Source organism: Crinia signifera, chromosome 2, assembly GCF_055691185.1.
Source record: "Crinia signifera chromosome 2, ASM5569118v1, whole genome shotgun sequence".
Lineage (NCBI taxonomy): Eukaryota > Metazoa > Chordata > Amphibia > Anura > Myobatrachidae > Crinia > Crinia signifera.
Window position 1 is genome coordinate 390,769,665 of NC_139218.1, and position 140,638 is coordinate 390,910,302.

The 140,638-nt window shown below is 48.5% G+C and overlaps 7 protein-coding genes across 9 annotated transcripts; 2 read left to right on the forward strand and 5 right to left on the reverse strand.

Annotated features, from left to right (window-relative positions):
- Positions 1-483: 483 nt before the first annotated feature.
- Positions 484-16,670, reverse strand: LOC146058209 (uncharacterized). Its single transcript, XM_083170335.1, has 12 exons — positions 16,447-16,670; positions 14,388-14,538; positions 13,376-13,546; positions 13,167-13,290; positions 12,142-12,243; positions 8,837-8,937; positions 8,606-8,675; positions 5,686-5,786; positions 5,455-5,524; positions 3,507-3,607; positions 3,276-3,345; positions 484-1,578 (listed from the first exon to the last, which is right to left on the reverse strand). The coding sequence occupies exons 2-12, from the start codon at positions 14,520-14,522 to the stop codon at positions 641-643; spliced, it is 1,983 nt and encodes a 660-aa protein (XP_083026461.1). The 5' UTR covers positions 14,523-14,538; positions 16,447-16,670; the 3' UTR covers positions 484-640.
- Positions 16,671-19,944: 3,274 nt separating this feature from the next.
- On the reverse strand, positions 19,945-22,378 carry COA6 (cytochrome c oxidase assembly factor 6). The gene is made up of 3 exons (XM_083171353.1): positions 22,204-22,378; positions 21,252-21,402; positions 19,945-20,291 (listed from the first exon to the last, which is right to left on the reverse strand). Exons 2-3 carry the CDS (start codon positions 21,393-21,395, stop codon positions 20,196-20,198), a joined length of 240 nt encoding a protein of 79 aa, XP_083027479.1. The 5' UTR covers positions 21,396-21,402; positions 22,204-22,378; the 3' UTR covers positions 19,945-20,195.
- A 3,251-nt stretch (positions 22,379-25,629) lies between these two features.
- On the reverse strand, positions 25,630-34,030 carry LOC146058220 (uncharacterized). Its single transcript, XM_083170363.1, has 9 exons — positions 33,881-34,030; positions 32,458-32,603; positions 31,105-31,314; positions 30,954-31,017; positions 29,898-30,055; positions 29,742-29,808; positions 27,602-27,702; positions 27,384-27,447; positions 25,630-26,648 (listed from the first exon to the last, which is right to left on the reverse strand). The coding sequence occupies exons 2-9, from the start codon at positions 32,539-32,541 to the stop codon at positions 25,960-25,962; spliced, it is 1,437 nt and encodes a 478-aa protein (XP_083026489.1). The 5' UTR covers positions 32,542-32,603; positions 33,881-34,030; the 3' UTR covers positions 25,630-25,959.
- Positions 34,031-41,105: 7,075 nt separating this feature from the next.
- PAAF1 (proteasomal ATPase associated factor 1) lies at positions 41,106-64,664 on the reverse strand. Of its 2 annotated transcripts, XM_083170364.1 has the most exons (12): positions 64,552-64,664; positions 63,084-63,124; positions 61,704-61,807; positions 54,002-54,091; positions 47,213-47,311; positions 46,963-47,113; positions 45,967-46,161; positions 44,529-44,620; positions 43,929-44,044; positions 43,446-43,528; positions 42,641-42,723; positions 41,106-42,032 (listed from the first exon to the last, which is right to left on the reverse strand). In XM_083170364.1, the coding sequence occupies exons 1-12, from the start codon at positions 64,596-64,598 to the stop codon at positions 41,955-41,957; spliced, it is 1,179 nt and encodes a 392-aa protein (XP_083026490.1). In that variant the 5' UTR covers positions 64,599-64,664; the 3' UTR covers positions 41,106-41,954. The 2 variants fall into 2 exon arrangements, with proteins under 2 accessions (XP_083026490.1, XP_083026491.1); XM_083170365.1 differs by lacking the exons at positions 63,084-63,124; positions 64,552-64,664 and having other exon boundaries at positions 53,997-54,091; positions 61,704-61,722.
- A 1,248-nt stretch (positions 64,665-65,912) lies between these two features.
- Positions 65,913-67,148, forward strand: COA4 (cytochrome c oxidase assembly factor 4 homolog). Its single transcript, XM_083170366.1, has 2 exons — positions 65,913-66,099; positions 66,584-67,148. The coding sequence occupies exon 2, from the start codon at positions 66,589-66,591 to the stop codon at positions 66,838-66,840; it is 252 nt and encodes an 83-aa protein (XP_083026492.1). The 5' UTR covers positions 65,913-66,099; positions 66,584-66,588; the 3' UTR covers positions 66,841-67,148.
- A 5,498-nt stretch (positions 67,149-72,646) lies between these two features.
- Positions 72,647-80,104, reverse strand: MRPL48 (mitochondrial ribosomal protein L48). Its single transcript, XM_083171354.1, has 8 exons — positions 80,044-80,104; positions 79,906-79,958; positions 78,523-78,563; positions 76,375-76,463; positions 75,400-75,569; positions 73,648-73,750; positions 73,292-73,381; positions 72,647-72,888 (listed from the first exon to the last, which is right to left on the reverse strand). The coding sequence occupies exons 2-8, from the start codon at positions 79,956-79,958 to the stop codon at positions 72,814-72,816; spliced, it is 621 nt and encodes a 206-aa protein (XP_083027480.1). The 5' UTR covers positions 80,044-80,104; the 3' UTR covers positions 72,647-72,813.
- Positions 80,105-86,826: 6,722 nt separating this feature from the next.
- Positions 86,827-117,345, forward strand: RAB6A (RAB6A, member RAS oncogene family). 2 transcript variants are annotated; one of them, XM_083170368.1, is made up of 8 exons: positions 86,827-87,121; positions 109,038-109,096; positions 109,569-109,622; positions 112,330-112,435; positions 114,618-114,729; positions 114,865-114,958; positions 115,051-115,117; positions 116,207-117,345. In XM_083170368.1, the coding sequence occupies exons 1-8, from the start codon at positions 87,052-87,054 to the stop codon at positions 116,269-116,271; spliced, it is 627 nt and encodes a 208-aa protein (XP_083026494.1). In that variant the 5' UTR covers positions 86,827-87,051; the 3' UTR covers positions 116,272-117,345. The 2 variants fall into 2 exon arrangements, with proteins under 2 accessions (XP_083026494.1, XP_083026493.1); XM_083170367.1 differs by lacking the exon at positions 112,330-112,435 and adding an exon at positions 112,538-112,643 and having other exon boundaries at positions 86,832-87,121.
- Positions 117,346-140,638: the final 23,293 nt, after the last annotated feature.

A 140,638-nucleotide genomic window follows, 5' to 3' on the forward strand; every position in this document is an offset into this window, starting at 1 on the left:
TTTTGCTGCAAATCGCGGGAGGGGGGCGCTCACCTGGTGGCTGTGGAGTAGCAGTGCTGGCCAACATGGGAAGGCAGTGGGTGTCTGGCACTGTCTGTGGGCTCACTGGTAAGGTTCTCTGTCACATACCTCCCAACATGACCCTCTCCAGGAGGGACACAATGCTCTGTTTCTAGACTTCCTTAATGTATGATTGCCATCACCTGTTTTAAACAGGTTAATTTCTCAGAAAGGTGTTCAGCACAGATGAAGGCAATCACACATTAAGAGGAAAGTCCAGGAACAGAGCGTTATAGACACAGACACCCACTTTGAGTGACAGATGTAGCCAAATATATAGGAGATATAGATGTTCTAAGGGGAGTGCTGAGCCCTTTATGCACAATCATTCTAGTGATTTGGGAGATTTCAGGAGATGGGGACATTGGCCTAAAGCCCTAAACAATAATAACCTACTAATATGAAATAACAAATAAGACCGAGTGTGAGTGTCACAGAGACTTCATTTATTTTTTATTACCAGAGCTGTTTTTGTGACCGTTAAGCTCAATTTGTTTTATATATTTTTGTGTACATACGACAACAGTGTCCAAGCGTCCCACCTAACGGCCCCACCAGAGCCATAGTCTTTGCTCCACCATCATGTTGCGGAACCAGGCTCCTTTGAGTGGACCCTCCAGTGTGTAGCGAGGGCGGCTTTCTGTGTAAACGACTTTCCACACTCGAGGCAGCGGAACGTATTTTGCCGGGCGTGGATGGCCTGGTGAGCGGCAAGGACGGATCTGATGGAAAAACATTTGCCGCACTCTGCACAGGCAAAGGGCTTCTCTCTGGTGTGCACGCTCTGATGGGTGACTAGGTGGCACATCTGGGTAAACCGCCGCCCGCATTCGGAGCAGGCGAAGGGCTTCTCCCCAGTGTGAGTTCTCCGGTGTAATATGAGGCCGGTTTTATCCGACAGGCACTTCCCGCAGTCGGGGCAGGCGAATGCTCCCGTGTGAATCCTCTGATGTTTGACGAGCGTTGACTTCTTGGTGAAAGATCTCCCACACTCGGAACAAGAAAACGGTCTGTCTTCCGGGGGAGGTCTCTGCGGGGCAGTAATCGCCCCAAGTTCCCGTCTATGGAAATTCCACTGATGTGCTTCCAGGATGGAGTGGTCTGTGAAACTCAGCGGACACTCGCCGCAGAGGAACCGTCCTTCAGAACAGTGCGTCCTCTGGTGAGCGGCCAGATCTGTCTGGCTAGAGTAGGTCCTTTTGCACTGTCTGCACTTATAGACCACCCTCCCCGAGGTCTCCTCCTTGGTCTGGTTGCCATCGCCGTGGCTAATACCACTAACTGACGAATGACCAACTTTGCATTGTTTCTTAAACGGGTCCGTGAAATGTATCGGCCTTTTTAGGGACAAATTCTTTTCCAGAACCACATGATCTTTACTCGAGCTGCCCTTGGCGGAGCTTTCACTTAGAATAATCCCTGGAGGGAAATCTGGAGTAGGGGCATTCATTTGATGAAGTTGGACAGGAAGAAGCGAGGGAGGGGAATCTCCTTGGACTTTCCAGCCGGCCGACAAACCTGAAAGAAACACATTGTTGGTAAAGTAAATACAAGGACACTTCCGATTGGCTCCCTGCACACTATAGGTGCTTGCAGAACATCTGCTGATCTTTCTTGCCTTGATGCTGACCTCTGCCCGAGACTTCTGTATCGCTGTCTGCCCAGAACAGGATCCTCGCTATTCATTGCTACAGGGCCTGAGACCTGGGTGCAGCCATCCACTGATGAATTCCAAGGGGGATATTCAATCTCCTGCAACCATTCCTGATGGAGGAAATTGCCGCTGGGCCCTATTCAATGCGGTCTTCCCCGACAGCATTGAACAGGGGATCTCGAGAGAACGTGGCCGACTTCACAAGCAGTCGGGCTCGTTCTGCCGAGAACGTCCGGGAATTGATGAGCTCCAGGCCGCAGCTTGCCGATTTCTGCCCGCTTCTCGCGGCAATGCCCCCTTCTCGGCACTTGGCAGGCGGAACATTGAATCCTGCCTGCAAAATCACAGTCGAGCCGGCCGAGAACAGGACAGGGTCACGGCTGTAGGGCCGGCCCAACATTCGTGACCCTGCATTGAATACCCAACTAAGTGTTGCTAGTGGCAAGGACGATATCTAGCCCGGTTCCAGGGGTTCTCTGATGCATCACATGCATACTGAGCTATAAATGTGAGTAATGCAGAAGCACATTGGGCCTAATTCAGATGAAGTTGTAGCCGCTATCCTTCCTTGGAGGCAGCAGTGATGGCGCTGTATGGTGATGCAGCAGGAAGCGTTTGTTACCTCCGGCTGAGGCTACATTCTAGGACGCAGCATCGGACCACTGCGATACAGTCAGGTGGCTTAAAAACAGCCATGGCAGAATACAGGAAATGTCAGAACAATTGTGATTCCCAGCATCTTCCTGCCCACTAAACGGTGGCACAGGCCTCCATTTGGAAAAACAAGAGAACGCAGACGCCCCAAACGGCATCAGACTGTCAATCGCTGACCGTCAAATACCGGACTGCATTTCATGTTGCAGGACCCAGTAATTTGCGCAAACCACCACATCTCCAACCATATCTGAATAACCCCCATTGTCTGCTTCTCAGACACTAACCTGGGTAACAATACAAAGGATGATGAAGGACCAATAGCGCGGCACCGAACCTTGTACCGCACTGCGCTTAATCTGCGACTTTATACCAAATCCGTTGCAACAAAAGTAACCCTCAGCGCCTAGTAATGGGTGAAATTTAATAGGATGAGAGATTCAGAAAGTGAGAGATTTGGGAAGCGACAATCATTTACACTGCAAAACCAGTGTGATTTCGCAGTGTAAATGATTGCCGCTTTAAAAAAAACTGGAGATTTCTTACCAAATCTCTCACTTTCTGAATCTCTCATCCTATAAGTGATACTGGGGCAGATGTATTAAGTCTGGCAAAGTGATAACGTGGAAGGTGATAAGGCACCAGCTAATGAACTCCTAACTGTCATTTTTCGAACACAGCTGATTGGCTGGTGTATTATCACTTTACCAGTCTGAAAAATTTCACACCAGACGTTTCACCCCAAACAGCGCAAATAAGATAGGGACATGAGGGCAAATCTGTACATGGTATTGCCGGCATATCAAGCTTTCCTGCCACCCTTAGGTGACGTGGCTGCCAAAATGTGGCATCTCAGATCAGCATATCGCATCTCTCTCGCCGAATTAAATACCATATGGAGTCTCACCTGGGCTGATCTCAGCAGGAACGGCCTCTTCCTTACACTGCTGGTGATAGATCACGGCTCCCGGCTCAGCCTGTCATACAAGGACATGTGTCACATATGTGTCCCACCCACACGTTACACGGGACATCACTATAGGACTCACACACAGGGCGGGGACATGGGAATAACACAATATCCTGCACTGTGAGAAGCGGATGTACAAGGAGGAGAGGTCGGAGCAGGTTCCTCTACCTGATATTCCTGTGTCACTGTCCTGTTCTCTTCCTCTATACAGCCCGGAGAGTACAGAGGGGTCTCACAGGGGTCTGCGGGATTTCTAGCGCTGCGCCCACCTGCGGGGAATGGGTACAGAGCATTACATTACAGTAGGTATAGTTATTCTATATACAGCCCGGAGAGTACAGAGGGGTCTCACAGGGGTCTGCGGGATTTCTAGCGCTGCGCCCACCTGCGGGGAATGGGTACAGAGCATTACATTACAGTAGGTATAGTTATTCTATATACAGCCCGGAGAGTACAGAGGGGTCTCACAGGGGTCTGCGGGATTTCTAGCGCTGCGCCCACCTGCGGGGAATGGGTACAGAGCATTACATTACAGTAAGTATAGTTATTCTATGTACAGCCCGGAGAGTACAGAGGGGTCTCACAGGGGTCTGCGGGATTTCTAGAGCTGCGCCCACCTGCGGGGAATGGGTACAGAGCATTACATTACAGTAGGTATAGTTATTCTATGTACAGCCCGGAGAGTACAGAGGGGTCTCACAGGGGTCTGCGGGATTTCTAGCACTGCGCCCACCTGCAGGGAATGGGTACAGAGCATTACATTACAGTAGGTATAGTTATTCTATGTACAGCCCTGAGAGTACAGAGGGGTCTCACAGGGGTCTGCAGGATTTCTAGCGCTGCGCCCACCTGCGGGGAATGGGTACAGAGCATTACATTACAGTAGGTATAGTTATTCTATATACAGCCCGGAGAGTAGAGAGGGGTCTCACAGGGGTCTGCGGGATTTCTAACGCTGCGCCCACCTGCGGGGAATGGGTAAAGAGCATTACATTACAGTAGGTCTAGTTATTCTATATACAGCCCGGAGAGTACAGAGGGGTCTCACAGGGGTCTGCGGGATTTCTAGCGCTGCGCCCACCTGCAGGGAATGGGTACAGAGCATTACATTACAGTAGGTATAGTTATTTTATGTACAGCCCGGAGAGTACAGAGGGGTCTCACAGGGGTCTGCGGGATTTCTAGCGCTGCGCCCACCTGCAGGGAATGGGTACAGAGCATTACATTACAGTAGGTATAGTTATTCTATGTACAGCCCGGAGAGTACAGAGGGGTCTCACAGAGGTCTGCGGGAATTCTAGCGCTGCAGCCACCTGTGGGGACTGGACAAAGAAACTGACTTATATAAGATCACTGATGTCCCTTAACATATTTATAGTGATCCCCCAACCAGCAGAATAGTCTAGATCCAAGGTCAGAACCCCCTCCCCGTAACCCCTTCCAGATGGTCTATTTTCCTGCCACGATCAGTGGCTTTGGTGACAAGAAAACTGGTGAGGACAGCAGTAAGGCCTAGTCTTGATTGTGCACCCAATCTGCAGTAAACCGTTACTGGGGCTCCCAGCTTTCACCTGGGAACCCAAAGGGAATGATGGACTTGACCAGAACCTACAAGTGTCAGCACCAAGAAGTGTCCTCATTGGGCGCCATCTGACAATAAGGACAAGACGGGAATCACAGTCATAGACGAGATAACGGTCACGGCAAGCGAACATGATTCAGAATGGATATAATAGGCCGGGATTAGGGTCCCGCGCAGTCCATCAGTACCAGGAGCAAGTCAGAGGGTCGGACAGTATAAGGTACAAACTCCACAATCTGGGGATGGGGGCTGAGGGTCCCAACACATCATTAGATAAAAGTGTAGGGGGGGGAAGAAGAACAGTCCTGTGTCCATGAAAAGGAGAGAAACGGAGGCCTACAAGCTCCCAGCCCGACACCTACTTGTGGAAATAGTCAACTGGAAGGCAGATTCCCAGGTCAGCAACGGTAACTCCACCAAGTGTATTGGGATTCCGGCCAAACTACATGGACTTAATATTACTAGTGAGTAACACCCCATCCGCTACCCTCCCATACAGCAACACTGTATCCCCAGAGCGTATGCGTCTCTCACCTGGGCTGATCTCAGCAGGAACGGCCTCTTCCTTACACTGCTGGTGATAGATCACGGCTCCCGGCTCAGCCTGTCATACAAGGACATGTGTCACATATGTGTCCCACCCACACGTTACACGGGACATCACTATAGGACTCACACACAGGGCGGGGACATGGGAATAACACAATATCCTGCACTGTAAGAGGCAGATGTACAAGGAGGAGAGGTCAGAGCAGGTTCCTCTACCTGATATTCCTGTGTCACTGTCCTGTTCTCTTCCTCTATACAGCCCGGAGAGTACAGAGGAGTCTCACAGGGGTCTGCGGGATTTCTAGCGCTGCGTCCACCTGCGGGGAATGGGTACAGAGCATTACATTACAGTAGGTATAGTTATTCTATGTACAGCCCGGAGAGTACAGAGGGGTCTCACAGGGGTCTGCGGGATTTCTAGCGCTGCGCCCACCTGCGGGGAATGGGTACAGAGCATTACATTACAGTAGGTAGGTATAGTTATTCTATATACAGCCCGGAGAGTACAGAGGGGTCTCACAGGGGTCTGCGGGATTTCTAGCACTGCGCCCACCTGCGGGGAATGGGTACAGAGCATTACATTACAGTAGGTATAGTTATTCTATATACAGCCCGGAGAGTACAGAGGGGTCTCACAGGGGTCTGCGGGATTTCTAGCGCTGCACCCACCTGCAGGGAATGGGTACAGAGCATTACATTACAGTAGGTATAGTTATTCTATATGCAGGGAATGGGTACAGAGCATTACATTACAGTAGGTATAGTTATTCTATATACAGTCCGGAGAGTACAGAGGGGTCTCACAGGGGTCTGCGGGATTTCTAGCACTGCGCCCACCTGCGGGGAATGGGTACAGAGCATTACATTACAGTAGGTATAGTTATTCTATGTACAGCCCGGAGAGTACAGAGGGGTCTCACAGGGGTCTGCGGGATTTCTAGCGCTGCGCCCACCTGCGGGGAATGGGTACAGAGCATTACATTACAGTAGGTATAGTTATTCTATATACAGCCCGGAGAGTACAGAGGGGTCTCACAGGGGTCTGCGGGATTTCTAGCGCTGCACCCACCTGCGGGGAATGGGTACAGAGCATTACATTACAGTAGGTATAGTTATTCTATATACAGCCAGGAGAGTACAGAGGGGTCTCACAGGGGTCTGCGGGATTTCTAGCGCTGCGCCCACCTGCGGGGAATGGGTACAGAGCATTACATTACAGTAGGTAGGTATAGTTATTCTATATACAGCCCGGAGAGTACAGAGGGGTCTCACAGGGGTCTGCGGGATTTCTAGCACTGCGCCCACCTGCGGGGAATGGGTATAGAGCATTACATTACAGTAGGTATAGTTATTCTATATACAGCCCGGAGAGTACAGAGGGGTCTCACAGGGGTCTGCGGGATTTCTAGCGCTGCGCCCACCTGCGGGGAATGGGTACAGAGCATTACATTACAGTAGGTATAGTTATTCTATGTACAGCCCGGAGAGTACAGAGGGGTCTGCGGGATTTCTAGCGCTGCGCCCACCTGCAGGTAATGGGTACAGAGCATTACATTACAGTAGGTATAGTTATTCTATGTACAGCCCGGAGAGTACAGAGGGGTCTCACAGGGGTCTGCGGGATTTCTAGCGCTGCGCCCACCTGCGGGGAATGGGTACAGAGCATTACATTACAGTAGGTATAGTTATTCTATGTACAGCCCGGAGAGTACAGAGGGGTCTCACAGGGGTCTGCGGGATTTCTAGCTCTGCGCCCACCTGCGGGGAATGGGTACAGAGCATTACATTACAGTAGGTATAGTTATTCTATATACAGCCCGGAGAGTACAGAGGGGTCTCACAGGGGTCTGCGGGATTTCTAGCGCTGCGACCACCTGCAGGGAATGGGTACAGAGCATTACATTACAGTAGGTATAGTTATTCTATATACAGCCCGGAGAGTACAAAGGGGTCTCACAGGGGTCCGCGGGATTTCTAGCGCTGCGCCCACCTGCGGGGAATGGGTACAGAGCATTACATTACAGTAGGTATAGTTATTCTATGTACAGCCCGGAGAGTACAGAGGGGTCTCACAGGGGTCTGCGGGATTTCTAGCGCTGCGCCCACCTGCGGGGAATGGGTACAGAGCATTACATTACAGTAGGTATAGTTATTCTATATACAGCCCGGAGAGTACAGAGGGGTCTCACAGGGGTCTGCGGGATTTCTAGCGCTGCGCCCACCTGCGGGGAATGGGTACAGAGCATTACATTACAGTAGGTATAGTTATTCTATATACAGCCCGGAGAGTACAGAGCGGTCTCACAGGGGTCTGCGGGATTTCTAGCGCTGCACCCACCTGCGGGGACTGGACAAAGAAACTGACTTTTATAAGATCACTGATGTCCCTTAACATATTTATAGTGATCCCCCAACCAGCAGAATAGTCTAGATCCAAGGTCAGAACCCCCTCCCCATAACCCCTTCCAGATGGTCTATTTTCCTGTCAAGGTCAGCGGCTTTAGTGACAAGAAAACTGGTGAGGACAGCAGTAATGCCTAGTCTTGATTGTGCACCCAATCTGCAGTAAACCGTTACTGAGGATCCCAGCTTTCACCTGGGAAATCAAAGGGAATGATGGACTTGACCAATGTCATTGTAAGTGTCAGCACCAAGAAGTGTCCTCATTGGGCGCCATCTGACAATAAGGACAAGACGGGAATCACAGTCATAGACGAGATAACGGTCACGGCAAGCGAACATGATTCAGAATGGATATAATAGGCCGGGATTAGGGTCCCGCACAGTCCATCAGTACCAGGAGCAAGTCAGAGGGTCGGACAGTATAAGGTACAAACTCCACAATCTGGGGATGGGGGCTGAGGGTCCCAACACATCATTAGATAATAGTGTAGGGGGAAGAAGAACAGTCCTGTCTCCATGAAAAGGAGAGAAACGGAGGCCTACAAGCTCCCAGCCCGACACCTACTTGTGGAAATAGTCAACTGGAAGGCAGATTCCCAGGTCAGCAACTGTAACTCCACCAAGTGCATTGGGATTCTGGCCAAACTACATGGATTTAATATTACAAGTAACACCCCATCCGCTACCCTCCCATACAGCAACATTGTATCCCCAGAGCGTCTGTCTCTCTCACCTGGGCTGATCTCAGCAGGAACGGCCTCTTCCTTACACTGCTGGTGAAAGATCACGGGTCCCGGCTCAGCCTGTCATACAAGGACATGTGTCACATACGTGTCCCACCCACACGTTACACGGGACATCACTATAGGACTCACACACAGGGCGGGGACATGGGAATAACACAATATCCTGCACTGTGAGAAGCGGATGTACAAGGAGGAGAGGTCGGAGCAGGTTCCTCTACCTGATATTCCTGTGTCACTGTCCTGTTCCCTTCCTCTATACAGCCCGGAGAGTACAGAGGGGTCTCACAGGGGTCTGCGGGATTTCTAGCACTGCGCCCACCTGCGGGGAATGGGTACAGAGCATTACATTACAGTAGGTATAGTTATTCTATATACAGCCCGGAGAGTACAGAGGGGTCTTACAGGGGTCTGCGGGATTTCTAGCGCTGCGTCCACCTGCGGGGAATGGGTACAGAGCATTACATTACAGTAGGTATAGTTATTCTATACACAGCCCGGAGAGTACAGAGGGGTCTTACAGGGGTCTGCGGGATTTCTAGCGCTGCGTCCACCTGCGGGGAATGGGTACAGAGCATTACATTACAGTAGGTATAGTTATTCTATGTACAGCCCGGAGAGTACAGAGGGGTCTCACAGGGGTCTGCAGGATTTCTAGCGCTGCGCCCACCTGCGGGGAATGGGAACAGAGCATTACATTACAGTAGGTATAGTTATTCTATATACAGCCCGGAGAGTACAGAGGGGTCTCACAGGGGTCTGCGGGATTTCTAGCGCTGCGCCCACCTGCGGGGAATGGGTACAGAGCATTACATTACAGTAGGTATAGTTATTCTATATACAGCCCGGAGAGTACAGAGGGGTCTCACAGGGGTCTGCTGGATTTCTAGCGCTGCGCCCACCTGCAGGGAATGGTACAGAGCATTACATTACAGTAGGTATAATTATACTATATACAGCCCGGAGAGTACAGAGGGGTCTCACAGGGGTCTGCGGGATTTCTAGTGCTGCGCCCACCTGCGGGGAATGGGTACAGAGCATTACATTACAGTAGGTATAGTTATTCTATATACAGCCTGCAGAGTACAGAGGGGTCTGCGGGATTTCTAGCACTGCGCCCACCTGCGGGGAATGGGTACAGAGCATAATATTAGGTATAGTGATTCTATATACAGCCCGGAGAGTACAGAGGGGTCTCACAGGGGTCTGCGGGATTTCTAGCGCTGCGCCCACCTGCGGGGAATGGGTACAGAGCATTACATTACAGTAGGTATATTTATTCTATATACAGCCCGGACAGTACAGAGGGGTCTCACAGGGGTCTGCGGGATTTCTAGCACTGCGCCCACCTGCAGGGAATGGGTACAGAGCATTACATTACAGTAGGTATAGTTATTCTATGTACAGCCCGGAGAGTACAGAGGGGTTTTACAGGGGTCTGCAGGATTTCTAGCGCTGCGCCCACCTGCGGGGAATGGGTACAGAGCATTACATTACAGTAGGTATAGTTATTCTATGTACAGCCCGGAGAGTACAGAGGGGTCTTACAGGGGTCTGCGGGATTTCTAGCGCTGCGCCTACCTGCGGGGAATGGGTACAGAGCATTACATTACAGTAGGTATAGTTATTCTATATACAGCCCGGAGAGTACAGAGGGGTCTCACAGGGGTCTGCGGGATTTCTAGCGCTGCGCCCACCTGCGGGGAATGGGTACAGAGCATTACATTACAGTAGGTATAGTTATTCTATGTACAGCCCGGAGAGTACAGAGGGGTCTCACAGGGGTCAGCAGGATTTCTAGCGCTGCGCCCACCTGCGGCGAATGGGTACAGAGCATTACATTACAGTAGGTATAGTTATTCTATGTACAGCCCGGAGAGTACAGAGGGGTCTCACAGGGGTCTGCGGGATTTCTAGCGCTGCGCCCACCTGCAGGGAATGGGTACAGAGCATTACATTACAGTAGGTATAGTTATTCTATGTACAGCCCGGAGAGTACAGAGGGGCCTCACAGGGGTCTGCGGGATTTCTAGCACTGCGCCCACCTGCAGGGAATGGGTACAGAGCATTACATTACAGTAGGTATAGTTATTCTATGTACAGCCCGGAGAGTACAGAAGGGTTTCACAGGGGTCTGCAGGATTTCTAGCGCTGCGCCCACCTGCGGGGAATGGGTACAGAGCATTACATTACAGTAGGTATAGGTATTCTATATACAGCCCGGAGAGTACAGAGGGGTCTCACAGGGGTCTGCGGGATTTCTAGCGCTGCGCCCACCTGCGGGGAATGGGTACAGAGCATTACATTACAGTAGGTATAGGTATTCTATATACAGCCCGGAGAGTACAGAGGGGTCTCACAGGGGTCTGCGGGATTTCTAGCGCTGCGCCCACCTGCGCGGAATGGGTACAGAGCATTACATTACAGTAGGTATAGTTATTCTATGTACAGCCCGGAGAGTACAGAGGGGTCTCACAGGGGTCTGCGGGATTTCTAGCGCTGCGCCCACCTGCGGGGAATGGGTACAGAGCATTACATTACAGTAAGTATAGTTATTCTATATACAGCCAGGAGAGTACAGAGGGGTCTCACAGGGGTCTGCGGGATTTCTAGCGCTGCACCCACCTGCGGGGAATGGGTACAGAGCATTACATTACAGTAGGTATAGTTATTCTATATACAGCCCGGAGAGTACAGAGGGGTCTCACAGGGGTCTGCGGGATCTCTAGTGCTGCGCCCACCTACGGGGAATGGGCATCTCATTGTAGACAGATAGCGCAATACTCAGCTGCTGGTTTCAGTGTCACAACCAATTCAGTTACAAAGTGTCTAAAATGCCATAAGTTCCTAGCCTGTGTGTAGAGTGTAGAGCAAGAATGAAGTACGTATGGAGTGTGTAGTAGGGTGTAGTAGTGTGTAGAGTGAGAATGAAGTACGTATGGAGTGTGCAGTGTGTAGTAGTGTGTAGTAGGGTGTAAAGTGTGTAGAGTGAGAATGAAGTACGTATGGAGTGTGTAGTGTGTAGTAGTGTGTAGTAGGGTGTAGTAGGGTGTAAAGTGTGTAGAGTGAGAATGAAGTACGTATGGAGTGTGCAGTGTGTAGTAGTGTGTAGTAGGGTGTAGTAGGGTGTAAAGTGTGTAGAGTGAGAATGAAGTACGTATGGAGTGTGTAGTAGTGTGTAGAGTGAGAATGAAGTACGTATGGAGTGTGCAGTGTGTAGTAGTGTGTAGTAGGGTGTAAAGTGTGTAGAGTGAGAATGAAGTACGTATGGAGTGTGTAGTGTGTAGTAGTGTGTAGTAGGGTGTAGTAGGGTGTAAAGTGTGTAGAGTGAGAATGAAGTACGTATGGAGTGTGCAGTGTGTAGTAGTGTGTAGTAGGGTGTAAAGTGTGTAGAGTGAGAATGAAGTACGTATGGAGTGTGTAGTAGTGTGTAGAGTGAGAATGAAGTACGTATGGAGTGTGTAGTAATGTGTAGAGTGAGAATGAAGTATGTATGGAGTGTGTATATAGGGAGTACGTCACTGACCTGCTAAGGGATCTTGGCTGCCATTATCTTGTCCCTGAGGATGACTAGATCCCATTGATCTTTCTTCCTCTGTGGTCCTCTCGGAGCTGACACCGTCGCGGCCTAGTGAGAGTATTACACAAATGTCAGATTAAATTGCATATCTCGCCCGCACATCGGAGGGGTCATTTACGAAGAACATGCCTTGCCGAGAACCAGAGGTGTCACTAGGGTTCGTGTCACCTGCTGTAGTGACTCGTGGTGTCACCCCCCCCCCTCCCCCATTGGGCCTCCTCCCGTCAGGCCCCTGAGCGCATTGCAGAGGTGTAGCTGCCCTTTGCATTATTAATCGCACATGTTAGTACATATGCAATTAGTATCAGCGCAATAGGTGGAGGGTGTATATTGTCATGGCAGAGAATTTGCTGCTTTTCTATTTAAGCTTAATATTAATCTGTGTATCAAAATATAACCCCTTCAGAATTGGAGACAAAAACTCCTTAAAAATGGCCGCCATGTCCCATTGAAATCAATGAGAACTGGGAAAACTGATGTCTATTTAGATTAAGTAGGTATGATAAATATGCCATTTGCCGTCGGGGATGTGCGGACCGTGGATGCGCGGGTGAGACTACACCTTTGTTTGGTGTAACCCCATCCAAGAGTGACACCCGGGTGTAGGCCGCAACACCCTAGTTACGCCACTGCAGAGACATAACACTTACATGTGGAGAAGCAGTAAGTGCACACAACCTTTTGGTGTAATGCAGCGTGAAGCCACATACTATATATTACACCTAACGAGAGACGCTCATCGGTTACTGTGCTAAACAGCCATTGTAATAGATGTAGTTGACTTCTTGGGCAGAACGCGCACCACTGAGGGCCCTGGCAAGGGCCCAATTACCCCCACTCATGAGAATGCAGGGTATTCTAGTCTATAATGTAATTATTATTGGTCTGGTCCACTATGAAGCGATTGGCTGCAATCTCTTGCATAGGGGCTCAGCCAACAAAATGGCCGCCTCCATGTAAAGATGCTGTACCGGCAGAAGCAGGAGGCTGGTGGCTCGCCATAATCACATCCTTGTAATGTTCCTTATGTCCCTCCAGATACTCCCACTCCTCCACGGAGAAGAAAACCGCCACATCCTCACATCTCACCGGGACCTGACAAAGTGGAACGAGACATTAGGAATAATTTCAGTTTTTTTTAACTTTCCATTTCCATGGCAGCAGATGGTGCTGTACCCACCTTTTCCCCAGCATGGAGATCTTCCTTGTCCAATTCCATGGTCTCTTGGTCTGTAGTTACCTCATGTGCCAGGGAGTAAGATGGAGGCTCTGTGATGGGACTCTGGTCTGACAGACAGGAATTACTGATGCCTGCAGCTGGGTCACTCTGCTTCTTAGTTAGCACAAAATCCTGTACACAGTGACAGCAGTCAGTAAGAGCACTCCTGAACATCTAGACTGCCCTGTCAGCAAATCCCATATTAATGTACCGAAAGCTGGAGTTAAGTAATAAACTGGGGGTTATATAATGGAGGTCTGAGTCACTAGATTAGATTCATTGCTGTCTACCACTGGTACCTAATATGAGAAGACAGAAGAACCCAGTGATTCTGAAGCAGGTTATGCTACCCCTATGTCTTAAAGCAGGCATGTCCAAACTGTGTCCCTCCAGCTGTTGTGAAACTACACATCCCAGCATGCCTTGCCATAGCTTTAGCATTCCCTAATAGCAAAACTGTGCAAGGCATCATGGGACTTGCAGTTTCAAAACAGCTGGAGGGCCATAGTTTGGACATGCTTGTCTTAAAGTGACATTTACCAGGGACCTACTGAGTTGTTGCAGGCAAAAACATGCTACCACCTGTCTTCCCAGCATATCCAACCTCAAGCCGGATGCCTACAATACGGTGCACTCAGCAAAACACGCAATGCGCTATCTACATAATAGTATCACGCTGGAATCTCAGAATAAAAACAAAAAACACATAAAAATAGTTTCCACGGTAACGCAATTTCACCTATAACATGTTGGCTCAAAAAACAGTGAAAAACCCCATGTCAAACTAATGACCTGTCGAACCAACGACCTGTCAAACTAATGACCTTTCGAACTAATGACCTTTTGACCTAGAACCATGTTGACCAAATGACCGCATCCCAACATAAACGAGCTCCAAGTTCAGAGTTGAGAAGCACCTGACAGAGGCGTTAGTGCATTACCCTCCACTAGGGGTGCCGGATCCCAGTCTCACCTCTCCAGTCAGCAGGAATATGATCTCCAACGTCAGATTCAGTATCTGGCCTGTCTCCATGATTCTGTCCTTGTTCATTATCAGCGAGTGATGTAGGAACTCAGAAATACGACTCTGATCCTTGCAGGAAGGCATGACCCAGGGATGCGGTCTGTAAAGAGTAATGCATGGGTAATACACGCAATATTCATCATTATCGGCTGCTATAGCAGATGGACACAACCACAGCGCCGGCGCTTTATTACGTAAGAGTACGCCGGCTGCCTGGCATCTTCTCGCATGGCTGCGATTCCTGGAGACATCAGCAATAGAGTTCTACCCAATGCAATGATTCCTTGTAAGGTCAGATTTGGGCTGGGAAGAGAGATCAGCGACTACTGTGCACCCGACACCTATTGTGGCCTGAACCAACAATTAGCCTTTTGAGGCACAGGAAACTAGTGCCTCATGCTCAGCAATATCAGAATGTTCTAGTTATTTTCTAGATACCATTACCATAAATACAGCAGCTCAGCTGGCGAAGTGGTTAGCGTCACTGCCTCAAATCCCTATAAGGTGTGATGTTTGTGGAGTTTGTATGTTCTCCCTTGGTTTGTTTTTGGTTTCTTCTGGTAACCTCCCATATTCCAAAAACATACTGGTTGTTCCGCTGGCTTCTGCCAAAGGGTGTGTGGGCCAGGGACTGAGGCGAGTGGCTAATGTATTATCTGTAACGCACCGCAGAATGTGTGCGCGATATAAATAACTGTACAAAACATTACTGGTTTTGGTGTTATTGTCTCACCACTGAATACACTGTATTACCCATGGCCATCGATGGTTACACTCAGCGATGGTCATGCCTACTCCATTACTTACCAGGACAATCAGAGCTGGGGACGGGGCTTCACAGGTAACAACAGAGGGCCGGTTTAAAGTGCGTACACACTGGGCGATATAATGAACGATATTTCTTATTTAGGCCCTTCTAAGCGATATTGTTCATTATATCACCCAGTGTGTGTGACCAATGGCGAACGATGTGCGATTCTAAAGGTCAATAAAGACCCGCCCCATCATCTCTACATGGACAGACAAGGGAGCAAATTGCTGCACAATGCATCATGGCCCCCCGTTCTACCACCGCCACCATCGGCAAGTGTGGATGCACCTGCCAGGTCCAAGTAGTCATCTGCCAACTTCACTGATGCTAATAGGTTGGCTGTGGTCTATCCGATCAGCCTTGATGCCGGCGACCCCCCACTGTTATTGGGTATTGTGCTTCGCACACTTCATAGTCCTCGATACGTAGTCAATGCGACCTGCGATAACACATGGAATCAGGGACTTACCCCATTCTCCCATGTTTTCAACCCATCACAGGTCTATTTTTGGTCAATAAAACCGAATGGTAATTGTATACCTCAAAATTGACCATTGGTCATTGACCGCGATGTCCAGGAATTTTTATTGGCCCCAAGCGACATCGGAGCTAATAGACTAACGCCCTTCGAGTACATACAGGGAGGGTCAGGCTGAATACACAGTGGTAAGCATGGCAGTGGTGACAGGAATACATATGGATGACGGCACGGGCAGTCAGAATACCAACACCCCAAAGGAGTGAATCCTGAGAGGTGTTTAGAGGTGAGTATATAACCTAATTTGGGAGACAATGTTTGAGAGAGAGGCACTTTGGTCCCATACACAGAGGGAGTGTAATGGCTGGGGCAGGGGACTGTGGACCCAGCAGACAGGGGGGATACTGCCCCATGCAGGGATAGATGGCAGGATTTCACAGGGATACCATACTTTCCTACCTGACCCTCTCCTTCAGGGACACAATGCTCTGTTCCTGGACTTCCCAGGTAATGTATGATTGCAGGCACCTGTGGGGAGCTAGGTAAATGATAAGAAAGGTGTCACCACAGGTGATGGCAATCCTACATTACCAGGGAAGCCCAGGAGCAGAGCATTGTGTCCCTCATGGAGAGGGTCAGGTAGGCAAGTATGGGATACCTGTGCGACTGTCAGCCCGAAAACCTAATCACCCCCGTGTCTATCTCATAGAATAACCCACCAACAAAATGGCGTCGGCCACACTGCGCCCTCAGCGGCGACACCCTCCGGCCGGGCCCAGGAGACACGCAGTGGCAATGTGATGTACCTGGCGGAACACCGAGAATGCTGGGACCGGCTCAGCGGACGGGTGACTGACCCGGAGAGGGCTGCCGGAATCTGTCACACAGCACGGGTGCGCTATGCGGTGACGTCACCACCCTGCGACCTACTGTGCCGCCTAGCCCCGCCCACCATTCTCAGGAACGGGAAGAGATGTCAGAGACTAGTGGGTGCAGGGGTGACACAGGGGGGCGTGCAACAGCTGTGTTAGGATCCAGACAATAGGTCGACAGTCATTAGGGCTGAAGCATATGGTCGACATGTACAAAAGGTCGGCACAAGCAGAGGTCGGCGTGAGTTTTCACAATGTTGTACTTTTTTTTGTACACTACAATCCATGTACACTAATGCTCAGAAAACGCGAAAAACTCATGTCGTTATTTTTGCTTGTGTTAACATTTACCCCATGTCGACCTTTTTGGGTCGACCCTCTGATCCACAACCTCTAGATTGTATGGGTTTTATATAAAGTAATAAAACACGGTACTTATGTACTATCTGGGCTCCCGTTTTTCCTATGAGACCGCATCCCCTCGCAGGGCTCGCTACACTCGCCACGCTTCGGGCACGGTGGCTCGCTGCGCTCGCCACACTATATAAAATCAACTCCATGCGTAGTTGGATAGTAGGGGTATGAAAAAATGGGGTGCATTTAACATGGGAGCCCAGATAATACATAAGTACCTAAAACACTATAGACCAGATGCACTAAGCTTCAAAAGTGATAAAATGGAGAGTGATAAACAACCAACCAATCAGCTCCTGCCTGACATTTTTAAACAGTCTGTGACATGGCAGGTAGGAGCTGATTGGCTGCTGGTTTATCACTCTCCATTTTATCACTTTTGAGGCTTAGTACATCTGACCCTGAGTATCCTTTTGTCAAAGTTTCTTTTGATCAAATATTATGACATGGTCTAGAGCAGCGGTTCTTAACCTCGGTCTTCAAGGACCCCCAACAGTGCACATTTTCCCGGTCACCCGGCAGCTGCACAGGTGCATTCATTATTCACTGACACATTTTAAAAGATCACAGGTGGAGCTAATTAGTTCACCTGTGATTCTGTGTGGAGACCTGGAAAACGTGCACTGTTGGGGGTCCTTAGGGACCGAGGTTAAGAACCACTGGTGTAGAATACCCATGGGTTAATGCAGATCGTGTGCTTTAGAAATGTGGAAGGGGATCATGTCGACTAGGTGACCAAGAGAACATTTGACAGCCACCTGGCAATGAAACAATTATACCGTATGAACGTCACCTATGAAAGGATTATGTCAGGCTTTCCTAACCACGGTCCTCAAGGCACACCAACAGTGCAGGTTTTAGTGATGGCCAGGCTTCAGCACAGGTGACTTAATTAGTACTGGAGTGATTCTGATTAAACCATCTGTGCTGAAGCCTAGATATCACTAGAACCTGCACTGTTGGAGTGCCTTGAGGACCGTGGTTGGGAATGCCTGGATTATGTTATGGTTGCAGAAAATGCTCCTGAAGAGAGTGCCTAGGGCTCAGAAATGCATCAGACGCAGCCTGATATCTTTATAGTATCTGTAGACCACCTTGGTGTATGTGTATATATATATAAATATATATATAGGGAGATTCATCAAAAGCATGGGGATCAAGTGCGAACCAACCAATGTCATTATTCGAATGCAGCTTTTAACATGCCAGGAGCTGATTGGCTGATAGTTCATCTCCCTCCAAGCTTTGATAATCTCCCTCCATATTGCCTCATAGAGACACCAGTAGAATTTGGGCCTAACACGGGAACCAGACTCGTATGCAGCTACTTAGCTGTAACCCGGTAACGCATCAGGCAATATATACTCGCGTTAGTGTCACACTTGAGCCTAACTCTTGACAGAGAATATAGGGGACACCACTATTACTGGTGCTGAACCTTTGTTTGAGCTTATGTGACCCTGCCCTTGTAGTTCAGCTACTATTGGTCACACTACAGCACACAGTTGGCCAAATACCCAGGCTTGCCTACTTTTAGCCAACTCTGAGCAGTGGGGGGTGGAGCTGCCAGGGGGCGTCATAAATGAGGCAAAGTGGGGGCTGAGCTTATGGGGAAGACCACTGTTTGGGGACGTGTTCAGTACAATTGTGTCATGGCCACCCCCCATGCAATGCCAGTAATACAAGCATTGCACAGTGGTGGGGCGCTGTGCATCATATGATCCCCAGGGACAGCCCACAGAGGGGGGAGTGCGGGAGACTGTTGGCAATGAAGGGGGCCAGGGAGGGGGACCCAATTTTCAGGAGCAAAACCCTACATAAACCATCTATGCTATGGCAGAGGACAGATAATTCTCTGCATCAATGGCTGATATGTTGAAATGTTTTTTAGTCCCGCCCCTGTCACAGTACTCCCTTTCCTGATGTAACCACGGCGGTCACTTGTCTTACAGGAGAAATGCTGGACAAATCATCAATGGTAACCATCTATGCAGAATCTTCAATGGCCATCCTTAGCACAATGTGCTGCAGTTCTGTATCTGTACCACGTTTTCTGCACGGTATTACACAGGGTGCCCGCTCTTATTCCGTCGGTACTGACAACTGCTCTGTACAGCTAGAGAGCCTGTTACAGAATGAGCCGCAGTACATAACCAGACCCAAGGGTCCGTAGGAGCGATGTGGAAGAACTGTGGGGCAGATGTATTAAGCAGCCCATTATAAGGAGCGCACCAGCCAATGCGCTCCTAACTGTCAAGTTACAGGCTGATTAAAAAATGACAGTTGGAAACAGACTGGCTGATGTTTTATTACCGGCTACTTTATCACTTCACCAACCTTAATAAATCCTCATCAGACTTTTCCCTCATTCATTTCCATTATTTCTTCTTGTCATACCTCCAGCGCTCTACGCATCTTCTCTTACCCAGCCTAGGGATGGCCATCGCTGCCATTGACATCAATGGTTGCCATCAATGGCAATTGTGCGACTGGCCATCGATAGTGGCATACTATGCAATGGACGACCATCTATGTTTTTAACTATCGATGGTCATCCATTTTCTTTGACCGATTGGCCGGTGAGCCAATCAAAACATGGTAAACGTGGGGCTTCACGTGTGTCAGGGGTGTAGCTATGCTCCGTATCCCGGCCCCTTGGGGAAAAAATAAATAAAACTATTCATTTATGCTTGACATCGATGGAGGGAAACCTTCTGGTTCTCCCCCATCGATGGCAAAACTATTCTACATCAGCCATAAACCATTGATGATTTTGAATCATCGATGGTCGATGAAATCCCTAACCCAGCCACCCCCACTCCCATTATCGTTACAGCAACCATCTATCGCACCATGCTATGACCAATAGAAGGCCAATGATTATCTCTGATTAAACTGTTGGAACCGCACTTAGGGAAGACTCAAAAATAGAAAAGTATCAATCCCTTTCATTTTATTGGTGGGCCCCATATGTACAAAACCAGCAGCCACCAGGCAGAAGCTACGCGAGTCCCCAGCTGATCATTTGCATAAGAATATGACATTTTTCCAAAATAAATTCTTATAATAGTCTCTGTATCAGCGATGAGACCTGGCGGAACCAATCCACTGCTTCCATCTAGGCGACTACACTATCGCACTGTCCGGCCGTAAACATGGCGCGTACACCGGGTCTTTCAATGCTATGTTTTATCAGCGGTTTCTGCAGGTTCAAAGCCGCCCGATTCCAGCTGTGCTTTGTATTTGAGGTAATCTCTCCTTTTGTCGAAGTGCTTGGTCTGTGGGGAAAGGAAATGGAATCATTATACCTGTCCTACAGCGCGGTCTAGATCCACCATTATATCGGGCACACGGATTTATAACAATGGAGGAGTCCCCGGTAACCATTACATTCCGCTTTACATGCAGATGTCCTGGTGCTTACAGGTTATTAATATCATCCGCTCTAACGGCATCGTCCCAACATCAAGTCACAGAGAGATGGGATTATGTACATGCTCGCCAATTTCTGTAACAGAGATTAGGACTTTACAGATGGACAGAATGGTGGTGCAGTGGTTAGCAGAACTGCCTCACAGGACTGAGAACATGGATTTAATACCAACCAATGGGGCAGATCTATTAAGCCTTAAATACCCGAGGGTGATAAAGAGGGATAAAGGAACAGACATTCGACTCATAACTGTCACTTTTTAAACACAGCCTATAGCATGGCAGTTAGGAGTTGATTGGCTGGACGTCATGATTACTCTTTATCACCCTCGTGTTTATCTCTTTTTAAGGCTTGATACATCTGGCCCACTGTTCTACATGTGCACAGTTCTGGCAAATCAAACTGAATCGGACACGATACATCGTGGGAGTGAAAAAGCACCCACAATTTGCCACTGATGAGTTAGATTCCTTTTTATCTTATGTTCTGCATGTCCGACCTCCGGTCCGATGTGCACGGTATTCGGAAACGGGTGGAATCGGGCATAAATCGCATAGTGTATGGGGGCCTCTGCAGACTGATGGCTCTAGGGGACTTTATAATAATCTACAGATGCTATAATGTCACCATTACCCAAATGATGCACATGCAAGGGAGCTAGAGCAATGACTGAGTAATCACAAACCGTCACTACCCCTCTAAGTTACAGCCACAGGTCTGAATCTTTGTTTTACGGTTTTATCCCCGCGCAGATACCCCATGTGCTGAGACAGCATAGCACTGAACTATTATATTGCACTATTACCCATTGTCGCGGGCAGCGGCTCTCAAAGCACTGTCTGAGCTGCTGGCACTTGGTCGCATCCTCCTTATTATCTTCCAGACACTTCCAGTACTTGTCACGCGCATCCCAGCATGCCTTTCTCTCCTCCGCGGACGGAGCCGTCATCTTATCGCTGCAATACAAAAGCCGAGGGTGACACTGATTTCCTGCATCTGTAATGTTGGTTTTAGGTTTAAAAACAGACAATGTGCATAATATTCGCTCCATGCCAGGTACCAGCAAAACATCCGATCCGATCGCGACCAGCACCCACTACAATGGTCGTTTCTGAGATCCTACCTCCCCGCTAACCCCGGGGCCACGCATCGGATCGGGGAAAGGGCAGCGAAATCGCCCAAAACATGGCCGATTTATACAATGAGTCAAGAGTGTATCTAAATTGGCTCGTTTTGGGCCATATCGTCCTGTTGTGTACCCCACATAAGTGGGGCACAGCTTCCAAGGGGAGCCTAAAGGGGTGTACACAAGGTTCAAATCAGCCAGGCAATTTTGACTAGATAGTCAAATCGCCTAGAAGGTTAGCCAGAATCGCCCAGCGTGTACACAGCTGAATTATATCGGTGTGCAGCCCCGTAACATCGCTATTTAGACTGCGCAGGCAATGCAATTTTCATGAAGGCGTCTGTCACAGTATAACCCTAACACATCTTGATTAAGGACTTGGCTTAGTGAACGTTCCTTAGCTGAGTCTGGTGTGTACACATGTTCTGAAGCTAACCCCCCAGGTTAGCTTCAGAACATCATTACTGCTCCTTGACAATAATATGAATATATATTAATATAGATAGAGATTTGAATAAGGTGAGGAGGGAGACACATGAGAATATATGGCAGTGTGTGGTGTGCTCAGCTCAGCCCTTCTTCCCACCTGCACCCAGGGCAGCACCTGTTCCCCAGCCTCCCCTCAGCTCACCTGGCCAGGCAGCAGCACAGCTCTGCAGCACACAGGTCACACTGACCCCACCATGCCGGTCACATCATCACACCGCTGCCGCCACTAGAGGCGAAACGGTCTTCAGTCTCAGCGGTTTCTTCTGATGGATTTCTTAGGCAGCAGCCATCTTCCCGGGGACAAAACCTTGCGTCGGAACGCCGGATTGATTATAATGCGTCTGCCTCTAGTGTCCCTTACGTCACCTCCATAGTAACGCGATGAGTTGTTCCCTGCCAAATCACGGGTCTTCAACAAAATGGCGGACATGATACGCCTGTCACTGCTGCTAGAGAGTTTCGTACACTGTATATAGCGCCACCTGCTGGGGGATACTGTTGTATGCACGCTACAGAGACATCTATCAACTCCTGAGCCAGTGTACTACTGATGGCAGAGAGGCTGCTGTAGTGTTATCAATTCTACCAAATATAAAGTATCAGTCACATCACAGCATTTTCCCTCACTACTAGGGAGTCTGGCACGCTGTTGCAGCGCATTATAGGGAGATGTATCAAACCTAAACAGGACAAGTGAGGTTGCCCAGGCCTAGGGTGATCAGCTGTACCGTTGACCAAGGAGGACTGTCCCGGTTCTGATACTCTTACGTCCCATGGCCCTGGAAAATCCTCTTTTGGAAACCTACAGTCCAACTTTTTTCCTCAAATTGTGCCAGAGTTGCCAAAGCTCCATGAGTAAGGTGTTTGACTGCAATATGGAAGGCATTGGGTTTGAATCTGGTGTATGCTGCAATTTTGAAACGTGTGCCATAATTGCCGGCTTCTGGCTGCACCCTCCACGAGGTGGGCAAATGTATGTGGGCATGGGTGGCACAGAATAGATGGGCAAGTGTATTTTGCTTATTGTTTACTAGAAGCCCAAGATTGCTTATCAACAGTTACATGGCGATAGGAAATTGTTTGGGGGCATTGGCCAGCCGCCAACTAACACTTTACTTACCCCATATAATACACAATCAACCTATATAATAAATATAGATGTATGTATTTGGGAAGGGGGTGTGTGTGTGGGGGGGGGGGGGGGGGGGGGCGGCAGATAATTAATTCCATTTAATTGCAGTGACAGGCTGTCTGTTCTAACTAAAACCCCTTTTACATCACCGCAAAACCCCAGCTCTTCGGCTGGTCAGAGACGGTGTAAATAGGACACGCCGTGTCCCTTTACACTGGACTTCTACCCAGGTCCTGAACTGGGTAGAACACGGCTAGAACCTGGGTAGAGGGCAGTGTAAATGGGTACGCCGGGCTCCCATTTACATCAATGGTCGACGTGCAACCTGCGGACCGCAGCGTCCGCAGGTTGGCCAGGGGGAGGGGGGGCAGGGGCACACACAGGCTGCGCTGCTGTCTGCTATACTCTGCAGACAGCAGCAGCGCCGGCGGAGGTGAATGGATGCCTGTGTTCGGCATCCATTCACCTCCCAGACGACGGCTGGGGGGTGCACATGGGATGGGGCAAGCCCAGCAGATTACCTTAGTGCTGGGCTTGCCCCCAGCGCAGCGGTATGGGTCCCGGCGGCGATCGGCGCTTGGAGATGATGTCATCTCCAAGCGGCGGCGGGGGGCTGCGGGCGGTGTAAAAGGGAGCAAATGCCGGGTCGCATCCGGCTTGAAGCAGGGATCAAAAACCCGGTGTAAAAGGGGTATTATGCTGATATATTGGTGGGTCAGTGGTGTGAGAGGGTATAGGGAAATAATGACAGGCTCTCAAATCGGTCTGTCTAATAGAGTAAAGGCCAGATGTATCAAGCCAATCAGCTCATAACTGTCACATCACAGAATGGGTTTGGAAAATGACAGTTAGCAGCTGGTTGTTTATCACTCTCCACTTTTCGAAGCTGGATACATCTGGCCCTAGTGAGAGATCTTTATCACATTCACCAATACTTCACCAGTCAGAGGAGCTAGCACTCACATAATGGGTCTGCCATGCTCACCCTAGCTTTCTCCGTCATACTCGTCACCAATACACATCCTCTTCGGTCACAGGTCACACAGCAAGTCACAGATGCAGCCGTGACACTTGTAATTGTCTATCAGAGCTAATACAGTACAAGACCCCTGATAGGTCAGCGTCAGTCGCCCCTGATTCGCAGTGGGGTTCTGTGTGGGATGCAGGGTCACTATGGACAAAATGCCATGCGAATCTCCTTCAAAACCAGGTTGTGCTGCAAGAGGGAAAATTCAAAATGTGCATTTGGAGTAGGCCAACATGAAGCATCCAGTCTGTTTCCTGTGTGCAATACAAGATTTCTATAGCAGCATGGTTGGGCCAGGAGCAACTGTGTGTCCTCTAATGTTCAGTCTAGCGCCCCGCACCCTCCAAACCCGTGCTGTTCCTGTCTGGGGCGTCGCTCTCTCACTGCAGAACTTCTCAGTACAATCTGGTCTGTATCTCAGTGCTGAGACACAGGCCAGAATGTGCTCAGAAAAGAACAGAGAGGGAGTGACCACACGTTGGATGTTAGAGCAACTGACTCCAGCCCATGAAGGACACATCATTAGCATGTAATAAGATCTAGTCTGTCCCAGACGAAGGACCTTATTCTGGTTAGTTCGCACGGCCTCTGGGGGACTCACAAGACTGTGAATTTGAATAAGGCCCAAAGTGCAGTGTATGTAAGACATAGCCAGGCCTATAATCACAGTAAGCCATCACAGACACACAACAGACATGGTAGGAAAGTCTGCTGCCTCTGAGCATATAAAGCAGCTCCATTCTTCCCTTTATAATACCGTTAGTGACCACCGGCTGCCATGCTGAGGAGAATGTGGGTTTCAAGGCAACTGGAACCCTCCCCCCTCTTCTGCATTTGATACATGTATAACTTGCACAATACAAGTAGAATTTCATGAACAGGGTCAGCGTAACATTCTGTCCCCGTACAATGAAGAAAGGACCAATCAGTGTTAGCAAGGTGTACACAAGTAGCCAGTTCATCTACACCTCTATTATACACCTATCTGTGTATAATACAGCCCCAGTGTCAGCCACAGATCAATCTCAACTTATAGCACTGAGCAGGAGACGTTACAGTCACAGGGAATAAGCAATTCCATCAGGGAACGGTTATGAAATATACAACATAATATAAGGAGACATTTAACCGATTGGGTGGTGACTGGACCTTCCACTGACCTGCTGCAGTTACACGCCTGTCTATTGGGGGTGAGGTTTGTCAATACCCTTAAAGCACAATTCTAGTCTGCATATCAGTGCTGAAATACAGATCACACTGTGCTAGAATCACCACAGCAGAGAGTAGCACCCCAGGCAGGGAAAAGAAACTGCGCATGTTTTAAAAAGATGGGGATTGCTAGATTGAATACTACGGTGGAAATTTCAAACGCTGAAAAAAAAAAAAAAAAAAAAACAAGAAATAAACGGTTAACGTTTCTCCAGCCATCTGTAATTAGGTTGTAAATGACATACATAAAAATAAACTGTTCAGAAAGGTGAATATAAATAAAGCTTTGTGAAAAAAAAAATCTACACAAAACCTATATTTTAAGCCCTCTTATAACCCTAGGCCGCATGAGGGCAGATTATTGTGCTCAATATTAGATTTTCATATTGGGATCAAAGTACACAATATAACAAAAACAAAATTATTTACATTGAGGTTTTCTGTATACAAACTGGCTCTGCAATCCAAGCGCAACATAGTCATTGGCCAATCCAAAATGGCTTCCAAGACACCTAGATATATGCAGTAACTCAGGCGTCTGACTTATGGTTCTTGCGATGTTTGGCGAGGTGAGTGTTCTGGGAGAAGCACTTTCCGCACTCCGAACAGACAAAGGGCCTCTCCCCGGTGTTAATTCTCTGGTGCCGGACGAGAGCAGAATTGTACATAAAACACTTTCCGCATTCAAAACATGCAAACTGTTTCTGCTTAGCGCCAGAGTCTGCGGCCGGGGGAGGCGGCGACGTGTAAAACAGAGGTAGCCATGACTCGGCTTTGTGAAGGGCCTGGTGCGTGAGGAAATCTGAGGCGTTTATGAAGCAGTCCTGGCAGTGGGGGCATTGGTACGCAGTGTGCTCACTGGGTTCCAGATTAGAGATGAAATCCAACTCGTTATCAAGGTTGTCCTCCCACCTAGTGAAAATACTGCGCACTTCTTTTCTGAGCGGGACTGGATTTCCTTTCCTGCGTTTGTTCGGAGGGTTGTAGGAATACTTGGCCTTCAGGTGTTCAGTCACCGACTCGGCCAGCTTTAGTTCCCGGCGAGAGGATGGGTCCTTATTCTCGATCATCACGGATCTCGTCCAGGTGAGGGAGGAGGTTTCGCTGGCGAGTTTGGCAGATAGGTAGTTCTGGGTGACGTCGTTAGACGGGTCCCTCTCTGAAGCCCGAAACACGTCGTCATGTTGTGGATGGTGTCCTTCCCTTCTGGACAACGGAGCTGAGGGGAGGGAAAGTGTTAGGGATCAGAGTCAGGGATGTGACCTCTACATAAACTACACCATGGGTTCTCAAAATTGGTCAGACAGGGTCCAATGTAATCAAGTCCTTTCATGTGCAGGTTCCACAAATTAAAGAGTATGGTATATTTTCTTTTTTTTTTATTGAAATCCAAAATCTTGAGGTAAAAAAAAAAAAAAAAAAAAAATCGCACAATTATTTATCAACAAGTGATAAAATGTATTGTGAATAATAAAATTTGTGTTTGATAAATGGTGATCCAGCCAATCAGCGCCTGTCATGGGTTTGCAAAAAAAAAGGCAATTGAGAGCTGATTGGCCGGAGAACTATTTATCATAGGCAATACGTTTTATCACTCACAATGAGTAATCACTTATTGATAAATGGGCCCCAAGATTTGGATTTCAAATCAGAAAAAAATATCATCGGTGCTTCAGCTGGGGGAACCTGCACCAGAAAGGACTTTATCTACATTCTATAATTAATACTTGAACCTTTCAAGAGAATTTAATAGTCACTAACAAGGACACGTTGCAGACAGGGGTGGGAGACAAATACGGATTTAAGTCAAAGTGATTCACAGACACATCGGCAACGCCAACCCTAAGTACGACCTCTTACGGTACCCATGCGCCATTTCCATCGGGTTATCAAATAAAATCTGCGGCCTCCTTGCACTGAATTGGGAAGAGTTACAAACCAAAGACTCTCTCACCTGAGCTGATCTCAGCAGCGACGGCCTCATCCTTACACTGCTCGGGGGATATCCTGTTTCCCTCCTGTTATAGAAGAACATGCGTCATATACACGTCTCACCCACACAGGACATCTCTATAGGACTCACACACAGGGCGGGGACATGGGAATAACACAATATCCTGCACTGTGAGAAGCGGATGTACAAGGAGGAGAGGTCAGAGCAGGTTCCTCTACCTGATATTCCTGTGTCACTGTCCTGTTCTCTTCCTCTATACAGCCCGGAGAGTACAGAGGGGTCTCACAGGGGTCTGCGGGATTTCTAGCGCTGCGCCCACCTGCGGGGAATGGGTACAGAGTATTACATTACAGTAGGTATAGTTATTCTATATACAGCCCGGAGAGTACAGAGGGGTCTCACAGGGGTCTGTGGGATTTCTAGCGCTGCGCCAACCTGCGGGGAATGGGTACAGAGCATTACATTACAGTAGGTATAGTTATTCTATATACAGCCCGGAGAGTACAGAGGGTCTCACAGGGGTCTGCGGGATTTCTAGCACTGCGCCCACCTGCAGGGAATGGGTACAGAGCATTACATTACATTACAGTAGGTATAGTTATTCTATATACAGCACGGAGAGTACAGAGGGGTCTCACAGGGGTCTGCGGGATTTCTAGCGCTGCGTCCACCTGCGGGGAATGGGTACAGAGCATTACATTACAGTAGGTATAGTTATTCTATATACAGCCCGGAGAGTACAGAGGGGTCTCACAGGGGTCTGCGGGATTTCTAGCACTGCGCCCACCTGCGGGGAATGGGTACAGAGCATTACATTACAGTAGGTATAGTTATTCTATATACAGCCCGGAGAGTACAGAGGGGTCTCACAGGGGTCTGCAGGATTTCTAGCGCTGCGCCCACCTGCGGGGAATGGGTACAGAGCATTACATTACAGTAGGTATAGTTATTCTATATACAGCCCGGAGAGTACAGAGGGGTCTCACAGGGGTCTGCGGGATTTCTAGCGCTGCACCCACCTGTGTGGAATGGGTACAGAGCATTACATTACAGTAGGTATAGTTATTCTATATACAGCCCGGAGAGTACAGAGGGGTCTCACAGGGGTCTGCGGGATTACTAGCGCTGCGCCCACCTGCGGGGAATGGGTACAGAGCATTACATTACAGTAGGTATAGTTATTCTATATACAGCCCGGAGAGTACAGAGGGGTCTCACAGGGGTCTGCGGGATTTCTAGCGCTGCGCCCACCTGCGGGGAATGGGTACAGAGCATTACATTACAGTAGGTAAAGTTATTCTATATACAGCCCGGAGAGTACAGAGGGGTCTCACAGGGGTCTGCGGGATTTCTAGCGCTGCGCCCACCTGCGGGGAATGGGTACAGAGCATTACATTACAGTAGGTATAGTTATTCTATATACAGCCCGGAGAGTACAGAGGGGTCTCACAGGGGTCTGCGGGATTTCTAGTGCTGCGCCCACCTGCGGGGAATGGGTACAGAGCATTACATTACAGTAGGTATAGTTATTATGTATACAGCCCGGAGAGTACAGAGGGGTCTCACAGGGGTCTGCGGGATTTCTAGCGCTACGCCCACCTGCGGGGAATGGGTACAGAGCATTACATTACAGTAGGTATAGTTATTCTATGTACAGCCCGGAGAGTACAGAGGGGTCTCACAGGGGTCTGCGGGATTTCTAGCGCTGCGCCCACCTGCGGGGAATGGGTACAGAGCATTACATTACAGTAGGTATAGTTATTCTATATACAGCCCGGAGAGTACAGAGGGGTCTCACAGGGGTCTGCAGGATTTCTAGCGCTGCGCCCACCTGCGGGGAATGGGTACAGAGCATTACATTACAGTAAGTATAGCTATTCTATGTACAGCCCGGAGAGTACAGAGGGGTCTCACAGGGGTCTGCAGGATTTCTAGCGCTGCACCCACCTGCGGGGAATGGACACAGAAATAGGAGCATCAACATAAGCCCTCAACTGTATTATAGTGAGCCCAACCATTCTCCGCACATGCAGCCACTGGATGGCCGGAGCAATTTAAATGGGCCTATAGGAGCACACTCGCGCTTGCGTATAATGACGCAGTCTGGTCAGTGACCATATACTTCCCCTGCCCTTTCTCACCATTATACAGCACTGATACAGGCTGTTCCTCTGGCCCATATATACAGCAAAGTCCACAGCGCATGCTCAGAAGCAGATTTGAGCATCTTTGTGTATCGCCAGGTGGTGTTGGGCGTATCTTTGTGTGAGCTGGCCAATCCTGGGGGGGGGGCAGGTTGTTGTCACATGCTTTACTCCAGCCTCAGAATCCACCCCCGAGCACCTGCTCCTCTCTCACCTGGGCTTATCTCAGCAGGTACGACCTCTTCCTCGGGCTGCTGGCGGGATATCCCGTCTGACTCCTCCTGTCATACAAGAACACGCGTGAGAACATCCTGCCATGTGAGACATGCGAGGAAGCAGAGCTAGGAGGCACCAGACCAGGTTCCCCTACCTGACCGTCCTGGGTGACAATCCCGCTCTCTTCCTCTATAGTCCCCGGCAGAGAACAGGGAGCGGTATGAGAACCTGAACCTTTCTCCTCGGCCTGGCAACATGGAGAACCTTCCTCTGAATCACAGCGATTTCTTTCTGATACTTCTCCATCACAGCCTGGTCAGTGTAATGCAAAACATGCAGAATCATTCCAGAGATCCGGATTATCCGCCTTGTTTTGTGTTGGGATGAACAAAAGACAAACTGTACTATGTACTAGAATAAGCCCCAAAGGCCAACTAACAACGGGGTCTATGTACTAAATCTTGGAGAGAGAGAAAATGTACAGAGATAAATGGGCAGATTTAACAATGAGTGATATTCTTGTTATCACTCGTTAGTTACCCAACCAATCAAACACATGACACTCAGGAGCTGATTGGCTGGAGCACCAATTAACATGCGTGACAAATGATGACAAGAATAATCCTCATTGTTCAATCTGTCCCAGTACCAACCAATCAGCTATTGTAATTTTTTTTTTTTAAACACGGTAGTTAAAAGCCGATTGGCTGGTAATTTATCTCTCTCGAAATCTTAGTACATAGATCCCCAAAACCTCCCTTTTTTCATTTTTAGAAGGTTTAGAAATGTACCCCTAAGATTTTGCTCCATGTTGTGTGTGCTTTGGCCAGTTCACTGTAATGGTCTGCCACAAAAAGTAACACGGGAAGACAACTAACACAATTACACATCCCCACAACACACAGTAAATGGCTTTTCCACCTTCAGGCAACTTTCACTTACTGGCTGCCAACTGCAGCGTGCTGTGCCCCCCCCCCCCATATGCCAGATTATATAAATTAAACCTAAAATTACAAGGGTCATTCTAACAAAGTAATATCGCCAGTAAAAAGTTGCATGAGGACATGCCAACAAGCAAAAGTCACCTGAAGGCGGAATTTTGTCAGATGAAACACCATGAGCCCTATAATAAGGAAGTGTTCCTATATCCATTCTGTTGTACTGTAGAGTAGCAGAACAGACGCGGGCTTGTCGTCACCACATTACTTACCCTCAGAGTCCTTGGGAGGACTGCAGTCCGCCATCACATCCTGGTCTTCCATGTACTCACACTCCTTGGTGGAGAAAGAGAGAGTGACATCATCACACCATATAGGGATCTGGCCCACCCAGTAATACATTCATCACCCAGAGACACAGACCTCTGGCGGTACTGCCCCCTTCCCAGCAGTCATCTCTCCGGTCAGCAGCTGGATGATCTTATTGGTGATCTGCAGAATCCTCCGCCCGTTGTTTCTCTCATGTATCAGCAAGCGAGGTGGAGGCCCCACTACGGGGGTCCGGGACCTGCAGGTTCTGTCCACCACACATGTCGGCTCATGTTCCCTCAGCTTCTTCACAACAATATAGTCCTATAAGAGCACAATTACCTCAGAGTTACGTGTAGGATCTATGATGGGTCACAGTTATGGTAGTTATTGGTGTGGGCTATTTAGGTCACTCTCCCGAAATACGGCCAGTATGTGTGGCAGTCATATGGACATTCCCCCACTACCATATATTCAGAATAAAATTACAATGTAACGAAGGGATGGCCGTTAACCAAAAATCATTGATGGTTTATGGCCGATCTAAAATACTTTTGCCACAAATTCCGCCCCACAACACCCACAAATCCCCATCTCCAAGTTCTGATTGGACCACAGGTCAATTTCAATGGCAACCACCAGTGGCGGATCCAGAGGAGGGGCTGCAGCACAGTTCAAGATTCAAATAGTGGGAAAACACCAACTGCCAGTGAGTCAGATGGGAATGGCAGTTGGTGGCAGTGGGTGTGGCTCCCCTATTTGAATTTTGAGCTTTGCTGCAGCCCCACCCGTGGAACCTCTCCTGGCAACCACATTGCTATGTCTAGGTAGCCATGGAAAAGGTCAAATAGGTTGCCACTGTCCAAAGGTCGACACAAGCAATAGATCGACATACATTTTTCATGGTTTTTGTGTCAATGTCAACATGCAACCCCAATTAGTGTAGCGCTTTGTTGGGCGCACTTTACCGTTCCCAATTGTGATTCGTGTGAATGATAAAGTACGAAGAAGTCCCAAAAAAGTTGTGAAAAACTCATGTTGACCTTTTCACGTGTCGACCATTGTCATGGCCGACCTATTGACTCTGTCTAGACACTGTAGACCAGGCATGTCCAAACTGTGGCCCTCCAGCTGTTGTGAAACTACACATCCCAGCATGCCTTGCCATAGTTTTAACATTCTCTAATAGCAAAACTGTGCCAAGGCATTCTGGGACTTGTAGTTTAACAACAGCTGGAGGGTCATAGTTTGGACATGCCTGCTGTAGACCTTTCAATCGCTTCCCGTTCTCGGCACCTGGTGTTATTTGTCCAAACAAGGGGTTTCTTTACTAAGACGGGAGTTCTATTGAAGATGGGGTGTTTCCCATAGCAACCAACCAGAGTCTACTTCTTATTTATTTAGCATCTTCTAGAAGATAATAGATAGGATGGGGGAGGAGGCTGGGAGGGGAGGCTGGCGATTCACCTCTCCGGTCAGCAAGTAGATAATCTCCAGGGTGAGATTCAGGATGGTGTCAGTCATTGGATTCTTGTCCTTCATAGGTGACATATGGCAACGCCCAAGGAACGCTCCACCTCTTACCGCAATGTATCGCTGTCAGCGCATTCAGGCTAAAACGGGAAAACACCCCACAGTGAGCAGGAACCAATCTGCATAACTCACACATTTCATACACCCAAAAGTGACGTTCCCTCCGCGCACTTTGCTATAATGACAGTCCGCAGCGCCAGGGCAGACTTGCACCACCCCACTGCGATGCCACGCCTGGAAATAGGCCCATCCCTCATTGGCCCGCAGCTGGGTCAGCACACCCTCTATAAGCTGTCCCATGAGAACAGTAATCTGGGCACCTGCACTGACACCACTTACAGATCAACATAGAACGTGTGACTTATGCCCGTGACCAGCATGACTGAGTAGGGTTCCTATACTACCTGGGACACTTATGCATTAAACATGTTCTGGGGCTGTCTTAATTCAAGCCTGCATATGACGACTTCTGCAACGTACTTTCACTTTGAGCTGTGACAGTTTTTAGCCCACAAACTCTCCACCACACCCCCAGCCCAGTCCCTATCTGCTCCTACCTCCAATCTCTGGGGGAAATTGACTAAAATGTGTATTCTACTTCACACGTGATGTTGCTATAGGCAACCAATCAGATCCTGTCTACTATCTTCTAGAGGGTGCTAAATAAATAAGTAGATTCTGATTGGTTGCCTATAGCAACATCATATGTGAAGTAGAACACACATCTTAGTAAATTTCCCCCTCTGTCCTCATAATTACCTCTGTCCATATCCAGTAAGTTTAAAATAGACCAGTGTCCCTGCAACAAGTGCTCTTGCTTTCGGTTATGTCATCTTGTAGCACACAAAGGAGTAATTTTGTGCGTCAAGTGGCCTCTAGTGGAGTCAGTACACAGCCATATACACGTATTGCTATCTAGTCAAGCAGCATGGGTACATTTTGCGAAGGATCATCTGGCTACAGCTTTGGGGGTGGAGGGCACGGTGTTTGGGGGGACGGGGTCCAGGGGAGCACCCTCTTAATTACAGTACACTAAAGTAAAACAATTAAAGTCAATAAACACAGAGGATGCTGCACAGCCTGTCTGACAACACCTATTAGTCCTTTAAGTCTGTGGAACTACAAGTCCCACAATGACCTGTGGAGCCACAGAGGCTGGAGAGTATATACTGTATAGCCTCCCACCCCTAGCTCCTGCACAGTGCACAGCAGGAAGTTACAGGGATCTGCAGGAGCTCCCAGTGCTGTGTGTACATGGCAGCCATGTCTGCTGGGGTGGGTGCTGCACTGATCCTGTCCCTGCAGCCTCATACACCCCCCTCCCCCCTTGCTGCTGTCCTGTCCCCCGGGCCCTTACCTGCCTGAGCAGACAGCTGGCTACATGCAGCATAGGCATTAGGCACACACTAACTCCTGTCCCTGCCTGCTGCCGCCATCTTGTGGGAGGTCACCTGCCCACACAGCTGCTGTCTCATATAGACGTCACAGCTACTCTCTCTCTCCCTCACAAGGGCCCTTATTCTAGTTCACTCTTTCTGACAAAATCCTTCTTAGAGGGACAAAACCATGTGCACTGCAGGGGGGCAGACGTAAAATGTGCAGAGAGAATTAGATTTGGGTGAGTTATTTTGTTTCTGTGCAGGGTAAATACTGGCTGCTTTATTTTTACACTGCAATATAGAGCTCACTTTGAAGTAAAACCCCACCAAATCTAATTCTCTCTGCACAAGTAACATCTGCCCCCCTGCAGTGCACATGGTTTTATCCATCTAAGAAGGATTTTGTCAGAAAGAGTGAACTAGAATAAGGCCCACAGTCACTCACTCTCACACACACTCCTTGATACAGATTAGATTTCTCTTACATTACTTTGTTACAACTTTCTCCTCTCCCTCTCTCTCTCTCTCTCTCTCCCCCCACCATACTAGGGATGGCCATCGACCATCGATGATTCGAAATGGCTGATGTCAAATACTTTTGCCATCGATGGGGGAGAACCAGATGCTTTCCCTCCATCGATGGAACAGCAAAACGATGTTTTGCTTTTTTTTTTTTCAAAGTGCCGGGACACGGATGATAGCTCCGCCCCCCGACACCCGCGAAGTCCCACCCCTCGTGTTTTGATTGGACCGAAGGCCAATCAATCAAACACAATGGATGACCATCGATATGTAAAAATATCGATGTCATCCATTGCATAGTTTAGCACTATCGATGGCCAGTTGCAGAATTGCCATCGATGGCAACCATTGATGGCAATGGCAACGATGGACATCCCTACACCACACAGACACACGCACACGCCCCCATCTCACTAGTTCCCACACAGATCTCCGTCACTCCCATGCTAAAGGATGGCTACACAGTAGATGATATATTACACAATATTCCCAATAACGACCATTGTTAACGATATGTATATGCATTGTCTAGTGTGTATGCACTATATCTGGGGTAGCCAACCATAGTCCTCGAGAGCTACCAACAGTGCATGTTTTGCAGGTCTCCTCACAGAATCACAAGTGAGCTAATTAGCTCCATCTGTGTATCTTTGAAAATGTGTCAGTGATTAATGAGTGCAGCTGTGCAGCAGCTAGGTTGTCTGGAAAATGTGAACTGTTGGTAGCTCTCGAGGACTAGGGTTGGCTACCACTGCACTATATCGTTACCGATGCACGCTCTCGCAGCAGGGTGTGGTAGTATGCGAGTCTGACGGTCAGTATATCGACATCAGAATCATGACCGCCGGTATGACAGGGAGGGGGGGGGGGGGTGAGCACAATTAAGCCCCACGCGGTCTATTGTCCTTCTACCAGGGAGAATAGTGTCTGTCAGTTGGGATCCCGTCTATCGGCATTTATACAGTCGGGATTCCGATGTCGGAGTACTGACCGTCAGAATCCCAACTGTCGCTCCGGCACCCGTCAGCACGTTACTTTGGCATCTGTAGATGCAGGATAGCAATAGCAATGCTCGTCACGCCCGGAATCCGCAAGTGTGTACGTGCTTGCTGATGACAGCATCCCGCCGGGTCCGCACTGGGTACACATAAGGGGCCTTATTCAGACCTCGCTAGGCTGTGCAGCACCCCTCCCCCCAAATACCCTCGCTACGCTGCTTACACATTCGCTCACATGCGCCCGCGCAGAGGAGAAATCATTTATCGGTTGCTCACCATCGAATGACTTCTCTGTCCGCAGCCGATGGGTAGCCCAGGACTTTTCTGCTGCACGGTCTTCTCCGAATTGGAGGCGGGCGCTGTCGTCATGTGACATCATCCGCTCCGCCCAGCAGACAGGGGCATGCCTGCATTTCCGGGGACTCATCCTGCGTTTCACGCCTGAAACACCGGGTCTCCAACCCGGAACGCCCCCTGTCTGTCAATCAGGCAACAAGCACTCCGGCGAATGCAAATTTCACCGAAAGGACTCGCTGCGGGGGTCTGTACAGGCGTATTAGTGCCTATGCAGATGTGGATGCGGTACACTTATATGGTGTCCTTGTCGACATAGACACCAAAAAAAGTGAAAAAGTGGTGTCGACCATAACGATGTCAACCATAAGCTTGTGTCCACCTTCTGACAATGTCGACCTAGAGCAGTGGTAGCCAACTCCAGTCCTCGAGAGCTACCAACAGTCCACATTTTCCAGACAACCTAGCTGCTGCTCAGGTTCTTCTTTTCATCAGCGACCAGAGATGGTCGCTGATGAAAATGAAACTGCCGGGGGGAGCCGCAGTGGTAATCAGCTGGTCCCAGCGATCACTACAGGGGTAAAAACGGGAGCGCGCACCCAGCGATATATCGCCGGTGCACACTCCCATCGTGGCCAATATGGTCGCTTAGCGACCATATTTCCCGCGATATTATACAAAATTGCCCCCGTGTGTACGCACCAATAGAGTCAGTGCAAGTGTGATGCAAGGGGAGCTCACAATGGGGCAGATTAACAAGAGATAAATGCAAGGGTGATAAGGAGAGATAAACGTCCAGCCAATCAGCTCCTTACTGACTTTTTTCAAACACAGCCTGTAACATGGCAGTTAGCAGCTGATTGGCTGAACATTTATCTCTCCTTATCACACGGGCATTTATCTCGTTAAGGCTTAATACATCTGCCCACAATGTGATACTCTGTGAGTTTTATCCTATTGTTACTGCAGGATAACTTGTAATGCACATTTGATTACAGGGTGCGAGTTTGACAGGAGCCTGCGCCGATCAGGGAGACTTCTGTGTGTTAAGAGTCAATTAAAGTGTGAGCTTGTCTTGGTCGTAGAAATACAAAAAGTAATACACTTGTGCGATCGGATTCGATGCGCCATCGCAGCGAACCCGATTGCATCTTGTGGTGCTAAAGTGCCCCCTTTGCAGCACCCGATGTCGCATGCCATCTTGAGATGGCCCATCAGGTGCTGGAAGAGGGCGGGTAGAGGGTGGCGTTATGTAGTGCAAGAAGCGTTAACAGCTGGGGTCAGTCAGCGTTGGCGGCAGAATTGTTTAAAACACTGAGCTATCTCAGCCAATCAGAGGGCTGCCCAGTGTTTTAAACACTTCTACCGCCACCGCTGACTGACCTCCACCGTCAGCGCTAGCGCTTCTTGCACTACATAACGCCACATATGTAAGGTTGCTCTGAGCAACCTTACATATGTGTGCTAGGGATGGCCATCGTTGCCATTGCCATCGATAGTGCTTAACTATGCAATGGATGACCATCGATATTTTTACATATCGATGGTCATCCATTGTGTTTGATTGATTGGCCTGTGGGCCAATCAAACACGGGGTGCGTGGCTTCCCGGGTGTCGGAGCTATGCTCCGTGTCCTGGCACTTTGAAGAAAGAAAAAAAAAAGCAAAACATTGTTTTGCTATTCCATCGATGAAGGGAAACCATCTGGTTCTCCCCATCGATGGCAAAAGTATTCAACATCGGCCATGAACCATTGATGATTTCGAATCATCGATGGTCGATGGCCATCCCTAATGCGTGCACGTTCAGGAAGAAGTGGACGGGCAAATGAAATGTCCGTCACGGCCGCATTAGCGTGGGAACACCCACGAAATGCTGGGCGTTTCCATATGCTAATTGGACAGCCCCACGCCGCCCGCAAGGATGGGTGTGTGCACCCTGCAGTTTGTTCGCTGTGGGCGCACACACCCAGCGCATGCACAGAATTTTTTTTTTAAAACATCAGTCCCGTGTGAACGGACCAGAACAAGGTCCTATAATCAGTTACTGCTTTCTCTGCATCTCCGAGTACGCTCATCATAATAAGTTATTGTAGGCCAATGCTGTGACAGCAACACATGAGGGGAGAAGGGCATTATACTTTCAGCACTGCTATAAGCAGTTACTTGCAGACCAATGCTGTCTCTGCGGATTCAGTATAAAATCCCAGCGGTCGGGATCCCGGCGTTCAAAATCCCCATGCCGGAATCCCGACCGCCAAAATCCCGACAAGGGGGGGGGGACGTGGCTCGCCACGCAGCGGGCCCGGTGCCTCGCTACGCTCGGCACGCTAATTTATTCTCCCTCCAGGGGTGTCGTGGACACCCTCGGAGGGAGAAAGTGTCGGGATTTCGGCGGTCGGGATTCCAGCGTCGGGATCCCGACCGCCGGGATTTAAACTGCATCCCGTCTCTGCATCCCCTGAGGGGAGAAGGGCAGGGAATCGTACTCTCACACCTGCAGACCAATGCTGTGTCTGTATCCCGTGAGGGGAGAAGGGTAGGGAATCGTACTCTCACTATAAGCAGTTACCTGCAGACCAATGCTTTCTCTGCATCCTGTGACAGGAGAATAGCAGGAAATCGTACTCTCACTATAAGCAGTTACCTGCAGACCAATGCTGACTCTGCATCCTGTGAGGGGAGAAGGGTAGGGAATTGCACTCTCACTATAAGCAGTAACCTGCAGACCAAGGCTGTCTCTGTATCCCATGAGTGGAGAAGGGCAGGGAATCGTACTCTCACTATAAGCAGTTACCTGCAGACCAATGCTGTCTCTGCATCCTGTGACAGGAGAATAGCAGGGAATCGTACTCTCACTATAAGCAGTTACCTGCAGACCAATGCTGACTCTGCATCCTGTGAGGGGAGAAGGGCAGGGAATCGCACTCTCACTATAAGCAGTTACCTGCAGACCAAGGCTGTCTCTGTATCCCATGAGTGGAGAAGGGCAGGGAATCCTACTCTCACTATAAGCAGTTACCTGCAGACCAATGCTGTCTCTGCATCCTGTGACAGGAGAATAGCAGGGAATTGTACTCTCACTATAAGCAGTTACCTGGAGACCAATGCTATATCTGCATCCCGTGAGGGGAGGGGGGCAGGGAATCCTGCTCTCACTATAAGCATTTACCTGCAGACCAATGCTGTCTCTGCATCCCGTGAGAGTAGAAGGGCAGGGAATCATACTCTCACTATAAGCAGTTACCTGCAGACCAATGCTGACTCTGCATCCTGTGAGGGGAGAAGAGAAGGGGATTGTACTCTCACTATAAGCAGTTACCTGCAGACCAATGCTGACTCCGCATTCTGTGAGGGGAGAAAAGCAGGGAATCCTACTCTCACTATAAGCAGTTACCTCGACCAATGCCGACTCTGCATCCTGTGAGGGGAGAAGGGCAGGGAATCGTACTCTCATTATAAGCAGTTACATAAATATCAATGCTGTCTCTGCATCCTGTGAGGGGAGAAGGGCAGGGAATCATACCCTCACTATGGCCCTTATTCTGATCGGTGCGGCCCGATCAGAATATGCGGCCGCAACCGTGCAGGCGAATCCCCGCCTTCCATACGGATCGCCACCTGCCGTCCGTACGCGGATATGTGGCGATCCGCATGAAATTGGACGGGGATACGCCTCCTCCGTCTTGGGAGCTGCCCCTGCATTCGATGGTCGCCGAACATCGAATGCAGGGCCGCACGCTCCACCAGGTCCCGCAACACAAGACCACACGGACACTTGTCCGTGTGAAATCATGTATGGGGGCGGGCAGCTGACATCCGGCGATGTCAGATGCCCGCCCCTTACCCACGCGTCACGGCCTCATTACCATGCATACGCCCCGCGTTTGCATGGGAACGCCCATGAAACGGGGGGCGTATGCATAGGGTAATGAGGCTAAGTAGCCCCTCACGCCCCTCTACGCCCCCTGTGCGGCGTATAAAGAATCCGTGCGGCGAAATCGCCTGCACATGCGCAGAGTGACCTCTGCACATGCGCAGACGATCAACATCGGCGGTCCGTCCGCATGCGGGAATATCCGCACCGATCAGAATAAGGGCCTATAAGCAGTTACTTGCAGACCAATGCTTTCTCTGCATCCTGTGAGAGGAGAAGGGCATTATACTTACAGCACTGCTATAATCAGTTACTTGCAGATCAATGCTTTCTCTGCATCCTGTGACAGGAGAAGGGCAGGAAATCGTACTCTCACTATATGCAGTTACTTGCAGACCAATGCTGACTCTGCATCCTGTGAGGGAAGAAGGGCAGAGAATCATACTCACCCTATATGCAATTACCTGCAGACCAATGCTGTCTCTGCACCCCGCGAGGGGAGAAGGGCAGGAAATCGTACTCTCACTATAAGCAGTTACCTGCAGACCAATGCTGTCTCTGTATCACGTGAGGGGAGAAGGGCAGGGAATCGTATGCTCATTATAAGCAGTTACCTGCAGACCAATGCATTCTCTGCATCCCGTGAGGGGAGAAGGGCAGGGAATCGTACTCTCACTATATGCAGTTACCTGCAGACCAATGCATTCTCTGCATCTTGTGAGTGGAGAAGGGCAGGGAATCGTATGCTCATTATAAGCAGTTACTGTACCTGCAGACCAATGCTGTCTCTGCATCCCATGAGGGGAGAAGGGCAGGGGATCGTACTCTCACTATAAGCAGTTACTTGCAGACCAATGCTGACTCTGCATCCTGTGAGGGGAGAAGAGAAGGGGATTGTACTCTCACTATAACCAGTTACCTGCAGACCAAGGCTGTCTCTGTATCCCATGAGTGGAGAAGGGCAGGGAATCGTATGCTCATTATAAGCAGTTACCTGCAGACCAATGCTGTCTCTGCATCCCATGAGGGGAGAAGGGCAGGGGATCATACTCTCACTATAAGCAGTTACTTGCAGACCAATGCTGTCTCCGTTTCACATGGGAATTGGGCTGACATGGATCACAAATTGAAAAGAGATTAACACGAATCCTCCCCGTTCGCAAATAAAAGTCAGTCTATACGGACTTTTGGCCAGCTCAGAAATGTCAGAGAACAGAGAGGGCGTTGAAGTCATGTGATGTCAGCCTCCCAACCCTTGCACGCTTCACCACGCCTGAGTTCACATACGGACGCCCTGCAGTTTTCTAGGCCTACCCACCATTTTTGTGAGGGCGCCCAGGAAACACTGTCCGCCTGAGTTGCAGGCCGGTTGATGCTGAATCAGGTTCTACATACCAGCCAATCAGCTCCTGTCATCCAGAGCCCTTAAGATGGTCATTCAGTTGCTGATTGGTTGGTGCTTCGTCACTCTCCAAGGTTTGATATATATGGAGACAGAACATAACAACCCACATACCACAACTGCTATATATTGTTATCACCATAGGATACCACCACGGTCAACACCTCGGCTTGTACTCTGAGGGCCAGATGTACTAAGCCTTAAAAAGTGATAAAGTGGAGAGTGATAAACCATCAGCTCCTAACTGTTATTTTTCAAACACATCCTGTGACATGACAGGTAGGAGCTGATTGGCTGGCACTTTATCACTCTCGATTTTATCACTTTTCAAGCTTAGTACATCTGGCCCTAAAGAGCAAAGAAATAGAATTAAATAAAAAGTTACTAGAACGAATGCGACAAACCATAGTTGTGGCCAATTGCTATTGCTCACGGCGTCATCATCTCACAATAGTAGAAAATGTGTTTTATTGAATGTCAGTAAATGCCGTTTTGGACATTTATTGGGTTAAGTGCATAGACCATTCAAAATAAAGTAATTATTTGGGGAACAGCAGCTACCAGTAGGCCACAGTTTTATTGTTTCTCATTTCCGGCAGAGAAGTCCCAACAGTAGGCGGTCAGCTTCCAGTTCCAGCGTGGCGGTCCCCAGATTGGCGCCATATTAACACCCTGTGGTCCAGGCATGATAACTGAGGCCTCCCTGCATGTATCTAAGCTCCATGCTGAATGTAGCAGTAATCAGCACGTCACCATATAAGAGGCTCGGAGAGTAGAGCGTTGGGGGGGTGGGGGTCGTCTTCCTGCATCTAAGAACCAGGAACACCTGCTGGAAGATATTAGGTTCTTGTGTTTCGTATCCACTGGATCATTAACCCACTTGGCAAAAGTATCCCACAAGGAAATTCAGGAGTTGGGAGAAATGAAGTTGAGCGATTCCCGTATAATCCACAGTCAGAGTCAGAGATCCGCCAGCTGGTACTTGCGGATGATCCCGTCCCTGCAGCACGTGTAGACCAGCTTCTCGGAGACTGTGACCTGGAGGGAGAGCACAGGGATGACTGAACCGCGTCTGACACTTACACTGTGTCACATAACATACTGGGGACATTTCTATATGGAACGTTATATAGCCGGAACATCCCTCAGATATAACTAGCAGTTGCTAGGCAACCTGGCGATGCGTATCCGGTACCCATTCCGGGGGCCTCTTCTGCTCTTATTCACAATGGGAAGGAAATAAAAAGTAACAAAAACTAAATAAATAAGACAAAAACTTTTACTACATCTCAAAATACTAAAATATATGGAATCCTGTAAAATCATGTTTTAAAATTAAGATAAGGAAATTGTTAATATTACAATAATATTATTGGTTACAGGTTATTTTACTCCACCAAAAGCCTGGAGGGGGGGGGGCAAGTTCTACGCACAGTGCGCAGAGAGTGTCCGGAACAGTGCGGCGAATCTATTCTGCAACCACTATTTACTTTGCAGAGTGTCTGTGGTATTAAACAGTGTCCGGCCCAGACATCACAGGGACATCGGACGACACTTCGTACAGAACTGGATTGGACCATAGTAGTGTTAGTGACAATACATGACAAAAAAAAAAAAATCGGGACAATTGCACGGCAGGTCTGTACCTTATACACAGGTTCGCAGTCCGGCTCAGTGAGCTCTAACAGGTGATCAGAGTCTTGTTGGAGGATAAAGCAGGTTCCGTCACCTAGAAAAGGGAATGCAGCATCAGTGTCAGTATGGCCCTTATTCTGGTTCACTCGCAAAGGCAAATTCCTTCTCAAATGGACAAAACCATGCTGCACTGCAAGGGGGGGGGGTGTAACTTGTGCAAAGAGAGTTAGATTTGGGTGGTGTTTTACATAAAGTGAGATCTATATTGCAGTGTAAAAATAAAGCAGCCAGTATTTACCCTGCACAGAAACAAAATAACTCACCCAAATCTAATTCTCTCTGCACAAGTCACATCTGCCCCCCCCCTCTGCAGTGCACATGGTTTTGTCCATATGAAAAGGAATTTGCCTTTGCGAGTGAACCAGAATAAGGTCCTATGTCTGTAGCACTATTATATATACTGGGGCCACAATACAGTGATCCTACCACCACAACACAATGTTCCCACCACCAGATAATATTCCAGCAAGAGAAGTCGGAAGAATCATTGTTGGAAGACAAGATATGACGTCGAAGCTTAGACCCTCTTCTGTCACAGAAATACATTACGGATACACTGCAATCACGAGCTATGGTCGGAACTATCTCCGGATCACAGATTGATTTCTGTACTTTCTGAAAGTGCTGTAGTTTAGCAGGCCCGCCAGGCTGAGGAGGGGGGGGGGGGGCGCTGCTGCTATCGCAATTATCAAGTCATCGAGCAGCGCAAAGCATACCCCATAACAGCCCCTGGGGGGCGGAACCTCCGAGCCGTACCTTGGCTGGCAATGAAACCTTCTCTGAAGGGCGTCAGTGATAACACAGGGGCCCCAGACTTGCACAAGGTCTGTACAGGGACTCTGAGAACAGAAAGGTGACAGAGTGACACAAAATGTACAGCGCGCAGACAGAACAGGATCCAGTATACATAGTCTACATTCGGAATGCTGACAAACAGAAATGGACAGCAGTGACAATGTCGATATTCACAAATATCGACGTGTTCATAATATCAACACACTTATTTATTTTCTTCTCATTTTAGCCTAAGCCAAAAATGTTAGGTTAAACTGTGAAATGTCAACACTTTGACCATGTCAACATATGTTGACATTCTCACCGGAACCCCAATCTCTGCTACAGAGACTTCTCACACTTAGCTGTGGACGCGGATGTGACTACTGTTATCTGTGCTACATCACGTTATGTGGGCGGTGTAATACTTCTGTGAGGTCAGGGGGCGTCTGTGCGCGATCTCACTTTGTGTTTCGGATATCCAGCTGGTAGATGCTGCCGTCCTGACTCCCTCCCAGGACGCTCAGGCTGGACAGGAAGGTGCAGCAGTTAAACGCATCAGACCCATCGAATTCAAACACCTGAAAAGAGAGAGGATGAGATGAGCGGCAACAACAGGAAGTGTCCTAGCACTCGCCAACTTTGAAAACCCATGCAATTCCTGTTCCAAGCCTGAAGTGTTACGGTTTGCTGTAGTGCTTCTAGCACAGTGTGGTCTGTAGATCAGAACTGATATGCAAACCAGACCTGTGCTAGAAACACCACAGCAGACAACGACACCCCAGGCAGGGAATAGGAACTGCAGGGGTTTTCACATATGGCGGGTGCTAGAATGAACACTAAACAGACACATAGAAGGGGTGAGCGGTGGGGAAATCACCCCGAGCCCCGGACTATAGAGGAGCTGATGTACATTTCTAATTGGTTAGGGGGGAAAAAAAACACTTTCCTGACCCACAGTAAGTCACATTAACAGAACCTGCAGATAATCGAATGTGGGTCATGGAACAATTTGGGCACAGGTCCCCATCTCCAGCAATGAAGGGGCACATAACCTGCACTCACAGACTGGCGGCTCTGTAGACTGACTCCCTCCAGCTTCTTGTCCTCACGCGCCAGCAGCAGCAGCTTCCCCTCTGTCCCGATTTCCCGGTCACCTGCAATGTACAGAACAAACCCCTATTAGCCGGACTGACTGGGCTGCAGACCACTAATGGTCCACAGTTAAGGTCAAAAGGGGCGTGGTCGATAACCACAAGGTATCAACCTAGGGACCCTTATGTACTGTACATCACGCAGGAGGAGAAACTGTCAAATGTAAACAAAAAGCAGCACTGCAGTTACCTCGTCATCCCACTAGGGGGTGCTGTTGCTCCGAGTAAAGAAAAGTAGCCGGCATTGTACTGGCCAATTTCAAGCAAACAATAGCAACAGTGTTTTAGCCACAAATGGCCTGATTCAGGCGTTCTACACTTGCAAGGCCGTATACTATGGGCAAGAAAGCCACTTTGAGCATGTATTACAGCCTGGCATATCTTTACATTTATTTATTACCAGTTATTTATATAGCGCACACCTATGCCGCAGCGCTGTACAGATAATATTTTGAACAGTCACATCAGTCCCTGCCCCAGTGGAGCTTACACTCTATATTCCCTACCACATGTACACGCACACACAGACATTTTAGTTTTTTTTGGGAGCCAATTAGCCTACCAGTATATTTTTGGAGTGTGAGAGGAAACCGGAGTACCCTGAGGAAACCCACGCAAGTACAGGGAGAACATACAAACTCCGCACAGTTAGAGCCATGGTGGGAACAGAACCCATGACCTCAGTGCTGTGAGGCAGTAATACTAACCATTACACCATCCGTACTGCCCCGTATATATAACACATGGTGGGGATAGAACCCATGACCTCAGTGCTGTGAGGCAGTAATACTAACCATTACACCATCCGTACTGCCCCGTATATATAACACATGGTGGGGATAGAACCCATGACCTCAGCGATGTGAGGCAGTAATGCTAACCATCACACCATCCGTACTGCCCCGTATATATAACACATGGTGGGTATAGAACCCATGGCCTCAGTGCTGTGAGGCAGTAATGCTAACCATTACACCACCCGTACTGCCTGTATATATAACACATGGTGGGAATGTAACCCATGACCTCAGTGCTGTGAGGCAGTAATGCTAACCATTACACCATCCGTGCTGCCCCGTATATATAACACATGGTGGGGATAGAACCCATGACCTCAGTGCTGTGAGGCAGTAATACTAACCACTACACCATCCGTGCCAACATTGTTCACCCCCTTAAACCTTCAACTTGGCATCCTATGTAAATGACCGAATAAGCAAAAATTCAGCAATATGCCCATAGGACGGATCAGATGATTATCAGCATCCCGCAAGGCTCTGAAATAGGCCCACACAGATTGTGTTGCTCGTTTGCATTATATTTATAGGAAATAATAGCATTTTACTTACTAGGGGCGGTCTCTGGGGTTCCCAGATTGACAGTGTTATCGGCCAATCCTAGCGATAATCCATTAATAGGAACACCACGCTCTGCCACCATGGCCAGGCAGGTGGATCTGCCGCAGTCCCATAGTCTGGCTGTACCGTCCCGGGAGCAGGACATGACGTTCCTCCCGCGGTCCACCACCGCCAGGTCCAGGATCCCTGGGGAGCAGACACTGCAATTACTCTACAGCCGGTAAGCAGGGTATTCTCACATCACTGTATTAATAAATGTCCCCATAATACGCTCATGTGGTGCCACCTCTAGCACCCTGCACCTATCACAACCAGTGCGGTTCCGCTTTCCCGCTGTCTGCTCTGGTGCTTCTAGCACACTATGGTCTGTATCCAATGTAACATGTGCAGAGAGAGAGTTAGATTTTGGTGGGGTGTCTCCAAATTAATATCTAAATTGCAGTGTAAAAATAAAGCTGGGCAGCAGGGGGCATAGCAGGAAAGATATATGGGGCTGGTGGAGCAGAGCAGGACAGAGCTCTGGGGCTGGTGGAGCAGGACAGCAGGGGGCGGAGCAGGACAGATCTCTGGGGCTGGTGGAGCAGGGCAGCATGGAGTAGAGCAGGACAGAGCTCTGGGGCTGGTGGAGCAGGGAAGCAGGGGGCGGAGCAGGACAGAGCTCTGGGGCTGGTGGAGCAGGGAAGCAGGGGGCGGAGCAGGACAGAGCTCTGGGGCTGGTGGAGCAGGGCAACATGGAGCAGAGCAGGACAGAGCTCTGGGGCTGGTGGAGCAGGGCAGCAGGGGGTGGAGCAGGGCAGAGCTCGGGGACTGGTGGAGCAGGGCAGCAAGAGGCAGAGCAGGACAGAGTTCTGTAGCTGGTGAGGAGGGACAGGATAAAGCAAAAGGGGCAGCCTAAGGTGACCCGGGTAACTTTACTAGTATCGTATTAGAAGACCAACTACTCCAGGACACAAATCGGAGGTATGAACACTCCCGTCAGTAACGCACCTCCCTTATGTCCCTTAAATGTGACTGGACAGCTGGCGTCTTCTACAGACCAAATCTTCACCTGCGCGTCCATCCCGCCGCTCAGCACCACCATACCGGATGGGAAGAACATGCAGCAATTAACATCGTAGACATGTCCTTCCAAAACTCTCTGGGGAGGGAGAGAAAACCACAGCTCAGACCAGGGCCTACAGCAAGTATACAGCGACGACACCAATAATAACGACAGCGTTATCTCTACACTGCTCACTCTCGTCTCCCCATTATTGGCCTGCCAGATCTTCATAGAGCCATCGGTGCTGGTGGAGACCCCGAGACCACCTCCACTAGAGACGTCTAGGCATGTGATCTGTGAGAGCAGAAAAGATACAGGACTATGGTTAGATGACAGCGTATCTACATATACATATGGACAGAGCCTAGAACATGTGCCTATCCCAGATCTGATCAGAGCAGGACTTTATATCCTATGTATGATGGGACGGAATCTGCCAGCATCGTGGTCCAAAGACACAAGGAAATACAAGCACAAGGCAAGTAGAGCAGCGCTAAATTAATACACAGTAATACTGATACCAAATGATTGGAGTTAATAAAATGCTTTACTGAAAATACACATAACCTGATCACAATTCAATAAAAATACAGTACAATAGAGGTTAAAATAAAATTGTGGTGTAAATACACAACAAGTTCCAGACCACAGGGAAATATTGGTTCAATGTGGAATACATTTTTGGGGGGGGAATACCCCAGGGGTAAAGGGGTCGTGCACTTTACCGGATCCGTCTTTGGACGATAAACTTGTGTCCTCACAGTAATATTGATGCGGATATTGACCGCTGGAGGATGGGTGGCTACCACTCTCTGGATGGTAGGTCCCCTTAATGTGGTGAATGATGGTAGTTGTAGTCACCAGAGGTTTTCAAGGAGCGGTGTCCGCCAATAAGATACCAGTGGATGGGTGTTGAAAAGGGCTTCCGAGCAAAGACACCACAACCCGCTGGGTGAGGTGACGAATGGTGGTATTGGGTCACCTGGGGTGTGTAGCTCGGTGTCCGCCAAATTACACAATAGAGGGTCCTGGTAGTGTCAACAGGGAACTGAACCACAGCAATGAAGGAGTCCACAATTGGTAGCCTGGGTCTGGAGGCACCTAACGCGTTTCACTGCGTCCTGCAGCTTTGTCAAAAAGAGTCCAAAGAGTCCACTAGATCACCGTATTGACCACCCCAAGTTACAGCTGACAGCAGCCACACATAGAAACATAGAAACATAGAATTTGACGGCAGATAAGAACCACTTGGCCCATCTAGTCTGCCCCTTTTTTTAAACATGTTACCTCAAACCATATTTGATCCTTATTTTTTTGTAAGGATATCAATATGCTTATCCCAAGCATGTTTAAATTGTACTACTGTATTTGCGTCTACCACCTCTGTTGGGAGGCTATTCCACTTATCTACTACTCTTTCTGTGAAAAAATTCTTCCTCGCATTTCCCCTGAATCTTCCTCCCTCTAGTTTCAGTGCATGTCCTCGTGTTCTGTTGCTCCTCTTCCTGTGAAGAATGTCTCCCACCTGGACCTTGTTAAAGCCCTTGATATGTGTGAAAGTTTCTATCATGTCCCCCCTTTCCCTTCTCTGCTCTAAAGTATACATATTAAGATCTTTTAGTCTTTCCTGGTACATTTTGTGATGTAGGCCATGCACCATTTTAGTTGCTCTTCTTTGTACAGTCTCTAATGTATTTATATCCTTCTGGAGATATGGCCTCCAGAACACGCGGTAAAGGGTTTCCTTCGGCACGTGCGGGTTGGGGTCCGGGGGTGGATCGCTGCTAGGTTGGGTGTATTCGCTGCCTGGCCAAGTGCTGATTACTGTCGGAAACTATTGAGCAGCCGCCAGCAGCACAACGCCTTCCTAAACTTGCGTAGGTCTAGTAAATAATACACAGCCAACAGCTGCAATCCTGGACCCACAGACACAGCTCTCCGGCTGAGTCCAAATGCGGACGGATCCCAGCGTGCAAACATGCGCTGATGGGGAATGGAAGTGCGCACGGCTTTAGCATAAGGTAGTGCTCAGACTGCTGCAGCTGGAGAGGGGCCGCAGGTGCGTCCAACTTAGAATACGGCCCTCTGTGCCTTTGTATACACCCTTCACATACAAAGACGCACATGTACAACTTTTGGTCCATGAGGTCTACAATGATCAGAGAGGTGAGAGGACAGTGGGCTCAGGAGCCTTTACCTTTCCCTCCCATCAATTTGATAATCCCAAATCACAGACGGGGAACAAGGAGCCACCTGCCGGATGGTTCATGGGAGAAGCTGCTGGCTATCAGGGCTGACACGTCTTCTGTAGTGCGACCAGCTCAGGGAGCCCGTTTCCTATAGGATCACATATGCAATGGGATCTAGGCGGGATCTACCATCCAGGATCACATTGTAATATGCGATCCTTTCAGACTAATGCATGTTCTTGCAGAGGCAGAGACAGAGGGTTCCGAAAAGAGCCTATCCCTGCAATCTGCCTCACCGGGTGCTGTGGGTCTGCGCATCGGTGGTTATCGCTGACCGAGGCAGGGACCGCACTGCTCCACCACCTACAATGGGCTACAGGCATCTCAGAATGGCGGTAGCCCCGGCACTGATGCAACGCTGCCCGATATTGATACATCGGGCAGCATGACATCCCCATAGTAACCGATGTGGAATGCGGCTGCCGGCAGGGATGGAGGGATCAGAGATTCCTGCTGGGGTCCCTCCTAGACACATTCTGGGGACACTTAATATCTGCAGGTAACCCCTGAAAACGGGTGTTTTTGGGAAATTAGCCAAAAATATTATATGATAAATGGACTCCTATGTGCACTGCACAGTTTATTTACAACAAATAGAAACAGAGTGAAGGTGTTCCTCCCAATGGCGCCCTATAAAGGAGAGTACGTCCCTGTGAATAAAGGGACGGTCCTCTTCTCCGTATACACGTAGTAATGTATAGTACCCCAAACTTCCCTCCTTTAGGTGAGGGGATCCTCTTCTCCGTATCACACAAGATAGTCAACAATTGATGTCAATCCCTTGGACCATCCACAGGGAGGCAGAATTCCCTCCAATGGTGTAGATGCCGAGAAAAGAGTGAAAAGGAAGGTACATAGAATAATACCCTTTATTTGAACATACAATAAAATCCACAATAACAGAGGTAAAAAATGGCCAATTACCCAGATGTTGGAGAACTTATGTGGGTACAAAAAGTTCTCAAATGCGCATAAATGGAAGGTGAATACCCGGGATACACCTCCACATCCAGGCCAAAAAGGGGTAACAGGTCCACAGTCTAATCCTCACCAGAAGCAATAGGCAGACAGGAGCTCCAAACGTTTTCGATCATCCACTGTGATCTTCTTCAAAAAGGGAGTGCTCCTGTTTGCCTTTCTTACCTATTTAACAAAGTCCAGACCAATCAATTGTCCTCACAATAGAATCCTCCCATGGTTTAAGCCAATCCCATTAATATCCATATTGTCTATATGGGCGGTAGCGACCCCCTTCCGGGTTGCGTTCCACCCACACTTCATTAAGCGCATACCCGGAAGATCCACACTTCCGGGTTGCGTTCCAAACATGACGTTCTTCGGCAGGAGGTGAACGCATATCGTGCGTCGCGTCACCTCCTCCGGATGTGCGGCTCAGTGTCTCTTCCGCCATCGTGGTGGGGGAAAGACTTCCAGTCGGGGCTGATGCGTCATAGCCCTCCCCCCGGATGTGTGGCTCCCAATAACTGTTTCACGCCATCTTGGTGTGGGAACCAGTTCTCTCTCACAGTAGTGTACGACTTGACGTTTTTTTCTGTATGATCTGTCTCCACAGAGGTTTGTTCAGGCGCCATTTTGTTGGTTTGATGGCTGTTCAGCAAAGCTTGATAAACCGTTATAGGGGTTATTTTGATGTTGACAGATCACAGAAGAAGTAAAATATTTTCATCCATTTATGGCTCCATACAGCCAGATTGTTAACCTCAAAAAGATATAAGAGGTATAAGTATGTGTGTAAAATACATATATACATACAATCAGTTATGTGCAAAACAGCAAAAACTGTGCAAAAATGGCAAGACGAGTGGGTAACTTTCCCGTATAACGTACTAAACATAAAAAATTAATCTAAAAATGAGATGTATAAAATAGATGCTGGGTTAAAAAGCAATAAAAACAAGAAAACCCCACCAAATCCTAATGAAATTAAGATGACGCCCCAAAAAAAGTAAGTCAATCATATAATGGAACACGCTAATATAACAAATTAGATGTTAAAAAAGACTTAAAAGAACTTAGAGGAACCATTTCACCTCAAAATCCATATTCAAACCCCCGGGGGTGAGTGTATTAAGCTCATAAATACACTTCATTTCTTCCCTTGCCAGAGTACTCGCAAGGTTCCTATTCCGCACATTTGTGGTAATATGCTTAAGACCCACAAATTTAGTAATGTGGCTACATGAGGAATTATGCTTAGTTTTGAAGTGTTGAGGTAATGAATGTGTTTCCAGGCCTTTTTTTATATTATTTAAATGTTCACTTATTCTAGTTTTTAGAGGTCTGGAAGTACGTCCAATATAAAATAAGTTGCACGAGCATTCTACTGCATAAATTACGTTTTTACTATTGCACGTAATAAAATCATCGATAGTAAAGGAGACCCCGTTGATGGTTACTGCAGTGTATTTGGAGGTGCCATTACTTTTGATCTCGCGGCAACCTTTACACAATCCACACCTGTGAAAACCTTTGGTTAGGATCTTCCCCTTTTTCTGAGTGGTTAAAAGGGCACTTCGTACAATCTTATTTCGCATATTAGGAGCTTTTCTATATATAAATTTTGGACGGTCCGGTAGCATTTCCCCCAGGATGGGATCCTTCTTTAAAATACCCCAATTTTTGTTAAAAGATTTCTCCAGAAGTTTAAATTGTGCATTAAAACCAGTAATAAAAGCCCAGTTAAAATTATCAGTGTTGGTTTTTGTCATAGTGGAGTCCTTTAAAAGTTCATTTCTTTCCACCTCTATGGTTTCTTGTACTTTTTTCTCAATAAAAGAGGGGTCATATCCACTAGTAATAAACCTCTGTGCCATTTTATTGGATTGTATTTCATAGGTATTTGTATCAGTACAATTTCTTCTTAAACGTTTGAATTGTCCACCAGGTATCGCATCTAGCCACTGGGAATGGTGGCAACTATCACGTTGGATATATGATAGTGAGTCAGTGGGCTTAATGAACGTTTTGGTTTTCAATATACAATCTTCAATAAAAATGGTTACGTCTAAAAAGTCTTTTTTAACATCTAATTTGTTATATTAGCGTGTTCCATTATATGATTGACTTACTTTTTTTGGGGCGTCATCTTAATTTCATTAGGATTTGGTGGGGTTTTCTTGTTTTTATTGCTTTTTAACCCAGCATCTATTTTATACATCTCATTTTTAGATTAATTTTTTATGTTTAGTACGTTATACGGGAAAGTTACCCACTCGTCTTGCCATTTTTGCACAGTTTTTGCTGTTTTGCACATAACTGATTGTATGTATATATGTATTTTACACACATACTTATACCTCTTATATCTTTTTGAGGTTAACAATCTGGCTGTATGGAGCCATAAATGGATGAAAATATTTTACTTCTTCTGTGATCTGTCAACATCAAAATAACCCCTATAACGGTTTATCAAGCTTTGCTGAACAGCCATCAAACCAACAAAATGGCGCCTGAACAAACCTCTGTGGAGACAGATCATACAGAAAAAAACGTCAAGTCGTACACTACTGTGAGAGAGAACTGGTTCCCACACCAAGATGGCGTGAAACAGTTATTGGGAGCCACACATCCGGGGGGAGGGCTATGACGCATCAGCCCCGACTGGAAGTCTTTCCCCCACCACGATGGCGGAAGAGACACTGAGCCGCACATCCGGAGGAGGTGACGCGACGCACGATATGCGTTCACCTCCTGCCGAAGAACGTCATGTTTGGAACGCAACCCGGAAGTGTGGATCTTCCGGGTATGCGCTTAATGAAGTGTGGGTGGAACGCAACCCGGAAGGGGGTCGCTACCGCCCATATAGACAATATGGATATTAATGGGATTGGCTTAAACCATGGGAGGATTCTATTGTGAGGACAATTGATTGGTCTGGACTTTGTTAAATAGGTAAGAAAGGCAAACAGGAGCACTCCCTTTTTGAAGAAGATCACAGTGGATGATCGAAAACGTTTGGAGCTCCTGTCTGCCTATTGCTTCTGGTGAGGATTAGACTGTGGACCTGTTACCCCTTTTTGGCCTGGATGTGGAGGTGTATCCCGGGTATTCACCTTCCATTTATGCGCATTTGAGAACTTTTTGTACCCACATAAGTTCTCCAACATCTGGGTAATTGGCCATTTTTTACCTCTGTTATTGTGGATTTTATTGTATGTTCAAATAAAGGGTATTATTCTATGTACCTTCCTTTTCACTCTTTTCTCGGCATCTACACCATTGGAGGGAATTCTGCCTCCCTGTGGATGGTCCAAGGGATTGACATCAATTGTTGACTATCTTGTGTGATACGGAGAAGAGGATCCCCTCACCTAAAGGAGGGAAGTTTGGGGTACTATACATTACTACGTGTATACGGAGAAGAGGACCGTCCCTTTATTCACAGGGACGTACTCTCCTTTATAGGGCGCCATTGGGAGGAACACCTTCACTCTGTTTCTATTCGTTCTGTTTTTTTGATATTGGGGAATATCTTTTAGGTGTACCTTCCCACAGGCTGCCTAGGCGCACAGAGGGACCTTTCTTTACTCTTTTTGTATAAGTTTATTTACAACAGATGGGGAATTCTATCCAGAAGACCCAATAATTCCGGTCAGAAGGTAGACTTGTTAGTATAAAGAGTTGAGGCTGGACCATCAGGAGAAGACCGGCCGCTCTGCTCTTCCACCAGCGACCCGTTGGGATACAAAAACAAGACGACAAAAGAATACCTTACACTTTTCTTATGGACCCTGGAGAAGCTGGTGTACGGAGCTAGGAATCTGCTGGTCACGTTCTCCGCAGGACAGGAGATGAGGAGACTCTTCTGCAAAACACATAAATGTCCCATCATCAGTCACCTCCTACCATCACAGTGTATGTCAGGATCGCTCCAAGATATTAAGGCGTTCGTGGTGAGGATCATCTCAGTAGACCACGAGTTGCCAGCGGTAACTTAGGCCGTGCCCTAGAACTAGGAGTTGCCAAGTTATATTTTCTAAGTCACTAAACTATAGGTTCAACCACAAGCCACAATTAGGAGATTATGGTGGTTTCTGGTTGGTTACTGCTCACAGCCACTTCTGTTAGTTGATCATATTTGTCCACTCAGAAGTCTTTCCCAATACTCCGGATGGACCAGGGACATCTTTTTTTTTTTTTTTTAAAACGTTTTTATTAAATTTTCCAATGTAAAACATTTCAAAGTAAAACATTTTCTGTACATTGTAATGTTTGTTTCGCAGAACAACTCAAAATATTTCAAAATAAAACATAACAACTGTATATAAAAAAAAGAATTTTGAGTCACAGTTATTTCGCTTACTATAACATACTATCGGGGTTTTCTATCCCCTATTCAAAACTATACAGGACATAATATCTTAGATTATCTAAGTCCCTGTGTTGACCCCAACACTTTCAACTGCTGCCCTATATATATACCTTTTCCTTATACAATAATTATTAGTGTTTGAACAAAACAAATGTCCTACCTCTGTCTTAACTAACCTTAACCCCATAAACTCCCAACCCCCCTCCCATTCCCTCCCCCCTCTAGGACTCAGTGCATCTCAGTTATTTGACAGTGATCTGAGTAAGTACCAAGATGTGCCCTCAAATATTTTCATGACATGTTTCTGTGTGTCTTCACCCAGTGATCTTATATATGTTCCCCATTTTGCATAAAATTTCTTAACGCCTTCCTCCACCATCGGCAGTGTAGCTCTCCTATCAAAATATAGCAATTGTGTTAGTGCTACTTTCACATCCTGCAGAAATGGAGGAGAAGGGCTAGTCCAGCTGCGCAAGATTACTTTCTTCGCAACTGTCACAATTATGGTCAAGAGAGGGAACAGTTCAGTTTTTCGGCCAGGTATACTCCAGTTGGAGAAGTTCGCGCAGAGCATTGCAAGCGGGTCTTTTGTAAGTTTTATTCCACATGTAGTATTAATATACATCATTACTTTGTCCCAAAATTTCCTAATTTTCCCGCAATCCCACATATGGTGGAAGAATGTAGCATTAGAGCCCTTGCATTTAAGACACATTCCTAGTTCCCCAGGTACAAAGTACTTTCTCTGGGCTTGTGAGATGTACGCTCTATGCAAAGTTTTTATGTGGACTTCCTGCAGCATAGTGGAATGTAAAACTTTAAGTGTTTTTCCCATATGTTCATGGAGTATTTCACTTGAAGTAACCCCTGGAATGTCTGTCTGCCACTTTGGTACCATGTCGGTCCAAACCTTTTCAGGTGAGGTCGGCAGGATTTCCCCATAGATATATTTTATCCTATAAGGACCCGTGGAGCTCAAAGCAAACACTTGTTGGATCACATCTGGAGTACCAGCCTCCAGCATAGGACCCTTTTTAGATTGAATAAAGTGCCTGACCTGAAGAAACATGAAAAAATCTCTGTTGGGTAGTGAATATTTAGTTGCTATGTCTTGAAATGATAGGAGCTTTCCTCCTGGATCAAATACGTCCTTGACCGCCAGTATCCCTTGCTTTTTCCATCTATCATATCCTAATTCTGACATTCCTGGAGTAAATCCTGGGTTTCCCCATAATGTGTCGTATTTTGTATTTTGGTGGCTGCGGCCCAATTTTTTGTTAATGAATAGCCATGCAGAATATGTGTCTTTAAACAATATGTTTGTTAGTATTTGCTGTGGTATTTTAGTTCTGGGGACATGAAGCAGGCCTGCTAGTGAGTATGGTGAGACTATGTCTCCCTCTAGTGCCCTGTGTGTGTATGCCTCAGACCCCTGAAGCCAGTCTAATATATACCTCATGTGGACTGCTTGACTGAAGGCCAGAACATTTGGTATTCCTAACCCCCCATCAGCTTTTTTAAGATATGTTTTGTGTCTGGAAATGCGTGGTTTTTTCCCCTGCCACAAGAAGGAGAAAAATATTCTATTTATTTTCTGTATATCAGTTCTGGATAACCTAATTGGAAGCATCTGAATGCTATATGAGAGTTTCGGGAATGCAATGACCTGTATGACTACCGCCCTTCCCAGCATTGATATCGGTAGCGATTTCCAAATCCCCAGCAGTCTCTCCAACTCTCCAATAATAGGCGAATAATTTAGTTTGTATAAATCACTAATATTGCTTGGGACATTTATGCCTAAGTACTTAATGGCTTTGGAATTCAACTTAAAGGGGGCTATGATATGTCGCGGTATTTCTGCCACCTGAGGTCCTAATACCTGCAGTATTTCTGATTTATGGTAGTTTATCCTATAACCTGCAAAAGATCCAAATCCATTGATACATGTCTTAATGGCCGGTAGGGACACCGATAACTGGGATACGAATAGCAGCATATCATCTGCGAAGAGACTGACTTTTAATTCTGTGTTTCCCACCGTGATCCCACCGTGATCCCCCTGAAACCCTGATTTGCCCTAAGTGCCACTGCAAGTGGCTCCAGAGCCATTGCGAATAGAAGTGGGGACAGCGGGCACCCCTGCCTCGTCCCCTTTTGAATAAGGAAAGGGAGCGAGATATATCCATTACATGCAACTTGTGTGTAGGGTGAGGTGTATAGGGAGCTTATCAGCTGAATAAAAGTCTGTGGGAATCCAAATCTAGCCAACGTTTCATACAGATGATCCCAGGTGACCAGGTCAAATGCCTTTTCGGCGTCCATAGATATTATGACCCGGTCACCCGAGCCCCCCTCTTCCCTCAGCCTCTGGACCACCGACAGTAACTTGCGTACATTTACCACCGAGTGGCGGCCGTGTATAAACCCGGTCTGATCCTCGGAAATAACTGTAGGCAAAATGTATTTAATCCTTTCAGAAATAATTTTGGTTAACAACTTATAGTCAGTGTTTAATAACGAGATGGGCCTATAAGACCCCGGTTCCTCTAGGTCCCTTCCCGGCTTCGGGAGCACCTTAATTACTGCAGAATTAAAATACAGCGGCAGTTGCTGTCCCGTAAGTATGGCATTAAAGACTACTGTCAGATTTTCACTTATCCTAGGTTTTAGAATCTTATAAAATTCCCCTGAATAACCATCTGGCCCAGGGGCTTTAAGAGGTTTTAATTTGGTTATTGCCTGTGTCACTTCTTCTACTGTTATGGGGGCCATAATTCGTTCCGCCGCAGCTGTAGAAATCTGTGGCAAGGAAACCGAGTTCCAAAATTTATTTTTTTCCTCTTGATTTAATTCTCCCTGGGAGTAAAGTTTAGAGTAGAATCCCCTCAATACTTCAAGTATATCTGGCCCTTTGTGTACCCTGTTGCCCCCTGATGTATGTAGGGTTTTAATGTGTGCGGATGTTCTTGTGCCTCTAATTAAGTTGGACAGCAGACGTCCATTTTTGTTGCCGTGCCGGTAGAATTGGAAGTTGGTATTATCTATACTCGTCAGAGTTTGGGATTCCAGCAACACATCGAACTGTGTTTTTGCCTGCATGTAGTCATTTTTGTGTGTCGTGGTAGGGGATGCACTATAATTAGCATAAGCAGTAGTCAATAACTCTTGAGCCCTAAACAAATCTGCCGTCCTATCCTTGCGATATTTATTTACATATGAAATGATTTCTCCTCTGAGAACTGCCTTTGCCGCTTGCCATTTCAACAATGGATCTGTATTGTGCTCCCCATTATTATGTTGGTACTCCATCCACTTGGCCTCCAGGGCATCCCTGAACGTTTTTGACGATGCTAGGTACGAGGGGAACCGCCATTGGCGGTGTCTCCCGACGTCCAGCTCCGTTTCCAGCAGTATCCATATCATGGAATGGTCCGACAAACTTATCGGTTCCATTCCAGCTTCTAGAAGACGCCCACAGAGGCCAGTAGACACAAGCATGTAGTCAATTCGTGACAGTGAACCATGGGCTGCGGAAACACAAGAGTATTCTCTATCAGTTGGATGTAGCAGTCTCCAGCTATCTACTACCTGTAGTTGTGATGAAATATCCCCAATGCCTAATGCTGGCTTAGTGGGTTTTCGTTTGGGTTTAGAGGATTTATCTATTGATGGTTTGGCTACTATATTAAAATCCCCCCCTAGAATTAAGCGTGAATCTGCATACGGGTATAATTTTGTCAATAATCTAGTGAAGAATTTTTTAGAATAAACATTAGGTGCATATATGTTACATATTATATACTTTTCCCCCTGAATTGTCATTTCTGCAAAAATATAGCGCCCCTCCGGGTCCTTAATAATTTTGGTAACCTCCGCCCCCAATGCCCTCCTTGACAATAACGCCACCCCCCTAGCCTTTGAATTAAAGGAAGCATAGGCTTCCACCTTGAATCCCATTGCTCCCAGTTTTTCATGCTCACTATCAGTGAGATGTGTTTCTTGTAGCAGGACAATGTCTGCTTTTTGCTTTTTAAGATATAACAGCAACTTCTTCCTTTTTATCGGGGAGTTAATCCCTCCCACATTCCAAGAACACAATTTCACATTAGACATCATAACTTACTGTAAGAATATTCCCTACTAAAGATGCACTCGGCCCTGAGTCCCGCCCCCCCATCCCCCCCCCTGAACAAACCACAGAAAAACACACCCGCAACTTTCCCAACTCTCCACCCCCCCCCCCCTGACCCCAAAAACTTTCCCCTGCGAATAAAATCGCTCTTATACTGTGCAATTTAACTTTCACACCTCTAGCAGTGAGGGGTGAGCCTAGACATTTTGGCTCCTCCCTCCCCAACATCCTTCTAACGGCTATTGCCTTACCTCCGTCTATCGCTACGCACCCGGATTGACCAGATCTAACCAATCTCCCCGGTTGCGTAGTCGGGTCGGCACCCCTAATATTGATACAGAATTTATAACATATAATTCACGTTCCCCTTAATGTCCCATGGAAACCATACATAAATCACGCTTATTAGCTTTTACATCTTAAAGTACTTAAGTGCATATAAAGGCCTCAAGCTATGAAGGTTCTATTAGAATTAACAACATGTACATTACTGTTAGATATCAACCCCCAAAGCCTTGTGGCTGGTATATTAGCCAGCTGTTCCATTTATATTTCTTACGGCTAAGCAGATTCTGCATTCTCCATCCGGAGATATGCCCTGGCATCTGCTGCTGTAGAAAAATCCTTGAATGAGTCCCCTTCAAATACCCTAAGACGGGCTGGGTATAACAGGGCGAACTTCTTTTTATCTGCAATGAGCTTTGAACAAATGCTGGTAAATTCTTTCCGCGCCCTGGTCACTTCTGCCGAATAGTCCTGAAATAAATGCAGCTTGTGACCTTCCCACTGCAATGATTTTAGCTTTCGCGAGGCAGTCCATAAAGTTTCCTTGTGTAAATAATTAAGGCATTTAAATATGATGACTCTTGGTCTCACATTTACTCCCTCCTTTTCAGGCCCTAGCCTATGGGCTCTTTCTATCACCATATCCGAGCAGTCCTGTTCTACTCCCAGCAGGGATGGCAGGGTGTTGCGAACAAAATGATGCAATGCTGGGCCTCTGACCGTTTCTGGAAGTCCCACTAATCTGAGGTTCGATCTCCTTGATCTATTTTCAAGGTCGTCGACCTTATTGGTTAAAGCATATACAGATTTTTGCAGTTCAGCATTGTGGGTTTTCAACTCTTGTACGTCATGAAATGTTGCCCCAATCTGCACCTCATTCTGTGATACTCTCTGTGTAAGCTGTGACATGTGTCCTTTCAGGTCAGCAAAGCTTAAATTAAATGCCTCCACTTGCTCCTTAAACATAGGTGCTATCGTTGCTTTGATAGCCTTCATCATCCCCTTATATGCCCCAGCGTCTGTGTCTTCCTCCTCCCCACTGCCTGTGTCCTGCACTAGGCATCCAGGGGTGCTTTGGTAGTCAGTGATAGGGGAGTGTGGGGTGCCCGGTACCTGTTTCTGCTGTGGCTGGTACTGGAATTGTTGTAGCTGTACAAGTGCCCGCTTCCCTTCTGTCAGGGCTTCAGTAGTCTTGTGCTGCTGCTGGGCTGCCTGTCCCTGCTCTGTCTGTTTCTCCTCCGTGACTTTATCAGCCAGGGAGGAAGGTGCGGCCGCCATTTTGGGTGCCTGCGTCTGCGGCTTTGCTGAGTTGCGGCGGGTCTGGCGTTTAGGCATGGGAGGTAAAGATCCCTCCATGCACTTCACGCTGGCTTCCGATTAACTTTGCCGCTAGTGTGAGCCGTTGGGGACCGCGATCCAGCGAGTTAGGGGTGCCGCCCTCCTCGCCGTCCACGGAGCTCTCTGCTCACGCGGCCGTCCTGCCTGAAGCCGGAAGCGGAAGTCTACCGACCAGGGACATCTTAATAAACTCCGCACAGTTAGGGCCATGGTGGGAATGGAACCCATGACCTCAGTGCTGTGAGGCAGTAATGCTAACCATAACCATAACACAGTCTATAATATATCAGAAACCTGCTAGTGTATCCTATTCCACATAAATAAATGGGTGTCTCCAGCATGAGCCATTTGTGGCAAAGAATAGGTTCTATGGTGTTACATTAGTGGCACAATGTTCCTGATGTGGACAGAAGTCCTTGTGATAGCGATCAGTTGTTAATATTGACCAATAGCTGGTATCTGTATTCTAAATAATATTCTCAAACCAGCTGTCTCCCACCGCTATAGTCCAATGTTATCTTTACCCATTTATCTGTATAGGTGCCTTTGTGTCTAACCTCTTACCCTCCCTTGGTACCAAACCTATTGTCTTATACAATTCTAGATCGCTCGTGTCCCAAGCTGAACAGTGTAATCTGTCACGCTCCTGTCTGCGTGTGTTGGTGCGTGGCTCCTGTAATTCACACTAAATCTTACACCATCCGTACTTCCCCAATATACTTCCCCAATAGTCTCCTTATTGGCCATCCCCAAAACAGACTCTCACCTCTACAGTCCATCATGAATGCAGCTGCGAGACTGATCTTCCTAGCCAGACGGTCATCCTGTGCAGAGCTACTCTGCCAGTCACTTCATTGGTTGGGTGCCGGACGGCTCCCCGGCAGTTGGGATTCCGACAGACATTCCTCCGAAATCGGAATCCCGACTGCTCCCTCGGGAGCACAGCGAGCCCGCAAGGGGCTTCATTCCGCTCCCCACGCTGTGCAGTCGGGATTCCGACTGTCGGGCTAATATACAACACCCCATTGGTTACATGTATGCGGAGTTGCCGGCGACACTGGCATTCGCAGGGCGTCGTCTGGTGGACTTGCAATGCTGTGAATTTTCAGCCTTGCGAATCAACCAGAATAAGGTCCTTTATGCAATACAGAATATCTACCCATTTAGTATCGATGCCTATTTCTCTACAGATTGTAAGCTCGCGAGCAGGGCCCTCCTACCTTCGGCTGTCTGTAAATACCCAGTTGTTGTATCACTGTCTCCTATTGTAAATCCCAATATAAGAAACTGTTAATAAATAAATATTAAATAGTACAATCGTCCCAGACGATACTATGGTTTCTATACCTTTGTAATGCCGCGGACGCTGAACTCTTCTGTGGAGGCGATTTGAGGAATTCCATCTGGACCAATCCCGTCACACTTCAGGCTTCCATAGATTGTGGGTTTACCTGCAAAATATACACCACAGTTGGCTGCACGGGGGGAAGATTTAATCCACTGACCTGCGCCGCGGGTAATAAATATCACCTTCTATTTACCATTAGGCGCCCAAAATATAACACCCCACTATACAGTGGGGGTCATTCGGCTTGATCACACGGCCTGCTAGAGTGAAATCCCGCCTTGTGAATTAATGTGATCGCTGTGCAAAAAGATGCGTACGGCTGCCAAGCTATCCGCAGCCAGTGTGCGCAATCTAACATCTTCACAACCCTTTGTTCCAGGCTCAGCGTCTAATTATTACTACACTAGGGACACGTCATCGCAGGCTTAGAGGAGCCAGAGACTTAAGGTGCCCACACACTAGAAAGATCTGCGATCATAAGATGTGCGCATAAATTAGCCTTCAAATCTTTTGTCCGATCTGGACATAAGATTTCAGGCGAGCGCACATCTTTACCAAAGATTTTTCTTAAGATCCCGTGTGCGTTCCTATGGATCTTTTGTTAAATCTTCTGATCTTTTGTGCAGCACGTAAGATCAGAAGATTTAGCAAAAGATCCACGGAAGCGAGCATCGGCCGATTTTCGACCGATTATCGGTAAATATCGGCCGATATATCGGCAGATTTAGCGAAAATCGGCCAATCGGCCCAAAAATCGTTCTAGTGTGTGGGCACCTTAACTCGGTGGCTGTGGACATCACACACCCTCCCCTAAAACACTTGGGGTACGCCTGTTGTTTTCCTGGACACTCCCAGTGTTTATTCCGGCACTCCCACGAAACGGCCGGATACCACCGTCTACTTCTAGTCAATAACCTGGCCAGCTATCAAACAAATTTAAAAAAAAAAGGACCAGGATTTCATCACAGTACAACCTAACGCTACTACGCTAATCAGCTGCCATTGGACTTTGCTGCCGTGCATCAGGTCTGAATTACCCCTAACGAGCAAGGGAATTTAGACAGAGTTGTATAAATATAAGTGACCTAGAGAAATACTGAATTAAATCCACAGATGATGTAGTGACCGTGAGGGAGAGGCGGGGCCCTGCTTGTAACGGCTTATGCTTTAGAGGGGACACAGGTGGGTACTGTGAAGAGGCAGTTAGGAGGAGGGGTGGCAGGTGTTTGAAAGCAGGGAGGCTGGCAAGTGTCTGATGAGTCTGTGTGTGTGGCAACTCCGGGAGGACTTTGTGCCACCTGCCGCTCGCCGAGAGTCACCTACAGTAAACCTCGCTGGCTGCGTTCCGTGATCCTCTCACAACACACAGGACACGTTACCTGCAATCTTACACGAGACCCAGGCCTCTCCTTCCGCCTTCCTGAAAAGCAGACAGAGACACTCGAGATTACAGTGTGACACAGAGGAGACATGCACCAAAACACGCAGACAGGAGCGTGACAGATTACACTGTTCAGCTTGGGACACAAGCGATCTAGAATAAGACAATAGGTTTGGTACCAAGGGAGGGAAAGAGGTTACAATGTCCTGAAAGGTCCTAGACACAAAGGTACCTATACAGATAAATGGGTAACGATAACATTGAACTATAGCGGTGGGAGACGGCTTGTTTGAGAATATTATTTGGAATACAGATACCAGCTATTGGTCAATATTAACAACTGATCGCTATCTTCTGTCTACATGACGAACCTGGTCAATGCCACTAACGTAACAAGATAGAACCCGTTCTTTGCCACAAATGGCTCCTGCTGGAAACACCCATTTATTTATGTGGAAGAGGATACACTCGCAGGTTTCTGATATATTATAGACTGTGTAATGGTTATCATTACTGCGGCACAGCTCTGAGGTCATGGGTTCCATTCCCACCATGGCCCTAACTGTGCAGAGTTTGTATGTTCTCCCTGTACTTGCGTGGGTTTCCTCCGGGTACTCCAGTTTCCTCCCACACTCCATACCTATATACTGGTAGGTTAATTGGCTCCCAACAAATTAACCCTAGAATGTCTGTGTGTGCGTGTACATGTGGTAGGGAATATAGAGTGTAAGCTCCACTGGGGCAGGGACTGATGTGAATGTTCAACTATTCTCTGTACAGCGCTGCGGAATATGTGTGCGCTATATAAATATCTGGTAATAAATATATATTTCAGTCTCCCCCACCAGAGCTTTACAATCTATATTACCCGTTACATGGACGCACATAAGCAATTTACCGTACCAGTATGTTTTTAGACTGTGGGAGTAAACTGGAGCACCCAGGGGATACCCACGCAAGCACAGGGGGGACATACAAACTCCACACACACACACACACACACACACACACACACACATTAGGGCCCTGGAGAGTAACTGAAGTTATGACCTCAGTACTGTGAGATAGTAATGCTAGCCACTAAGTCACCATGATGCCTAGTAACAGATCTTCCATATATGCTTTTCTTGGCTGCTGATCTCAGAGATCTGCTCCCCCTTTGGTCATACACTTGGGGCTCAGGGTGTATCCAACCAGTCAGCAACTAAAGACGCACACACCAGTAACCTGACAATGTCATCGCTACAACTAACCCTGTAGTACTCTGCTGCAATAACAATACACCTATTGCAAGTTTATCGCCCCTAATTTACTAATCATGGGCGACCCATTGGCATAGCTGGCACAATAACATAGGAATTAATTAAAAGTCATGCGTAACTAGCATTCAAAGTGTCACCTATCATAGAGAGAGGGACAGAAAAAAAGAGAGACAACATTATAATATTATTAATAATAACAATTACCTCAAACTCTGATTCCAATCACTCTGGATGTAAATCCTGGCAGACATATTTGTGGAGGCAAAATAATCCCGGAAGTAAACGCCAGTGACCTCTCACCTATCTAGGAAGGTCGCTCACTAGCTAGAAACAGGAAGCGTGCGGTGATTTCCGGTTTTGACTCCATCCTAGGATCCATTTTGCGTGGGATCAGATGTGTACGCTTTGCAGAGTTATGGACTCCGCCAAAATGTCCGCCGCCCATTCTAGTTGAGCAGGGAATTGGAGACAATAGTGAAACAGGCTGAATACGGAATACACATGGGCAGCAGCTCTGTGCTGTGGTGTGCAGCAGCAGGAGGAGGAAGGCTCCTGGAAAGGACACACACAGAGTAGCATATAAGAGGCTGATACAACCTGCACCAGGTGAGGCACCTGGTCCTCTACATTTTATATACTGAATACACACTATAATGTGGCTCTACAGGTTTTTGTGTAACTGTATATCCTACCCCCTGGGATGCCTGACCCTGATATACAGTTATATATTCAATACAGAAATGGTCAGATGTCACCATTATGTAGGCTACTATGGTCATGCCTACAATGAGCTGGTCGACACCTAAAAATGGTCAACATACTCGCGCTCGTCACAAGCAAAAGGTCGACGTGTTTTTTTTTTCCTTAAATTTTTTGGGGGGGGTTGCCTATGTCGACACTGACACCGTATAAGTGTACCGTGTCCCCTCGCATAGCTCACCATGCTGCAGGCGCTGTGCCCCCGCCTCATAACCTCTGGGATGGTAAAGTATGAACAAGTCAGAAAAAAATTGTGTCGAACTTCTGTCACTGTCGACCTAGAGTATGTCGGCCATTTTTAGGTGTCGACCTACTTACTGTTGACCATTAGTGGTCGACCTGGTGATTGTTGGCGTAGACATTATTGACCGGAGAAGCAAAAAGTGAGCCCAAGTCACACTAGGTGATAATGGACCTAGGGCGCCTGACAGGGGGTTGTGTTTACCAGCTGCTGATCTTAGAACAGGATAGTCGGTCCTGTACAGGAAACAATAAACAAAGAAAAAATGAGCAGCGCTACTGATGTTGATTATTTAAAAACAAAACCAGATTGGTGAATCTAGTACAAAATTTATTAAGCAAGCTAAAAATAAACATATTTGAACATCGATGAACAGATTTGAACATCGATGTTGATGGATGTGGAGCCTTTAGCTGTAGGAACCCACCATTCCTACAGCTAAAGGCCTTGGATTGCAGAATAGGGACTTTTCACAACCAGGCTCCCCTTCCACCTCCATCTGGATACAAACCGTTTTCCATTTTCTATCTGGATACAAAAGTACTGTACCTTCTATGGAACCAAGAGGTTGAGGGCACTACACCGCTTTACTACACTCAGCGGGAGGAGTTGGTTATTTGTGCCATTCTGGGCCACTCCTGGCTATTTCATCTGGTCCTCCCTCTGGACTGTACGAATTGGGGACTGCCGTTGTTTCATATGGACTAAGTCGGGACTCTCCAGGCCACGCTTCAACACTATTGTCTGGTTTGGTGAGGTCTTTTATCAAGTTTTTAATCCATATTATTCACATCCATCATCATCAATGTTCAAATCTGGCTTAGTATGTTTATTTTAGCTTGCTTAATACATTTTGTACTAGATTTACCAATCTGGTATTATTTTTAAATAATCAACATCAGTAGCACTGCTCATTTTTTCTTTGTTTATTATTGACCGGAGACCAGTAAACTGTTATCACTGTTCTCTCCATACCATTTTGCAATATACGGAACTCACTGTATGGGAGTTCAATGTATGCAGTACGTATAACTGTAGTGGTACAGATTCAGGAAAGGGGGGGGGGGGGGGGGCGTGACCTATTATAATGTATTTTTCTGGAATAATAACAGTTGAAATCATGACTTCGGCACGGACATGAGGTAATAGTAACTGAATGACTTTATGGAAGTGTAGTCACAATCCATGGTATATGTCTCTCCTTAATGATAAACCTCTCTCTCTGTCCCGTCACAGATAACATGTCCGTTCCGGCTCCACAAACGCACAACCGCAGTCGGAAACCAGAGGAAAACGAGGAAGACCCGCTGGATGCAATGATTGGCCGGACCGGCTGTACGGACTACCATTACGCTGTACAGGAGTGTATGGTGGAGAACCAGGACTGGAGGAAGTGCCAAGACCAGGTGCAGAACTTTAAGGACTGTATGCAGGACTATCAGAAGAAGAGAACGGAGGAGCTGATGAAGAAGAGGAGCCAGGTGCATGGATAGGCTTCCTAGCATTGTCCAAACCGGATCGAGTCTGGCTACAAGATCGGATTTGAGGGAACGTTTTGACTATTATGGTCTCTTGCCTCAGGGATACGATGCTCTACGCGCTTGTCAACCGTTTTATGACACCTTGATTGGTCAAATGTAAACAATATACCAAGCTATTTGCACCAGCCATGACACAATGTAAACAGACCTCAGAGAGAAAATGGTGAGGTACCGCCGAGGGTTTATATTTAAAGTGTCAGTCCTACAACCAACCCATATGGATTCTATGGGATGTAAAGATAATAAATAGGTATTTCTGATGTGTGTGATCTGTTGTTACACTATGGAGTTAGTATCACCTCACCGCCAGGTTCTAGCAACTGCAAAAAAAAAAAAAAAAAAAGGAAACAGCACGGTTGGTGTTGTGGTTAGCATTGCACAGTGCGTGCGTATTAGTCATGGCAGCGCTAATACTTTTATCCTTGATTATCAGTCCACACAGCTGTGACGGGAGTTATGGTGAGGTCAGCATAGTTCTAAAGGGAAAGTTTGTCCATCATGCCTAGAACACAGAACAAATCACACTATGGGAAGGCGGCCAGGATGGTGTCTGGGTCACATTCCCTTATATGTTCCCAATAGACAGCAGTCACCCTTACCTCCATCTATCTTTTTCAGATCCAAGGGCCTGATTCAGGTCAGATTGCACGGCTGTGAATTTGCACGGCAGCAGATAATCGATGAACTGCTCATGTGTATGGACCGCAATGCGCGTGCGCGGCTGCGATGAGCTCCTGCAACTTTTTCTGATCGCTGGCCGTTCGCAAACTGATTGACAGGAAGTAGGCGTCTGGGGGTGGTACCCGTATGTTTAGTGGGTGTTAAGAAAAAGGCAGGCATGCCTGGGAAAACGCTGGGAGTGTTCGGGGAAAACGCAGGCGTGTCAAGCCAGCTTAGGTGAGGGTTTGTGATATCAGGCTTGTGTTCATTGGAGGTGCCAAGTCTCTAATCAATTCATGGTGCACGGCTTGCGTTGGGTTTTGAACTCCGTTGCAGGGGTGCAAAGTCCTCTGTAGCCGTATCACTTCGCACACTGTGCATATTAATTCACATGGTGGGATTTCAGTTTAGCGGGGCGGCATCTACGCTGGTCTGTCCTTCCTTCCTTAAGGACACCTATGCAAATCTTTACCGACTTGTGGAATAAGGTCATTCAGTCACAGCATTGTATGCTATTTTCAGTGTCCTAGAACGTCATCTGTAAAACATTCATATCTGTGATGTGAGAATTCCACCCAGCTTCTGCACACTGATCCAAACAGGGTAAGACCTCATTTACACAGCACCTTGGACCCAGCATTTTGCACATTGGTGCTACCCAGCTGAGACCCCTTTCTGAGTGGTGGCTTGAACCAGCTTCATGCCCACTGGTGACGTCACTGCACATGTGACTAATGACGACATCATCTCCTAGTGCAGTGATGGCTAACCTTGACACTCCAGCTGTGGTTGAACTAGACATCCCAGCATGCCCTGCTACAGTTTTAGCATGGCCAAATAGTAAAACTGTAGCAGGGCATGCTGGGATGTGTAGTTCAACAACAGCTGGAGTGTCAAGGTTAGCCATCACTGTCCTAGTACTGGCTCTTCCTATGTAGTAAAGCGGTCCTGGGCTGCACTCATTTACAATCCACAGTGACCCAGGTCCTTCACAGGACTAATCCTAGAAGCTGCTCCCAGGTTATCACAATAACCCGGGTTTAGAGCAGTTGCGGAAAATGTCTGTAACCAATATTTTGCAGCTAAGGTATCTCTACCAGAGGTCTGCAGAATACAGATGCAGTCAGATCCAGGACATGACATATCCCATGATGTAACACGGATGGAGTACCGTAGGTCAGCGTATGTGCAGGGTGTCCTTTGTAACAGAGATACGGAACTGTGCACCAATGTGGCAGCAGAGATCCTCCACGGAGCCAATCACCACTGCACCTGATACATCTGTGGGTACAGGCGGCTTCAGCCAGAACAAGTTTGTTGGGCTACAAAATGTAATTCTTGGTTGTTTCAAGACATTATTTGTATAAGAAAACAATGTGACTACAGCCTTCCAATAAAGTGGTACATTTACTGAGGTGGGAGTTATAGTAAAGATGGGATGTTGCCTATGGTAACCAATTAGAACAGGGGTAAGCAATAAGCGGCCCTCCAGCGGTTGATGAACTAACCATCCCAGCATGCCTTGCATCAGTTTCAGCATGGCCAAATAGCAAAACTAAGGCGAGGCATGCTGGGATGTGTAGTTCATCAACAGCTGGAGGGACGCTTATGGCCCACCCATGTTCTACAAGATAATAGATAGGATGCGATTGGTTGCTACGGGCAACATCCCATTTTCAGTAGACCGGTCATCGGCTCATTGGCTGTAACTTAGGGGGTGGTTGTGGCCTGTTCCCTGGGCTGTGTGTATCTGCAGTCTATTTCCCGTTTCTTCTTTATTACTGTGGCGGTTTTCCCATAAATCTGAGAGAGCGGATGACAGAACAGATATATGGACATGGCGACCATATTCTACTCTCCCAGCATCTCTCCATAGAGATTATCAGGAGTATATTTACTAAAATGCAGGTGTATGTGGAGACGTTGCCCATAGCAACCAGAGTCTACTTATTAATCTATCAGCATCTAGAGCAGGGATGGGGAACCTTCGGCCCTCCAGCTGTTGTTTAACTACATATCCCAGCATGCCCTGGTACAGTTTTGCTATCTGGCCATGCTGAAACTGTTGCAGGGCATGCAGGGATGTGTAGTTTAACAACATCTGTAGGGCCGAAGGTTCCCCATCCCTGATCTAGAGGATAATAGCTGAAATCTGGTTGCTAGAGGGCAACATCTCTACTTATGTAACCTCGCACTGTAATATATACACCCCTAAGTATGTATTTGGGGGTTTTGATCTCTGCAGTAATGGCAGCCTCCGGAGCCGTGCGCGCAGTCACCCAAATAAACCTGGTGTCCCCGGTCCTTAATATTCTGCTGTTCATTTGAAATTTTAAAAAGTGATCTGACAGACGATAGCCAGAATTATTGGGAAAGCTGGTGACAGGTTGCTACGGACAAAGTCATTGGCTTTAGTGCTGAATATGTACGGTGGAAGGTGTTCGGAGTGTTTCTGCTTTAGGTGTTGGTTTGGCTCCGACAGTCCTTGTAACTGGTGTCCTGCCTGCGGTTCTAGACTGCTGGGTGACTGTCACAGATTACGTGTCTGAGTAGCAGCGATATATTTCTCATCGCTTAGTAAAGAGCTGTATAGGGTCTGAGTTCGGGTCTGGGATTTCGGACGAGATTGCCCATACTGTATTTTTTAAAGCGCCAATCATTTACAAGGCAAAGACAATGTGGTTTTGCTTTGTTAACGATTGCCACTTTTAAAAATATGGTCAATCCTGCCCAAAATCCAAAACCTCTGCAAGCTCAGACCCGATTACATTCCCTCAAAGGAGGCTGATTACATAGAGCAGGGGTGGCCAAACCGGTCCTCGGAATCTACCAACAGTTGATGTTTTCCAGACCTTGTGAATCTGTAGAATGTGTCAGTCAGGAATGAAGGCAGCACATGTGTGAAAATGTGACAATTATATCCCATTCAGTTCGCAATGCCGCAATTTTTTGCACAATTTTCGCATATGTCACCCCCCCTTCTTTGTGGGGGTCCCCACTTCCCCAGGGCCCCTGCCCATGCTGACCGGTCAGAGAGATGAATGCTTTGGCCGGGGTGACTTGTATAAAACGTCTCCCCCCTGCTGTGACATTACCCTGCTGGCTGGTTGGGCCCAGTGCTAGTTCTGGAAATACGGGGGACCCCTAGTCATTTTGTCCCCTGTATTTTGGGAACCAGGACCGGCCCTTGAGCCTGGTGCTGGTTTTGTAAAAATCAAGGGACCCCAACTTGTTTGTCCATGTGATTGTATGAAACCAGGACCGGCTCTTTGAACCCGGGGCTGGTCATGTTCAGGAGGGGGGACCCTACGCCCTTTTTTTCCCGTTTTTTTTGTATTTAACCCTATTTTTGGACAGAATCCTGCATAGATCACAATGATCAGAACCTGGTCTAAATTTTTGGTAATTTTTACCAAAAATCGCACCCTATTACATTTGCGAGTTGGATACTTTATAATGGTAAAACATCTGGATGCAAATTGAAGTGTGACTAAAAATCGCCACTTCCAAATGTGTGATTTCGCGGCAAAAAGTGAGGGTTTTTTTTTCCGCAAATCGCACCCTATTACATGTGCAATTTTTGGAAAAACTTGTGATTTCAGACGGTTTTAACCAAAAATCGCACATGTCAACCTCTATTACATTTCGCCCAGGATCTTGATCCTGGGACTGACGCTTTCTCATTAAACCCAGGTCACCCATTATACAGAGGTTGACCCGGTTTAACTCTTATTGGTCGACCTAGGTTAATATGCTTTGGTGCTTTCCCACCGCACCTCGAGTTGGATCGACATGTCAGCAACCTGGCAATTACCCGGGTCCGAGGTGTGGTGTGAGAGGGGTATTAGTACTGACTCCACCTGTGCAACAGCTAGGGGGTCTGGGAAACGTGACCATTATTAATGACTACACCTATGCACCAGTTAGGTGATCCAGGAAATGTGACAGTTAGTAATAACTGCAACTGTGCCGCACCTAGGTGGTCTGGGGAATGTGACAGGTAGTAATGACTGCACCTGTGCACCAGCTAGGTGGTCTGGGAAATGTGACAGATAGTAATTACTGCACCTGTGCACCAGCTAGGTGGTCTGTTAAATGTGACAGTTAGTGATAGCTACACCCGTGCACCAGCTATGTTGTCTGGGAAATGTGCCAGATAGTAATGACTACACCTGTGCACCAGCTAGGTGGTTTGGTAAATGTGACAGTTAGTGATAACTACACCTGTGCACCAGCTATGTTGTCTGGGAAATGTGACAGTTCGTAATGACTGCACTTGTGATCCAGCTAGGTGGTCTGGGGAATGTGACAGTTAGTAATGACTGCACCTGTGATCCAGCTAGGGGGTCTGGGAAATGTGACAGTTAGTAATGACTACAGCTGTGCCCCAGCTAGGTGGTCTGGTAAATGTGACAGTTAGTGATAACTACACCTGTGCACCAGCTATGTTGTCTGGGAAATGTGACAGATAGTAATGACTACACCAGTGCACCTGCTAGGTGGTCTGGTAAATGTGAGTTAGTTATAACTACACCTGTGCACCAGCTATGTTGTCTGGGAAATGTGACAGTTAGTAATGACTGCACCTGTGATCCAGCTAGGTGATCTAAGAAATGTGACAATTAGCAATGGCTACACCTGTGCACCAGCTAGGTGATCCGGGAAATGTGACAGCTAGTAATGACTACACCTGTGTACCAGCTAGGTTTTCTGGAAAATGTGACAGTTCATAATGACTACACCTGTGAAGCAGTTAGGTAGTCTGACACGTGACAGTTAGTAATGACTGCACCTGTTCATCAGCTGGGTGGTCTGGAAAATCTGAACTGTTGGTAGATCTCGAGGACGGGGTTGGCCACCCCCTTGTATAAACAATCCGTCTCTGACCACTATATATTGTCCATGTCACTGATTTATCTACCTACCAACTCGGTGATGACCCATGCGTTTCCCAGCTCTGTTACTATTAGTTCCCCCAATACCTCCGGCAGGAGAAGAGATAATGGCCCTCGCTGTAGTGTTACCTGCACCCTTCCTGCCAAATTCCAGGGTACTTCCTACAATTCTGTCACAAACCATCCGGCATGTTTTCGGTAAACATTTTTATTATAAATATTACATGTACATGTTCTCAGGAAGCGTCCACGTCTTCTACACGGACATCAGACGATGCTCTGCTGACACCCAGTCCCTCACACTCCACGTCGCTGCTTCTCCATCTCAGGGACCTTTCCGGGACTACGCGTCAGTGGATGTCCTGGGACCTCAGTACATGGATGCCCTCAGGTTCTCCAGATCTGGACGAGACTTGAATCTCTCCAGGTAATCTACCTCCGTGTGCTGGGGAGGGGGGGATATTACATCAGTATCAGAGACGACGGAATTTACAAACAGTCACAATAACTTATTTACTGCCCCAATAATCTGCCACGTGTAATGACCAGCTAATGTAATGACCATGTTATGACCATAAAACTAATGAGCATTTAGGAGATGTGAGGTGACTACACGATACAATGAGGTCTCCTGCATTCTGTCCCTCGTGGAGCCAATTTATATCACAGTGCATCAACAAGCATCAATATGGTGGGGTTGTCAGTGCCCCGCTCATCTCCTACTGTATCTATTTGTGATTGTCTGGGACAAAAGCCATAATGATTGTAATTACACATAATAAATATTCACCTAGTAAAATACAGTAAAAGACGTTGGGAAAACATTTCCTTTAAAACATTTCCTTTACCTCTTTCACCAGAAGTTGGACGCCCTCAGGTTGGTTCATCATCAGAACTTCCAGGATAATAGGAGCCAAAGTGGCCCTAAGCCCACTGACCTGCAGACCAAACAGGAGACGTTATGGTACAGTCACATATACTGCACAGCGCTCAGAAACATAGAATGTGATGGCGGATAAGAACCACTTGGCCCATCCAGTCTGCCCGCCACGGATAATGGGCATATTCCTGATCAGTGTCATACAGGCTAACAGCTGGGGGTGGGTCTTACTGCACTTCTACATAAATACAGTATCGTTATATCGAGTACCCCCCTTACCAGAGAGAGGGAGCGGAGAATAACCAAGTGTCACATTCTACAGACCTGTACGACTCTCTCGTGGGTGGTTAGTACAGAGTCCAGAAACATCTTGTTCCCCACATCCTGCAGCAGCATCACCTCTTTAGTCTTGGTCGGCATTGCGTAGCTACAGAGATACAGACTTGTTATGCAATGGCACCCAACAGCAAAATAATATTCTGTAGTGTGACAACCTAGGTAAAACCAAGGTAGGATGACCCCCATCACTACTCTGCACTAAACCTTGCTCCTTCCACTGTATACAACCTCATCTACAGCAGCATTAGTTCAGTCTGTGGCTTCCTGCTGCCTCCATTCCCCTCTTCACATCATGTCACTGCCCCTGTCACATGCAGCCCTGTCCTCACTAACACATCACTCATCTCCTGATTTACTCTGTGCTGCTGGGGACCCTGCTCCTCCCACTATATAACTCTCAGTCTGTGGCTTCCTGCTGCCCCCATTCCCCTCCTCACATCATGTCACTGCCCCTGTCACATGCAGCCCTGTCCTCACTAGCACATCACTCATCTCCTGATTTACTCTGTGCTGCTGGGGACCCTGCTCCTCCCACTATATAACTCTCAGTCTGTGGCTTCCTGCTGCCCCATTCCCCTCCTCACATCATGTCACTGCCCCTGTCACATGCAGCCCTGTCCTCAATGACACATCCCTCATCTCCTGATTTACTCTGTGCTGCTGGGGACCCTGCTCCTCCCACTATATAACTCTCAGTCTGTGGCTTCCTGCTGCCCCCATTCCCCTCCTCACATCATGTCACTGCCCCTGTCACATGCAGCCCTGTCCTCACTAACACATCACTCATCTCCTGATTTACTCTGTGCTGCTGGGGACCCTGCTCATCCCACTATATAACTCTGTGGCTTCCTGCTGCCTCCATTCCCCTCCTCACATAATGTCTCTGCCCCTGTCACATACAGCTCTGTCCTCAATGACACATCCCTCATCTCCTGATTTACTCTGTGCTGCTGGGGACCCTGCTCCTCCCACTATATAACTCAGTCTGTGGCTTCCTGCTGCCTCCATTCCCCTCCTCCCATCATGTCACTGCCCCTGTCACATGCAGCCCTGTCCTCACTGACACATCACTCATCTCCTGATATACTCTGTGCTGCTGGGGACCCTGCTCCTCCCACTGTATAACTCTCAGTCTGTGGCTTCCTGCTGCCTCCATTCCCCTCCTCACATCATGTCACTGCCCCTGTCACATGCAGCCCTGTCCTCACTGACACATCACTCATCTCCTGATATACTCTGTGCTGCTGGGGAGCCTGCTCCTCCCACTATATAACTCTCAGACTGTGGCAATATGCTGCCTCCATTCCCCTCCTCACATCATGTCACTGCCCCTGTCACATGCAGCCCTGTCCTCACTGACACATCCCTCATCTCCTGATATACTCTGTGCTGCTGGGGACCCTGCTCCTCTCACTATATAACTCTCAGTCTGTGGCTTCCTGCTGCCCCCATTCCCCTCCTCACATCATGTCACTGCCTGTCACATGCAGCCCTGTCCTCACTGACACATCACTCATCTCCTGATATACTCTGTGCTGCTGGGGACCCTGCTCCTCCCACTATATAACTCTCAGTCTGTGGCTTCCTGCTGCCTCCATTCCCCTCCTCACATCATGTCACTGCCCCTGTCACATGCAGCCCTGTCCTCACTGACACATCACTCATCTCTTGATATACTCTGTGCTGCTGGGGCACCTGCTCCTCCCACTATATAACTCTCAGACTGTGGTGACTCACCTCTCATCCACCCGAATGGACATCTGGTTGAAGAGGTTATGGATATACTTGGCAAAATGTTCAACATACATCATGTTGTGTCCGGAGACGGAGAAGTTCAGGGAACCGTACACATAGTCCGTCCCGGGTTTGATCTCTTTTTTCTGGAACCTGCTTTTCCTCTTCTGGTCCTAGAGAGGGAATCAAACACCAGTAAGCGAAGACGAAATCGGAGGCATCTAGTAACATGCGGGATAGATAAATGCGTCTGCTGCTAACTAGAAGGTATTATTATTATTATTATTTTATTTATAAGGCGCCACAAGTGTTTCGCCGCGCCGTACAAAGGAACAATACAGGGAGACAAAACTTGGCATAACACTGAATAAATAACAAAAATAGAGTACAAATAAAGAGCGCCACAGATCAATACACATTACAGCTTAAATGTAAGTAGTGAGGACCCAATCAACATACAACTAGAGGCTAGATGCCAATGATGGAGATGAGTATGCAGACGAAGATGGTGACTGAGTGTTGGAGTATAGGAGAGCTGTGAGTGACATGTGAAGAGAAGAGGGCTCTGACAACAGGAGGGAAGAGGGCCCTGCTCAGAGGAGCTTACAATCTAGTAGGAAGGGGAGACAGACAGATTACAAGAGGTGCAAGCGAGTGGTTGGTGGTTAGATAGCAGGATGTAAAAAGGCAAGGGGTCGGAGAACCAGCTGGTTTATGCAGTGGAAGGGTACGCTTTGATGAATAGGTGAGTTTTTAGTGCCCGTAGCAGGCATTAAGGGGCACGCTAGGCAGCGAACGACAGCTGCCCTGTAAGCCACACTGAATCACCCTGTTAGTCCTGGAGGTGAACGAGAACCTGATGCGGTTAGTGAGATCAGCAGGAATTTGGGCCTGATTATTGTCTAGCTGTGTGACTCCGAGAGATGAAGCTGGAGAACTGAGTGAGAGAGGAAGAAGATTACACCGTGCAATCCTTACCGTCTCCGGTGGTAGCAGGTGCCGGTATCTGCCGATTCCATGTGTAGGCTGGGACCTGTAGTGTCTCTGGCTGTCCTGTCTCAGGTGCCCTGTATATGACAAGAGAACACGGAATAGATCACTGTAATAATCAGTCAGTGGAGACCTTTAAGGACCGGAGCAGTTTTCCTTGGGGCAGCCAAACTGGGATACAGTCATTGGGTCACCACCAACTAGGTCGACAAGCATTAGGTCAACATGCAGATAGGTCGACGTGAGTTTAGGGCAACATGGGTCATTAGGTCGACATGGGTTAGGTCGACATGGGGAGTTTTATGTTTTTTTGAGCCGACATGTGCCAACAGGCGGTATTTAATGCCCTACCATCCACTAGGGCATGGTGGGAGACTAGTATAGTGTGCTAAGCCTAGCGAGGCACCGTGCCCGCAGCAAGCCATGCGAGGGGACGCGGTGCTACGTTTCAGTGTTTGTTGACATAAGGGTAAAACAATAAAAATACATGTTGACTTTTTCACTGTCGACCTAATGACCTTCCTGCATGTCGATCTAATGGTGTCAACCTAATGACTGTCTAACAACTTGCTGGTGACCAACTGATCCACATTGTATTATACGTCACACACCCATTACATATTATACCACATGCCATAATGAACATTACACATTATGCCACATACTGTAATGCCCATTACACATTATGCCACACACTGTAATGCCCATTACACATTATGCCACACACTGTAATGCCCATTACACATTATGCCACACACTGTAATGCCCATTACACATTATGCCACACACTGTATAGCCTATTACATATTATGTCACATAAGGGTACTTGTGTACTACCACGGCGCCCACGATATTTGGTCACATAACATATAATCGCATGGCATACACCTGATGCACTGCGATGCGATTTAAAATTGTATAAGCCCCCTATACGATGTTTAATTGTATAAGCACCCTAATGGGGGCTTGCAATGTTAAATGCACCCCTCGCGGGCTCGCCACGCTTTGGGTTGGCGTTGATAGTGGGGGTGCCGTTGGGGGTGCTTTTAACAAAGTAAGCACCCAACACGTTTAATTAACTTATAGGGGCCACTTTCAACATGGTAAAACCCTTTAGGGTGCTTATACAATTTTAAATCGCATACCATTGTATATGCGATAGAATGGCATACAATTCGATGGTATACAATTTAAAATTGTATAACATCGCATCGCATACCATCGTATGCCTTATGGTCTGCGATGCGATGGGCTGCCAGGGGTAAATGCTTGTTGCCATGGGTTTAACATGCTCTACCTCGTTGCCATAGGGGTTAACCTGACCTCCGGCTCCTGATCTCGGCAGCCCCAGTGCTGGCATCTACTAATAATCACCGTACTGGAGCAGCAGTACAGGACCATGCAGTGTTGCTGGGGCTGCCGAGACCAGGAGCCGGAGGTCTGCGGGAAGCTTCTGAGTGCTGCTGCTGGACCCCGTCCTCCACACCGTGCGCTCACCCTCCCTGCCAGCGCCTCTTGCGCTGCCAGTAGGCCACCATCCTGCCTGCCACCGTCCCTTCTGCACTGTGGCCGTTGCTGCCGTACACTGGCCCAGACGCCTGCTGTCAGACACTGACTGTCCAATCCGACCCGCCCAAAAGGTACGTCCGAGTAAAATATGTGCTATATATGGAAACACTGTTGGGGCTCTCACACATAGCGGGATAGCTTCAATTACCTGAAAACTAAAGGCCTGATTCAGACCTGTGCGCTGGGCTGCGAATTCTGCGCATATACAAGGACTACCTGTGATGAAAGCCAGCGTCTCCCCCCCCCCCCCCCCCTGTTGACTGTGTGGAGAGGCGCTCAGGTGTGGAGAGGTGATCAGGTGTGGAGAGGCACAAACAGAGCGGCGCTTATATATGGCGACCATTTATTTAACAATTATCTAAACATATACACCGCAGGCTGAGGACGTCAGGTCGGATAGATGCAAATGAAAAAAAAAGAAAACAGAGCAACCTTAAAAAAAAACTCTTGGAGTATTTTACATTAATATATATATATATATATATATATATATATATATATATATATATATATATATATATATATATATATATATATATATATATTAAAAAAATCGAAATAACTTACTCGCATCACCGCAGAGAAGCCCATTGCTTCCTGTAAGCCTTCTGAATAGAAAAAAAATACATATTAGTCTAAAAAATTAGTCTAAAAAAAAAATTTTTTGGAATACAACATGTTGATCATAATCTAGTGATGCCAGCAGTGACGGGTCACATCGCCATTTTTTGCACCTATTTATCTAGATTTTATCCGCCAGAGTAGTGTTATAACAATGCACCCCTCTGCTGAGGTGTCTGTCCATGTACCACATCAGAGATATGTAGATGTGATTCCCCCTTGTTTGCTAGAGGACACTAGTGCGCGAGATGCTCAATTGCATGATCTGGGGATATTTCATTACGCACATTACATTTGGACTTTGTTATAAAAATGTAGATATTTGGCAGAAGAAATCACTGCCTGGTATCAGTGCTGACCAGCAATATATCGTACGCCAGAAATGTGCCTCTAGCATTGTCTGTGAGCTCCACTCAGCGGCATACAGAAGAGGGAGGTAGGACTGATAGCGCCACTGTGAGATTAACACACATACCACCATAGCGGGCAACCGGGGACAAACACAGAGATGTCTGCGGTTTCTCCACAGTACACCTCTTGTTAAATTTGCAGTGTGTGTGTGTATAGGAGTCCATTTCTTCTGCGCTCTTCAAGGCAGTGTTGATGGGTTGCTCGCTGAAAGCCAGCGATGCAGAATTTAGCAGCCACCCAGGGCATCGTCTCTAGTGTTCATTCTAGCACCCGCTGTCTTTGAAAACTCATATTCCTCTTCCCTGCATGGGGTGTCGCTGTCTGCTGTAGTGCTTCTAGCACAGTGTGGTCTGTATATCAACACTTGGGTTACCAACTCATCCCTTTAATCCGGAACACATATTAATTACACAGGTTCTGTGGCAGTTTAAAACCAGGTGAAAGCCAGCCACAGAACCTGTGTAATTAATATGTGTCCCGGATTAAAGGGATGAGTTGGTAACTCTAATCAGCACTGATATGCAAACCAGACCTGTGCTAGAAGTAAGAGTGAACATAAAGAGACAAAAAGACAAGCCAAACTATATCAGTCGGGGTGGAACTACAACTCTCAGCATGTGCCAAATTGAAAAATATATTAAAATAACTACTTTCCAGGGATATTAGCTGCTATGTGGAAGACATGGGAGCACTACTACCACCATCATGCTCTGTGACATGGGGAATATTTTCTTTAATGATATTTTTGATAGTTGTATTTTTTCTTTTTTGCATTTTAAGTCACTCTTATCAGCATAAAAGCCCGAAAAATAAGAATATGTTATGGGAATTGCATGTAATATTATTGGTCAGTGTTCTATATATGAAGAGCATGTAAATGTGTCATTGACAGCTGACATCTTTGCTGGGACTTCTTACTGGCAGAGAGCCGCGGTGTGTCTGAGCAGGGGGATCCCACTGGCAGGCAGCATCTGGGGGGCATAAACACAGGCATGAGACTCTGAACCCACCTAGCCCTCTCCCAGCTCACCCCCAGAACCATAATGCTCACCTCACCTCACCGCATGGGGGACAGGATGTGTATTGCACACTATGTCCGTCACGGAACTCCTTCCCCGGGAGCCGTCACAGCAGGTTCCGCCTCTTATGTCACAAAACCCTCCTGCTAGTACACGGAGACATTGGAAACATGGTCGTGATGGAAAACATGGGGATTACTACTGTTATATTGAAATATGTGAAAGTGACTGATTGTAGTGGGGGGGGATGCAGATAGTATTCCAGCAAACAGACCACCCCCTGTATCTCTCTCTCTCTCATTCTCATCTCTCTCTCCTCCCCCCTCCCCTGTCCTCACACTCACTATCTCTCTCTCCTTACCCTCCCTCATATACCTCGGCCCTAGGGATTGTCATTGCATCATTAAATAAAAGACATCTTCTTTGCCTTCTAGGGTGGCGTTCCAATGTTTGCCGCCATCGAATGGTAAACATTTGATGGTGTTCCGATGGTCCCAGCCATGCTGCAGTTGTTCTGCGCATACGTGGACAAAGTGAAGATGTTTGCGCAAATCAATTTTTGTATCAAATTCATGTGATGCAATGGTTGCCATTGCATCATTTGATGGTGGCCTTCAGTCAGATCAGGGATGCCTACCTTTGGGCAGACCGTTCTTTTGAGGCAGGGGGCGGGGTAGCTGACGGGGTAGGAAAGCAGCGGAGCTAGAAAGGTATGATTCATTTGGAGGCGTGGTCAGCGCAATCCTTGTAGCCGCTCCCCCGCCGTGCAATGCCGGTATTTCAGGGGTGGGGCTACAATGACGCGCTATGTGGGTGGGGGAGGTGCAGGAGGGGCACAGTTTCGGGAGGCTTGCCTACCTTTCCGAGGGGTGGGCAACCATGCTTCAGGTGTCCATCCCTACTCGGCCCCTCCCCCTGCTCTTAAACAGATGAAGGTACAATGCTGCAAAGTTGTTGAGTCAGTTAAGTAATAAGTATATCTATGCAAGTCCCTTGGATCTGAAATCGCAGCGGTGTGCACCTCTGTATCAGAATCTCCCTGGACGCAGCGGTAAATGACAGCAATTCGCAGCTTTTCGGGGGGGGGGGGTGTCTTTCAGCCTCTTCACCTGACAATGACTCCGTCTCCCCTTCTGACAGGTTGTGTAGGGACAGTTACATGACATGGGAGAACCATAAATTAGATAAATATAAAGTACAAGCCAAGAAGCTCATAACTGCCATGCTACGCACTGTTCGAAAAATAAGTAAGGAGCTGGTTGGTTGGTACTTTGGGCTGGATGTAATGCTGCCCGTGCGGGATGTCGGACGAACTAGGACGTTTTATAAAGGGTCATTTACAAGGCATAGTATTGTCTTGTAATGGATTGCCCTTTTAAAAAAATGTTCAAGTTCAGCTGCCCTTTATCTACTTCCACTTTATCTCTCCCCATGATTACAACACGCACTCAGGACTTTCTACTCAGAGGCAGGGGCGCCGACATGTTGGCTGGGGCCGATAAAATATCCGGGGGCAGGTCACATCCCTAAGGAAAAAAAAATGAGAGGGATAGAGAGGTCAGGCTGCCGCTGCAGCTGTCTCTCTCCCCAGCACACAGCACTGAGCAGCATTTGCTGACTGCTAAGCTGGGGAGAGACGCTGAACTGCGGCGGCAGCCTGACATCTCTCCCCCCTCTGCCTGGGCCAGTGCAGTGGGGGAGCGGGGGACCTGCGCACTTCCATCTGCCAGCACATGCACGAGCCACAGCTGACACTGGGAGGAATCTTACAGGATCCCTCTTCTGGAATTAGGAGCTTAAAGCCTGGCCTACCAGAGATTTGTACATATGGGCAATGCAGTTGAACCTCAGAAGATGGCATTTTTTCTGCGTTTTGACCGCATTTTAGCATTAGCGCATCCCACTCAATATGATTATAATTGATGTGGGCTGTGATGTCATCATCCCACACCAGCCTTTTGTTAAAATATTAGGCCTAGGCGACTCCAGGAGAGCAGATACCGGGCCCAACTTATAACTACCCGCATTTACTGGCCCAGTGAACACAGTTCTTACAGATACATATAGTAACAATAAGAAACTATGTAATTGGAGCAATGTATTAAAAAATAAATGTGCAGGTACAAACATATGGGGTGAAATGTAATAGGTGAGAGATTCAGAAAGTGAGAGATTTGGTAAGAAATCTCTAGGTTTGTTTAAAGCGGCAATCATTTACACTTCAAACCCAGTTTGTTTTTGCAGTGTAAATGATTGCCGCTTTAAAAAATAATGGCGAATTCTTAACAAATCTCTCACTTTCTGATTCTCTCACCCTATTACATTTCACCCATGAAGCGTAGAGGCAAATTGGTTGCTTAGTGAGGCATTTGGATCAGATGCCAATTTCCATTACTGGAGAGGGATCTGAAGGATCCCTTTCTGTAAGAAAGTACAGATTTGTTCTGCCCACCTGCCTACAACGTCATCATAAAATGGTGTTAGCTAATAGGAGGTACGCTTCAATATTGCTTTACGGAACTTGATGTATTTGGTATTATCACAGGTCTATGAGAAATTACTGAAATCTGCATCAGCACCCCAATAATCCCCCTGGGGGAAGCTTTCAAAATGCAAATATCCTCTGAACAGCCCAACAACCCCCATCAAGTATCATTTCAATAAATTCAAATACACGCATTGCAATCGTTCTGCAAACAGGTTTGGTATTGCTGGGACTTGTAACCCTACAACTGACAGGGGAACGCTGGGAATTGTAGTGCCACCCTCCCCTCACTGCAGCTGCAGCACTTGTTGTCTGGTGTCTCCTTCTTCCCCATAGCTTACATTCCACAATGCACAGACACCCCCACGTGACCTGCCCATCCCTCTGCCCGGTGACGCCCATTGCTGATGAGGGCACTTTCTGGAGCAAAGAGCTCCGATTACGTCACCCGGAAGTGACAGCTAGTAACGTGGCGCCCGTACTTCCAGCTGCAACCGAACTGTCTGCCAGGACTAGAAGCCACGCCCTAGCCTGCTAGCCAGAAGGCGGGGCCCGGAACCCTAACCTCCTGCTTTCCACCAATCACCGCTTGTCTAGTTCCTCATAGCTGTCTGGCCCATGCCGCCCTGTTGGTGGTGGCAATGTCTATCATTGAGTACGTCCATACACTGATGTTATTCTTTCATTGTGAGGCTGTCGTTGTATACAAATAGCAGTGTGTATATAGCACAGGGCGATCAGTGTGATTTAAATGCTTATGAAGTGGCCTGGGGTAGTCAGTGTACAATTAGGGTGTTATGTTGGGGTGTGAATTATTAGGTCGACATTGAATAAGTCAACCACTATTGGTCGACACAGGAAAAAAGGATTGACATACACTAGGTCAACATTGAAAAGAGTTGACATGTGCGAAAACAATGTCGGCATGGGGTTTTCACATTTTGTGTCTATGTTGACATGGGCCCCCCAATTAGTGTTACGTGTACCTTCACATGGCTCAATATGCTCACCAGGTTTGGCATACTTTACTGTTCCCAATTGTAGTCCACGTGGATCATAAATGTATTAAAAAAACACATGTAGACCATTGGCATGTCCATCTTTTTGCTTGTGTCGACCTTTTGTCGGTGTTGACCTAGCACATATATGAGTTCCTCAGCAGACACAACATTGAAAGTCTTCGCTCACTATCAGAGAGATCACTTTGGTTGTATTTATGACTAAATATACAGATTTAAAATGCATTTGCCAAGATAAAAAAAAGTATCTGCAAAGAAGCAAAATAGCCATCTCTGTGGCAGTAACATATGCGCTAGGCTCACGTCCCGTATCCACCAGATCATGGGCGTTCCCAAGAAAACGCTGGGTGTACATATGGTAATGCGGTCGAGACGCACGTGCGGCGGGTGGGCAGCTGAAATAACCGGATGTCAGCTGCCCATCCATATCACTGCATTTTTTCGTTCACATGTACGAGTGGTCTGGATCACCCGTACATATGCATGCGCCTTTACCATCATTCGATGGTCAGCGACCATCGAAAGATGGGGGAGGTTCACACTGTCATGGGGATGGTTGTTCATTTAAAACATCCATTCGCATGCCGGACGAACGAACCCGGCGTCCGAATGGGGGCGGGCGTACCACCAGGCGCCAGGCGAGTTCCGGATGACTGGGAAGGTTGCAAATTCGTACCCGAGCGAGTCAACCAGAATAAGGGCCAGAATGTAAGCTCCACTGAGGCAGGGACTGATGTGCATGTTCAGATACTTTCTGTAGAGCGCTGCGGAATATGTGTGGAAGCTGGTAATAATATTAAGTCCAAAAACAGCAGCATAAATACAACAACTTGTATTCTTCTTCATTAAATCAAACCATTTCTCATCCCAACCTTCTGTTTATGCTCAATTCTATCTTCTGTGTCCCCCCTGTCTGTCTAACCCTCCCATTTAGAATGTAACCTCTCACAAGCAGGGCCCTCACTCCTCGTGGGCTTTTATGAAAATATATACATCTCTGCCACTGTATTTCGTTATTTTCTTGTTTTCCACCCAGTTCAAATTGTACATGCGATCCTTCTTAAATGCGCCGCTTAGTGAAGGAAAAATCCCCAAATTTAGATTCCTGAGGATATGCGTGCTCCCGAAACTTAGAATTAGATAAAAATGCACACAGGATTCTCAGCGCTGAAAACCCTGCGATGGTACACGTCGCGGCTCCTTGAGGTCTCCCCTAAATATTTACACTCCGGAGGAGGCTGCTGGAAGGTGCAAGGGCTGATGGGAGATTTTGTTCCTTTGTGTCTAGGTTGATACGAATAGGTCAACAAGCAATAGGTTGATGTGCACTAGCTTGACATGACAGAAGGTCAACCTATAGCAATAGGTTTTTATATTGTCAAAAGGAATCGGTACATCTGTCAGACCAGACTTAGGTCTACAGTCATTAGGTCGACCCCGGGATGTCGACTGGCCCCAAGGTCGACAGGGTTAAAGGTTGACATGGGTCAATGGCGACATGACTTAAGGTCATGGGCCATGGTCGACATGGGTTTAGGTCGACAGTCATTAGGTCGACATGAGTTTTTCACTGTTTTTTGACCCGAATGTCAACACAGTCGACATGGACACAGTTGGCGTTGAACTGCAACCCCTCGCATCGCTTGCTTCGCTCACAATGCTTCGGGCACACTATTTAATTCTCCCACCACGCCTTAGTGGATGGTAGGGCATGAAATACCGCCTGTTGGCACATGTCGGCTCAAAAAACAGTAAAAAACTCATGTCGACCTAATGACTGTCGACCTAAACCCATGTCGACCTTGACCCATGTCGACCTTTAACCCTGTCAACCTTGGGGCCAGTCGACCTTCCAAGGGGTCGACCTAATGACTGTAGACCTTAGTGTGGTCTGACAGATGACCGTTTCCCGGTCAAAAGAACCACACCAACAATTAACCCTACCCCACAAGCTCGCTGCTTAGGGGTCATCCTTGACTCTGAACCGTCCTTTATTCCTCACATTCAATCTGTCTCCAAATCATGTTACATGCATCTAAAAAACATTTCCAAAATTCGTCCGTACCTTACACAGGACACTGCAAAACTCTAATCCATGTACTCATTATATCACGCATTGATTAATGCAATAGTCTCCTTACCGGTCTTCCCAAGAACAGACTCTGACCACTACAATCCATGCTGAATGCAGCTGCGAGGCTGATCTTCCTAGCTAGACGCTCATCGTCTCCTGATCCACTCTGTCAGTCCCTCCATTGGTTACCTGTATTCTATATAAAATACTTCTACTTACATATAAAGCCATCACTCTGACTACACCGACTCATATTTCTTCACTCATCTCATAATATATCCCCACGACCTCTCCGCTTTGCACAAGATCTGCATTCACAATTGCAGGACTTTTGTCGGTCAGCACCCACCCTATGGAATGCCCTTCCACACACATTAATACCCCTTTCCCAATGTATTGTCGACCCGGGTCTTTGTGTGGTGTGAAAGCACCATTTAAAATTTCCTGGGTCCAGCAACCCGGCATTCCAACCCAGCTTAAAATAAGAAGGGTTAATCCCAGGTTGGACCCAGGTTGCTGTGCAGTGTGATCGGAGGACCCTGCCACTAAACGTTCAATGACCCATCAGTTCAGTGATTCTCTACCTGGAACACTGGTACTTTCAGGAGTACTTGCTACCAGGGGTATTTGTAGAGTTATTTGTAATGTTGGGGAGGGGCACCACAACCGGGTAATAATTAGACACAGAGGGAAAGCAGGGGCCACCCGGGAGGACAATGATTGAGAATTGCGGCCATCAACCTTTTTAGAGATATATATATAGAATTAGACGTGTAACATTTAGATTAGCGGGGCACAGAAACCACCTAACTATTCTGGCACCTGCTCATGGCTAATTAAAGCTTCCCCTTTGTGTGGTATAAAAATATAAACTTTCGTATTACATTTTTTTTGTAAAATGAATGTATTTTAAATATCCTGCAAAAATATGTATCACATCATTATTTTTGGTGAGCAGTGATGTCATAACTTGTACAGAGTGTAGTAGTGATGTCATGGGTAGAAGAACATAGGTTTTATTGGGATTGCAGTAGATAGATAGATAGATAGATAGATTATGAGTATGGGGTTATTGGGAGTTTGTTCTATGGTCAGAAGACTTGAGGGTGCTGCTCCTCCTCCTCTGCTCTGCCACACTCTCAATGGCGTCCTGCTCCCACCGCTCAGCCCTCCCCCTTTATAGCTATTGGCTGTCATTGCAGCGCTGTGATTGGCTGCTCTAGCTGGGTGCCATGGAGACAAGTGCTGGCAGCATAGCTCTCCAGGGACGGTCTGCGTGTTGTGGGCACGGTCGGGGCGGGGTTTTCCTATCAGGTGTGTGTGAGAGGTCACGGGAAGCGGCTCCCACAGCAGCGAAGCTCCCGGTTCCCAGGCCACCCCCTCCCGCCTCTCCCCGGGTCCCCGCCACGGCCAGGACTGCCGCCATCACAGCAACACCGACTCCCTGCGTACCCTCAACCCGCCGCCATGTCTACGGGAGGAGACTTTGGGAACCCGCTTAGGAAATTCAAGCTGGTCTTCCTGGGAGAACAGAGCGGTGAGATATTATATAGGTCACCCCCTGATCGGGCCGAGCCTGCCTTTGGCCATCCCCATCTCACCCCCCGCCACCCCTGATCACCCCCATGTCACCCCACTGATCACTCCCATGTCACCCCACTGATCACTCCCATGTCACCCCACTGATCACTCCCATGTCACCCCACTGGTCACTCCCATGTCACCCCACTGGTCACTCCCATGTCACCCCACTGGTCACTCCCATGACACCCACTGCTGATCACCCCCATGACACCCACTGCTGATCACCTCCTCCTGCCACCCTCTGATCACTCCCATGTCATCCCCTGCCACCCTCTGATCACCCCACTGCCACCCTCTGAACACCCTCCCGACATACTCTGACCAGGCCCATGTCACCCCCTCTTGCCCCCTTCTGACCCATGACAACCTCGGATCAACTTTATGCCAGCCCTTTAATCAGATCCATGTCACCCCATGCCATCCTCTGATTAGCATAATGCCAACCCTAGAAGATCCTCTGATCAGACCAATGTCACCACCAGACCATCCACTGGTCACCTCAACTGCTGCCACTGATCACCCCATGTCACCCCCCAATCATCCTCTGGTGACACTCATTCCATCCTCTGATCAACCCTATGCCACCCCAACTATTCTCTACCCCCATGCCACCCTCACGCTATCCTCTGACACCCCCAGCCAATTCTCTAATTACCCCCACGTCACCCCCAGCCCATCCTGTAATTACCCACATGTCACCCCCAGCCAATTCTCTAATACCCCCACGTCACTCCCACCCATTTTCTAACTACCCCCCATGTCACTCCCATCCTCTAATTACCCCCCAGACAGTTCTCTAATTACCCCCATGTCACCCACACACTCTAATTACCCTCATGTCACCACCAGCCCATCCCATAATTACCCCCTTTTCCGTTGTCCTCCTCACGTACCCCTCACACCTCCTTATGTCACTCCTAGACGCCCCTGATCACCCTGTTACCCGCTCCTTATCACATAGAGGTCTGATACATATAATGACATAGAGCCACTGAGCTGTATACGTGTGTATAATTGCTTCATGTATAATGTATACATACGTGTACTGAGTACCTGCTCTGACTGTATAATGCTGTCTGCTGTGTGATCAGCCTGCAATCACTGTGGATGATAAATCTCAGTGTATGTATATATGTGTATGCACGTCTGGTGTGATAGATGGTACTTCTGTATCCCCAGTTATGTCACTGACCCTATATGTGATACTAATGTATCGTACAGGATCGTCCTCTCCTTATAACTGTATTCCAGATACTGCAAATGCAGCATTCCATCTAATATGGCCCTAACTGTGTGGAGTTTGTATATTCTCCCTGTGCTTGCGTGGGTTTCCTCTGGGTACTCCGGTTTCCTCCTACATTCCTTAAATATACGGGTAGGTTAATTGGCTCCCAACAAATTAACCCTAGAATGTCTGTGTGTACGTGTACATGTGGTAGGGAATATAGATTGTAAGCTCCACTGGGGCAGTGGCTGATGTGATTCTCTGTAAAGCGCTGCGGAATATGTGTGCGCTATATAAAGATCTGATAATAATATGTAACTATACAAATGTCTGCGTTTTATATATAAATGATTATATGAACTTATAATGCCTAAAAAGGTCAAACACTGCTCCTCACCTCTATAGGGTGAATTCAAGTGTAGTGCTTGCAGGTGGCCGCTAGATGGCAACCGACAGACTAATTAAAGTGTTGCTCCGTTTTGGGCAAGCACAGTGTGCAGACATTACTGTTCTGATGTTCCATCATTCTGACGGGCTGGGAACTGGTGTAACCATAAGATCAGGAACGATCTGGTCCCCTGCATATACGTGATGGGAGTATGGGGTGTGCAATTAGTGTCCGTGTCTCGTTGGCAGCCATTCATTATTTCTGCAGAGACCCGCGTGTGATGAGACTAATGCTCCATAAAACCTGTCACCTGTATGTCAAGCGCTGCAGGTGATTGGTTATCAGTCAGCGGCTGACGGCTGTGACTGAGCGCTCTGTGGTGATTGCAGCCGTCGGTGGCGGAATAGAGCTGCAGGAACGAGGCGACACACAGACACAATAAGTGGAAGGGCTGCAGCAGTGTGCGGTGTGTGTGTTCTCTTGTTCCCTGCATCAGGCCTTCCTGCATGCCGCAGCTGCTCTCTCTCTGATCAATACGCATTATAGACTGCAAGCATCTGATGGATCTAAATATTCATTTGTCACTGTCAGATAGGCCAACACTGAGTGCTGGGGGTTATCAATGTGCGGTATTTGGGGGTTGTCTGGATTGGAGCATGCTGGGTAATTGCTGATGTGGTAGCAGCAGTCCAGACACATGGGTCCGTGCTGTGCGGAATGGTCTCTGTGTGCTGCCTGGAGTATGGGCATGATTCTGGCTCACTTGCAAAAGTGGACAAAATCCTGCTGCACTGCAGGTGGGGCAGATGTAACAGGTGCAGATATAATTAGATTTGGGTGAGTTATTTTGTTTCCGTGCAGGGTAAATACTGGCTGCCTTATTTTTACACTGCAATATAGAGTTCGTTTGAAGTAAGAGCCCCACCCAAATCTCTCTGTACGTGTTCGATTTCCCCCCCCCCCCCCCCCCCCCCCCCCCCCCCATATCTGCAGGGCACAATATAAAGAGAATTTTCTTTTTTTCTTTTACAAGTGAACCAGAATTAGGCCCTATGTTATCAGTACCTTTGGGAAGAAATAATTGATTGGAATTGTGCATATTTGTCTAAATTAGAGCTTAGTGGTCTAATAACCTTCATCTGCTGGTAGAGTCTGTGTTCAGAGCCATTCTGGGAGCTGTAGTTCAACAACCGCTGGATCGTATGTTTTGTTTCTGTCCCACAAAAATAAATGTATGGACTTTAACAGCACAAACGTCCTTGTATGGTACTTGGCTTCCTGCTGCCTCCATTCCCCTCCTCACATCATGTCAATGCCCTGTCCTCACTGACACATCACTCATCTCCTGATATACTCTGTGCTGCTGGGGACCCTGCTCCACCCACTATATAACTCTCAGCCTGTGGCTTCCTGCTGCCTCCATTCCCCTCCTCACATCATGTCACTGCCCCTGTCACATGCAGCCCTGTCTTCACTGACACATCACTCATCTCCTGATATACTCTGTGCTGCTGGGGACCCTGCTCCTCCCACTATATAACTCTTAGTCTGTGGCTTCCTGCTGCCTCCATTCCCCTCCTCACGTCATGTCACTGCTCCTGTCACATGTAGCCCTGTCCTCACTGACACATCACTCATCTCCTGATATACTCTGTGCTGCTGGGGACCCTGCTCCTCCCACTATATAACTCTTAGTCTGTGGCTTCCTGCTGCCTCCATTCCCCTCCTCACGTCATGTCACTGCTCCTGTCACATGTAGCCCTGTCCTCACTGACACATCCCTCATCTCCTGATGTACTCTGTGCTGCTGGGGTCCCTGCTCCTCCCACTATATAACTCTCAGTCTGTGGCTTCCTGCTGCCCTCATTCCCCTCCTCACATCATGTCACTGCCCCTGTCACATGCAGCCCTGTCTTCACTGACACATCACTCATCTCCTGATATACTCTGTGCTGCTGGGGACCCTGCTCCTCCCACTATATAACTCTTAGTCTGTGGCTTCCTGCTGCCTCCATTCCCCTCCTCACGTCATGTCACTGCTCCTGTCACATGTAGCCCTGTCCTCACTGACACATCACTCATCTCCTGATATACTCTGTGCTGCTGGGGACCCTGCTCCTCCCACTATATAACTCTCAGTCTGTGGCTTCCTGCTGCCTCCATTCCCCTCCTCACATCATGTCACTGCCCCTGTCACATGCAGCCCTGTCCTCACTGACACATCACTCATCCCCTGATATACTCTGTGCTGCCGGGGGTCCTGCACCTCCCACTACATAACTCTCAGTCTGTGGCTTCCTGCTGCCCCCATTCCCCTCCTCACATCATGTCAGTGCCCCTGCCACATGCAGCCCTGTCCTCACTGACACATCACTTATCTCCTGATATACTCTGTGCTGCTGTGGACCCTGCTCCTCCCACTATATAACTCTCAGTCTGTGGCTTCCTGCTGCCTCCATTCCCCTCCTCACATCATGTCAATGCCCTGTCCTCACTGACACATCACTCATCTCCTGATATACTCTGTGCTGCTGGGGACCCTGCTCCACCCACTATATAACTCTCAGCCTGTGGCTTCCTGCTGCCTCCATTCCACTCCTCACGTCATGTCACTGCTCCTGTCACATGTAGCCCTGTCCTCACTGACACATCACTCATCTCCTGATATACTCTGTGCTGCTGGGGACACTGCTCCTCCCACTATATAACTCTCAGTCTGTGGCTTCCTGCTGCCTCCATTCCCCTCCTCACATCATGTCACTGCCCCTGTCACATACAGCCCTGTCCTCACTGACACATCACTCATCTCCTGATATACTCTGTGCTGCTGGGGTCCCTGCTCCTCCCACTATATAACTCTCAGTCTGTGGCTTCCTGCTGCCTCCATTCCCCTCCTCACATCATGTCACTGCCCCTGTCACATGCAGCCCTCTCCTCACTAACACATCATTCACCTCCTGATATACTCTGTGCTGCTGGGGACCCTGCACCTCGCACTATATGACTCTCAGTCTGTGGCTTCCTGCTGCCTCCATTCCCCTCCTCACATCATGTCACTGCCCCTGGCACATGCAGCCTTGTCCTCACTGACACATCACTCATCTCCTGATATACTCTGTGCTGCTGGGGACCCTGATCCTCCCACTATATAACTCTCAGTCTGTGGCTTCCTGCTGCCGCATTCTCCTCCTCACATCATGTCACTGCCCCTGTCACATGCAGCCCTGTCCTCACTGACACATCACTCATCTCCTGATATACTCTGTGCTGCTGGGGACCCTGCTCCACCCACTATATAACTGTCTGTGGCTTCCTGCTGCCTCCATTCCCCTCCTCACATCATGTCACTGTCCCTGTCACATGCAGCCCTGTCCTCACTGACACATCACTCATCTCCTGATATACTCTGTGCTGCTGTGGACCCTACTCCTCCCACTAGATAACTCTTAGTCTGTGGCTTCCTGCTGCCCCATTCCCCTCCTCACATCATGTCACTGCCCCTGTCACATGCAGCCCTGTCCTCACTGACACATCACTCATCTCCTGATATACTCTGTGCTGCTGGGGACACTGCTCCTCCCACTATATAACTCTCAGTCTGTGGCTTCCTGCTGCCTCCATTCCCCTCCTTACATCATGTCACTGCTCCTGTCACATACAGCCCTGTCCTCACTGACACATCACTCATCTCCTGATATACTCTGTGCTGCTGGGGACCCTGCTCCTCCCACTATATAACCCTCAGTCTGTGGCTTCCTGCTGCCTCCATTCCCCTCCTCACATCATGTCACTGCCCCTGTCACATGCAGCCTTGTCCTCACTGACACATCACTCATCTCCTGATATACTCTGTGCTGCTGAGGACCCCGCTCCTCCCACTATATAACCCTCAGTCTGTGGCTTCCTGCTGCCCTCATTCCCCTCCTCACATCATATCACTGCCCCTGTCACATGCAACCCTGTCCTCACTGACACATCACTAACCTCCTGATATACTCTGTGCTGCTGGGGACCCTGCTCATCCCACTATATAACTCTCAGTCTGTGGCCTCCTGCTGCCCCCATTCCCCTCCTCACATCATGTCACTGCCCCTGGCACATGCAGCCTTGTCCTCACTGACACATCACTCATCTCCTAATATACTCTGTGCTGCTGGGGACCCTGCTCCTCTCACTATATAACTCTCAGTCTGTGGCTTCCTGCTGCCTCCATTCCCCTCCTCACATCATGTTACTGCCTCTGTCACATGCAGCCCTGTCCTCACTGACACATCACTCATCTCCTGATATACTCTGTGCTGCTGGGGACCCTGCTCCTCCCACTATATAACTCTCAGTCTGTGGCTTCCTGCTCCCTCCATTCCCCTCCTCACATCATGTCACTGCCCCTGTCACATGCAGCCCTGTCCTCACTGACACATCACTCATCTCCTGATATACTCTGTGCTGCTGGGGACCCTGCTCCTCCCACTATATAACCCTCAGTCTGTGGCTTCCTGCTGCCCCCATTCCCCTCCTCACATCATGTCACTGCCCCTGTCACATGCAGCCCTGTCCTCAGTGACACGTCACTCATGTCCTGATATACTCTGTGCTGCTGGGAACCCTGCTCCTCCCACTATATAACTCTCAGTCTGTGGCTTCCTGCTGCCCCCATTCCCCTCCTCACATCATGTCACTGCCCCTGGCACATGCAGCCTTGTCCTCACTGACACATCACTCATCTCCTCATATACTCTGTGCTGCTGGGGACCCTGCTCCTCCCACTATATAACTCTCAGCCTGTGGCTTCCTGCTGCCTCCATTCCCCTCCTCACATCATGTCAATGCCCTGTCCTCACTGACACATCACTCATCTCCTGATATACTCTGTGCTGCTGGGGGCCCTGCTCCTCCCACTATATAACTCTCAGTCTGTGGCTTCCTGCTGCCTCCATTCCCCTCCTCACATCATGTCACTGCCCCTGTCACATGCAACCCTGTCCTCACTGACACATTCCTCATCTCCTGATATACTCTGTGCTGCTGGGGACACTGCTCCTCCCACTATATAACTCTCAGTCTGTGGCTTCCTGCTGCCCCCATTCCCCTCCTCACATCATGTCGCTGCACCTGTCACATGCAGCCCTGTCCTCACTGACACATCACTCACCTCCTGATATACTCTGTGCTGCTGGGGACCCTGCTCCTCCCACTATATAATGGTCAGGCTGTGGCTTCCTGCTGCCTCCTCTCTGACATTTACTTGGCACACAAGGAGTAATGTGGGTAACGGCACCGGTCCTCGCCCCGTTCTCCCCAGTATCCCAGATCAGAAGCTCCTGACATTCCTGCTGGATGAACCCCAGATCATGTTCCACCCTGTAAATACAGCTGTTGTTCTGGGGGAATGTGACTGTCTGTACTGAGGACGTATCCGACACAGGCTCCAGTGTCTCACTGACATTTTATTGACATTTAATCTTCTTTTATTGCATCTGTGCACACAGCCGGTGTATGAAATGCTGATAACCAGGCGCTGTGATCCCAGCCTGTGATCAGTCACCTGTGACGTTATTCCCACCTTTACCCTTCTGTGTAATGGCTTATTACAGGGGCGGCTCCCACATCGGTCACCCGGGCGTAAAGGGGGCTTGTCTGTGATCTGATGTGTACAGCTATATCACAGGATAGAGGAGCTGTTTAATGTAGGAGACCCCCCCCCCCCCCCCTTCCCATTGCTATGGGATGGTGAACCTCACTATAGGCCTTATTCTAGTTCCCTCTTAGAGGCAAATTCCTTCTCAGATGGACAAAACCATGTGCACCGCAGGGGGCAGATGTAAAATGTGCAGAGAGAATTAGATTTGGGTGAGTCCTTTTGTTTCTGTGCAGGGTAAACACTGGCTGCTTTATTTTTATACTGCAATATAGATCTCACTTTGAAGTAAAACCCCACCCAAATCTAATTAGATCTGCACAAGTTACATCTGCCCCACCTGCAGTGCACATGATTTTGTCAGAAAGAGTGAACTAGAATAAGGGCCTATGTGTCAGATGTATTAAGCTTCAAATAGCGATAAAGGGTGATATCCAACCAGCTCCTACCTGTCAATTATTTAATGCCGGCCTGTAACATGGCAGTTAGGAGCTGATTGGCTGGCTGTTTATCACTCTCCATTGTATCACTTTTTTGAAGCTGGATACATCTGGCCCTAACTGTGCAGCTTTGTACTCATTCAGTACAGAGTAAGAGGGTAAATTAAAAAATGAAATGAGGTGATGTTGCACCAATCCGATTCTATCGTTTTCACTCTGCTGCCTGTGCTTTCACCTAGTGCCGTCTCGCAGCCGGTACTGAGCGGCTTCCCATTTGTGTCACCCTGGTGAGACGTCCCCATTGTCTGCGCGTCATGTCTCCCGAGACTCCGGAACAGGAGAGGAACAGGAAGTCTCCTCCCCGCAGCTCTCCCAGTGTGGATGCCACCCAAGATGTGTAACGCTCCTGAGGTCAGATCCCAGCTCCTGAGGGGGAGTAAATGTAGTCTGTCCATAAGTCATGGGAACGGAATACACTTGAGGCAGGAAATTGGAATTCTTGGCAGCGCAGACGAGCAGATCAATACGTTTATGTGTCCGGTCGCCCGCCTGCAGATCGCTGCCGAGCAGTGTACACTGGTAGTTGTGGCAGGCTGGGCACTCGCTGCTGCTGATAGTTATATCCGGTTTTCTTTTCATCTGTTATAATTTACATATTAACTAGGTCGACTGTCGTCATGTCGACAAACAGTCCGTGGTGGTCACCTGGTCCCAATGGCAGTGGTGGCTTCTTGGTCTTGGTCATGTGAGGAGCAGCCTAACCCCAAACCCCCTGTCCCACAGCCTATCCCTATACACTTCTGTTCTGCAGCCTAACCCTAATATTGGCATTTCAGATGTTGACATTGTGCGCTTGTTGACACTGAGGATGTCGACATCATAACTGTTGAGATTGTTTGTGTTGACTTTGACTACATTCCAATGAACGCACATAAATGAGAGCATTGGTTGCCATAGAGACATGAAAGCATTTACCCCCTGGTGTGCATTGCAGGATGGGCCTGATTCAAATACGTTGGCAGTGCACTGCAAGACGGACGTAAGTCTAGCAGCTGCTCACAGGAGAACAGACCTATTCAGCAAGTACTCAGCCGCCACGCAGACGCAAGGAGTGCGGGAAAGCCGCGGGAGCCATATTGTATGCGTACGAGACCTCAGTCGCACCCCAAAACACGGGAACGGTCACCACACCAGGCGGCCAATTCCTGTCACTGCGAATAATTCCTCATTGTGATCGTTATTACAAAGGTGCAGCTGCTGATCCCTTATTGTCCCACTCGACTACTGCGATCGGTTTGATGAAGGACTACGAACAGTACCCAGAATCTCCCAGAATTCATCTGGGGGTCGAGCTTTCAGTGCTGCGGCTCCAACTCTATGGAACTCACTTCCCCGCTCAGTGTTCAAGACTTTCCTGTTAACCCAAGCATTTCACTAATGTCCCTGGTTAAATTTGTTTGGTACTTGTTTCCTAGCACGGCCACAACAATGTTAAATGCCTCAATTTACCCGCGATGCCCCCGATTTCCCATAGGAAACAATGTTAAATGGCTCAATTTACCCAAATCATCATTGGGAACAATGGTAAATGGGCTCAGAAACCCCCCAAAACACCCCTGAACAGTGAAATGTCCCCCCAAAAGTAGTTTACGCCACCCCACGATCAACGCGAACCCGAAGCGTGGCGAGCGGCGGCGGTACGCGTCCTCCGACCTTTTCATACCCCCACTATCCACGTTGGCGTGGAGTTGAGAATAGAATAGTGTGGCGAGCGCAGCGAGCCACGGAGCCCGAAGCGTGGCGAGCGGACGCGGATACCTGTGAAGCCCGCGAAGGGACGCGTTTACCTGTGAAGGTATCCGCGTCCCCTCGCGGGCCTCGCTGCGCACGCCACGCTTCGGGCTCGCTGCGCTCGCCACACTATTCTATTCTCAACTCCACGCCGACGTGGATAGTGGGGGTATGAAAAGGTCGGAGGACGCGTACCGCCGCCCCTCGCGGGCTCGCTATGCTCGCTATGCTCGCCACGCTTCGGGTTCGCGTTGATCGTGGGGTGGCGTAAACTACTTTTGGGGGGACATTTCACTGTTCAGGGGTGTTTTGGGGGGTTTCTGGGCCATTTACCATTGTTCCCTATGATGATTTGGTGAAATTGAGGCATTTAACATTGTTTCCTATGGGAAATCGGGGGCATCGCGGGTAAATTGAGGCATTTAACATTGTTTCCTATGGGAAATCGGGGGCATCGCGTCTGGACCATTTAAGCCTTTTTTAGCCGCATATGACGCGACCGACGTGATTTTGACTTTTTTCAATGGGAAAATCGAGGGCATCGCGTCGGTCGCGTCGCAGACCACTAAAAATTACACCCGATGCCCGCGATTGTGGCCGTGCTAGGAAACAAGTACCATTTGTTTTGTATTTTGTGCTGTAAAAGGCTAATGCAAGCACTTTGAGTCCTATTAGGAGAAAAGTGCTATAATATTATTATTATTATTATTATTATTATTATTATACGGCCGCGGCTGAATCCTCTTCTCTGCCTGAGGTGTCGCTCTCTGCGGTGGTGCTTCTTGCACAGGTCTGGTCTGCATATGAGCGCTGAAATACAGACCACACTATGCTAGAAGCAACACAGCAGAACACTACCCCTCCAGGCAGGGAAGAGGAACTACATGGGATTTGAAGAGGCAGGGTGCTAGAATGAAGACTATTACCGTTACTATAGCTCTGTCAGCAGGGCAAATGCTGTTTAACCTATTGGCACAAAGTGTCCGGTTATAATGCGCCACTATGTCCGTATATCGCTAATGATCTATTGCTTGCAGCCGTTATACTGTATATTACTGAGCAGTATACATGGGACACTCAGGATGTCAGTTCCTGTCCTTTGCACATCTACACCACAGATGGTAATGGCTAACGGCACAAGCTTGTGATGCCAACGTGGGCGATGTGCCATAACACAGTGTGAAAGCTGAGGTTTGTGGTTGGCTTGTAGTCTACTAGGTAACGGAAATGCGTTTTGCATACTGTGGGAGTAGCTGATGGAGGGGGAGGTACAGATGAATTTACAATATAACAGACTAGTGGACGGCATTGGATTGATCTGTAATTTTAGTTGGTTTGTTGCCGGATCCTCTGTTAACCTGCGGCGAGGACAGTAGAGTAGACGTCCATGTTGTTGGGTAGAGAAGGGGGGATGCTCCCGAGACTGCAGTGTGTGACTCCTGGCTCGCCATTAGCACGGCCTGTGGGGTTGATCATGTGCAGGGAGCCTCAAGCCCAGCTGGAAAGACACGTTTGTGAGTGCAGCCGAGCGAGGGATACGTGTCCGGGCAGCTGTGATGGGAGGCGCGGCGGCGTCTGGGCTGAGAGTTGTGTGATGCTGGGATTATCTCTGTAGTGCCTGTATCTGTGGGACCCGCTCCCCGCACATCTGCCCCCTCTCCCAGTAGGGACCTATCCCCCGCACATCTGCCCCCACTCCCTGCAGGGACCCGCTCCCCGCACATCTGCACCCTCTCCCTGCAGGGACCTCCTCCCCGCACATCTGCACCCTCTCCCTGCAGGGACCTCCTCCCCGCACATCTGCCCCCTCTCCCAGCAGGGACCTATCCCCCGCACATCTGCCCCCTCTCCCAGCAGAGACCTACCCCCTGCACATCTGCACCCTCTCCCAGCAGGTACCTTCTCCCCGCACATCTGCCCCCTCTGATGTCCCCCCTGTACTTACCTGTAACACGATGCTGGCCGGCAGCCCAGATACTCCTCTCCCAGCAGGGACCTACCCCCTGCACATCTGCCCCCTCTCCCAGCAGGGACCTACCCCCCGCACATCTGCCCCCTCTCCCAGTAGGGACCCGCTCCCTGCACATCTGCCCCCTCTGATGTCCCCCCTGTACTTACCTGTAACACGATGCAGGCCTGCAGCCCAGATACCCCTCTCCCAGCAGGGACCTACCCCCCGCACATCTGCCCCCTCTGATGTCCCCCTGTACTTACCTGTAACACAGTGCTGTGCATGATGCTGGCCTGCAGCCCAGATACCCCTCTCCCAGCAGGGACCTACCCCCTGCACATCTGCCCCCTCTCCCAGCAGGGACCTACCCCCTGCACATCTGCCCCCTCTGGTGTCTCCCTGTACTTACCTGTAACACGGTGCTGTGCATGATGCAGGCCGGCAGCCCAGATACCCCTCTCCCAGCAGGGACCTACCCCCTGCACATCTGCCCCCTCTCCCAGCAGGGACCATCTGCCCCCTCTCCCAGCATCTGCCCCCTCTGGTGTCTCCCTGTACTTACCTGTAACACGGTGCTGTGCCTGATGCAGGCCTGCAGCCCAGATACCCCCTAGCATTCTCCTGTTGTAGTAAACCTTTAGCAGTGGAGAGCACGGCGCCTCTTCCTCTATAGTTAGGCCAATTTACTATGCAAAAAATGTAATAAAATGGTGGCTGGGTAATTAGATCTGTCCGAAGGCAAAGCCAGCCCGAACCCCCAGTAGGCGAGCAGCCTGTACAGCCATAAATATCACCAGTCTGTGTTTCGCACACATTCCTCCTCTTCTTATTCTGTAGCGCACCTGCAATACCCCCCCCCCCCCCCTCCTCAAACTGCTGCCAGGTATTTCCAGCGTCTGTAATTACCAGTGTGCACACCTGGTATAGCCCCAGCTGGCACTGTTCTGCCTCTGTGGGAACCGGGGACTGCTCTTGACAGACGCTGTACCCCCAGCCTGCGCTACAGTATAGCCGGTCAGGAGATGCTGTACCCCCAGCCTGCGCTACATTATAACAGGTCAGGAGATGCTGTACCCCCAGCCTGCGCTACATTATAGCAGGTCAGGAGATGCTGTACCCCCAGCCTGCATTACGGTATAGCAGGTCAGCAGATGCTGTACCCACAGCCTGCGCTACGGTATAGCAGGTCAGAAGGACGCTGTACCCCCAGCCTGCGTTACGGTATAGCAGGTCAGCAGAAGCTGTACCCCCAGCCTGCGCTACGGTATAGCAGGTCAGGAGACTCTGTACCCCCTGCCTGCGCTACGGTATAGCAGGTCAGGAGACGCTGTACCCTCAGCCTGCGCTACGGTATAGCAGGTCAGCAGACTCTGTACCCCCAGCCTGCGTTACGGTATTGCAGGTCAGCAGATGCTGTACCCCCAGCCTGCGCTACAGTATAGCAGGTCAGGAGGCGCTGTACCCCCAGCCTGCGCTACGGTATAGCAGGTCAGGAGGCGCTGTACCCCCAGCCTGCGCTACGGTATAGCAGGTCAGGAGACGCTGTACCCCCAGCCTGCGCTACGGTATAGCAGGTCAGCAGGCGCTGTACCCCCAGCCTGCGCTACGGTATAGCAGGTCAGGAGACGCTGTACCCCCAGCCTGCGCTACGGTATAGCAGGTCAGGAGACGCTGTACCCCCAGCCTGCGCTACGGTATAACAGGTCAGGAGAGGCTGTACCCCCAGCCTGCGCTACGGTATAGCAGGTCAGGAGAGGCTGTACCCCCAGCCTGCGCTACGGTATAGCAGGTCAGCAGACGCTGTACCCCCAGCCTGCGCTACGGTATAGCAGGTCAGCAGACGCTGTACCCCCAGCCTGCGCTACGGTATAGCAGGTCAGGAGACGCTGTACCCCCAGCCTGCGCTACGGTATAGCAGGTCAGGAGACGCTGTACCCCCAGCCTGCGCTACGGTATAGCAGGTCAGGAGACGCTGTACCCCCAGCCTGCGCTACGGTATAGCCGCTCAGGAGACGCTGTACCCCCAGCCTGCGCTACGGTATAGCAGGTCAGGAGACGCTGTACCCCCAGCCTGCGTTACGGTATAGCAGGTCAGGAGACGCTGTACCCCCAGCCTGCGCTACGGTATAGCAGGTCAGGAGACGCTGTACCCCCAGCCTGCGCTACGGTATAGTAGGTCAGGAGACGCTGTACCCCCAGCCTGCGCTACGGTATAGCCGGTCAGGAGATGCTGTACCCCCAGCCTGCGCTACGGTATAGCAGGTCAGGAGACGCTGTACCCCCAGCCTGCGCTACGGTATAGCAGGTCAGCAGACGCTGTACCCCCAGCCTGCGCTACGGTATAGCAGGTCAGGAGACGCTGTACCCCCAGCCTGCGTTACGGTATAGCAGGTCAGGAGACGCTGTACCCCCAGCCTGCGTTACGGTATAGCAGGTCAGGAGACGCTGTACCCCCAGCCTGTGCTACGGTATAGCAGGTCAGGAGACGCTGTACCCCCAGCCTGTGCTACGGTATAGCAGGTCAGCAGACGCTGTACCCCCAGCCTGCGCTACGGTATAGCAGGTCAGGAGACGCTGTACCCCCAGCCTGCGTTACGGTATAGCAGGTCAGGAGACGCTGTACCCCCAGCCTGTGCTACGGTATAGCAGGTCAGGAGACGCTGTACCCCCAGCCTGCGCTACGGTATAGCAGGTCAGGAGACGCTGTACCCCCAGCCTGCGCTACGGTATAGCAGGTCAGGAGACGCTGTACCCCCAGCCTGTGCTACGGTATAGCAGGTCAGGAGACGCTGTACCCCCAGCCTGTGCTACGGTATAGCAGGTCAGCAGACGCTGTACCCCCAGCCTGCGCTACGGTATAGCAGGTCAGGAGACGCTGTACCCCCAGCCTGCGCTACGGTATAGCAGGTCAGGAGACGCTGTACCCCCAGCCTGCGCTACGGTATAGCAGGTCAGCAGACGCTGTACCCCCAGCCTGCGCTACGGTATAGCAGGTCAGCAGACGCTGTACCCCCAGCCTGCGCTACGGTATAGCAGGTCAGGAGACGCTGTACCCCCAGCCTGCGCTACGGTATAGCAGGTCAGGAGACGCTGTACCCCCAGCCTGCGCTGCGGTATAGCAGGTCAGGAGACGCTGTACCCCTAGCCTGCGCTACGGTATAGCAGGTCAGGAGACGCTGTACCCCCAGCCTGCGCTACGGTATAGCAGGTCAGGAGACGCTGTACCCCCAGCCTGCACTACACTATAACAGGTCAGCAGACGCTGTAGGGTACACACCAGAACGATCATACGATGGCCGCACAATCTGCACACGATCTGATCACTATCTGCACCCAGCAGAAGGCTGCACTACCGAGGCCATTAAATCTGGCACCTTGGCATTCCCAGAAAATGGAGCAAGCACGTCCCCATTTCTGGTAACTTTCCTCCTGTCAATCTGGTTGTGGCTTTGTGGGGTGCTGCATGCGACAATGCAGTCCCCCACCCGGACCCCACTTCTCTGAACTCCGCCGTACAGCGATGACTCTGGCCCATACCCCAGCCGGCGTTCTGCCGGGCCCTAGAGTCTCTCGCCCACACGTAAACAAATAGGGCAGCGCTTAATGACTAATTAATGCTTTGAACACCAGGACATGCTGTGCGATGTTCAGCCAGGCTCGGCCTGGTGCATTATACATGAGCTCCTGCGCGTTCCGCCGGCAGCGGGGAGTCACCTTACAGCCGCGCTTGTTCCTGGATTCCCAGGGAATAGAGGATATATTGGCTGATGTGTCTCACTGATGCTATATAAAGTCACCTGTGCGTTCTGTCACACAGAGGCCCAGTAACCACGGCGAGTCCCTCGTGGCGTCTGTACGTGTTACGCTGCTCTGATTCCTTCCTGCACGACTTGTATGAACAGATCCCTAATAACTGCGTGTGTCGTACCTCAGCGCGTGTTATCCTCTGCAACACGGAACGTGGTGGCATTCTATAATGTCTTGGTTGTGTAACCTGCAGTCCGCGGCCCTACGTGTCAAGGGTCAATAGTTCAACAGGTCACCCCATCAAGGGCAATCTAGAAAAAAAGGTATACCACATTGGTTGTGGACATCGGAAGACCACTATCAAATGATGGCTGTGTATCCGCCATTGAATCTTTTAATGCGACGGTCACTGACCTCTTCAGCTTGACCACACATGTGCAGTATGACTGGCTGGTGGGCAGGACCATCGGAACACCATCAGATGTTTACCATTTGGTGGTGGCAAACCTCAAAATACTGCCATCGAATGGTAAAACCACTAAAACATCGATAGTAGTGAAAAATCACAATGTCCATCCTTATACCACGTGCCCCCCCCCCCCTTTGGCTCTTTGCTCATCATACTTTGGATGGTAAAGTATGAAAAAAATGTTGATCTTTTCACGTGTCGACCTTTTCACCTGACATAGTGTCGACCCAGTCAGTGTGTATACTGTATGTGCGACCTGTACACTGACTGCTGTACCTGCTGGCAGCCGTGCTGTGCCACAATCAGGCTGATTTCTGTGATTCCGGTGCTTCATTGTCACCATGGAAACAGGAAGATGCTGTTTCTCAGAGGAAGCTGCGGTATTGGTGCTATGGCGATAGGAGTTGTCCTACACATCCCTTTTCTGATTGTTCTACAGGTCCGAAGGCATCGTACACATGTATACCCTCCATCGCAGATATGATGGTCCCCTTGTGGTGGAAGTAATAATGACATTTCGGGGTCCCAGTGGAACGTCCGCTATGAGGACTGTATACCAGCATCAGTTGCCTTATATAACAAGACCACCAGACTCCCCATCTATTCACTCTTATATGAGCAATCCAACATATCCTATCAATGGTATTGTGGGCTCCCGCAACCGGTGACCTGGTCTACCTCCCGCCCATTTGGTGATCTGCCCCTACCCCTTTTCCCAGCCAGTGACTTGGCCATGACACCCTCTACCAGCCCTGCCGCTTCCCAAGTCAGGGAGTCCCCTTAATTGGTTGGGATCATTTGGTCTACAGCATAATGGTCATTAGGTCGACATGGGTCTAGGTCGACGGGAAAAGGTTGACATGGTTCTAGGTCGAAAGGTCATTAGTTCGACTGTCAACAGTCAAAAGGTCAACATGGGGTTTTTCACTGTTTTTTTTTACCTGAATGTCAACATGGACACAGTTTCAAGTGCACCGCATTCCCTTGCTGTGCTCCCAATGCTTCGGGCACGGTGCCTCGCTGCACTCTGCACACTATTTTATTCTCCCACCACGCCCTAGTGGACGGTAGGGCATGAAATACCGCCTGTCGCCAAATGTTGGCTCAAAAAAAACCAGTGAAAAACCCCATGTTGACCTTTTGACTGTTGACCTAGACATTGTTGAACTAATGACCTTTCGACCTAGAACTGTGGACCTAGACCCATGTTGACCTAATGGTGTCGCCCATCATGCTGTAGACCAAATGACCGCATCCCCCCCCCCCCCCCCCCAAGCCGGTATTGTTGACTCGTCCCCCAGTTCAGAACCACTTGGTCCATCCAGACTGCTCCTTTCATATCTTTGTGGTAGTCTCCACCCTGGTTATTTAAGCTGCATATCCTTTATTTCCAGATATAAAAGGATAATTTGATCTAATATTTTTTCTATGAGTAAACCCGTCTTCTCCCAACACGCCTGTGTATTCCTACCACCCACAAACGCTGGCTTCCTGTCAATCAACTTGCGCACGGTCAGCGATCGATTTTAAAAAGTAGCATACGCGGTCTGCAGATTATCACGCGGCCTGCGATCAGGTCTGAATAGCCCCCATAGTCCGCACGTCGCCTCCTAGTAGCACACCGTCGGCCATGTCATCTCTCTTTTATTACTGTCCGCTCTGTAGTTCTGCTCTAAGATTCTCATTAATCCCGAGACTCCCAGCTGCGTGTGAAGCCCATTGCTGCAGACAGGGCTGAGCTGCGGGCCTCTCGCTGGTCCTCAGAGATAATTAGCTGTGCGTTCGTCTGTGAAGACTAATTACTTTCAAATAATTCTTATTTTAGCCCCATCTCTGTGATTATCTCATTTATATTACTGCTCAGATCCTAGAGAGCCGAGATGGGCTCCTGAGACACTAACATGACAGTTATAAATGTCTCTGTCACCCCCCCCCCCCCCCCTCGCCTGTGCGCGCCGTCAGCAGAGATCAGAGCGCTCTGTATTCCCGCAGCTGCTGTGGATGGGGGAATGTTCTGTCTGAGTGCGGGGAGAGGCATTTACAGAGCACGATGTGTCCGCGCTTATAGAGCTGAGCTGGATCTGTGAGCAGAGGCTTGGAGGAAATCCATTTCCTTCTAGCAAGGCTGTCACATACTGTGTTTCCCAGGGTGTCGGCCTGTGGTTGGGAATATTTACATGTTTAGTTTGTTACATTTTCTGCCTAAATCTGACTATAGGGTTTTATTGTGGCACACGTCATAGATAAGTAGTTATTCATTTTGTGGTTTTATTTGGGTTCCCATTTAATGGCTTCCCAATGGCTCATCACCCACCTACATCTTCCTGAACCCTGTCCTCGCTAACACAGCACCCATCTCCTGATATACTCTGTGCTGCTGGGGGCCCTGCTACTGCCACTATATAACTCTCAGTCTGTGGCTTCCTGCTGCCTCCATTCCCCTCCTCACATCATGTCACTGCCCCTGTCATATGCAGCCCTGTCCTCACTGACACACCACTCATCTCCTGATATACTCTGTGCTGCTGGGGACCCTGCTCCTCCCACTATATAACTCTCAGTCTGTGGCTTCCTGCTGCCTCCATTCCCCTCCTCACATCATGTCACTGCCCCTGTCACATGCAGCCCTGTCCTCACTGACACATCCCTCATCTCCTGATATACTCTGTGCTGCTGGGGACCCTGCTCCTCCCACTATATAACTCTCAGTCTGTGGCTTCCTGCTGCCCCCATTCCCCTCCTCACATCATGTCACTGCCCCTGTCACATGCAGCCCTGTCCTTACACAGGTGGATTGGATGGTACATCACCTAGGATAGATACACTGATCTTCTTCCAGTCCTGATTGGCTGCAGGTTTCCCCTCTCCGCCCACTGTATCACTGTAGCTCAGGGGGACAGAAGGTGCAGGTTACATACAGTAGGGTGCTCAGACCCTTGTTAGATAGCGGACCTGCCTCGGACACGGAGATTTGCTTGGCTCAGCAGGTTCAGATCTGTTTGGTCATCACTGAAAGGAGCCTCCCGGGTGATTAATTACCCTCTGATAGCCACATCTGTCCTGCCAGCTGTGGGCACCAGTTCTGAGAGGCTAGCCTCGTCATGCCGACACATCTGGCCACTCTATGGATTCCCTGAGTAATAGGATTCCATTAGTCAGACCTTACCTGTTATCCACAGTTATTTACGCTGTCATGTCGGACAAAGAAGAAGGCCTAATGGTGTAATGTAATAATGCATGTGCCTCACACGGATCGCATGTTCTCTTCCAGGACAAAAACCAGAAAGTTTTCCCCATATTTATTATTACAGCAGCGATGCCGACTGTACATGAGTGCAGCGATGGGGCCTGTTCGTAGTTACATTTCTGCTCACTATGCTCCGCCCCTATCGCCACATCAGCGAGGCTGTGACTGTAAGGGGGGGTCACTTGTTCAGTACACTCCGACACTGTCGCGGTTTACATCCCGCACAACCCTAAGCCATGGGTGTCTGCAGGACAACCCCACAGAGTGTAGCCTACTGCTGTCCAGCAAGCCAGGGGTCAACAGCCTGGGGATGCGGCCTACCGTAATAAGGTTGACCACCATTGGCCGACAGGCTGCCCGCTGCTCACACTGTTCCCGGCACCTGAGAGTGTCTTAGTTTTGCATGTACGTACAAAATCATTTGGTGGTCGGTGACGAGCGAGGGGGGGGGGTGGTGGCGTGAAAACCACACGCTGCGCCATTCGCAGCGCTTCATAGGGACCAGAATAATGTCCTTAGTCTGTGGCTAGACTGTGTTCCCCTCGGCTGTCCTATAAACCGTAATTGGTACCATTAACCTGAAAAGGGAAGAGACTTTATATTCTCCTTTATCCCTAGGGGACACTGGAGCCATTTACAGTGGGGTATAGATGGGTGATCGCTGGAGTCAGCACTTCTATTAATTGAGAGTTCAATTATTTTTCCTCTCTTCACTATATATGTGTATGGAGTCTTTGGCCGGATCCTCCATCGTTGCCCTCGCTCTTGTATATAACGTAGATCATTAGAAGGAAACACAGAATCGCATCTATTTAGTTTAACAGAGTAATTTAATTTATTTCCACATATACTCATCCAATCAAGTGGCAGCAAAGTGCCGCCCTAATGTCTGTTCTATACGCTGAGTGACCACAGCCCTGTCTAATACCCCATTCACATTGCTGACCCGGCAATTACCCGGCATTTTTGAGTGCCGGTTTACTTTGCCGGGTGCTGTCTGACCCCAATTCACACCAGAAGCAAATTACTGGGCTAAAGCTTTCAACCAGGTTTTTCTTTGGTGTAAAAGGGTCAACCCGGGTTTTTTAAGTCCCGGTTCGCCGTCCCTGGTCAAGTGCACGGTGTGATGGGAGTACCCCACTTATTAAATAGTGCTATTAGGTGTGGCTAGAGCAGTGTTTTTCAACCACTGTGCCGTGGCACACTAGTGTGCCTTGAGCTGTTCTCAAGTGTGCCCCCAGATCTAGAGATGCCCAAACTAGTTTACAGCCACCACCAGTTCAAGTGTTATTTACTGGTCTCTTCTTTTCATTTAAAGGGCCAATGTATTTTATTTGTGTTACCTGTGGGGACCAGTGTGATTGTTTTTTATATGGGGGGCAATAGGTTTGTTTTTTTTCCTGTGGGGGCCAATGTGTTTTGCCCTGTGGGGATATCATGGTGTGCCTTGGCAATTTTAAAATCTTATTTAGTGTGCCGCAAGGTAAAAAGGTTGAAAATCACTGGGCTAGAGGAAAGGTTGGGTGACTGTGTGGGTCAGTACAATTATAATATGCTGAGATGTTAATCCCCTGGGTACCATGATGATGCCCAGGTTCTAAGCATTGGCCGATAATGGACCAGCTGTAGCTATGACATCTGTGGGACATTCCTACAAATGGGGAGCGTGAAGTCTGGTGTCACCATGTAGGACCCTAAATGAGGGCATTGACCCTCAGACTCATTGGCTGTAACTGGCCTGCCCATGTCTCTGACAGAAACACGTTTGGCTATCCACAGCATGCACCACTTCTCTAGAACCTGGGTGCAGCCCCCTGAGCTAGCCCACACTGCTGCTGTTGGCACAGCCGTGATGTACCCAGGAGATATAACTAGTGCACCAACCCTCTTCCCCCTTCTTGGCACTAGTGAGAGCTGGCACCTGGGCACTTTGATCTTTAATCCCTCAGCCAGGCAGACACGTGGCCCAGATTACACACCGCTGTCAGGTCTGTGCCAGGAGTCGCTGCGCACTTATGGATGCCAGTGTCAGGGTGCCTCCTATTTACACTGGCACGGTTATTGTAGCGTCTGCTCCTTATACATTGCAGGCCCCATTAACCCCTGAGATGCTTCTCGTACGCAGCCGCCAGGGGCCCCTGTATAGCGGAATGGTTCCAGGGCAGCGGGGTCTGTGTCTATATTCACTCGTCCACCCTAACTGCATTCTCTGCTGTGGACTCTGAGTCTAATTCACACCTGATCGCAGGACAAATTTGTTCTAAAACTGACAAAACCATGCTGCACAGCAGGAGGGGCAGATGTAACCGGTGCAGAGAGAGTTAGATTTGGGTGCGGGGTGTTCAAACTGAAATCTTAAAATATAAAGCAGCCAATATTTACCCTGCACAGAAACAAAATAACTCCCCCAAATGTAACTCTCTCTGTGCACATGTTACATCTGCCCCACCTGCATGGTTTTGTCCATTTTAGAACAAATTTGTCCTGTGGTCAGGTCTGCCTATACCTGCACCCCGTGTTTACCACAGGCATGTAAGCGGTGTGCTGGTATTATGTGCACATGGACCAGTGTATAATTATCAGTGGCTGGCTGGGCTGGAGGGAAGGTTGCCATGTGCGGTGTGTGGTTATTGTAAGTTACTGGTGCACACAGACCAATGTATGCTGTATGTTAGAGGAGCACATGGACAGTTGTGTGGTTATTGTATGTTAGCGGTGCACACGGACCGGTGTATGTTTGTTTGTATGTTGGAGGTGCACACTGACGGTGTATGTTAGAGGTGCACACGGACCGGTGTATGGTTACTGTATGTTAGAGGTGCACACGGACCGGTCTATGGTTACTGTATGTTAGAGGTGCACACGTACCGGTGTATGTTGCATGTTAGAGGTGCACACGGACCGGTGTATGGTTACTGTATGTTAGCGGTGCACACAGCAGTTTTATAATCTCATGTCCCTGTTCTCTTGCAGTTGGAAAGACCTCCCTAATCACACGGTTCATGTATGACAGCTTCGACAACACCTACCAGGTAATCCTTACCCCTGTACCTGTATGGCTTTGTGTGTTCTCTCCATACAGATCCTGTATAGTCTCTTATCTGTAACCCTCCCCCCTCCATAATGGCTTACCCTCCCCAGCAATCATGTCCTGAACCAAGGAGGACAGAGAACATGGTAACGGGAGGGGAGGTTATATACCCACTGCTGTTCCGTAGCCAGCCCCCCACCTTCCCCACATTACCGCTGCAGTATTGTACTGTTACCCATAACACGGCGGCCTCCATGGTATACCGCTGTCCCCATCCTGTGTGCACGTGCCTGGCGCCTCCCTGATACACCGGGCACCTCCAGCAATAGCGGATCCTCTTCCCTGTACACTTGCCCCCGGCATCCATTATCCCAGTAATATTCCCTGACTCTGCCCGCACAGCTGAACACATTCCCCACCAGCGTTTTCACACAGAATGGTGTTTTTGAATCCGTGTTTTTCTCTCCTTTCAGGCAACAATTGGTATAGACTTCTTATCAAAAACCATGTACCTAGAGGACAGAACAGTAAGTATTTCACAGGCCGGAGTCTGACATAGACTGTAGTGCAGCCAGACAGGGTCTCTGCTGTACACTGGGTATACGGCACAGAATCTCTCCCCCGTATACTCCGCCCCGTGATCTGATCTGTGCGTGCAGAGTGCCCGTCTGGCCGCCTTGTATCCCGTGATCTGTGCGTGCAGAGTGCCCGTCTGGCCGCATTGTATCCCGTGATCTGTGCGTGCAGAGTGCCCGTCTGGCCGCCTTGTATCCCGTGATCTGTGCGTGCAGAGTGCCCGTCCGGCCGCCTTGTATCCCGTGATCTGTGCGTGCAGAGTGCCCGTCCGGCCGCCTTGTATCCCGTGATCTGTGCGTGCAGAGTGCCCGTCCGGCCGCCTTGTATCCCGTGATCTGTGCGTGCAGAGTGCCCGTCTGGCCGCCTTGTATCCCGTGATCTGTGCGTGCAGAGTGCCCGTCCGGCCGCCTTGTATCCCGTGATCTGTGCGTGCAGAGTGCCCGTCTGGCCGCCTTGTATCCCGTGATCTGTGCGTGCAGAGTGCCCGTCCGGCCGCCTTGTATCCCGTGATCTGTGCGTGCAGAGTGCCCGTCCGGCCGCCTTGTATCCCGTGATCTGTGCGTGCAGAGTGCCCGTCTGGCCGCTGCGTACCGACCTCTATTTCGTACCTACTATCCACTACGGCATGGAGGAGAATATAATAGAGTCCCGGGTGCATCGAGGTACCGCACCCGGAGCACGGCGGGCACAGCGGTACACTGATTCTCTGTCCATGTATGGCCAAAAAGAGGGAAAAACTCATGTCGACATTTTGCCTGTCGACCGAATGCTTGTGTTGACTTTTATAGTATCGACCCTATGATGCATACCCTAATGTGACATGACGCTTGTATATCTGTGTGTGACCGAGTCTCTGATCTGTACAATAAGGGGTCAATTAACCAACGGCTCTAAAAATGAAACCGCCTGATGTTACCCATAGCAACCAATCAGATTCTCTCTGTCCTTTCTCTTTTGCATCATGGAAAATGAAAGACAAAATCTGGTTGCTATGGGCAACAACTCTCTTTGATTTTTAGAAGCTTTAGTAAATGTGGCCCCCTAAGTGCAGCTCTCCTCAGTCACACACAGTATGCAGGTGCCCTATATGACAATGCTCGGCGCGGTCTCCTGCTGCGTCCAAGTCACATGGTATCGCAAGAGTAACACCCCACCACCACCACCACCACCAGGGTTGCACAGGAACTGCCGTCTCGCTCTCCTCTCTCATACCCCTCTGTGACATGGACGCACCCCTATGTATTTGCAGGTACAGATGGGTCATCGATGCTTTCACCTGGTCGCACTCATCAGAAAGTTATGAGCCGCCAAGCTGCGTCCGCTTGCATTCGCCACTTGTCAGTGCAGTGTGAATGGATTGCGGCAACAACGTCTTTACAATGGGAATTCTGCTTATACCCCGTTCTCACTGCCGCAAAAACCCGGGTTTTTGCCAGGGCAAGCAGTAATTTCCCGTGTCCTGTCTCAGTGTGAACGGGTGTGAGTGAAATTCCCGGGTGTAATGCCCCGGGAATTACACACAGGTTTTTTTGCAGGGTTTTTCCTGGGTAATACACAGGTATATGGCAGTGTGAACAGGCTAGACCCAGGTTTTTTTCACAAGATGCAAAAAAGCAAACTAGTTGCATTGCTCAAAGCTGCTTTTAAACAGCCAATCAAAGATAATTTTTCAACAGCCAATCAAAGCTGCTCTTAGATTCCACACCCTTGTTGGCAGGCAGACCAGGGGAAGCAGTGTGAACGGGGCAGACGCGGGAATTTCCCGGGTCTAAGGTGCAGTATGAATGGGGTCTGTAGAGCTGAGATGATCTGTGCCCTGCCAAAAACCTGGGTTTTTGCAGGGGCAGCAACGAGAACGTGGTATAAGAGAAGAGAGAGAGGGCAGGTGCTCACTGCTAATTAGGATAATTATAATACACTCTTCAATATAGCATAGAGGAAACTTGAGGGGCTTACTGTAATTATTAGGCTTGATTGAGGCCTGTAGGCAAGGCAGCCATTTTTGCAGGTGGGCAAATCCATGCTGCACTGCAGGGGGGCAGATGTAACATGTGCAGAGAGAATTAGATTTGGGTGAGTTATTTTGTTTCTGTGCAGGGTAAATACTGGCTGCATTATTTTTACACCGCAGTTCAGATTTCAGTTTGAACACACCCCACCCTAATCTAACTCTCTCTGCACATGTAACATCTGCCCCACCTGCAGTGCACAAGGTTTTGTCCATCTGAAAAAAATGTCAGTCTTGCTGATAGGCCCGGGGGGTTCCGTGCTTTGGATTTGAACCTTCAGAATGTTCGCGACCAACCAGATGTCACTGGGTGTGGTTGGTTTGCCAACCATTACAATGTAGGGGCAATGCAGTTGGCAGTAATGGTAGCCCCCAAATAGCATGTATTAATATGGGCCGCCAACTACAAGGTGGGCTTTAGTGCGCCCTTGTTGGCTTTTCAGCAGGACATGACGCTCAGCGCCCACAGATCTCCCCTGATTGAATTGTTGCATATTTCAGTCTGCGGCCCCTGAGCGTATGGACGAGAGGAGGTGATCCCCCCCCCCCCCCAGTGTCCCTGCCGTACAGGAGGAAACGGCGCCTCCCCTGCTCCCATCCTGGTTTTCTGTTGCCGTTTCCATCTGTTTTGATTGTTCTCCATCCCGCAGATCAGATTGCAGCTCTGGGATACGGCGGGACAGGAACGGTTCCGCAGCCTGATCCCCAGCTACATCCGCGATTCTGCCGCCGCCGTAGTAGTTTATGACATCACAAGTAGGTATTCCGGCAAGCAAAGCTTTTGACGGTGTGTTTTTTATTTTCTCTTTTCCCCCCTTTTTTCTGCTGTGCCGGCGGCTCGCCCCTCCCCCCCGTTAGGTTCGGCTGCAGTTGTGGGACACAGCAGGTCAGGAACGCTTCAGGAGTTTGATCCCTAGCTACATTCGTGACTCCACAGTGGCAGTTGTTGTTTATGATATCACAAGTGAGTGTGGACGAGAACGTCTTTCCCTTTCCTATAATGTCGTCTGGTAGCCGTCACTGCAGTGCAGACCTGTTTATAACGGACTTTACCCCCCCCCCCCCCCCTGCATTACTGTATGGCACGAAGGGCCTCATTCAGCTTAAGCAAAAAGAAGCACACAGCTGTGCAAACCCATGCTGCACTGCAGGTGGGGCAGAAGTAACTTGGGCGGAATGATTTAGATTTGGGTGAGTTATTTTGTTTCTGTGCAGGGTAAATACTGTCTGCTTTGTTTTTTTTTCACTGCAATATAGATATCAGTTTGAACACACCCCCACCCAAATCTAACTCTCTCTGCACCTGTTACCTCTGCCCCACCTGCAGTGCAGCATGGTCTCTCTAATTCATTCCTAGGTAAGGTAAATGCAGCGAGTTTTGCGACACATTCCTAGCTGGGTATCTGTATTGCACATCACTTACCAAAGTCTCCTCTTAGAGCCTTGTCAAATTCCAGAGTACCTCATTCTCCATCCTAACCAACCAACCAACCCACCCACCACTGACCCTCCCACAGCTGTGGAGCAACAAGATGATCCATCATACTGGGATTTGTAGTTCTACCACCCCTGTAGTGTTATCCAAAGTACCGACCCTTTCCGCCTCGTGCCAGTACTTTAGACCATGGGGGAGATTTCACTGCTGAACCTGGAAGTACATTTATTAACAGGAAGTCTTAAGTGCATTTGAAAAATTCTTCCCCCTTGATCTGCCCTGTAGTCCTGAACTGTGCGATATAGTATTGTAGTAAATTTTATTATAATATATCTTATTGGTGCGTAGAAGCGGACACACATACATGTAACTGAGCGTATCAGCATAACACACATTATACAGTATTAGCCTGAGGCAAGTAAGGCTACAAGCTAGGAGTAGTCTATCTGCCGGGGACGGTAAGTATTCCTTAGGGGTGCTGTCCGGCCAGTAGCATCCAGCACATATTACTGTATAAGGTGTGTGCTGTGGCTGCTGCGTCATACGTGTCCGTCTGGGGCCGCTAGCAGCCAAATAACCCATGTGTGCCTCACTAACGGTTGTGAAAAACCCAGATTTCTAGGGAATAAAGTCATGTCACACACAGCAGCCCACGTCCGTGTCTCAGGCCTCCGTCAGACCCGCTCCTGTCCGTGGCTTACGGTCATTTACATGTCACAGCGTCCAGGAATAGTCTCTTACAGCAGGGGCAGCCATTTTGTGGGCCCATCTGGTGATAACACAAGATGGCTGCCGGCGTTGTGCGTAACACAATTGTCCATTAAGCTGTTTGTTTCCAGTCATGGTCCGTTATAAGCGGAGAGCACTGTATTGTGTGTGTGCATGTTACGTATGCTCGCTCTCTGTGCCGCTAGCTTTCCTATGTCTGTGTCTGCATGTCGCACCTGTTTTGCATGGTCTGCTTGGCATCGCACTGGTTTCCTGTTAATGTAATGCATAAAGGTCAACGTTTATGTGGAGATGTACTAAGCTGTGGAGAGCTCTGAATAAGAGAGAGATAAAGTACCAACCAATCCGCTTTTAACGGGTATGATACAAGGCATCCCAGGTCAGGCTCACTGGGGGGGGGGGCAGAGGCTGGGATGAAGACCCTGGTCCCCTACTTAGACTTATGCGCTACTTTTGGAGAGATTGACGGCTTATGTACTGCGGTGCTTAATAGAATGTGTTGTTACATCCATTTAAGCTGCTGTGATCTCATCTGCCGAGTTTGCATAACACTTGCTTATGCAGCGTTTGATTCGCTGCTTAGCGAGCCCTCTATCAGAATGACCCCCTTAGTCTGTAAGCCCCTGGCATCGCAGTTTATATATCGCACCCCCCGATATTACAGGGTGCTTTGCTAGAAACGTCCCCACAGAAGCCATTCTTAGCATCTGCTTTGCGTCTTCGGCCTCTGACCTTTTACGCCTCAATAACCGTAACTCCCGCTCTTCCGAACAGATGTGAACTCGTTCCAGCAAACGACAAAATGGATCGATGACGTCCGGACGGAGAGAGGAAGTGATGTCATCATTATGCTAGTGGGAAATAAAACCGATCTAGCGGATAAAAGGTAACGCCCCCTTTCCGCGTTCTCTATGGGCCGAGCCCCTGTACATGGAGTCTGTCTCCTGCATCTGATGTCTGATAGGAGACCAGATAAAACCTTCTACATTAACCGACCTGGTCATGTCCCTTCCCCCTGCAGGCAAGTGTCCATCGAGGAAGGCGAGAGGAAAGCCAAGGAGCTGAATGTTATGTTTATCGAGACTAGCGCCAAAGCCGGGTATAATGTAAAACAGGTGAGCTGTGCTCCGTGTCCAGGACTGGCCAGCGAGAGGAGACCGCTGGTCTTCCCAGTAATACTCACCCATTGCTCATTCCTGTCTTCCAGCTCTTCAGACGCGTTGCAGCTGCTTTACCCGGCATGGAAAGCTCACAGGACAAAAGCAGAGAAGACAGTATCCTTTTCCTGCCTCTAGAGGGTGCCAGAGCCTGGCCTAGATGTCTGGAACAGTTCTTGATGATGATCAAAATATAGTGGGGCAGATGTGTTACACCGAAAGCCGGATTAAGCCTTCGGGGGGCCCGGGTCACTTTAGACAGGGGGGGGGGGGTCCGCCCTCCGATTTGTCATTGCTGGCTGCAAACTGCACAGAACATTACTCTGCCAAAACAGAAAGTAAAGGCAGTATAAACTTGATCAATGGGTAACTGCAGGAGGGGGAGAATTTTTATATTACTCGGTAGGAGACCTCACAGGCTCAGTGCTGCCTTTGATTTAAAACCCACCCATGACGAGGCTGCTGCTGCATCACATGTACCTTAGGAACATGTGATGAGTTCCACCGATCAGAGCTCAGCACAAGCTGCTCAGCGCCTCTGACCTCTTGTGCAGTCTCAAGGGAGTAAGTCATCTCCCAGTAATGCACTGCACACTTGTGCAGTCAGTGTGCCTCGGCTCCCGATGTTCAGCTCCATTAATCATCACAGTGTCAGATAGGTGAAGCTGCAGCACTGCCCCACTGCCATGCACAAAACCTTTAGCTAAAAAAAAACATGCAGACCATAGGGGGGTCCTAGATAGAGGGGGCTCAGGGGTACTCATTCCCTTGAGTCTGGGAAATTTACACCTGGTAAATAGATAGTCATAATGCAGCAGCCAATCAGCTCCTGACATTTTCAAACCCAGCTTATAACTTGACAGTTGATTGGCTGCTGCGTTATCACCTTTCACTTTATCACTTCCCCTAGGCTTAATAAACCTTCCCCATATGTTAAGTGGTGAACTTAAGGCAGACTGTTGTGAAACTACACATCCCAGCATGCCCTGCATTGTTTGAGCATCCCCTAGTAGCAGAACTACGGCAAGGCATGCTGGGATGTGTAGTTTCACAACAGCTGTAGGGCCACAGTTTGGCCATGACTGATATAAACCAAATAACCCTGTGGTTTAGGTTATTGTTGTGGGGAAAATCCGCTCGGGAAACCGAGCAATGTAATCGGTTCTAAGTAACTTCTTCTTTCTCCTTAACTCGCGGTTTTCACAGTGATTGACATTAAACTGGAAAAGCCTCAGGAAGCTCCGGTCAGCGAAGGCGGCTGCTCCTGTTAAGACTACCGGCCCTCCAACCCCTCCCCCCCATCCCACGCCCCACCTTGGAATCCTCCGTCTCTCCTCCCCCATTAATCTGAGTGTGAATATTGGCTCGCCGCCTCACCTGTCCATGGCTGGTTGTCTGGTGACTCTATGAACAATTAGCGGAACAGGCGCATTAATATATATATATATAAATATATACAATGTCTTCATTATTTAAATGAAACAGAAAATGGTATAAGGAAAAAACGTCACAAACCTGCCTGTTATTGTTCTGTATTAAAGCGGCAGTTCACATCGGCAGGAATGGGGCGACAGGGGGGGCCTGCCTCTGTTCTAACGCACTGTGGGCGGCCACGGAATCCCTTCACAGTGTGCAGATCGCATCTACGGAACACTATGGAAGTGGCCAGTATGTGGTACGAGGCGCGAAGAGGCCTCAGGCTTCCATGCGGTCGCTAGGCCGCCTTCCTACTCGACCGCACAGCACGGCTGCCTCTACTCTGAAATTCATTGGAACCCCCTTAATCTAAGCAAAGTATTAAGCTGTGGTCATACTTGCCACTGTTTTATATAGCAGCACGTTCCCGCTTACAGGGTGTGAACTGAAGCTTTAAATGGTTTTCCTTTTTATTAACAGTTTTTTCTTTTTTTAAATAAAGTATAAATAATGCACTTTGTAATGTCGCCGAGCGGATTATCTAAAAATCTATGTGTATCACTGAGCGGCGGGCGCTGCCAATCAGACGCTGTATATAAATAAATGCCGGCTGGGGAGATGGCTCTTCCCTCTCTTATGTGGTGGAGGAGGAGGAGGAGGAGGAGGAGGAGGTGGTGTGGGACAGACAAGAGTCTCTCTTCTGTATCATGCACATTCGTAATCACAATGACCCATGTCGACCAAATGCTTGTGTCAACCTAATGACCTGGTCGACCTTGACCCATGTCGACCTAGTTGCTGTAGACAATATGACCGTATTCCCTGCATGGAAGGTGACTGGGAGCAATGGGCTGATACTGGTGTAAAACGCAGGACATCGATTACTGTAAATTAGTCCTCTCTATTGATAAAATCCAGATTTTTATTAACATCGCCTGTGTCATTTAACAGCTGTTTACATTGGGGAAATATTTATTTTTTTAAATCCATATATGTATGACCTTGTTGATGAACTTCAGCGTGATACATTGGGTATCTGTATTTGTTGACATTGAATTTTTTTGAAAATTAGTTCTGCACGGTCACAATAATGAACCAGCTACTTATAGGCTGAATGGAGTTATTATAGGGAAGAGAAGGACTTGGGGGTCATCATAGATGAAAAATTTGGTAACAGTGCACACTGCCCAAGTGCAGCAGCAAAAGCAAACCGGACACTGGCATGCATTAACAGGGTATGGATTCAAGGGATGCCAATGTGATAGTGCCTCTTTACAAGGCATTGGTGAGACCACACTTGGAATACTGTGTTCAGTTCTGGGCACCGCACCTTAGGAAGGACATAAATGAATTGCAACGGGTGTAGAGAAGGGCGACTAAGCTACAGTAGTAAAAGGTCTTGAATCACTGGAATACAAAGATAGGTTACCGAGGCTGAATATGTTCTCACTGGAGAAATGGAGGCTGAGAGGTGATATAATTATTATGTTCAAATACAGGATTGGGAATCATATGGAACTGGGAGATGATTGGTCACGGACAGGCCTATACTTAGGACACGGTGCTATACCAAGCACTATAATCCGGATCTGATGGTAATAAATCTATATAAGCCCCCACTGACGTGTTGCCGCCATTAACAGGTGCACCAAAATAAGGGCACAGCACATTTTGTCATAGACAACAGTGGTGGACAGTGGTCACAACATCCAGCCAAGGAAGGAGCCAGGTGTTAGGGATATCATCATTATCCAAGTCTGCCATAAAGGGAGGTCTTCACAATAGCACGTACGGAGGTTCCACCACAAAGTGCCAACCATTCTAGGCCTCAGAGAGCCAGGTATTCGTCGGGCAGAAGAAGCGAAGCTTAACCTGTACCAAATCTATGGTGCAGCTATTGCGGTGGGAAATGAAGGAACTCCGTCATGCGTTCTTGGCATCTCAAGAAGATTTCTGTTTTTTTGGGGTGTTTACTGCAAAGTAATGTTAGTAAATATGGCCCTTAATATTTCCTGTGATGCAGGATGAACGTGCTTCCAAGCTGGCATAACTACACCGCGTCTGATGATTGTTAGTTGTCAGCACTGATTCCTGCCGTGCAGTGTTAGTGTGTCATTATGATACACGAGACAGTGGACACTATCTTCTATGTCATCTTGTGATGCAGGTTGTCCTGTGTCCAGCAGGGGGCAGAGCAAGCATGGGAGATGCTTGATGAATAGGTCACTGTGAATGGAATCACTGAGATTGTTCTGCTGCATCTGTCTCTTTACTGTAGAAGTCTGGAAATGGACATAGTGCTCTGTTGCGGACCCTGGCTGTACTCGCTGCATCTCCTGCAATCACAGGACAGACCCCGATTGCAGCATCTTCTGCTCTGGCCTAGTGCTTTGTAAACATGCAAGGTCCTCTATACAGCGCATAATCCTGGTGCTCGGGGTTATTCTGAGTCAGACACAGTTGGTATTTGTGTGACCCTGCAAAATCCTGATTCTACCTAATTCTATTGTAAGCTGCCGTTGTGCTAATTAGGAATCTGTGTGGGTCCGCCTACTTTATTTGCCCACATCTGCGACCGCCATCATTAGTATTGGCACTTGCTGCTGAAGAATACTGCGGAACTCTGGCGACGCACCCAGCCCACAGCAATAAAACAGAACAGCGCTACACGATCACATTACCAGTTTCAGGGTTTACATATCAGGAAAGATCCGTCTCGCGGCTTGTGTCCGCGGACAGATGCACATCCCTCTAAAGGTGGCCATACATCAGAAAGATATTGTACCCAATCATACAATCTCAATTGATTGTAAGATGGATTGTATGCAGATTGTGTGCACATCTTGCATACACAATCATACAGCAGATGGATTGTATGACTGATTGTAAGATGGATTGTGTGTAGATTGTGTGTCCAAAAACCACCAAGTACTGCCGGGGATTTCAAGGGAAATTGTACACAATCATGAGCGCAATTGATCTTAAGATCGATCTTTCTGATGTATGGCCAGCTTAAGTGCCCCATAAGCTGCTGTTTGTATCTCCCAGATTTATGTGTCCAATCTGTCTGGTGGGCACAAAAACCTGGTAATATATGAAAGAAAATGGCAATCAAAAATTTGCTCCCAATTGCAGGAAAACAGACAATGCTCATTCAGACAAATTGGTTAAAACAATTTGATGCAACAAATGAATCCAAGCAATTGTTTTTGTCTGTTTTCCAAGTTTTGGATTGTCATTCCCCCCCCCCCATATATTTCCAGGTCTTTGTTCCGGGAACAACCTGCGACTAGCACTGTTGTGAAAGGTTCTAGGGACAAACTCCCGGGTAAATTTGCCTATATTTCAACCCTGCTATGTAGCAGGGTTGCTCCCGGGTCCTTCTAGGGTTACTGGCTGGTGTGAAAGGTGCTGGGACATGTCCCTGCTTCCCGTGTTGCCTCTGCTGATTGGCTAGCAAGGTAACTTCCTGTTGTGGTGGACGCTCACAGACACGCCCAGAGGCAGCATACAGCGCATACCTCCCAACTGTCAAGATTACAGCGGGATAGTCACGATTTTCGGGTCCTGTCCCACCCGCGGCAGGCATTGTCCCACTGCGGGGAGTGGCAGTTGGGAGACCCCCCAATCTAATAGAATAGAGGCTGTGCGCATGCGCACAGCCTCTATTCTCGTATGAAAATGAGGTCGCAGCTAATTAGCATAAGCCGTGACCTCATTTGCATACGCCCCCCCCTGCGCGAGTGTCCCTGTTTCATAATCACAGAAGTTGGGAGGTATGACGGCGTGCAGGGAGACACTGTGCATGTTCCGTGGCACTACAGACCCCAGAAGTGCATTTTTAACCCCCTGACAGCCAAGAATGTCTACATTGGCAATCACACAGCATAAAGGAAGACACAGTGCAAGCTCTGTGGCACAACAGACCCCAGCAGTGCTATGTCAACCCTGAAAGCCTGCAAAGGCATGTCCTGCCCTCTCTCCCTTAACCCCTCTCCCTAATTACCTCATCTTTGTGGGCCTAAAAAAGGCCATTTTCAATGATATTCTCATAGAACTGCAGGGTCATCCTGGGTTCAGTGTGAAAGGTGCCGACCCGGGTTGTCCCTGCTTCAAACGCATGTGTGAATGGGTCCCAACCCTGGAATGTCCCTGCACGTCCCTGGAATTTATTTTGCGGGTTGGTCTCTGCATTTCTGGTGTGAAAGTTTATTCGTTGTACGAGTTGCATTCCCCATGGCATTCAAAATACTGTAGGCATTTGCCTAGGCCTAGGGCCAGCTCTGGGGACATTGGACCCTATTCTGGTTAAGGCGGCCGTGCGTAGGTACGTTCCGTATCAGCGTACGTTTGCCGTACGCGGCCGTTGAGCGAAAGTCCACCCACAAAACAGCCGCATACGCAGAGGCGTAGCGAGCCCGGAGCCGGCGGAGCACACGCTCCGGGCGCAGGATGCTAGCCTGGCGCCGGAGCTGTGCCAGCACCGCCAGCTCGCTCGCCCGCCTCCGCCGTTGCCCTGCCCGCTCCCCCACGAGAGACGTGCTGCTGCTGCTATCACAACACGTCTCCCGCACGCTGGACCCAGTGGCGTAACTATAGAGGGTGCACGGGGTGCAGCTGCTACGGGGCCCGGCGGGTTGGGGGGGCCCGAGGACCCAGCAAGCCCCCTGCACCCTCTTGAATTTGTACTAACTACCCGGAGTGGACACGGTGGCGGCGGGTTGAACATTACAATGAAGGAGGAGGAGGGCCAGTTGATTCAGGCTCTCCCCACCCCTTTCCTTCTCCCTCTCTATTACTGTTGCCGGGGCTCCACGTCACAACCTAGTGACCAGCCCCGGCGTGTGCAGTGAACCTGCTGCTAGCGCAGTAGCGCTGTCTGTGATGCTGCTAAGGTGCTTTGGCACGCACTGACACGCGCAGGAAGAAAGGCGCTGGAGCACGGGCACGGCAGCAAGGAGGCCCGGCACCTGTGCACCTACTGGGAGATCCGGTAGAAGGGGAGGCCTGGCCCTGCATGCCAGGAGGGAGGGGAGGCCCTGGAGACTCAGCGCTGCTGGAGCCTGGAGGTAACTGAACTTTACTAAACTTTCCCTCTCCCCCCCCCCTCTCTCCCTTTCTCTCACTGCCTCTCTCTCTCCCCCTCCCTCCCTCTCTCTCCCCCTCCCTCCCTCTCTCTCTCCCCCTCCCTCCCCCTCTCTCTCCCTCCCCCTCTCTCTCTTTACCTCTCTCTCTCTTTCCCTCTCTCTCTCTCCCTCTTTCCCTCTCTCTCTCTCTCCCTCTTTCCCTCTCTCCATCTCTCTCTCTCTATTCCTCTCTCTGTCTCCCTCTCTCTCTCTCTCTCTCTCTCTCTCTCTCTCTCTATTCCTCTCTCTGTCTCCCTCTCTCTCTTTCCCTCTCTCCGTCTCCCCTCTCTCTCTCTTTCCGTCTCTCTCTCTCCCTTTTTCTGTCTCTCTCTCTTTCCCTCTCTCCGTCTCCCTCTCTCTTTCCCTCTCTCCATCTCCCTCTCTCTCTCTTTTCCTCTCTATGTCTCCCCCTCTCTCTTTCCCTCTATCCGTCTCCCTCTCTCTCTTTCCCTCTCTCTCTTTCCCTCTCTCCGTCTCCCTCTCTCTCTTTCCCTCTCTCTCTTTCCCTCTCTCTCTCTCTTTCCCTCTCTCCGTCTCCCTCTCTCTGTCTTCCTCTCTCTTTCTTTCCCTCTCTCTCTTTCTTTCCCTCTCTCTTTCTTTCCCTCTCTCTCTCTTTCCCTCTCTCTCTCTCTTTCCCTCTCTCCATCTCCCTCTCTCCATCTCCCTCTCTCTCTCTCTCTCTCTTTCCCTCTCTCCGTCTCCCTCTCTCTGTCTCCCTCTCTCTTTCTTTCCCTCTCTCTCTTTCTTTCCCTCTCTCTCTCTTTCCCTCTCTCTCTTTCCCTCTCTCTCTTTCCCTCTCTCCATCTCCCTCTCTCCATCTCCCTCTCTCTTTCCCTCTCTCTTTCCCTCTCTCCGTCTCCCTCTCTCTCTCTCTTTCCCTCTCTCCGTGTCCCCTTCTCTCTCTCTCTCTCTCTTTCAGTCTCCCCTTCTCTCTCTCTCTCTTTCAGTCTCCCCTTCTCTCTCTCTCTCTTTCAGTCTCCCCTTCTCTCTCTCTCTCTTTCAGTCTCCCCTTCTCTCTCTCTCTCTTTCTGTCTCCCCTTCTCTCACACTCCCCTGTGTCTTTACCCTCCTCCCTCTCTTCTTTCTCTTTCTCAGTCCCATGCACTCTTTTTTCTCTTGCCCCCTCTTTCTCACTCCCCATCCTTCTCCTTCTCTCTTCCCCTAGTCTCTTTTTCCTTATGTCTCTTCTCCCCACCTTTCCCTCTCTCTATCCCCCCTCAACCTGGCACTAACCCTTTTCTCTTCCTGACACCTTCTCTCCCTGGGCAGAATGTAATGCTGCTCGAATTCGGCAGCCGAGCAGGATACCGTCAATTACTTTCAAGGTAAAAACCATGACTTGTGATTGCCTCTATAAAAAGTGTTTGGCCGGCATACCGCACAGTCGCTGAACTTGGGAGACATTACATTCTGCCCCTTGTCTCCCCCCTTACGACCTCTCACTCTCTTGCTCCCCTCTCTCCTTGCCATTCTCTCACACCTCCCTTGCTCTTATTTTGCTCCTCACTACAATGCCCCCAACCCTAAAGGGGTGTACACACGGGGTGATTCTTCCAAGCGATTTTGACTACATTGTCTAAATCGCTTGGAAGGTTTTCCTGAATCGCCCCATGTGTACACAGCGGGTGATAGTGATGCGCGGCCCAGCAGCATCGCTATTGCCCTGCCAAATAGACAGTGCAGGCAAGGATATTTTTGCTATACTGTGTATTTGGCGGCAGCGGCTGGCAGGATGTAGTAGCCGTCTCTCTGATGGCTTAACTACATCTTGGTGCACACGGGGCTCAGCCGAAATCGCCGAAACGGAGTCCTGTGTGCTCACGGCACTATAATGACATTTATAGTAGGGGGGCCCTGATCAATATTTTGCTATGGGGCCCACAGAGTGCTAGTTACGCCTCTGGCTGGACCGCTAGCCAATGGGCGCTTGCGGTCCAGAAGCCAATCAACTGGTGGCTGCTGGACCGCGAGCGCCTATTGGCTAGCGGTCCAGCGGGAGATATAAATTTTACAAAGCAGCAGTGTCTCTCTCCCGGACACAGCGGGGAGCCAGGAGGAGGGGAGGGAGGGGTTCACGCGACGCAGCACAGCACAGCAGGGGGGGAGGCAGGGGTAGACGCAGCACAGCAGGGGGAGGGGTGAGGTAAGGTGCACCCTCCCACCCTGCTGCATCCACCCTGCATCACCCGCGCACCCACCCACCCACCCTGCTGCACAAACCCACCCTGCTGCACAAACCCACCCACCCTGCTGCACCCACCAACCATCCCACCCTGCTGCACCCACTCACCCTGTGGCACCAACCAACCCTCCCAGCCTGCTGCACCCACCCACCGACCCTACCACCCTGCTGCACCCATCCTCCCACCTTGCTGCACAGCGGCCGGGAGCGGGCCGCTGCACAGTTCTCCACCCCTGGGCAATGAGCAAATTCAGTCCCCCTTGGCATTGAGCATGAAGTCCCTTGAAATTGAGCATGAAGCCCCTGGCATTGAGCATTTAGGTAAGTTGCACTTATTTGTCAAATGTGTAAAGGGCATTATGGTGTGTTATATAGTATGTCATGGGCATTGTGGTGTGTTATATAGTATGTCATGGGCATTACGGAGTGTTATATTGTATGTCATGGGCATTGCGGAGTGTTATCTAGTATGTCATGGGCATTGCAGAGTGTTATCTAGTATGTCATGGGCATTGCGGTGTGTTATATAGTATGTCATGGGCATTGCGGTGTGTTATATAGTATGTCATGGGCATTGCGGAGTGTTATTTAGTATGTAATGGGCATTGCGGTGTGTTATATAGTATGTCATGGGCATTGCGGTGTGTTATATAGTATGTCATGGGCATTGCGGAGTGTTATATAGTATGTAATGGGCATTACGGTGTGTTATATAGTATGTAATGGGCATTACGGTGTGTTATATAGTATGTCATGGGCATTACGGTGTTATATAGTATGTCATGGGCATTGCGGAGTGTTATATAGTATGTAATGGGCATTATGGTGTGTTATATAGTATGTCATGGGCATTGTGGTGTGTTATATAGTATGTCATGGGCATTACGGAGTGTTATATTGTATGTCATGGGCATTGCGGAGTGTTATCTAGTATGTCATGGGCATTGCAGAGTGTTATCTAGTATGTCATGGGCATTGCGGTGTGTTATATAGTATGTCATGGGCATTGCGGTGTGTTATATAGTATGTCATGGGCATTGCGGAGTGTTATATAGTATGTAATGGGCATTGCGGTGTGTTATATAGTATGTCATGGGCATTGCGGTGTGTTATATAGTATGTCATGGGCATTGCGGAGTGTTATATAGTATGTAATGGGCATTACGGTGTGTTATATAGTATGTAATGGGCATTACGGTGTGTTATATAGTATGTCATGGGCATTACGGTGTTATATAGTATGTCATGGGCATTGCGGAGTGTTATATAGTATGTAATGGGCATTACGGTGTGTTATATAGTATGTCATGGGCATTACGGTGTTATATAGTATGTCATGGGCATTGCGGTGTGTTATATAGTATGTACTGGGCATCACGGTGTGTTATATAGTATGTCATGGGCATTGCGGAGTGTTATCTAGTATGTCATGGGCATTGCGGAGTGTTATATAGTATGTCATGGGCATTACAGTGTGTTATATAGTATGACATGGGCATTACGGTGTGTTATATAGTATGTAATGGGCATTATGTGTGTTATCTAGTATGTCATGGGCATTGCGGAGTGTTATATAGTATGTAATGGGCATTGCGGTGTGTTATATAGTATGTCATGGGCATTGCGGTGTGTTATATAGTATGTCATGGGCATTGCGGAGTGTTATATAGTATGTAATGGGCATTACGGTGTGTTATATAGTATGTAATGGGCATTAAGGTGTGTTATGTAGTATGTAATGGGCATTACGGTGTGTTATATAGTATGTAATGGGCATTGCGGTGTGTTATATAGTATGTAATGGGCATTACTGTGTGTTATATAGTATGTCATGGGCATTACGGTGTTATATAGTATGTCATGGGCATTGCGGAGTGTTATATAGTATGTCATGGGCATTACGGTGTTATATAGTATGTCATGGGCATTGCGGAGTGTTATATAGTATGTAATGGGCATTACGGTGTGTTATATAGTATGTCATGGGCATTACGGTGTTATATAGTATGTAATGGGCATTGCGGTGTGTTATATAGTATGTCATGGGCATTGCGGAGTGTTATCTAGTATGTCATGGGCATTGCGGAGTGTTATCTAGTATGTAATGGGCATTACGGTGTGTTATATAGTATGTAATGGGCATTACGGTGTGTTATATAGTATGTAATGGGCATTACGGTGTGTTATATAGTATGTCATGGGCATTACGGTGTTATATAGTATGTCATGGGCATTGCGGAGTGTTATATAGTATGTCATGGGCATTGCGGAGTGTTATATAGTATGTAATGGGCATTGCGGTGTGTTATATAGTATGTCATGGGCATTGCGGTGTGTTATATAGTATGTCATGGGCATTGCAGAGTGTTATCTAGTATGTAATGGGCATTACGGTGTGTTATATAGTATGTCATGGGCATTATGGTGTGTTATATAGTATGTTATGGGGATTACGGTGTGTTATATAGTATGTTATGGGCATTGCGGTGTGTTATATAGTATGTCACGGGCATTACGGTGTGTTATATAATATGTAATGGGCACTATGGTGTGTTATATAGTATGTAATGGGCACTATGGTGTGTTATATAGTATGCGATGGGCATTGCGGAGTGTTATCTAGTATGTCATGGGCATTGCGGAGTGTTATCTAGTATGTAATGGGCATTACGGTGTGTTATATAGTATGTCATGGGCATTATGGTGTGTTATATAGTATGTTATGGGCATTGCGGTGTGTTATATAGTATGTCACGGGCATTGCGGTGTGTTATATAGTATGTCACGGGCATTACGGTGTGTTATATAGTATGTAATGGGGATTACGGTGTGTTATATAGTATGTCATGGGCATTATGGTGTGTTATATAGTATGTTATGGGGATTACGGTGTGTTATATAGTATGTCACGGGCATTGCGGTGTGTTATATAGTATGTCATGGGCATCATGTGTGGGCTTATGTGTAATTGGAATTACAAAGTTCACTAAAATGTGCAATGGGCATTACGGTGTGTGGTATAATGTTTGTCCGTGCCAGCTTTTCACTGCGCAGGAGCCTCACCTATGACATATTGGGGGGGGGGGGGGGGCGCAAAACATGCCCTTGCTCCAGGCGCCGTGGCACCTAACTACACCACTGCGCATACGTATGGGCACAAACACTGACAAAGGGGAGTGGCGTACAATTGAGCGTACGCCAACGTACACGGACGGATCACCCCTTAGACTCCGACAACTGGCGTACAACAGAGCGTACGCCACCATTTACGGACGTCTCTCGTCCGTCTTACCACCGACTTCTTGCGGCTATCTGAGCGTACGCCACCGTGCACCGATGGATCTCTATTGTTTTCAGAGTGAAAAGGTTGATGCATGTCGACTTGTGTAGATTGAGTGTGCTGCTGTTTAAAGTATATGAAAACACGTAGTGAATGTGTACCTACCTTAGCATATATAAGCAGGTCTTAAAAAGATTCTTACCTTAAATTAAACAAACCTTTACATGTAGAGAAGTATAGAAAGATAAGCTTCCAATGTGTTTGAGTGCTGTGTGTGGCTTGCAGGTAATGAAATAATGGTTTGGACTTAATAGACTGCAGCATTGCTTATTACATTCAGGTGTATGTGTTTGGTAGTAATCAGCGTAAATTAGCAGACACAGGCGTCCGCTCTCATGCGGTATCTGTAGGGGTGGTCTGAGGTGGCGGTTGGCGTCCGCCTGTTTTGTGTCTGAAATGAACGGTGCTTTCTCCGAATGAGCGGTAGTAGCAGCGTACATTTTTTGTGCACACCCCCGTGTACGCCCATGTTTACGCCCAGTTTCCCTCATTATTTTGGCCGCTCCCCTCAACACGCCCCTATGCCGCCCACAGTGACCGTACTCTTGCGGACAGGTTTTTTCGCACGGAAAGACCCGTCCGTGAGCGTTGTGGAGTCGTCGCGCCTGCGCATTGCGGAAGGTACGCATGCGCAGATCAAAAGAAAAACCAGGAACGTACACTTACGGCCCAGCCGCCCGAACCAGAATAACCTCCGTAGTCCCTATATATCAGTAACGGTACAAATATATATTTTTTCCACCTACAGAGGCTTATTGGTACTTGTGTAGTTTCATGGCGCCGTGCGTCTGAGTCCCCTAGCAGGGCTCGCCCACGCTGCGGGCTCGGTGGCTCGCTACGCTTGCCACACTATTTAAAATCAACTCCATGCCAACATGGATAGTGGGGGTATGAACTATCCATGTTGGCATGGAGTTAAGTTACTTTTTTTAACATAGTTTGTGGCGAGCGTAGAACCCGGAAGTAGCACGGCGCCATGCTGGCGCCGTGAAACTACACAAGTACCGGCTTTTTTATCAATAAATATGGTACTTGTGTATTATCTGGGCGCCCGATTTTTTTCATCTCATGCCACTACTTAAGGCATGCGATGCGATGCGATTTTTCATTGTAAAGACCTGATTTTTAATTGTATAGTCACCCATGGGTGATTTCATCCCCCCCACTATCCACTACGCATGGAGTTGATTGTATATAGTGTGGCGAGCGCAGTGAGCCCCGCGAGGGGATATGGATTACTTTACATGTATTCTGCGCGCGCTCGCCACACTATATAAAATCAACTCCATGCGTAGTTGGATAGTGGGGGTATGAAATCACCCATGGGTGACTATACAATGAAAAATCGCATCGCATGAATTGTATGCCACTATATTGCATGCGATGCGATGTAATACAATGAAAAAATCGGGCGCCCAGATATTACACAAGTACCATAAATATTTGTGGCTTATTCTCCAAAAATTCCCGTTTCCTGGGGGTAACTTTAATAATTTAGTACCGCCCAAATGTATGACATAGGGACTGCAGCAAATACTGCGCCCAATCACATTGCAGATGCAATCCTTGATAAATGGATACTCATATAATAGAACATTTTCTTTCCTGCGGTAACTCTTGTTATAATATTATACTTGCAGATTTAGATGTGAATGACAAAGTCCTTGAACCTGCAATCTCTCGCCGTGACAAGGCCCAGAGTCTGGTTCCATAGTAATAGTCCATTAAGAGTCCGGTGTGGCAGTGAGCGAGGAGAGGGGTGATGTGGATGAGATGCACTACATGGTGTGCGCAGTTATTAATGTCCCCGCTGGCGGCTGCCTCAGGCTGTGAGAGGATACGGATATGAGAGGATACGGCTGTGAGAGGATATGGATGTGAGAGGATACGGCTGTGAGAGGATACGGATGTGAGAGGATACGGCTGTGAGAGGATACGGCTGTGAGAGGATACGGATATGAGAGGATACGGCTGTGAGAGGATACGGCTGTGAGAGGATACGGCTGTGAGAGGATACGGATGTGAGAGGATACGGCTGTAAGATTATACGGCTGTGAGAGGATACGGCTGTGAGAGGATACGGCTGTAAGATTATACGGCTGTGAGAGGATACGGATGTGAGAGGATATGGATGTGAGAGGATACGGCTGTGAGAGGATACGGCTGTGAGAGGATACGGCTGTGAGAGGATACGGATGTGAGAGGATACGGCTGTGAGAGGATACGGCTGTGAGAGGATACGGCTGTAAGATTATACGGCTGTGAGAGGATACGGCTGTGAGAGGATACGGCTGTAAGATTATACGGCTGTGACATGATACGGATGTGAGAGGATACGGATGTGAGAGGATACGGATGTGAGAGGATACGGCTGTGAGAGGATACGGCTGTGAGAGGATACGGCTGTGAGAGTATACGGCTGTAAGTTTATACAGCTGTAAGAGGATACGGATGTGAGAGGATACGGCTGTGAGAGGATACGGCTGTGAGAGGATACGGCTGTGAGAGGATACGGATGTGAGAGGATACGGCTGTGAGAGGATATGGATGTGAGAGGATACGGCTGTGAGAGGATACGGCTGTGAGAGGATACGGCTGTAAGATTATACGGCTGTGAGAGGATACGGCTGTAAGATTATACGGCTGTGACAGGATACGGATGTGAGAGAATACGGATGTGAGAGGATAAGGCTGTGAGAGGATACGGCTGTGAGAGGATACGGCTGTGAGAGGATACGGCTGTAAGATTATACGGCTGTAAGAGGATACGGATGTGAGGATACGGATGTGAGAGGATACGGCTGTGAGAGGATACGGCTGTGAGAGGATACGGCTGTGAGAGGATACGGATGTGAGAGGATACGGCTGTGAGAGGATACGGCTGTGAGAGGATACGGCTGTGAGAGGATACGGCTGTGAGAGGATACGGCTGTGAGAGGATACGGCTGTGAGAGGATACGGCTGTGAGAGGATACGGCTGTGAGAGGATACGGCTGTGAGAGGATACGGCTGTAAGATTATACGGCTGTGACAGGATACGGATGTGAGAGGATACGGATGTGAGAGGATACGGATGTGAGAGGATAAGGCTGTGAGAGGATACGGCTGTGAGAGGATACGGCTGTGAGAGGATACGGCTGTAAGATTATACGGCTGTAAGAGGATACGGCTGTGAGAGGATGCGGCTGTGAGAGGATACGGCTGTGAGAGGATACGGCTGTGAGAGGATACGGCTGTGAGAGGATACGGCTCTCCATCCTGAAAGAAGGAACAAGAGGCTCTGCTCGGGCAGATGGAGATCGAGATGAAGTAAATGATCAGCTCTGCACAGGAATATATATAAAGGGGCACATGTCCATTCATTGGGGGACATCGATGAGGCACAGGTGTGCTGGAGGTTCTCTGGGGTCGATCCTATTAACCCCGAAGGGTGTGAATTGCTGTTTGGGTGCCGTTTTGACGCTGAAAACAGCACCCGAACTAACCCTAACTCCCACCCTTCACAGGGCTGCATTAGTTGAAATTTGCTTGCCAGGTGTCGTGATGATTTGCACTTGGCGAATCATCCGCACCCTTCGGGGATAATAGGACGGACCCCCTGTGTTTTGTATGGTATGTAATCGGAGCAGTACTGCTGGAAGGTGCTGCAGCTTCCTCAGTGCTTGTAGAACCCCATTTAAAGGCCGACACAATTCCAACTTGTCTGAGGCACAAGTCGCACCCGATATTCCTTAAACTCCACCAGCATCACCCCAGGAAGACTCACATCCGATTTGGCCATTTTTTACATGCAATAAATCGCATACGTTATATATTGCATGTAATAGGGCTGTCGGGGGAGTTCAAGGGGAGACCACACAATTGGCGTTAGATTAGCAGCACTTTGTGGCGCACTGGTGCTCAGACATCTGTGGCGCTGACATGATGGTTGTGAAACTGTCACTTGTGTTCCCGTACAACAACAAAAGCTGCGTACAATAAGCAATGACATTATTACTTATGTCCTCCCCGCACACGTCACCTGGGCGAGGTGCTGCTGCTGCCTGCCGGTGTTCTAAGTTCCCCGGCAACCGTGGTGGTCAAAGGGCAAACCCATAACGGGCCCCGACCTAGTGAGGGGCCACAAGGTTCTGAGGGGCTGTTAGTTTGGCTGCAGCAGCGCTGTGCCTAGCAATGGATTATAAAGGCGCGGCCACTTACCCGCCTGGGGTCCTGGAAGTGAACTTACTCGGACCTGTAGTAGTACGGAACTCAGTGGCAAACGCAGGATTGTTAGTGGGGATTTCCAAATGTAATCCAAAATCTCCTTCTGCAGGACATTGGAGTAAGTACGGGAGTCTGGGGGAGCGGTAACAGTCCTGAATATTGGTCTTTTTTTACACTGGATACTGTATGGAATACGGTATTAATATTTAACAGTACAGATGGTCTATAGTATAGGCTCTTTCAAACATTTAAATAAGTGGTTAGGAAAATGTTAAATATATAATAAATAAATAAATATACAAACATAACAGAAACAGTACTGCACTTTCTAAGCTCAAAATCTCCCACTTCATGGTACGGCTCCTGTCTCTTCCTCATGACAGCTGCTCTCTGGTCCATTGCGATGTTGGAGGGCTCAGAGCCACACATACAGTAAATGTGGTAGAAGAAGCTGGTACACTGGGCATGTGCAGCAGCTCCGCTCTGTCCCTTACACTGCATGGTGTGGTGGCAGCTCTACTGATCATATTATATATATTATATACCAGTGCTATTGTTGTCATAATTTAAGGCACTTGCCAAGAGGAGGGGGGTTTCTGGGCAACATTACATTACTACATTACCCGCACTACTGAGATAACGCAACCCACCGAACTGCATGTGCCGGTTCATCTGCTTTCCCCTGTTCTGTCCCTGTAGTGTATCTACCCTGGAGGAGCAGGACTGCAGGAGGAACAGACCACATGGACCGGAGTCTGGGTAGCAGTGTCGGGTGGTGCTAGGGATGTGCGTTGGTAAAAGTAACAGTATGGAAGTGCTGTCATTATTTAGAACCACACACACACACAGGTAATTAAATATTCACTATGAAATGTAATATCCTAGTGCAGCCGCTGTGCTCAGCAGTAGTGCCGCGCATATTACATTGCATACAGAATATTCATTATTCTTTTGTAATAATAATGAAAAAAATTAAATATGCAATGTAATAATAATCCGCTGCTCCAGGGGGCCCCAAAGATATCAGAGAACCGGGCCCCAAGATTTCTGTTACCGACCCTGGGGCTTGTAGAAATGTTGGAAGGTTCCAGATCGGTCTGGGAAAGATACATACAATAAGAAGCACTTGCACAGCCAAACAAATCCGGGAATCAGTTCCGTGTGTCGTGCCGCCGCCGCTGCTGTGCACATATCTGCCATTTACGGCAGTGCTGACAGCGTGAAGGAAAGCGTGCAAGGAGCCACTTCGGCATCTTCGTCCATTGCACAGAATTATATTCCTCCTATTGAGGGTACAATTAGTGTATTACAAATGGACCACTAATTGGCTCTCCCATTCATTTCTCAGTGCCAACCACTATAAAACATTAGCACGTACAAGCGTTTCGGACACTGACAATATTTATTATTATGTATATTGTGCTGAGTGAGAAGCAAATTCCCAAAAATATATAGTTACTAATGTTATCTAGAAATATCTCCCGTATCTACGCATGGACACACCCATATATGGAGCTAGACACGCCCTTTGGGTGGAGCATGACACACCCCCTTAAAGGCGCCGGGCAAAATTCTACTACCAATTATAATCTCCTTGACACTGGTTTCTGGTCTGATACACTGAGTGCCTTTCATACAAGATCACCGATAGCAACAGATGAGAGGGAATCATTACCCAGATGTCAGCATTACTTACAGAAATGCTCTTTATAGCTTTATTGACCAGAGCATAATGCAATGTGAACAAAGGCCCAGGGTGCACTGCTCAGCACGGAGCGGGATAACGACAGAAAGTGCACCATCATCAGAAATGGCTGTCGGTACGGTCCTGCGCGCTGTCGGTAACTGCTGGTCTTATAATAAGTCATTAATAATTCAACTCTCGTCCGGTCTTGCCAGAGCTAGCGGCGTTGCTGTAACAAATCAGGGGTAGATGTATCATGCCTTGGGGAGTGGTAAAGTAGGGGTAAACTTACTAATTCTTATAAAAAGAGCTGATGTTAAAAAATAAAAAGAGCTGATGTTGCCCGTAGCAACCAATCAGATTCTGTCTGTCATTTTCTAGGCTTGTTCTGTTATAGTTAAACAGACTGATTAGGCAGCGAGACATCATTACATACAGCAAGAGGCATCGCTGGCAGCTAATACAGAGACATTTCAAACCCTCTGTTGCCACCTGCTGGTAGAAACAGCTTACTGCAGGATTATCATCTGTCTTGGGGATGAAATCCAGGGATTTTGTACTTTCTATAATGGTTTAGCACAGAGGTTCCCAAACGAGAGCCTCAGGGCACTGTAACGGTCCAGGCTCTGAGTATATCCATGGCTCAGCACAGACGTTAAATAACTTTAAGTGCCAACATCTTTGTGCAAAACATCCGCTAAAAATCCCAGCGTTGCTCACGTTTGTTATATAAATTCAAATTAATAATGTTGGGTAAAAAAAAAGATTCTATTTCCTATATAAGGTAACATTATGATGAATACAAATGTTTGCTCGGCAATTTTTCACCTCTATTTTGACAAATTTACTTGACACTCAAAGGGTTACGCTACCTGTAGCCAAGCAAGGATATCCTTAAACCTGGACTGTTACGCTGCCTTCAGGACTGCATTTGGGAACCTCTGGTTTAGTCATAAATACTGGGTGCTACTATGGCAAGCGGACTACCCCCATAGCCTTCTATAGCTTGCCGTCTGGCAACATGCGATTGATCAACTGACGTGGCGCCATTATAAAATGGAGAAAACACCATATTCACAATTGAAACCATGAAAATGGGTCATTTATCAGGGATTTTTTCTCTCGCCAAAGTCAGTCACTTTGCACTAGGACAAGCTCGTACTCTCTTTTACTATGCTAAAGTATATTAATAAACCACTCTAAGACATCCTGACATAATTATAACTAGATCGGAGCATCTTCACAGTTTTCATCATTTTCACCAAAAAAGTGAAACTTCAGGCCTCTTGCCAGAACAGAAGATGTTGACTCCGATCAAAATGCTTTTGCACGTTTCTTATTCAGGTCAAGTCACAACTTTTCCACACTAGCCAATTTTGAATTTCTCGATTTCAGCTTTTTCACTCCGCCCTAATATATATATATATATATATATATATTATATATATATATATATATATGATAATTAATATATATAGATGATAAATAATAGTCTAAAGGTCCATACACACTGGGCGACTATGCCCAGCGTGTATGGACAGCGATGATGCTAATCATCGCTGCGGGGGAAAGCAGCTCAGTGCATACACACTGAGCGACTTTCCCCCTGCCCAGCGCCGACGAAGGGGAGAGGATGGCATTGCATAGCGCAGCGCTATGCAAAGCCGTCCTGAAAGCCGCTCATCTGCTGGTATAACCAGCAGATGAGCGGCTTTCCCGGCGATGATGCGGGAGTGCGCAGCACCGCTTATCGCTGAGGCATACACACTGGGCGGCTTTGAGCTGAAAGCCACTCAAACTGGGTGTTTTTTTTTACATTTCCAAGTGCCTGGATTATCAGAGTGTGTCCAGGTCCTGACCAACACCAGAGCCCTGAGTTCTGCTTCCACATGTGTCCAGTAATGATCACAGCACCGGCGTGGGCAGATTCCGTTGTATGGCCACCTGTGAGGGGATGTTTTTCCGTACACATCCACTCGTATGGTACCAAGGGGATTCGGTGGCGGGGTGGGCAAATGTACGCTGCCTAGCAAGCCAACCCGAATCAGGCCCTTAGTGTAATTTTAAAAACTTTTTTCAGCTGAACCCACAAATCCGCTTGGGCCGGGCCTATCCTTCTGCCAGTCTATGCTACAGATAAATAGACGCATCTTTGTAAGTACATACCGTACGTATTATTATGTGTAGTGTCAGCCCGGCCGCAGCCGCGGTTTTATCATCTCCTGGTTTGTGGTATAGATTTGCTCAGAGCTCTCAGAAATGTAAAGTGTTTTCCCAGCAGGAGACGTCTCGCCCCCGGCTGCTGGTACAAGTGACAGGTTAGGACGAGCGCCTCTGATGGGTATTTAGCTGCCTGGGTATAATGTGCCTGAGAGTGACATCTGTCAGGAGACGATGACTCCAGGGGGCGCCTGTATTACCTGCTCCGGTGTGTATGGGGTAAGTACGGAGCCTGCAGCCTCCCTGATACCAGAGAATGGGCCACCAATTACTGAAGCTCCTTGTTCTGATGGGAACGACATTACAGAAGCCACAGGGAGGGGACACGGGGGGGGGGGGGGGGGGGGGGGGGGGAATAGTGCTTCTGCGGATGTCTCCTTCCCAGCTATAGAAAGCCAATTCTCCAGCACTTGGAGTGACATTCGCAACATCTCTGTGCAGACCACCCACCCGCTTGCAGATCATTGAAGCAGCAAATGGCAGAACCCCCAAGGGGTCTTTCAGATCGTCTCATAATGTGATGGATTCTAGAAGATATTCCCGCTGTGGATCAAATATTCCTGGCGCAGATCAGGCCCCGCTGTGCGTTTGAAAGAAAAATTAATAAAAAAAAAACTAACAGCTCTCATTGGTCAGTAAAGTCTCCCCCGGATTAGCTGGAGGCCGTGCATGTCAGAAGGAGTCGCTGAATTATTCCAGACCTCTTCCAGTCACCCCCATAAGAGCTGCCTCATGCCAAGGTCACATACCAAACCACCACGTTGTGGTGGTCTGCCCAGCGCCCAAAGAGGCATGCATGAGTGAAAGTATCACGTCAAAGTGCAGCCTCGCACCCCTTCCACTACCACGCCTTCCAATACCACGCCTATCACTCTTTCCCCTTTTACTACAACGCATTTCACTCTTGCCACCTCCCACTACCATGCCTATCACTCTTTCCCCTTCCACGCCTATCACTCTTTCCCCTTTTACCAAACGCACTTCACTCTTACCCTTTCCACTACCACGCCTTTCACTTTTAGCCCTTCCACTACCACATCTTTCACTACCATGCCTATCACTCTTGCCCCTTTTACATCAACACATTTCACTCTTACAACTTTTACTACCTCACCTTTCTATCTTACCTTTTTTACTACCACGCCTTTCACTCTTACCCCTTTCCCTACCAAGCCTATCACTCTTACCCATTACGCTTCCACGCATTTCACTCTTACTTCTTTCACTACCACATATTTCAATCTTACCTCTTTTCCTTCCATACCTCTTAACCCTTTCCCTACCACGCCTATCACTCTTACCCCTTTCCCTACCACGCCTATCACTCTTACCCCTTTCCCTACCTCGCCTATCACTCTTACCCCTTTCCCTACCACGCTATCACTCTTACCCTTTCCCTACCACGCCTATCACTCTTACCCCTTTCCCTACCAAGCCTATCACTCTTACCCCTTTCCCTACCAAGCCTATCACTCTTACCCCTTTCCCTACCAAGCCTATCACTCTTACCCCTTTCCCTACCACACCTTTGACTCTTACCCCTTTCACTACCACGCATATCACTCATACCATTTTACAACCACCCTGTTCTCTTACCCCTTTCACTATTACGCCTTTGACTCTTACCCCTTTCCCTACCACGCCTATGACTCTTACCCCTTTCCCTACCATGCCTATGACTGTTACCCCTTTCCCTACCATGCCTTTGACTCTTACCCCTTTCCCTACCCTGCCTATGACTGTTACCCCTTTCCCTACCACGCCTTTGACTGTTACCCGTTTCACTACCATGCATATCACTCATACCATTTTACTACCACCCTGTTCTCTTACCCCTTTCACTATTACGCCTTTCACTACCACACTTCTTAATAGTGTAATACTTGACTTTCCCCTCAAAATTCCGCAAAGTTTAGCCTCTTATACAATTTGACAAGTCCCCCCATATACTAGCTTGATTTGGGCAGATTTCCCGACAGAAAGGGCCAAGAAATCGTCCCAAATCGAGTCAGTGTGATGTCCCCCTCTAAGTCCGATGCGTGGTCCCGAGCGCATCGGACCTGAGGTCGGAGGTCGGACCAGCAGTGGTCGCATGCCATCCTTTTGGTACTTATGTATTAGCATGGCGCCCAATTAGCATACGTACGCTAGCGTAGGGAAATCGCATCGCATGGGGCCGTTTTTAGTGGCGTGCGATGCGATTTTCCTATGTAATTTCTTCACTGCTGTATTGGCCCTGGCGGTTCGCATTGCATCTCCTGCAAAATCGCATGCGATTTTATTGGGTGCGATGCCATTACATTAGCTATACACTTGTATGACATACAATGAGGTTTTAGGCACCCCCCCCCACTATCCACCCGAAGCGTGGAGAGACGCGGATTACTTTACATGTATTCCGCTCCCCTCGCGGGGCTGGCTGCGCTCGCCGCGCTTCGGGCTCGGTAGCTTGCCACACTATATAAAATCAACTCCACGCCGACATGGATAGTGGGGGGATGAAAAGGTTGGGAGGACGCGTTCTGATAGTGCTTCTGCATACCACCCACCCACTTGCAGATCATTGAAGCAGCAAATGGCAGAACCCCCAAGGGGTCTCTCAGATCGTCTCATAATGTGATGGCTTCTAGAAGATATTCCTTGCTGTGGATCAAATATTCCTGGCGTAGATCAGGCCCCGCTGTGCGTTTTGAAAGAAAAATAAATTAAAAAAACTAACAGCTCTCATTGGTCAGTAAAGTCTCCCCCGGATTAGCTGGAGGCCGTGCATGTCAGAAGGAGTCGCTGAATTATTCCAGACCTCTTCCAGTCACCCCATAAGAGCTGCCTCATGCCAAGGTCACATACCAAACCACCACGTTGGTGGTGGTCTGCCCAGCGCCCAAAGAGGCATGCATGAGTGAAAGTATCACGTCAAAGTGCAGCCTCGCACCCCTTCCACTACCACGCCTTCCAATACCACGCCTATCACTCTTTCCCTTTTACGACAACGCATTTCACTCTTACCACCTCCACTACCATGCCTATCACTCTTTCCCCTTCCACGCCTATCACTCTTTCCCCTTTTACTACAACGCATTTCACTCTTGCCACCTCCACTACCATGCCTATCACTCTTTCCCCTTCCACGCCTATCACTCTTTCCCCTTTTACCAAAACGCACTTCACTCTTACCCTTTCCACTACCACGCCTTTCACTTTTAGCCCTTCCACTACCACATCTTTCACTACCATGCCTATCACTCTTGCCCCTTTTACATCAACACATTTCACTCTTACAACTTTTACTACCTCACCTTTCTATCTTACCTTTTTACTACCACGCCTTTCACTCTTACCCCTTTCCCTACCAAGCCTATCACTCTTACCCATTACGCTTCCACGCATTTCACTCTTACTTCTTTCACTACCACATATTTCAATCTTACCTCTTTTCCTTCCATACCTCTTAACCCTTTCCCTACCACGCCTATCACTCTTACCCCTTTCCCTACCACGCCTATCACTCTTACCCCTTTCCCTACCAAGCCTATCACTCTTACCCCTTTCCCTACCAAGCCTATCACTCTTACCCCTTTCCCTACCAAGCCTATCACTCTTACCCCTTTCCCTACCACACCTTTGACTCTTACCCCTTTCACTACCACGCATATCACTCATACCATTTTACTACCACCCTGTTCTCTTACCCCTTTCAATATTACGCCTTTGACTCTTACCCCTTTCCCTACCACGCCTATGACTCTTACCCCTTTCCCTACCATGCCTATGACTGTTACCCCTTTCCCTACCATGCCTTTGACTCTTACCCCTTTCCCTACCATGCCTATGACTGTTACCCCTTTCCCTACCACGCCTTTGACTGTTACCCGTTTCACTACCATGCATATCACTCATACCATTTTACTACCACCCTGTTCTCTTACCCCTTTCACTATTACGCCTTTCACTACCACACTTCTTAATAGTGTAATACTTGACTTTCCCCTCAAAAATTCCGCAAAGTTTAGCCTCTTATACAATTTGACAAGTCCCCCATATACTAGCTTGATTTGGGCAGATTTCCCGACAGAAAGGGCCAAGAAATCGTCCCAAATCGAGTCAGTGTGATGTCCCCCTCAAGTCCGATGCGTGGTCCCGAGCGCATCGGACCTGAGTCGGAGGTCGGACCAGCAGGTGGTCGCATGCCATCCTTTTGGTACTTATGTATTAGCATGGCGCCCAATTAGCATACGTACGCTAGCGTAGGGAAATCGCATCGCATGGGCCGTTTTAGTGGCGTGCGATGCGATTTTCCTATGTAATTTCTTCACTGCTGTATTGGCCCTGGCGGTTCGCATTGCATCTCCTGCAAAATCGCATGCGATTTTATTGGGTGCGATGCCATTACATTAGCTATACACTTGTATGACATACAATGAGGTTTTAGGCACCCCCCCCCCACTATCCACCCGAAGCGTGGAGAGACGCGGATTACTTTACATGTATTCCGCTCCCCTCGCGGGGCTGGCTGCGCTCGCCGCGCTTCGGGCTCGGTAGCTTGCCACACTATATAAAATCAACTCCACGCCGACATGGATAGTGGGGGGATGAAAAGGTTGGGAGGACGCGTTCTGATAGTGCTTCTGCATACCACCCACCCACTTGCAGATCATTGAAGCAGCAAATGGCAGAACCCCCAAGGGGTCTCTCAGATCGTCTCATAATGTGATGGCTTCTAGAAGATATTCCTGCTGTGGATCAAATATTCCTGGCGTAGATCAGGCCCCGCTGTGCGTTTGAAAGAAAATAAATTAAAAAAACTAACAGCTCTCATTGGTCAGTAAAGTCTCCCCCGGATTAGCTGGAGGCCGTGCATGTCAGAAGGAGTCGCTGAATTATTCCAGACCTCTTCCAGTCACCCCCATAGAGAGCTGCCTCATGCCAAGGTCACATACCAAACCACCACGTTGTGGTGGTCTGCCCAGCGCCCAAAGAGGCATGCATGAGTGAAAGTATCACGTCAAAGTGCAGCTCGCACCCCTTCCACTACCACGCCTTCCAATACCACGCCTTCCAATACCACGCCTATCACTCTTTCCCCTTTTACGACAACGCATTTCACTCTTACCACCTCCACTACCATGCCTATCACTCTTTCCCCTTCCACGCCTATCACTCTTTCCCCTTTTACCAAAACGCACTTCACTCTTACCCTTTCCACTACCACGCCTTTCACTTTTAGCCCTTCCACTACCACATCTTTCACTACCATGCCTATCACTCTTGCCCCTTTTACATCAACACATTTCACTCTTACAACTTTTACTACCTCACCTTTCTATCTTACCTTTTTTACTACCAGCCTTTCACTCTTACCCCTTTTCCCTACCAAGCCTATCACTCTTACCCATTACGCTTCCACGCATTTCACTCTTACTTCTTTCACTACCACATATTTCAATCTTACCTCTTTTCCTTCCAA

Coding starts and splice junctions, on each gene's coding strand:
- COA6 (XM_083171353.1), bottom strand. CDS start 21,395: ATGACGGCTCCGTCCGCGGAGGAGAGAAAGGCATGCTGGGATGCGCGT. Junction 20,292..21,251: donor GCCGCTGCCCGCGACAATGG/GTAATAGTGCAA, acceptor CTTTCCCCACAG/ACCAAGCACTTCGACAAAAG.
- PAAF1 (XM_083170364.1), bottom strand. CDS start 64,598: ATGTCTGCCAGGATTTACATCCAGAGTGATTGGAATCAGAGTTTGAG. Junction 47,114..47,212: donor CCAATAATGGGGAGACGAGA/GTGAGCAGTGTA, acceptor CTCCCTCCCCAG/AGAGTTTTGGAAGGACATGT. Junction 42,724..43,445: donor AGGTTTCATTGCCAGCCAAG/GTACGGCTCGGA, acceptor TCCCTTTTCTAG/GTGACGGAACCTGCTTTATC.
- MRPL48 (XM_083171354.1), bottom strand. CDS start 79,958: ATGCTGCCTGCCAGTGGGATCCCCCTGCTCAGACACACCGCGGCTCTC. Junction 76,464..78,522: donor GCTTCTCTGCGGTGATGCGA/GTAAGTTATTTC, acceptor TGTCATATACAG/GGCACCTGAGACAGGACAGC. Junction 72,889..73,291: donor TCCAACTTCTGGTGAAAGAG/GTAAAGGAAATG, acceptor CCCCCTCCCCAG/CACACGGAGGTAGATTACCT.
- LOC146058209 (XM_083170335.1), bottom strand. CDS start 14,522: ATGCCTTCCTGCAAGGATCAGAGTCGTATTTCTGAGTTCCTACATCAC. Junction 13,547..14,387: donor TATTCCTGCTGACTGGAGAG/GTGAGACTGGGA, acceptor CACTGTGTACAG/GATTTTGTGCTAACTAAGAA. Junction 13,291..13,375: donor ATCTCCATGCTGGGGAAAAG/GTGGGTACAGCA, acceptor CCACTTTGTCAG/GTCCCGGTGAGATGTGAGGA.
- RAB6A (XM_083170368.1), top strand. CDS start 87,052: ATGTCTACGGGAGGAGACTTTGGGAACCCGCTTAGGAAATTCAAGCTG. Junction 87,122..109,037: donor CTTCCTGGGAGAACAGAGCG/GTGAGATATTAT, acceptor GTTCTCTTGCAG/TTGGAAAGACCTCCCTAATC. Junction 114,730..114,864: donor ACCGATCTAGCGGATAAAAG/GTAACGCCCCCT, acceptor TTCCCCCTGCAG/GCAAGTGTCCATCGAGGAAG.
- COA4 (XM_083170366.1), top strand. CDS start 66,589: ATGTCCGTTCCGGCTCCACAAACGCACAACCGCAGTCGGAAACCAGAG.
- LOC146058220 (XM_083170363.1), bottom strand. CDS start 32,541: ATGTCACCTATGAAGGACAAGAATCCAATGACTGACACCATCCTGAAT. Junction 29,809..29,897: donor TTGTCACCCAGGACGGTCAG/GTAGGGGAACCT, acceptor CTTGTATGACAG/GAGGAGTCAGACGGGATATC. Junction 27,703..29,741: donor ACCTGCTGAGATAAGCCCAG/GTGAGAGAGGAG, acceptor CATTCCCCGCAG/GTGGGCGCAGCGCTAGAAAT.